Source organism: Narcine bancroftii, chromosome 2, assembly GCF_036971445.1.
Source record: "Narcine bancroftii isolate sNarBan1 chromosome 2, sNarBan1.hap1, whole genome shotgun sequence".
In the NCBI taxonomy this organism is placed as follows: Eukaryota; Metazoa; Chordata; class Chondrichthyes; order Torpediniformes; family Narcinidae; genus Narcine; species Narcine bancroftii.
The window spans coordinates 352,476,113-352,620,291 of record NC_091470.1 but is presented as its reverse complement, the minus strand read 5'-3'; the positions used below and the strand labels follow the sequence as shown (position 1 = coordinate 352,620,291).

Genomic DNA, 144,179 nt, shown 5'->3' with positions numbered 1-144,179 from the left:
TTTTATCAAATCAGTGGTGATTAAAAGGAATCGCTCTTAAACTTCATGAACACTATCAGCAAAACATGAAAGTCTGCAGACGCTGTGATTGTAGTAAAAACAAAGAAATGTTGGAGGAACTCAGCAGGTCCCACAGTGTCCATAGAAGACAAAGATATATTACTGACATTTTGGGCCTGACCCCTGCTTCATTTTATGAGAAAACAGCTGGCACTGCCTGAAGTAAAAGTCTTGGAAGATGGGAAGAATAGGCATGGGGAGGAGTAAAGACCAGCAGACAAAAGGTGTTAAATTGGTAATGATAGGAGGACAGGAGAGGGAAAGGTGAGAATTGATTGGGGGAAAGAGGGTTGTTTCTGGCTCTGAAATGAAACAGAGGGAAAAGGCAAGAGATATACAGGGCTGGAGGAAAGGAAACAGGAAAAGATGGAGATGGGTGGGGGGCTAACAGAAACCGGAGAAGTCTATGTTAATGCTATCCATTTGGAGGGTGGCCAGATGGAATATGAGGTGTACCCATGACCATCATAAAATCAGTCCTTGCCTGCATATCCTCCATTACCTGCACATCTGTCCTGGCCCCCTCTACCGCAAAGCAACAGCAAGGACAAGATTCCCCTAGTCCTTACCTCTCATCCCATCAGCCTCCGCGTCCCATATATCATCCTCTATTATTTCTGCTGCCTACTATGTGATTCCACCACCACACACACCTTCCCTTCTCACTCCCCTCCACCTTCCACAAGGACTGCTCCCTCTGTGACTCCCTCATTCACATCTCCCTTCCCTCGAATTGCCCCCTTCGCATCTACTCCTGTGACCGCAGGAGATGCTCCACTTGTGTTCAAACCTCCTCACTCACAACCATTTGGGGCCCCAAACAGTCCTTCCAAGTAAAGCAACACTTCACTTGTGAATCTGCAGGAGTCATCTACTGCATTTGATGCCTATTTGTGGTTTCCTCCATATTGGAGAGACTGGATGCAGACTGGGAGATAATTTCGATGAGCTCCTCAATTCTGTCCACCTCAGTGGTGGGGATCTCCCAGTGGCGTCCATTTTGATTATCCACTCCATTTCCTTCCTGATGTCTGTCCAAGGCCTCATGCACTGCCAGACTGAGACCACCTGCAAATTGTTCCATCTGGGCACTCTCCAGGTGGATGGCATAAATATCGATTTCTCAAGTTTCTGTCAGCGCCCACCCTCCTTCCATTTTTCCCTGTCTCCTTTCCTCTCGCTCTGTCAGAGCCAAAATCAACCCATCCTTCACAATCAAATCTCACCTCTCCTCTCCTGGCAGATCCAATTAAGACCTTTTGTCTGTTGGTCTGTACTCCTTCTGCTGCCTGTTCTTCCTGACTCCCCAACCTTTAAATTCAGACACCTGTCTGCTTTTTACTCAAACCTTGACGAAGGGCTCAAGCCTGAAATGTTGGTTTTATTTCTTTAGCTCTAATGGATGCTGTGAGATTAGAATTTATTGTCATGGACAAGTTACAAAATTTGCTGTTCCTTGCGGCAGCATTGACAGTGCAAAAATGGCATTTCAAAAGTAAATAAATAATGCAAACATAGGAGAGACCGTGGTTGTGTCTGGTTCATTGTCCATTCAGAAATCTGTAGAAACTATCCTTGTCCCATTGGGTGCTCATCTTCAGGCTCTTGGACCCCTTTCTTGTCGCGGTGTGAAGAGGCCATGGCCTGTGTGGTGGGGGTTCTTGAGGATAAAGGCTACTTTCTTTTTTTTAAATTTTATTTTCCATTTTTATTAAAACATATACAGTATTTATCCATAAGAATAATAAAAACCACGACACAAAAGTAATACAGTTTTTATATATCTTCTCCCCTCCACCCACTCCCTCCCTCCCCAAAAACATGGAGAAAAAAAGGAAAAGGAAAAGCCTGTCTAATAAACCTATATCTTTTAATTAATTAATTGTAGTTTACATAATAATCTTAAACCATAACTAATTAGGGTGGGTTGGATGGGAGCATGGTGGACACTGCAGGTAAATTCATAGCAATAAAATCCATGAAGGGTTTTCAAATCTTATCAAATTTTTCTGGTTGATTTCGTAAATTCTCTCTAGTGATATACAGTTTAATCATTCTCTTCGCCATCTATTTAACCCCACAATATCACCAGATTTCTTTGCTATTGCTGCACTTAAAAACTTCTTTTGATAAATATCTAACTTCAGTTGGGAACTATCTCCCAATAAAAATACTCTGGGATTCTTCAAAATTTGCGTCTTCAAAACTCGTCCCAATAAAATACTTATATCCTTTCGCATTGCCAGACTGCAGGCAGGAAAGATTCTACTTCTTTATTACATCTAAAACATTGATCAGAAAAATTTGAATGAAGTGCATGCAATTTGTATGGAGTATAATATAATTAATGTAAAAAATTAAATTGTATCATTTGATTGTATTATACATTCATTGTATTAGTTACAATTTTGACCATTCTTCTTCTTGAATCTGTATGCTTAAATCTTTTTCTCATATGGATTTAGATTTGAATAAATCTTTTTTTCTGAATAGTCTCTTGTTATTTGATATACATATTAGTAATAGACTTTTTTCTGATAATTTAAAATTTCTCCCTAATTTTCTTTTTAAATATGATTTAAGTTGATAATAAGAAAAAATATATAATGTGGAATATTATATTCATCTTTCAATTGGTCAAAAGTTAAAAAAAAATGTATCCCAAAAAAATCCTTTGTTTTTTTTATTTCACAATTATACCAAACATCGAAATAACAATTATTAACTATAAAAGGAATTAAAGGATTATGATTTAATATAATTTTAGTAAACTGATAATTCTTCATTCCTCTTTCTACATGTTCTCCATTCCATACTCTGAGTTTATGCCTCAAAATTGGTGGATCTAATTTTCCTTTTAAAAATCCCTCATGCCATTGATATAAAATGTGTGCATAATTACTTTCTCCTATTTTACTCATTTCAATTTGCAACTATGCATCTTTTCATCGGTCTGATAACAGGAAGACAAAAATCTAAGTTGAGCTGCTTTATAATAATTTTTAAAATTAGGCAATCAAAATCCCCCTTGATCAAATTTCCATGTTGATTTTTCCAATGCCATCCAAGGCGTTTTATCCCTCCAAATAAATTTTCTTACACTTTTATTTAAATCCTGAAAAAACATTATTGGTACAAAAATTGGTAAAGATTGAAAAGGGTATTGTATTCTAGGAAAGATATTCATCTTCACACAATTAATCCTTCCTATTAAAGAAATTGGCAAATCTTTCCATCTTATAAATCTTCTTTAATTTTCCTCAATAAAGGTATGTAGTTTAGTTTAAATAAATTATTTAAATTTTATCAACATTAATTCCTAAATATTTAATTGCACCAATCTGCCATTTAAATTTTGTCCTTTTTCTTAACTTGGACATAGTCTGTCTCGATCATTGGTATCACTTCACTTTTATCAGTATTTACTTTGTTACCTGATACTAACCCATACTCATTTACTTTTTGTAATCAGCTTTCAGGGTTTGTAAGATATAATATTACATCATCTGCAAAAAGACTAATTTTATGTTCTTTATCATGTATCTTAAAGCCCTCAATCTCATTATCACTTCTAATAATCTCAGCTAAAGGTTCTATAGTTAATGCAAATAAAAAAAGGAGATAATGGACAGCCTTGTCTAGATGATCTTTCCAACAAAAAACATTTTGATATTTGTCTATTTGCCTTATAAAAGCCTTATAAATTTGCCTTATACTACCTTAGCCTTTGGAGAATTATATAATACTCCTATCTAGTTTATAAAATTTGTCAGAATTCCAAAAATCTTCAGTACTTTAAATAAATAGTCCCATTTTAATCTATCAAATGCCTTTTCTGCATCTAAAGCTAAAGACACTGATGGTATTTTTCTTTTCTGAGCCATATCCGTTAAACTTAAAAATCTAACAATATTATCGGCTGATCTTCTATTTTTAATAAAACTTGTTTGGTCCATATTAATCAATTTAGGTAATCTATTAGCTATTAGTTTGGACAAAATTTTATAATCAGTATTCAAAGATGAAATTGGTCTATATGAAGATGGAAGCAAAGGGTCCTTCCCTTTTTTTGGAATGTGACAGTATATAGATATGTTTTTGGGAGATAAATTGGGGCAGGTTTGTTAGTGTAGGTCACATACAAACACTTTAAAACAGACGTAATTTAAAATACTGGAGCTCTGCTAATGCTAGACATGTCAGTCTCAGAGCCTTTGCAAAAGCTTTGGAGAGTGCCCAATGTTTCACTTGGAATAAGAGAAATAAAAAGACATTCTTTGGTGACCTGAAAGAAAGAGATTATCATCTGGAGAACTCTGAGGGGGCAAGTTTCTTCGGCAAGACACTGAAGAGGCTGATTAAAAAGGAATCAGTAGTGGGTGTCCAGTGTACAACACATCTCTCTCTCAACACTGACAAGAACATTCCTGAATGGTAACCATTTACCTTTCAAGCACCAAAGCCTGGTGAACTTTGTAAATGTTAAATTCTATGCACAGTATAAGAATTGCCTGCAACCAGTGAACTTGGAGGAATGAGAAGTGAGATTGGACTATGAATCAAAGAACTTTTCTGAACTTACATGCACACATTACATACACGTGTGCTTAGAATTAGAAGGGGGTTAAGTTAGGTCAGTTAAGTCAATAGTGATAAGTTAAAATGTGATTCTGTTTTCATGTTTAAAGATAATTAAAAGCAACTTTTGTTTAAGTAACCATTTGTCTTGGTGAATATCTATTGCTGCTGGGTTTTTAGGTCCTCTGGGATCGTTACAGGAATAACTGTTATTAACGCAGTTTTAAATGACTCAGCTAAGTCCCAAAGATCTTCCATTTGATCTAACAACCCCATAAATATCGGAATTAATAACTCTTTAAATTCTTTATAGAACTCTGGAGAGAAACCATCCTCCCCTAGAACATTATTGTTCAGTAAAGACATCAATATATCATATAATTCTGTAACTGTAAATGGATTTGTTAATTCTGTCTTCTATGTAATTTTGGACAAATATTTGTCTATGTTAACCTCATCCTTCAAATATTCCGATTTATATAATTTCTTATAGAATTTCACAAACACATCATTAATACCTTGTGTTTTCTAAGTAAGATGACCCAAATCTTCTTTTACAGCTACTGTTGTTCTTGATACTTGGTTCAGTCTTCAATTGCCATGCTAAAACTTTGAGCTCAATCCCCCAGTTTGTAATATTTTTGTGGTGTTTGTCTTGTATCCCTCTCTACTCTAAATGTTTGTATATTATGCTTCAATTTCTTTAAATCCAATATTTTAAATACTTTAAATCCAATATTTTCCTTTGTTCATCATTCCCTTGATTTTGCAATTCTTTTTCCAAATTTATTATTTATTTTCCAAAGAATTAACTTCAGACATATATTCTTTTTTAACCTTAGCTTATTACTTATTATTTGTCCTCTTGAATAAGCCTTCAAAGAATTCCATATCACAAACTTATTAGTAACAGAATGTTCATTCAGGTCCATATAAAGTCAAAACATCTTTTCAACAATGCTGTATTTAATCTCTATCTATAACCTATATTTTGCTCCTCCTCCATTAAAACTGACATAACTAAAGGTGAATGGTCAGACTATATCCTTGCCTGATATGAACTCTTGTCTGGAGTTGAGAGGTGATTAAAAACATATCTAGATGGGAATATGTCATACCTATAAGAATAAAATAAATAATCTCTAATATCAGGACGCATTTTCCTCCAACTATCAACAAGTTTCATTTCATTCATAAAATTTTCACATCCTTTGTCACCTTATTTTTAACCATAATTCCTCCTGATCTATCCAACTTGGAATCAAAGGTAAATTTAAAGTCTCCTCCCATAATTTTTTTTCCCTTTTGCATAAAAACATCTTGTATAAATTTTACATCATCTACCTTCAGTGCATATTTATTCATCGTGGTCCCATATTCAGAATATATTTTGCAATTTATCATCATATACCTCCCCACTTTTATCAGTCATTACATCCAGTATTTGAAGAAGACCGCAGAGCCCACCTCACTGACAAAAGGCAAAGGAGGAAAAACCCAACACCCAACCCCAACCAACCAATTTTCCCTTGCAACCGCTGCAATCGTGTCTGCCTGTCCCGCATCGGACTGGTCAGCCACAAACGAGCCTGCAGCTGACGTGGACTTTTTACCCCCTCCATAAATCTTCGTCCGCGAAGCCAAGCCAAAGAAAAAACATCCAGTATTTCAATTGGTAAACTTTTATTTATTAATATCACTACTCTAGCTTTAGAATTAAATGAAGAGAATGCCCCACCTACCCAATCTCTCTTTAGTTTTATATGTTCTATTTCTGTTAAATGAGTTTCTTGTATAAAAACCACATCTACTTCAGCTTTTTTCATATAATTCAATAACCTTTTTCTCTTTATCATATCCTGAATTCCATTAATGACAATTTCCCTGCCATGATACATCAAAATTAAATCCTATATCCCTCCAGCGTCCACCTCCATCTCCCCATCCAACCCAACCCTTCCCATATAATATCTTACATCTTTTAACAGTCCAGGCTAAGAACCAAAAACAAAAAAGATAAGTAAGGAAAAAAATAGAAGAAAGACAAGGAATAATCCCAGAAACGCGTGATGTTAACGCGTCTCTATCACTCTGATCTGTACGGGATGCAAAACTGGTTTCATTAGAGTGTGTAGTGGTCAGCATCGCATTTCCCACTCACTCGAAACATCAGACCATCCCTTACTATAAGCTTATCAATAGACCTTTTAATCCATTAATCTTATCCAGTATATCAGATCACGCACAATATAGGTTAAACCTCCCCCCCCCCCACCTTTTAAACTCTCAAAATTCAATTTATTTTCATTTACAGCAAAACCTCTTAGTTATATAATGAATTCAAGTGTCTACAACCATCTGCTGATCTTTAACAGGCAATGAATCGGCATATACCTTTGCCTCATTAGGCTCAGTAAAAAATCTATTCCTCCCTCACGGGACGAATACTTTCAAATCAGATATCTCAAAAGAAAGGCATAGCCTTTTTTCCACAATACATCTTTAACTGGATTAAACTCCTTTCTCTTTTTCAACAAATCAAAACTTATATCTGGATTAAAAGAATCTTATTTCCATATATATCAAAGGTGATTGTCTTTCTTTAGCTTGTTTCGCTGCCACCTCCAATATCTTCTCTCTTTCTTACTTCATATTCGAAAGAATCTGACAAGTATTGGACGGGACCTTTGGTCAGGTTGAGGTTTAGGTCTCAGTGCACTATGGGCTCGTTTTATCTCCAGATCACCTTGAAATGCAGCCTGACCCAAAGGTTACAGTATTCACTGTTGCAGAATTTTTTTTTAAGTCTTGACCCTCGTCCCCTTCTTTAAGTCCAACAATCTTGATATTATTCCATCTACTAAAATTTTCCAAAACGTCTATTTTTTGCGTTAACTGATCATGCTTAGCAGCTGCTTCTGCTTTTGATTGCTTCATTTGATCTTTAGGATTTTGAATCTCTAATTCATTCCCTTTGATTTTTCCATCCACTATTTTAAATCTTGTGTCCACCTGTTGTATTGATCTTTCCATCTTATCACCATTCTTCCCTACTTCATCAGTTAACTCTTCCATGGATTGCCGAAAAAAATCTAACTGGGTCACTTCTTCACATGAAGTCGGCAGCCATTGTTGGGGGAGACCTTGTGCAGCTGTGTCCAAGATCTCCCCAGCTTTTGGCCTCTCTCCTTTGGATACCACCTTATGAACAGCTCCAGGATCCTTTCTTAAGGTAGGTCTCTCTTCCTTTTCTTCCTTTTCCTGCTCAGTTTCTTGTACAACAGTAAGTCCTTTATCCTTCTTTGGTGGCATTGTTGATGTCTTCTATATTTTCTGTAACTTTTATAGCCTTTTCCTTCACTTTTTCGAGGAGAGTAGGGATTATCAGTCTAACCCCACGTCATCACGTGGCACACCCCCTAGAGGCTGCTTTTTTAAGATACCACTTCTTGTAGATGTCTTCAATCGAGTGAAGACTAATGTCCATGATGTCGCTGGCCCAATTAACATAGAATGCTCTCCACAGTACACCTGCAGAAATTTTGAGAGTCTTTGGTGACATACCAAATATCCTCAAACTCCTCATGAAGTATAGCCACTGGCAAGCCTTGTTTGTGATTGGAACGATGTGGAGGCCCGAGGACAGACCCTCTGAGATGTGGACGCACAGGAATTTGAAGTTATTAACACTTTCACTGCTTATCCCTCGACGAGGACTGGATCGTGCTCTCCTGCTGAGTTTCTCCAGCATTTCTTTGTTTTGAACACTATAAGATTCATTTGTAAAGGGGAAAGGAAATGTGATTCATTGCAGTTTATTTTCTAGCCTGTATTATTATTTTTATGTGCAAATGTTTGTTGTAATAGTTTAATGAGAAAGGATGTAGAAGCTAATCATTGACACTGAGTTCTAACAATAATTTTCTGGGTTAAGGAGATAAAAGCAAGAGTAATAAATAGAAGAGCAGGCAGCCCGAGAAAATTTCACCATTCTTTGGGTTTTGCACGATGTCAATTTTAAATCAATGTGATTAAAAAAAAAAGAGAAAGTTTATTTACTTTTGTTTTTTATTTGTGAAAACACTAAAACATTTGATTTTGTTAGGTAATCAGATTCACCCAGAAGAAGATGGCAATGCAAATCCAAAATTATGGTGCGCGTTAAGTGAAGGAAAAATAGTGCTCTTTGACACAGCATCCTGGTGCATTCAGCAACATTGCATTCAAGTAGGCAACTCAAAATTGGTGAGTTTAAAACAAGAAATGCCTTTGGCGAGTATCAAAAAGAGTGCCTTCAGGACAGGTAAAATATTACATGGAAAGTAAGCGGAGCAACTACAAAATAATCTTTTGGAGATCCTACGTTTTAAAAAAAATTGATTTAATAAAATCTAAACTTAATTTAGAAGACATCCTGCAGGATTGCTGTTTCATTTTAAAGATGCAAATTCTTGCTTAATATTATGTTTTCTCAGAATCAGAATTTATTGTCATGAACACGTTATGAAATGTGGCAGCATCCTGGTGTAAACATTCATATTATAATCATCTTACAGCATTCCTATAAAAGAGAAAATAAAAATAATAGGGCACAAAAAGTAAGGCAGTGTCTATGGTTCTTGGATTATTCAGGAATCTGATGGCAATGGGGAAGAAGCTGGCCTTGTGCCATCGAGTGCTCACCTTTAGGCTCCTGTACCTCTTTCCCGATGGTAGCAGAGTGAAGAAGCCATGGCCTGGGTGGCGGGGTCTTTGAGGATAGAGGCCACTTTTTTAAGACACCGCCTCATGTAGATGTCCTCGATGGAGTGAAGTCTGGTGCCTGTGATGTCACAGGCCGAGTTAGCAACGCTCTGGAGTTTATTCCTCAGACACCTCACAAAGTATAACTGCTGGCGCACCTTCTTTGTGATTGTATCAACATGGAGACCCCAGGACAGATCCTCTGAGATGTTGACACCCAGGAATTTGATGTTCTTGACCCTCTCCACTACTGAGCCCTCAATGAGGACTGGGTTGTGTTCCCCCGACTTTCTCCTGAAGTCCACAATCATTTCCTTGGTTTTGCTAATGTTGAGTCCAAGTGTGTTGTCATTACACCATTCAATGAGCTGATCTATCCCTCCTGTACGCTTCCTCATTGCCATTTGTGGTTCTGCCGACAACTGTGGTGTCATTGGTAAACTTGAGAACTGCATTACAATTGTGCCTGGCTGTACAGTCATGGGTGTATAATGAGCAGAGCAGTGGGCTTAAGCACACACCCTTGGGGTGTGCCTGTGTTGATACTCAGTGAGGAGAGGACATTGTTTCCAATTCATACTGACTGTGGTTGTCTGATGAGAAAGTCAAGGATCCCCGGTACAGAGGCCTAGTTTCTTGACCTCGGCTGAGGGCTGAGCTGAAGAGCAGCCGTATGTTTGAATTGCTGCTTTCGAGGAGATCCAGAGCTGAGTGGAGAGCCAACGATATGGCATCTGCTGTGGAGCGATTGTGATGATAGGTGAATTGCAGTCGGTCCAGATCTTTGCTTAGGTACATGTCAATTCCAGCCATGACTGGCCTCTCAAACCATTTCATCACAGTAGAAGTTAGTGCTACTGGGTAGTAGTCATTGAGGCAGCTCACACTGCTCCTCTTGGGTTCCAGGATGATTGATGCCCTTTTAAAGCACGTGGAAACCTCTAATTGCCGCAATGAGAGGTTGAAAATGATCGTGTACACTCCAGCTAGTTGGTATGGATTTTCAGTACTCTGCCAGGGCCTGACACTTTGCGAGGATTCACCTTCTTGATTGATGTTCTGACGTCGCCCTCAAAGACAGATATCACAGAGTTGTCAGCCTTTTCAGGGGTTCTAATCAGCACTGTTTGGTTCATCTCAAAGTGGGCATAGAAGGTGTTCAGCTCGTCAGGTAGTGGAGCACCATAGCCATCTACAGTGTGTAAAGGTTAAAACCTTGTGGTTTTTAACACTTAGTTAATTTTGTGCCTGTCTCTTTAAGAGACTATTGTTTGCCGTGATACTATAGTGACTACGATGTAATATGTCGTAATATTCACCCAGACTAATGGCTTACTCATTACTCAACAACATGTAAAGGAAGCATGAACATGAGAAATTTTTCTTTTAATTTTTTTGTCTCTTTAAATACTTTTTTGCATTTCTTCAAAGTTTGAGGTTCTTTATATGCATTTATATCTCTATCATTATACATCAAATGCTTTGTTTTTCATCGTTATGAAAGTCTTACTGCAAAGCTATGCAAAACGTTTATCTGTTTTATCAACTAATTAAAGCTACATAAAATAACAGCCACAGAGTTTGATTTGTTGGATTAAAGAGATCGGAATATCGTAGCTCATGCTTTTGGAAGATGAATCTTTGAAATTAGGATATATTAGAATAAGGAAAGTGTCATCTATATAGTGTTTGCCCTCTCTTTGTAGGCTGTAATGGCCTGCACTCCCTGCCATAGCTGGCATGTATCTGTCTCTGTCTCTAGCTTCCTACGGAATTGCCACTTTGCTTCAGAGGTGGCCTTCCATAGGTCGTACCTGGACTTTACCTTGTAAAGATGCTGATCCCTGGCCTTAAACCCCTTGTTCTCACCCTGAGCTCTGAAAGGCAGACAGCTTTTCTTTGGACTGGAGTCCTGGTAAGTACTAAATGGTTCAAAAGATGTGGCCTTTTATTTAGAATAAATTTTGTTTAGTATCCCCAAGACTGGTTAAATCATGAAATATTTTAGCTGTCAGAAAGTTAATAGTTGACTGGTCTCCTGAACTGAGAAATCATTTAACAGTAATAAATGTCCAAAATTAAAGTATAAAATGTGTCTCAACTGTTCCTTTAGCAGCATAGAGATGAATCATTCTGATGTGCATTTTTAAAAATAAAGTAAACTATATTCTTTATTATAATAAAGCTGCTTAAATTAAATATTTCTGTGTAGAACTGTATGTTGGGAGTGGAGTTCGGCCAAGTCTGGATAGGTTCACAAGATTCTTCGATTTACATAATAAATACACACAGCATGTCCTGCAACAAACAACTGACTGAACACTGCACCGATGTCACTGACATGGTCTTAGAAAATCAGGGCTCAAATTTCAGGTATTGTGATTGCACAAGTGTGTCCCAATGTCTGGATGTTTATTACTTTTGAAATTTTCAGTATTTGAAGATGTGAAGACTGAATGAATTAAAATTGGATTCAATTACATTTTAACAAGTGTTTATAAAGCAAGTGCGACTCTTACAGCATCAGCGATCAGGGCTAAAATCTGGCGCTGACTATAAAGAGTCTGTACTTATCCCTGTGTATGTGAGGATCTCCGCTGAGTGCTCCGGTTTCCTCCCACCCTTCAAAAATGTACGAGAGTTGTCTGGGGTTGTAGATTAATTGGTGTATTTGGGGGAAGGGCCTATTACCCTGTTGTATGTCTAAATGCCATAAAAATAATGAAGGTTTCGCAAATCTAAAAATGATCTTGTATTTCTAGTCAAAAGGATGTGTATTCGTGCAGTCTTGATGGAAGTGTCATCTGTTGGGATGTGAGCACTTTGGCGATAAAGACACAATTTCAGTTGCCCAACTGCCACAGACTAAGTGCCATTAAATTCCATAATTGTATGCTCTGGTGCTGTAAGTATTAAAGACCACTGCTTTTAAAAAAATATGTGGTTACTTAAGGATAAATTGAGGGAGGGTATGATTATGTTATGGCATTTTTTTACCAAACAAGCTCGATTATAATTCATTTAAAATTTGATGTGAAAGTATGTTGCTATGAAAGAAAACATGAAATATAAGCATTTGATCCCTCTTGCATGCTCTACCATTCAGTTTATCTATTATTTCAAGAGCATTTTCCTGCTTTAATCCTGTATCACTAAATTCCCTTAATATCTAAAAATGTATCAATTTATTTTAATTATGGTGAAAGATTGGGTTTTTATTGCCCTCTTGCATAGTAACTTTGAAAAATTATGTCCCTTCAGGTTGAAATAATCCTTCTCAAATCTATTGTGAAAGGTTGACCCTTGATTTTGAGACTATAGTGCTAGTTCTTGACCACCCCCCCCACCCCCAGCCAGATTAAATAGCAACCATGCATCTTCCCCATTGAGTCCTGTGAACATTTTATAACTTAATCAGTGTTCATGCAACACAAACAGTAATTAATTTAGTTAACAATCACTGTATTTTCTCTATCACAAGTATATTCTGTCATAGGAATTCTGATGTGTCCACAATGTTTCAAATATCAGCAGAATTTCTTCAGGGATTAATACAACTGGAACAAAATATCTGTATCTTGTACTCAAATCCTCTTGAAATCAAGGACAGCATACTGTTTATTTTATGAGTTGCCTGCTTAGCCTGCGCATTAACTTCAAGTGATTCATGTATGAGAAATCCCATCTCTCTGAATACAAATTCCTTTCAATGTCTTACTATTGTTAAGAAAATCTTACACCAAACTGGATGACATCTGCCACGGCTTTACTCATAGCCCACTCTGTCACCTAGTCTTGTACTGTCAGCAAACTTGGATATACCACATTCAGTCCCCACACCTCTATCATTCATATACAGCCTCTCCCTACTTACGATATACGACTTGTGACCATCTGTGCATACAACCAAAAAAAATACTGTATTGAAACCAAACCTCTAGTTGAGGATGAATTTTTTAAATAAAGATCCTGCTTTTATATTTGCCACCTGCCTTGATAAAACCACGAATAAAGTATGCTTCCTTCACAGCTTTCCCAACCTATTTTTTCACTTTATGGGATGCTCACACATATGGGAATAGATAAAGAAAACTGTTTCATCTGCTTCCATCTCTTCTTAATCACATTATTATTTTTCTTGCTCACCCTCTGCGGTAGTCTCTCCCTCAATCTGTCTCTCTACCTCTTCCACTTTATGTCCATTATCATTTACCTCTGAGCTCTTCCCAACTCTTCCTCCTCTTATTTCTCCTTGATATACTTGATATCACCCCTTTCAACTTCACTCTCCACAAAGATACCTAGCCCAAAATGTTAACTGACAATTTCTATCCATACCTCTCGATTCTGTGTGATCCATTGAGTTTCTCATTGGGCTCAAAATTGTAGCATCTGCAGATGTTGTATTTCCCTCTCTTTTTGTGAGCTAACTTTGTATCCATGTCATCAGCGTTCATTTTCTCACACCTGCTTCAATTTTGCTGAGAAGCCTGCTGTATATGAAGCCTCATCATAAGCTTTTAGAAAGACATTGGGCAGCACAAAAGATTTATCACCACTGAGGCAAAATTGACTGCCCTGCAATTGCTGGCTTATCCTTCCTCCTTTAAACAAGAGAGTAACATATGTCACTCATTAAGTCCTCAGACATTACTCTTTTATTCAAAGCACATTGAAAGGTGATGGTCATTGCCCCTGTGATTTCCTCCTATAAGTTCCTTGAAATCCATAGATGTAACCCAACTAATCCACTTCACCCTTCACACTTCACTGTTCTAAAAGCTCCTAGTTATTGATTTTTAATCTCATGTCTCAGTTAGGTCTTCCTTTGGTATTCCTTAAGAAGCATTCAAATGCAATGAATACAATTCATAATGTTCTATTTTTTTCTTGAGCAAACACTCTTATTTTTCTTCTTTTTATTAATGGTGTGGTCCTCTTTAGGTGGATTCTGAAAATTTACCAATACTCTGGCTTCCTGGTTTTTTTTTTTGGCAACATTTTCAATATTTTTTTTACTCGCGCCAACTCTAATTTCTCTTGATAGCCACAGCTGGGCCATTCAAAATCCTATTGAATTTTGTTTTGTCCTGAAGGAAAATATGTTAATTTGATTGTTAAATCTTTGTCCATGTCATTAACACTTCAATCATATCTACTGCTACTAAAAGGTGTAGGAGATGCCATTATGGAAGTGAATAAAACTGGGCAAGTCTTCCGTATGATGGTACTAGAAAATCCAAAAGGGAGTCGTGCCTTTTTTAGCTGCTTCCTTGTCTTTCCTGAGGTAGGTTAGTAAAGTTATTTTTTTTATTGCTTCTAGTTGAGTGTTATTGTTTTATTTATATTAAAAAAAATTGTTAATATTAGAGCTATATATCATCAGTACTGAAGCAAATGTTTTCCCACCTTCAATTATGTTGCTTTCAGTGACCATACAATTACTTTCCGTGTCCCACTTTTGGAAATCCTTCATTCTTTTGTTGATCAAACATTCCCTTTTTATATCCTCAAGTAAGGGTTTCTCCAACAAAAAAAATGATCCCCTCTTCAGTCTATCAGCTCTGAAAAAACACTATTTTTATGTCTAATTTGAGAAATTCTGATCATGTACATCACTTACAAAGATAGTCTATTTCTAGCCTTTAAATGTTATCCAGCAACTCACTTTATCTGCTCACAATTCTTCATTCATGTAGTTATCAAGTTCAACTATTCCAGTACTCATATGTTCTGCCTTCCATCTTCCACAGTACAAAAACTAGCTATTAAAAGGTTATGTACAGCTTTTACCTTGCAAATCTTTCATTGTTTTCTAGTGCTTATCTCCCTTTCCCCCTTCTAAGCCATTCAGTGCCCCCAGTTTAAAATACTAATTATTCTTTTTAAAGCCCTTCATTCCCAAATTTACCCACAAAGCTCCTCCAAGGTTGAACTCAGTTCCGATAATTTTGGCTTATTCAGATTGGCAGTTCCCTTTGTTTCATTAATGATAGCATACTTTCAACTATTTAGTTCCACATTCTGCAATTCTCCTCCTAATCCTCTCTCTGAAAGTGGCCACACAGTGGATTGGGTGGTAAAGAAGGTGTTCCTTCATTGAATGGAACATTGAGTACAAGAGGAAGGAAGTAACTTTGCAGCCACATAAAACTTGGCCAAGCCTCACTCAGTATACTTCAATTCTGGTCACCATTACAGGAAGGGTGTAGAGGCTTTGCAAAGGGTACAGAAGAGGATTACCAGGATGTTACCTGAATTAGAGCCATAAGGAGAAGTTGGACAAACTTGGGTTGTTTTCTCTGGAGGATTGGAGGGTGAGGGGAGACCTGATAGAATCAGAACTTATTGTCATGAACAAGTCATGAAATTTGATGTTTCGTGGCAGCATCATAGAGCAAACATTCATGTTACAGCCATCTTACAACATTACTATAAAAGAGAAAATGAAAACAATAGTGCACAAAAATTAGGGCAGTGACTTTGGTTCATTGATTATTTAGAAATCTGATGACAGCAGGGAAGAAGCTGTCCTTGTGCCATTGAGTGCTCATCTTTAGGTTCCTCTACCTTTTTCCCAATGGTAGAAGAGTGAAGAGGGCGTGGCCTGAGTGGTGGGAGTCTTTGAGGATCGAGGCTGCTTTTTTAAGACACCGCCTCATGTAGATGTTCTCGAAGACTGGTGCTTGTAAGTTAACAAACCTCTGGAGTTTATTGTTGTCCTGAGAGTTGGCCTCTCCATATCAGGCAGTGATGTAACCAGCCAGAATGCTCACCACAGTATACATGTAGAAGTTTTTGAGAGCTTTTGGTGATATAACAAATATCCTCACAAAGTATAGCTGCTAGCGAGGAGACGTTGTTTCCAATATGTACTGACTGTGGTCTTCCGATGAGAAAGTCAAAGATCCAATTGCAGAGAGGGGTACAGAGGCCTAGATTATATAAAATTAAGAGAGGAGTGGATCGAATAGACAGAATCTGTTTCCCAGGGTAAAATAAGTCAAATACTAGAGGACATGCATTAAAGATGGGGTGGGGGGGGGGGGGGGGTCAATTTCAAGGAGATGAGCAGGACATTCTTATGAGACAGTTGCTGCCAGGCACAAGCTGCCAAGGGTTCTAGTGGAAGCATACATGATAGCATTTGTGTCTTTTATATAGACACATGAATATGCAGGAAAGGATATGGATTATGTGCAGGCAGAAGAGATTGAGTTTAATTTGACATCATGTTTGGAGCAGACATCATGGGCTAAAGTGCCTTTACTGGCTTTTTTGTATACAGCCTACAACCATTCTGGCATTTGACATTTCTTAAAACATTCCATTGGCCAATCTTTCAGTCTTAAATCTGGAATCTATTTTTATAATTTTACTTTTTAAGATGCTTTTGATTTGCACTTTGAAAGGTATTATTTGAATCACTAGAAATAAGTATTCATTAAAATATGCAGTTCAATAAAATGTGATCTACATGAAACGCTGCCATTGGAGAGCAGCTGCAATCATCAAGGATACACACCACCCATGACATGCTCTGTTCTTGCTGCTACCATCAGAGTAGAATAGGGTGCCACAAGATTCACACCACCATGTTCAGGAACAGTTACTTCTCCACCAGACTCCAAAGCAACAGACTCAACCTATATATTTATTTATATTTTATTTAGACATATAGCATTGTAATAGGCCATTTCAGCCCTCGGGTCCCTGCTGCCCAATTTACACCTCTGATAAGTTTCAAATGGTGGGAAGAAACCGGAGCCCCGGAGACGTGGGGAGAACGTACAAACAGGCAGTGCGGGATTCGAACCCTGGTCCTGATCTCTGGCGCTGTAAAGCCGTTGAACTAACCGCTACCCCAATAAGAGACTAATTAAGGATTCTTACTTTGCACATTATTTATTACTGAATATTTTTTCTGTATTTTCCCAGTCATTTTGTTCATATTTCTTTCTTAGTACCTTTTCTACGTGTATCTTTCTTGAGTACAGTTTACACTACCGATAAGTAATAATTCTGTCTGGCCTGCAGGAAAAAGAATCTCAGGGCTGTATGATGTCATGTATGTACTCTGACAAAAGAATAAGGAACATGGAATAAAAATTTGCTCTGAAGAAATTATGTGAACAAAAGTAAATAAATAAACACAATTTATTTGTTTCAACTCATATTCTTTAACATATGGGTAGATGACATCACATTATGGAAAATCTCAATATGGACCATTTTCTGAAACCTCCCACCTGTAACTTGAGTGTCACCTGTAAATATTGGATGTAAAAAAAAAAGAAAAAAAAAAGGGCTTGTAAACTGCAAAGGAAGCCTTGCTAATATTAATTAAATTAACAATTACATTTTATGCAGTGTTGAAGCATCTTACTGAAAGAAGAATGGACATGTATTAATAAAATCATGAGTAAGAGGGCAGTCAGCTTGCTGGAAAGTGATGCATGTAAACACATGATTCAGTCGAGTCTGTTCTTTTGAGTTAATGCCCTAAGTCGCTATGATTTTTAAAAAAATTATAACCTTGTCTCAAATGTTCTCTGTAATATTTTGTTAGAAAAATCAACTGATAACCGCTGAAAGAGGAGAAGTTTGTTTTTGGAATATGGAAAATCTTTCAAAACCCTGGCAAAAGCTTCAGCTTCCAGAGTGCAGCAACATTAATTGTATGATACTTATCAAAAATCAGGTAATGCCATAACTTAAATCACAAATTTATTTCATGATTGTAAATGAATGGAGCCTTAAACTCTGATTGTTTAAGGAGGTGTGGAACAGGTCTGAACAAAAGCAAGTAGAGCTGTGCTTCATCTTGTGGTCATAGAATCATTCAATACAGCCATCGTCCTTTTCACCTACCATCCTCACTGACAGTCACATACTCATCTGTACTAATCTCATTTACATACACTTTGTCTGCATCCTCCTTGCCTTTTAAGCTTTGGCAATTCATATCCTTAATACTTCCGAAATATTGCTTCCATGTGATAGTGTTGTGAATTTTTTTTTCCAATGTGACGAGCCCAGAGGACCCCAAAACCCAGCAGCAATAGATATTCCCCAAGACAAATGGTGACTTAAACAGAAGTTGATTTTAATTATATTTATACACGAAAACAGAATCACACTTTAACTTATGACTATTGACTTAACTAACCTAACATAACCCTCTTCTAATTCCAAGCGCATGTTTTTGTAATGTGTGTGTAAGTTCAGAAAGGTTCTTGGGTTCACAGTCCAATCTCACTTCTCATTCCTCCAAGTTCACTGGTTGCAGGCCATTCTTAGACTGTGCACAGATTTTAACATGTATAAAGTTCATCAGGCTTTGGTGCTTGAAAGGTAAATGGTTACTGCTCAGGAAGGTTCTTGTCAGTTTTCAGAGAGAGATTTGTTGTTCCTTTTTAATCAGGCACTTCAGTGTTTTGCTGACGAAACTTGCCCGTTCAAGGTTCTCCAGATGATGACCTCTTTCTTTCAGGCCACCACAGAGTTCCTTTTTGTTTCACTTATTCCAAGTGAAACATTAGACAGCCAGTCCTCTCCTCTTGCATGAACCACAAGGGCTTTGACAAGGCTGAACTAAGCACTCACAAGCCGTCTTCCAAATGGGGCTTTCCACAAGTTTGCCAGCTTGTCCTGTTCCAGTCCCAGCTGCTGTTGCTGGCTGTAACACTGTAGAAATTATCTCGGTGTGTGCCCCTCTCTCTCTCTCTCTCTCTCTCTCTTTCTTTCTCTCTCTCTCTCTCTCTCTCTCTCTCTCTCTCTCACACACACACACAAAGAGAAAGAACAGCATGTTCCCCTTCAGACTGTCTACAGCTCTGACCAGTTCTTTCATCTGTTGTCTTTTTGTAAACAACAATCCATTAGTGAAGTCTCTTGGCCACTCTCCAAAGCTTTTACAAAGGCTCTGAGGCCCCGACATGTCTAGCATTAGCAGAGCTCTAGTATTTTAAATAAGATCTGTTTTAAAGTGTTTGTATGTGACCTACTCTAACAAACCTTTCCAATGCATCTCAAAAGCATATCTATATATTCTGCCACATCAGCTTTCCTGGTTTCTTGATATTAGCAGAGCTTCCGAGAGGGGTGCTTGTATCAGGAAAATGACATCCTTCCAACACAACTCATTTGGGGTGGGGGGGGGGGGGAGTAAATTCATTTGCTTCTTGGGTAGACAGCAGCAAACATCATTTGTTTCAAAATCTGTAGATAGAGATTTTATGGCAATGTAAGATGTGATTAAAAAATTTAATAGACAATGAAGAATTGTACCAGAATGTACCACCTTTTCTAAATGTGAAAGGTGTCAGCAATCATAAGCTGAAGATCTTTCTGGTGAATCCTGGCTATCTTGGGAGTGATGTTTGTCATGTTATAGCCACCAAACCGGGCCAATAAGTGGTTGCTGGGATTAAGGGATTTTGTGGCCACTGGAATCACAGTGGACATGATGAAATAACCACACCAGGCATTTTTAGAGTGAATCAAACGGATTTATTGTTCATAATCTGTGCAACCGTTTAAAAGACAAGAATCACATGCTCGACACATGTTGACGTCACCATGAACTGACGTCACATAGCCATTTTGATGCCTTCTGGGAGTAGTAATGCTGCCATAGCGCTGCTACACGACCCCCCCCTCCAAGAACTGGTAGAAATGTTTGACTGTTTTTTTTAGGTGGTTGACCTCTGTGACTGACTGCTGGCTGCTGCAGTGGAGAAGACTTGTCCACATGAGCTGGTTTAAGTTTGTCAATAGTGAAAGACTGTGGCTTCCCTCCAATGTCCAAAATACAAGTCAACATAATTTGTCTGCCGATCCTATAACTCTAACCCTTTGTAAGGCGTCTCCAAAGGTTGACCAAGTGTTCCCTTACAGATGAAGACATATTCTCAGTTTTTGAGGTCTCCAGGCACAAAGGAAGAGTGTTCTCCATGCGACAGTGGTGGTACAGGGGTTAATTTTCCTATGGTCTCCCTTAGCCTGCTCAAAGATTCCTTAGGATCATCGTTGGATTTGGAATACTAGGGGACGAACTCCCCTGGGACCACCAACAGTGCACCATACATGAGCTCCACAGGTGAAGCTTGGAGGCCCTCCTTTGGAGTTGTTCTAATGTCAGTAATGCCTAGGGCAACTCATCAGACCAGTTCGAGCCTTCTAACCGAGCCATCAAGGGTGACTTGAGATGTTGATGAAATGTTTCCATCATTCCATTGGCCTGGGATGAAAGGCGTTCATATGATGAATTGTTGTACCAAGTAAGCGAGACAAGGCCGTCCACAGTTAGGAAGTAAATTGTGGTCCTCTATCCAAAGTAACATGCGCCGGTAAACCAAAATGAGACACCCAGGAACTGAGAAACACCCGAGCACAAGTGTCTGCTGTAACATCTACCATAGGCACAGCCTCAGGCCACAGTGTAAACCTGTCTATTACTGTAAAAAGTTAACGGTATCCTCTTGAAACAGGAAGTGGACTAACAATGTCCACATGGACATGAGCAAAACAACGAGTAACTGCTGGAAAGGACTGCAGTGGTGCCTTAGAATGCCACTGAACATCTGCTTTGCAGGACCTCTCCATTTGTGTCACGTCTTTTTAAAGACCATGCCACATAAATTTGTTGGAACAGAACAGTCGATCTAATTGATGGATGTGAATATTCAACGTTTTCATGATGCCGGAACGACTGGGCATGGGTGTCTTGTTGATATATCACAGAGGAGTAGTTTGCCATTAACTCCAAAGTGGACATCTTTCAATTGCAGGTTCATGATTACAGCCTGATAAGTATTTGTCTTATGGTCATGTTCTTGGGCCGCGGTCAAAGCTGTGTCGTCATTGCCTTGATCTACAAAGTGGGACAGTGCATCAGCTACTCCACTATCTTTTCCGGAAATATGTATTTTTGTGGAAAATTCTGAAATAAATGATCATTGCCATTGTTGTCGCACCGACCAGGACTCTGCGACCTTGGAAAACGCAAATGTTAAGGGCTTGTGGTAGGTGTACATAGTAAAATCTCTGTCCTCCAAAAAAATAACGTGTCGAATAGACAAGTAAAAGGCCAAAACCTCCTTATCAAAAGAACTGTATTTCTTCTCTGCTTCACGAAGATGGCGGCTGAAGAAAGCTAACGGTTTCTATTGCCTGTTGACATATTGATGAAGTGCACCCCCCTACTGGAAACATCTGTAGAAAGGGTGGTGGCTACATTTAAAACTGGGAAGCTGAGCACAGTGACATGAGTCCGCAAATCTTTTGTCTTCAAGAAGGCATTGTTTCCCTCTTCAGTCCAATGGATGGTTCTGGCATTTCCAGACAATAAATCAAAAAGAAGCTTCAGGATATGAGCTACTGTGGAAGAAATGACAGTAAAAAAATTATCATTCCCAAGAATTTCTGCAGGCTTTTTACCGTAGCAGGTCTTGAGTATTTGGTAATGGCCTCAACTTTGGAAGGCAGCAGAATTACGCTTTCTTGAGTAATCCTATGCCCCAAGAAATCAATAATTTCTTATCCAAAATGCATTTATCTGGATTGATGGTCAGTCCAAAGTCTTGAAGACAAATAGAAAGTGTACAAAAATGTTTCAAATATTCTTCTTTAGTCATACTGGCCACTAAAATGTTGTCAAGATAAATGAAGACATTGGTCATACCACACCCTAAACCATCCATTACTCGTTGAAATGATTGAGCAGCATTCTTTAATCCAAATGGCATTCATAAAATTCGAACAACCCAAACAGGGTAATTATTGCCTTTTTTGGAATGTCATCTGGGTCTACCTGTACTTGGTGATAACCGTACACCGTCTATTTTGGCAAAGATCTTCGCTCCAAGCAAATTAATTGAGAAATCCTGAAGATGAGCTATCAGATAACGATCCAGAATGGTGGTGTCATTAAGCCACCTGTAATCTCCATGTGGTCACCAACCTCCATTGTGTTTCGGCACTATATGTAATGGAGATGCCCAGGGACTGTCGGACCTACAAATTATGCCTAGTTCCTCCATCTTGGCAAACTCTTCCTTAGCTAAATGCAGTTTCTCTGGAGGTAAGTGACATGCTTTAGCGTGAATAGGCAGGCCCTTAGAACAATGCAGTAACACCGTGCTCTGCAGTGGAGGCAGAATATTGTAGGGTAGTAATCTCAGGGAAATCTTCCAACAGCTTGGAGAATTCATCTACTGGTTTACTTAATGTTTGGAGGCATAGAGCAGGGCTAAAGGCATCTGCCAGATAAATAGTCTGAAAAGTAGTTCCATCTATTAGCTGACGCCCTTTTAAGTCGATGAGGAATGAACGAGCCCAAAGAAAATCTGCACCAAGCGAAGGTCGGAATACTGCTGCTATAATAAATGGCCAAATGTAAAGATGATTCTCGAACTTGACATTCATCTTCCTGGTGCCAAAGGTCGGAATGTTGGAACTGTTAACTGCTTGTTGTTTCAGATCTGGGGTAGGATGGCATGTGTCAAAACCGATGGGTGGAAATACACTAACTTCTGAACCCGTGTCCACCAGAAGTTTTCGCTGGGACAACTGGTCCCATACATACAGTAGGCTTGCAGGTTTCTTGCCTACCGCCGCAGCCTGACCGGCGGTTAGGCTGGGCATTTCCTGCAAACGAGCAGGGTGGAAGGCACTTGTGTGTATTTACTCCCCAATGCCTGTGATAATAACACCAAGATGAGGTATCCACAGGCTGCTTGCTTGTTTTGGGGCATTGCCTGCTTGTAGGGAGTGATGTGCTTAGAGCACTAGAGTGTGACATGGGGTCAATATAAGAGGGGTTGGTTATGCAGACTTGTCTTTCCTTGCTGTGGTCTGCCTCCACCGCTACAGCTCTTGGGATCTTCAAATGAACATGTGGATAACAAAAGCCTAATCTCATCTTGCATTCACTCTAAAAAGAGCTGCTCAAAAAACTTCTGCCAGCTGCCAGGAACAGCATTTCATCCATTAGTTCTGAAGGGGTGCGGTCTCCCAACCCATTGAGATGTAGTAGTTTGGCTGCCCTTTCCCTATAGAACATACCACATGTACTAAAAGTGCTTTTAAAGTGTCATACCTGCTTGTATGTGGTGGATCCTGTAGGAGGTTGCCCACCCTTTTAACGACAGCCTGGTCCAGGGCACTGACAAGGCTGTAATAACGAGTGCTGTCCAATTCGACTTTGCGAAGGTGAAATTGTGCTTCAGCCTGTTGAACCAAAGTTCAGGCTCAGCTGTCCAGAAAGGTGATAGCTTCACAGCAATGGTTGCAGAGTCCATGTTTGTCCAAAAATACGTTTTTGAGCTCGTTGGGGGTCACCAACTGTGGCCACTGGAATCACAGTGGACATGATGAAATAATCACACAAGGCGTTTTTAGAGTGAATCAAACGGATTTACTCTTCATAACCCAAGCAACCTTTTAAAAGTCAGAATCGTGTGCTCGACATGCGCTGACCTCATCACGCACTGACGTCACATAGCCGGTTTGATGCCTTCTGGGAGTTGTAATGCTTCCATAGCACAGCTACACTTTCCCATATATTTACCTCTTGATTCCAATCAGGGCTTTTCAAGTAAGATTAATGGTAGCCAAATGGTGATATTATTAAAGATAAAAATGCTGGAGAACCTCAGCAGGTGAAACTGTCCTTTATGTAGCAAAGGTAAAGATACATAACTGACATTTCGGGCTTGAGGCCTTCATCAAAGTTTGAGAAAAAGGTAGCAGAGGAGAGGCAACGCAGGAGATGATAAGCAGAGAAAGGAGGGAGGGGACAGCAGCAATGATGGGGAGGGGGAGAAGGCAGGGCTATGTGGATGAAAGAACTGGAAGGACAGGAAAGGGGGAGGGGAAGAAAAGACGTTTAATGAAAATCACTGAGGTCAGCGTTCATGCCATGTGGCTGGAGAGAGCCTAGCCGGAAAATAAGGTGTTCCTCCAATCTGTGGGTGGTCAGGGTGGAACAGTACATAAGGCCATGGACAGACATGGGAGTGTGACCCAGAATTAAAATGGTTGGCCTCTGGGAAGTGACTTTAGTTGTGAACGGAGCAGAGGTGCTGAGCGAAGCAATCTCCCAGTCTGCAACTGGTCTCTCAGCCCTCACCCCCCCCATCTCCATTTCTCACTCATCTGCCCCCAGAAGCATCAAAGATTGAATCCCCCTCATCCTCACCTACCACCCCACCAGCCTCTGCACTTACTACAGGATCCTACCACCAGATCCATTTTTCCCCCTCCTCCCCTCTCGGCTTTATACAGGGACTGCTCCCTCCGTGATCCCCTCACTGCACTCATCGCACCTCCAGCACCTTCCCCTGTGTCCTCAGGAGGTACAATACCTGCTCCCACACCTCTACATCAGAGAGACTGGTCATAGACCGGGAGATCGTTTCATTTGGCTCCTCCACTCCGTTGGCAACCACAGCGACTTCCCCACCCTCATCTGCTGCCTTGCCACCTCCCTTCTCCCCTCCCCCCCCACCATTACCCTTTTGTTCAGATCCTTCCGGCATGTTCTCATACTTTGATGAAGGGCTCAAGCCCAAAATGTAATTGTGTATCTTTGTCTTTGCTACATAAAGGAACCTGTTTGACCTGCTGAGCTTCTCCAGCAGTTTGTGTTTTTACTTCAATCAAGGTATCTACAGAATTTTGTGATTTACTACTGTTATTAAGGAAGCTTCCGCTGGTATGTTCAAAGAACATTTTTAATTGTCTAGAGAACTACGTTGACTTGTTCAAATCATTAGAAGGGCTGGAGAAAGTCAGGAATTCACACAGCATTCGTAGGAAAGAAAAGGCAGCCAATGCTTCAGACCCGAGCCTCGCATCGAGAATATGGAAAAACAGGGAGATGTCTGAACAAAAATATGGGGGAGGAGCAGTGGAGACGAAGATTGTCGTTACTTGGTAATGGTCTGCAGCTGCATAGCAAAACAAGGTCTCTCTTGGCGTGAGAGGGGCCTTCTTATTGCCTTACAGTCCCAGTAAAGAGCCTGACCTTAATCACAAGGGATGGTCTTTTTTTCTTTTTCTTTTCTTTCTTCTTTGGCTTGGCTTCGCGGACGAAGATTTATGGAGGGGGTAAAAGTCCACGTCAGCTGCAGGCTCGATTGTGGCTGACAAGTCCGATGCGGGACAGGCAGGCACGGTTGCACCGGTTGCAGGGGAAAATTGGTGGGTTGGGGTTGGGTGTTGGGTTTTTCTATCAGTTTACCTATCTCGGCTGCATCATTTCATCAGATGCAAGGATCGACAACGAGATAGACAACAGACTCTCCAAGGCAAATAGCACCTTTGGAAGACTACACAAAAGAGTCTGGAAAAACAACCAACTGAAAAACCTCACAAAGATTAGCATATACAGAGCCGTTGTCATACCCACACTCCTGTTCGGCTCCGAATCATGGGTCCTCTACCGGCATCACCTACGGCTCCTAGAACGCTTCCACCAGCGTTGTCTCCGCTCCATCCTCAAAATTCATTGGAGCAACTTCATCCCTAACATCGAAGTACTCGAGATGGCAGAGGCCGTCAGCATCGAGTCCACGCTGCTGAAGATCCAGCTGCGCTGGGTGGGTCACATCTCCAGAATGGAGGACCATCGCCTTCCCAAAATCGTGTTATATGGCGAGCTCTCCACTGGCCACCGTGACAGAGGTGCACCAAAGAAGAGGTACAAGGACTGCCTAAAGAAATCTCTTGGTGCCTGCCACATTGACCACCGCCAATATGTCATTAACTGTCAAAGTGCAAGAAAAATCTGGCTAATGTTTGGACATGGGCTGATAAATAGCAAATAATGTTTGTGCCACATAAGTAAGATGCAAATCTGATGCGTAATGGAATACTTTATACTTGCCTGCAATGGTTACTGCTGCTGTTTGACACCTTCTAAGACAGAAGTCTATCTGACTGGGGTCAGGTTTATCAATATAAATGTTTGTTCACACTTGCACAAGTTGTGCCTATGCATGGTGTACCAAATTAATTTTAAAGGGTTTGTAAGCTCTACCTTTGACACAGAAATTAAAGCTTAGCATTCACAGAGAACACTAGGACTTATATCAGCGGCACAATGTAAAATTATATATGCTCATTCCATGAAGTCATAGAAATGGGTCCTTTGGTCCTCAACATCAGTGCTCACCTCATTGCTTGCTTGCATTAGGTCTGTATCTTATTATGCTCTTACTATTTAAGTGCTTGTGTGAATGCCTTGTAAACACAGTGATTGTATTTAATTCCACCACCTTCTCTGCCCAAGAGTTCAACCACTTTTTGTGTAAGAACAGAAGTCTTCTCTCAAGCTCTTTTTAAACTCTTGCCTTCACATTAATCATATGCCCTCATGGTTTTGATACCCCTTTTATGGTAGTCATGGGGTTTTTAACATGTAAGGAGATTGGGAAAACCAGTTTAGGACTGAAATCTCAAGAGGGAGAATTAGTAAAAAGTCTACCAGATGGCTTTTTAGACCAGCTTGTTGATGAGTCCACTAGGAGATCAGGTGTACTGAAATGGGTGTTGTGTAATTCACCAGAACTGATTATAAAGTTTAGAGTAAAGGAACCATTAGTGGGCATTGATCACAATTTGATTGAGTTCAATTTGATATTTAGACGGAGTTTCTGCAAGAGATGAGGAAAATGCAGGATAAATATCAAAAAAAGGAAATCTTCAAATGGAAAAATGTAACACTGTGGCTGACAAGAGAAGACAAAGCTAACATAAAAGTGAAAGAGACGGCATATGAGGAAGCAAAAATTAATGGGAACACAGAGGATTGGGAAGTTTTTAAAAACTTACAGAAGTTAACTTAAAAAAAAACTCATAAGGAGGGAAAGATGAAGTATGTAAGTCGGCTAGCAAATAATATCAAAGAGGATACTAAAAGCTTCTTCAAATATATAAGGAGTAAAAGAAAGATGAGAGTATATATACAGGAACGTGCCACTTAACGTCAATTCGGGCAACGACCAACCACATATATGTCCATGGTTCCATAATTATTTAGTTACCGCTAGCAAGTTCGCAGCAATTTAGGAAAAGCATTTGCTAGCTATAGGAAATTGTAAACTATAAACCCAAACTGATCCAACTGCCCCACCCTCTCCCCAGAACCCTGTACCAGTTCCAACTAATTCCATAGTCCCACACTCTCCCCACAGGCCTGTATCAGTCCCCACACTGATCCCACAGCCCCCTTCTCTCCCCACAGCCTCATGCTGGTCCCCACACTGATCCTTACTTACAAATAAAATATTTTCAGGTACACTAAAATATCCCATATAGCTTTCATGGACATTAAGTGGCACATACCTGTAGTACCATTAGAAAATGATGCTGGAGAAATAATAATGGGTCAGAAGGAGATGGAAGAACTACAAGAGTATTTTGCATCAATCTTTACTAGGAAAGACATTAGCAGTGTGCTGGAAATCCAAGGGTATCAGGGAAGGGAAGTGAGGGCAGTTACTATTTTAAAGGAGAAAGAACTCAGAAAGCTGAATGGTCTAAGGGTGGATAAGTTTCCCAGACCAGATGGATTGCATCCTCATGTTCTGAAAGAAATAGCGGTAGAGGTTGTGGAGGCATTGGTAATGATCCTTCAGGAATCAACAGATTCTGGTATTGTCCTGGAAGACAGAAAAATCGTAAATGTCACCCCAGTATTCAAGAAGAGAGGGAGGCAGTGAAAAGGAAATGATAGACTGGTTAGCCTGACATCAATGGTTGGTAAGGTGTTGGAGTCAATTGTCAAGGATGAGGTTACAGAATACTTGGGGGCACATGGCAAAATAGACTATGGCAACATGGTTTTCCTGAGGGAAAATCTTGCTTGACAAACCTATCGGAATTCTTTGAAGACACATCCAAAGTACAGAGTACCTATGGATAGATGTTAAAATTCTCAAAGATACACTACACTTAAAATCACCAATGCCTGAAGAGGGCGCACAAAATCAGTGAACCGGTGCGGACTCGAAAGGCCAACATAGCCTGTTTCCACTCTGTAAATGGTTACATGGTTAAGTGACAAGTAGGCTAGTTAAAGGAGATGCAGTGGATGTGAATTTGGATTTTCAGAATCCCTTTGACAAGGTGCCACACATGAGGCTACTTAACAAGTTGAGTCAAGGGTATAAACAGGGAACATACCAGTGTGGATAGAGCATTAGCTGATTGGCAGGAAGCAGAGAGTTGGAATACAAGGATCATATTCTGGTGGGCTGCCAGTTGCTCGAGGTGTTTCACAAGGGTTGGTGTTGGAGCCGCTTCTTTTTAAGTTTTTAAGCAGGTAGTTTTGAGAAAATGGAGAAGTGTGGATAGAGCATTAGCTGATTGGCAGGAAGCAGAGAGTTGGAATACAAGGATCATATTCTGGTGGGCTGCCAGTTGCTCGAGGTGTTTCACAAGGGTTGGTGTTGGAGCCGCTTCTTTTTAAGTTTTTAAGCAGGTAGTTTTGAGAAAATGGAGAGGTCATGCACTTTGGTAGAAAAAATAAACGGGCAAACTATTTTTTAAGTGCAGAGAAAATTGAAAATACCCAGATGCAAAGGGACTTGGGAATCCTCGTGCAGGATAGCCAAAAGGTAAATTTGCATGCCTGTGGTAAAGAAAGCAAATGCAATTCTGGGATTTATTTTAAGAGGAATATAAGAGCACAAATGTAATGTTGAGGATTTATAAGGTACAGTACTGATGAGACTTCACTTGGAGTATTTTGAGCAGTTTGGGACTCCTCGTTTAAGAAAGGATGTCCTGACATTGGAAAGGTTTCAGAAGAGGTTCACAAGGATGATTCCGGGAATGAAAAGGTTAATATATGAGAAGCGTTTGACATGTCTTGGCCTGTACTCATTGGAGTTTAAAGGGTGATCTCATGGAAACATTTTGAATGTTGAAAGGCATGGACAGAGTACATGTAGAAAGCTGGGAGAATCTAGGTCAAGAGGGCACTGTTTCAGGATTGAAGGGCCTCTACTTAGAACAGAGATGCGAAGGAATTTCTTCAGCCAGAGGGTGTTAAATCTGAGGAATTTGTGGCCACTGATGGTTGTGGAGACCAGGCCATTGGGTATATCTGAAGCAGAGATTGATAAGTTCTTGATTAACCAGGGCATCAAAGGTTATATGGAGAAGGCTGGGTAGTGAGGCTGAGTTGCAAAGAGGATCAGCTCATGATTAAATGGTGAGGAAGACTCGATGGGCTGAATAGCCTAGATCTGCCTCTATGCCTTATGGACTCATCCATGCCTCATAATTTTATATACCCCAGATCAAGCCTTTACTCCCCATAACTAAAGTCCTCCATCCCACGCAACATTCTAATTCTGTACTCTCTGGCACAATCACCCCTGCCTATTAGTGTGGCAGCCAAAACTGCATACAATACACCACCTAGTACAGTTCTAGCCACTATTTTGTTAAGTTGTCAGTAAGGAGTACTCCATGACTCTGTGGGTTTTCTCTGGGTGCTCTGGTTTCCTCCCCATTTAAAAGTTTTCTAAATGTCCCTATTGTATTAGATTCTACCACCTCCCTTGTGAGCATGTTCCTTCACTCACCTTAAATGGATGTCCTTTAGTATTGACCACTGCCGCCTTGGAAAAAGGGTAGTATCCGTTCACTCTCTCCATGCCTTTCATAATTTTGTACCCCTCTTTTAAGTCAACTCACATCCTCCATGTGAGAAAAACACTAGTTCGTTCAACCTTTCAACTTTTTTTTTCTAATGATATGAAAAAAGTCCATTCAGCTCACTGTCTATGCCATCTCCCTGGAGAGTAATCCCATTAGTCTCACTTCCTCATCTTATTTCATTGTATCTCTATAAATTATTCCCTTTCACATGTTCCCATCAAGTCACCTTTGATTCATCCGGCCTTTAACCTAAACGAATGGATCTTTAGCTAGCATATTTTTAAGGATGTGATAAGAAACCACAGTACCCAGAAGAAACCCAAGGTAGAATTAAACATTATTTCCTATTGGCATTATGCATCAAAAGACCATGGGTGGCTAATGCTATTTTTCATTATGTTTTCAGATCTGGATTGGAAGCAAAGGATTGGACAAAGTCAAAGGGAAAATATATGTGATAGATGCAGACAAATACCATGTGGAGAAAGAACTGGCGGCTCATGCTGATATGGTTCGAGCATTGTGCTGTGCTGAAAACACATATGTTTTTAGTGGAGCCGGCAGAGAAGATGGGAAAGTTGCCATTTGGAAAGTAGAATAATTTCTATAATTTTTACCCTATCACAATATGGTGTTAAACTTTAGGTTACTGCAATATTGTTATCACAGTAGGAAATAAGATGGCACTGAACATTCTGTATTATTGTGCATCTATTTCTTGATGTTATAATAGATTTTATTGCAAAAAGGAGACCAGTATTACTACAAAAGCAAGGTACTAGATTCAAGAAGTCTTAAGTAGACAGAAAATGATGAAAATACTAAACAGCTCAACAATCGGTAGTTTATGTAGAGAGACAAACAGTTAATATTTCAGGTTCATATTCATCCATGAGATTTAGTAATTGCATATATCTTTGACAACTTTTATCTACTTTTTTGAAAAGCATTTAATGAAAGTATTTCCTTTTATTTTTAGGAGTCTTTACTAATGTAGACTCATCTTGTTATCAGAGCTAATGATTGTCAATTTATTATCAGCCATAATCAAGTTGGTTATCAAGGCATAGGATAGACAAGTACTACAAAAGTTATACAATAACCTTTTCTTATAGCCAGTCCTCTGGATTGAGGATGTTGTGCCTCCACATCAATTTGACAGAGCATCATTTTAAAATAGTATATGGAAATGTAATTTATAGCAGTTTTTGCACCTGTTTATGCACAATTACTGATGTCACGAAACAAAAAATGTCGTGAAATATGGTTATAATTCTGAAAGGGCTGATGGGGCCAATGTGGTGTCCACAGGCTCTTCCACAGATGGAGTGGGTGGCTGAGTAGTTTGTGATATAGTCTGTTTCTCTTATAATTTGTGCAGGGCTTCTATGGTGTTTTTGATATAGGCCATCCAGAAAATGCTTCTCTTTTGCTCTGAATTGTCATTGGCTGGGGAATCCCAGAAGTTATTTGGGATATTGAACATCTCACATTCGACCTATAGCGACTGGATTCAAGAGCCAAGATTAGCTGAACCTTGGTAGGTTGAGCTGTAGTACACAGGCGTCATTTGAATTTGTGTAGATTTGAAAGACGAGCTCCATGTCATTGCTGACTTGCTCACTGAAGTCGATTAGAGGATGATCTTTACTTTTAACATTTTAAATTTTACATTTAAATCTTTAAATTTTTTTAAAATTTAGACATAACAGGCCACTTCAGCCCACGAGACCCTGCCTTCCATTTTACACCCAATTAACTTACACCCCCAGTTCGTTTCAAATGGTGGGAGGAAACTGGAGCTCCTGGGCAAAATCGATGCAGACGTGGCGAGAACATACAAACTCCTTTCAGACAGCGCAGGGTTGGAACCCCACTCCCGATCGCTGGTGTTGTAAAGCCATTGCACCAACCGTGCCACCCCAAGACATCTGCAACACAGAGATCCTGTATTGACCTCCCCCTGCTGCACAATACTGCCTTCCAACAATAAATGTTCCAGATCAAAATGATTGCTTCCCATATTTTGGGAACATCTCAGCAGAGGCAAATCCCCTTCTGCTTTTAATACCAATGCAGCTTTTCAGGGAAAAAGATATTTGCCAATCAAAACCTCAGACCTGGGACAAGAGGCGTAGTATACCAGACATCAATGATCTCTCCCCTATATATTTCTGGGATCTGGACTACCATACCAAGCAGCATAAAGGACTTGAAATATACCACCAGTAATACCTCTGCAAAATACTCCAAATTTAATAGAGAATTGAACCAAATTCAGTATTTTCTCCCACGTCACATTCCCATCATTGAGGCCCCGTTACACTTAGTTGGCTATGATGAATAGAGAAGATTCAAGGATGCGCTCGCAGCATACTGGAAGAAAATGCAACACCTTCCCAAGACCTGGGAAGGAGGCTCAAAGTGGAGAAGAAGCATTGAATCAGATATATACAGTAGACTGCAAATGCAGCAGATGAAGTGTTCCAGCTTATAACTACCCATCTGTGAAAGAGTTTGCACTTTAGCCACGTCAGAACCTATAAAACTGGAGAGGAAGCAAATCATTCTCAATATCAAGGTATTAATAAAGAAAGAGAGGGTATGGTTATTATAAAATCTTCGTGGTATCACAAGTGAAGAATTTATTTGTGATTGCGTAAAATAGATTTTTAATTATTGGTTCAGTGATATGGGGAAAATTACCTTTCTTATTAGCAATCTACAAGTTTTTAAATTAAACTTAATGAAGATGTAAGAATAGTTTAATTGATCAATTGAATTGTATTTTAGGAAAGTCAAAAGCTGACAAAGATACTCATAACTAAAATGGTTTGTATTACCATTAATTTAAATTTGAATAAGTTTTAATCTCCTATGCAGGATTGATTTTGAAAATTTTATTGGAATTAAACATTGTAGAATTGGTGGTGATGATTAAAAATTTCTCTTCTCATTTCATGCCAATGGCCTGCCCATTGATGTGATTAATTGCAAATCTTAATAATTACTATATCACATTTCAGGTAGTTGTAAAATAATGGTGGCACAGTTTGCTGCCTTATTATAAAAGGGATTTTAAGATAACCCCCATTCATTGGCTTGTTTAATAAAAGAGCATTAAATTTTTAAACTGGTAGTTTTTAAAAAAAAAAATGAATACTGGAATTTTATGCTTGTATTTTATAGAAGGAGCATTACTGCTCAATGTAAGCCCTTTGGCCCATGATGTTGTGTTGACCTAAGTAAACCTACACCACAATAATGTAATCCTTCCCTGCCTATCATCCACAACCATCTATTTTTCTCACATGCATGTGCCTCTCTAAGAGTCCTCATGATCTTGTATACTTCTGTGAAGTCTCCGCTCATCCTTTGTCGCTCCAAAGAGAAAACCCTAGCTTTGTCAGCCATGCTTCGTAAGACATGTTCTCCAATTCAGCAACATCTTGGTAAAATTCGTCTACACTCTCTCTAAAGCTTACACATCCTTCCTGCAATGATGCAACATAAAAGTGCAATACTCCAAGTGTGGTCTTACCAGAGTTTTTTTTCAATCTGCAACATTATCTCACTGTTCTTGAACTCATCGTCCAACCAATGAAAACCAACATACCAAATGTCTTCTTATCCACGCTATCAACTTGTCAGCAATCTTCAGGGATCAATGGACCTGGACCCCAAGATCCCTCCGTTCCTCCACACTGTTAAGATACTCTGCCTTCAAGTTCAATCTGCCAAAGTGCATCACTTCATAATTATCCAGATTGAACTTCATTTGCCACTTCTCTGCCCAACTCTGCATCTTGTCTTTATCCCACTGTAACCTTCTATCCATAGCATCTTCAACCTTTGTATCATCTACAAACTTATTAACCCACCACTTCACTTCTTCATTCCAATTCATTTATAAAACTCACAAAGAGCAAGGGTCCCATTATCAAAGACTTTACTGAAATCTATACACGCCATATTCCTTGTTACCTCCTCAAAAATCCTAATTAGGCTTGTGAGGCTTGACACACCTCTCACAAAGCCTTGTTTCCTATCCTTGAGAAGATTATGCTTCCATAAAAGCTGATAAATCCTGTCCCTAAGAATCTTCTCCAATATTTGCCCACCACTTCACTAGACTATAATTTCTAGGGTTCTCCCTCCTTAAACAAGGAGACTACATTTGCCTCTTCCAAGTCCATATTTCTTCATGACATAGAATGATGTAATTTGGCCCATTGTGTCTGTGTCAACTCACAGAGCAATGCCAATCCCCCCCACGTACTTTTCTTTGTAACCTATTCTTGTGTTCCTGTCAAATTCTCTCAGATTGTCTATGCACTATGAAGGGTTTACATTGGGCATTTAACTTACAACCTGTACATCTTTGGAAGGAGGGAAAAAAAACTGGAGTATCCAGAAGAATCTCCCACAGCAAACTCCCTTTCAATACCAGTGATTGCAATTGAAGCCAATTGCTGGCAGGAAGTATCTCTACTTTGTCTCTGTGCTGCCTCAAATACTTTCCTCAATGAATCGATAATGAAGCACATTATTTAATATACTTTTGTACAGTTATTTCTCAGTTGATGCAAACAAATATTAGTAAATGCACTTTTTTGAAAAGATAATTCTGTTAGTTTGATGTTTCCATCAAAAATGTTTCTGGTTTTTGTATTGCAATATCAATTTGAAGAATCCCATTATTTTGGTTAATTTGAAGTTATAGTGTGCTGGTTTTGAAGGTTTCAGGATGTGAATATGTGACAAGCAAATAAAAGGTGTTCTTTGTCCAGAAAGAGAGATAGTTATTGCAGTTTTTTTAAATTGAATTTTAGTTTGGGAGAACTAGGCCAATATTAGGCTGGCATAATTTAACTGTGAAGTTCAAGTTCATTTGATAGGAAATTATAACAATGACAGTCTGGAGCTGTAAGTCTGTTCCAAGGTACCTTTTGTTCATAACTAATGTGCATCTCAGCTCAATTTCCCAATTGTTGCTCCCTGATACCCTTACCAAATTAAAAGTCTGGTGATTTATGTTCAACTTTTTAATTGAAGTAACATCCATAATATTTGGCACAAGTTAGATATGGTATCTTTTCATGATTTTTTTTTCCTGATTTCAGTGTGAATACTGAGGTCAAAATATAAGATGGCGACTTAATTGCAAACACCAACAAAAGAATTGGCCAACTGTTAAGTTTGAAATAAAGTACTAGGATTTACAAAAGGTGAGCAATTATTCAAAGACTCTACTTGGCCGTTGTTTTGTACTGACCACAAGACAGATCACAAGGTGCATCAATGAGACCTCTTGACTTATCTAACCTCTTTCCTAGCTAGATTTAAAAAAAAAGGATTAAAAAAGCACTTTACTAAAACAATTTTCAATAAATATATTGATAAAGTTAAAAAATATAGAACTGAATTTTTTATACAGTATTGTAATAATTGTTTATATATTATGTTTATTCAACTAATTGTCCAACAATTTACCACCCTCTGGGTGAAGAAATTCCAATCCTTTTTTCTAAGCAGATACCCTTCCCTGAGTTCCATGGTCTTGTGAAGAAATTCCTACACATCTCTTTTCTAAGAGATGCCCTTCCCTGGCCTCCATGTCTTTTTCCACAGTAAATACAGATGGAAAATACTCATTTAGGACCTCACCCATTTTCCTGTGTCTCCACACATAGACCTTGTTAATCTTTATGGGGATCATCTTTATGAATCTCACATTGTTCTCATCATCCTTACCAGAACAGCATAAAACCAGACGGGAAGCATATCACCTTTGATTCCAAGGGAATGTCTAAGAATTCATCAAATGGTTGGTCTCTGAATGATTGTCAAATAAGGCCAGTTTCTTCCAGTTACAGACTGGGTGACAATTGCATTTTTCTTACTGAAGAGACTGGTGAAGAGGTAAATCTGTGGTATTTGTTGCCGCAGGCAGTTGTGGAGGCCAGGTCACAGGTGATTTGAGAGTGAAAGGTTATTGATTTGTGATGGGCTTCAAAGGTTATGAGGAGAAGGCTGGGTATTGGGAATGAGTGGGGAAATGGATTAACTCATGATTAAATGGCGGGGTTGAGTCGATGGGCTGAATAGCCTTTTTCTGCTCCTATGTCTTTAGCGTTGTCTTGAATAGAGTCCACATTACAGAAGAGGAGGTGATGGATACCTTAAAACACAAAGGGCTGGATCAAGTGCATCCTCAGACATGGGAATCTTGTGAAGAAATTACAGAGATATTTACATCATCGGGCTCTGGTGATGTGTCAGAAGACTGAGGGGTGGCTAATGTATTTCTATTTAAAAAGGTTGTAGGGGCAAGCCAAGGACTACAGGCCAGTGAGCTTAATGTCACTCATGGGTAAGTTACAGTAGATATGTGAAACAAGCTGCCAGAGGTGGTAATAACTTCAATGTTCTAAAAACACGTGAAGATGTAGGCGGACAGGGATATTTCACACCCAGAATATTGACTAACCATTTCTACCTATGGTGCCACTGTTTCACCTGTCGAGTTCCTCAAACAATTCTTTGTGCAGGTAAAAGTGGACTACCTTGGATAGAGAACTTAGTTGGAATGAACAAGGAGAGTAAAAAAGACCTTTTTCTGTGATTCTGTCTTGAAACGGAGCAGCAAGTGGTTTTTCAGGTATATAAATTGTGAGACAGTGCACTTCTGGTACATGGATTTGATATTCCAATAAATGCTCTTCCTCCACTTTGGTTCCCAGGAATTGGATTTCTTCAAGAGATTTTAAGCAGATCCTTGAATCTTTTATCATTAATGAAATGCTCAAAACACCTCACAGGTCAGTCACAATCTGCAGAAAGAGAAACAGAGTTGATGCTTCAAACTGATGTTCCTTTGGCAAAATTTTCAATCATTTCTTTTGACTATCAACCTCTTTTTTTGATGGAACTCAGAATGGGGTGTTTAGGAGTCTGGGACTGAACCTCTGCACAATATATCTGAATGATTCTCAACATCTTGAGATTCAAGCAGGAGGGAAATAAAAACAAATTACATAAAAAGAAGAAACCGATGTGTCTATGAAATGAAAAAAAGCCCATGAGGGATTGTCACCAAGCACCGCATCCAGCCACCATCCGGGTCCCCCATCAGCCCATTATCTGTCAGCCTCTGGATCCCCATCAGCCCAGCACCATCAAGCCCCAGGACCCCTGTCAACCTGTCAGCCACCTTGCGACTTCTACAAATGGCACCCGGGAGACAACCAGGCCTGGCAGTAGAAGCAACTACTTCCCAAAGGCACGTCAGCCGCCTTCTTCCTCAAAGACCATCTCTCAAGTGTTCAATTTCTTGTCACATTTTTCTTTGTTGGTGGATTTGAAAAATCGATGAGTTGTGGGCTGCAGCTCTTGTATTCCAGTGAGCTGCATCAGTCATCCCTCCAGTATGGTCAGCCACTTGACAAACCTTACTCAAGTGTTTCCCTTGCCTAGTGGCTCCATCATATCATTACACAGACGTTAAACATACAATAACCCACCACATAGAGATTCAGGGTCCTCCGATGGTAGCAGGAGCTCGTAGATTACCCCCAGACCATCTTAAAATTGCAAAATCTGAATTCGACCACATGTAAGAGTTGGACGTAGTCCTCAGATCTGACAACTACAGGGCTTCACCATTGCATATGGTTCCAATAAAAACCTCCTGAGAATTGGCAGCTGTTATGCCATAGACCAGCAAAGATAGAAATTTTCCAAGATATTAGTATCTTAAAACAATAATTTTTATTAATAACTATGAATAATGAAATATCTTACTTAACCCCATCTATGCACAAATGTATATATGTTTGTATGGATTACCCAAACCATTACAGCTTAAGCACAATTCTGAATAGTCAAATTGTTTTGCCTTTGCTCTTATTGCCAGAAGAACTATACTTATGCGATGGAAGGATGTTGTCCCTCCACATGGTTATCTGATGTGATGGCATGCTTGACTCTGGAAAAAATTAGATGCTTTACTAATGTAATGAACCTTAATTTTCTAAATTTATGCAGTCTTTTCCTTAATTATTTTTCAGAATTTATAAGATGATTGGATCCCATTTTATGGTTTGGTTGTCCTTTCTTTCATGCATTAATGAAATATATATGTTTAATCATAAACTTCACAAGGGAAGGGATAGATTATTAGAATAACTGGTTTTATATACTTGTTTTGTCTCTTTCATAGGTTGTTTACAACTATTTGTTAATATACATTTACTTTGTTAGATATATATTCATATTACCTATGAGTATAGAGATATACATGTAAAAAAACTCAAAAGTATTGGAAAGAGAAATCTTATGTTGAAACTCAGAACTTTTAAAACTTGTTCAGAAGTAATTATGTAGTTGAGACACTGAGTCATCAGACTTCTCAAAACTCATGAATTCTTGTTGAGTTACTTTCAGATAAATATTTCTTTATACAAATGATCTGACATAACTTCCCCCTTTCTTGTGTAGGGATTATGAAGCTTGTGACTTCTAGGATGCTTTCACAGGCAAGGGCGAGACAAAGTAACCATCAAAATGGTCATGATCCAGATGGAAGAATGATCTTGCTTTACCCAGATATGGGTCAGTCAGAAGTGACCATTACAATGATCACAGGATTACTGCCCTCTCTTGACAAAGAGAAACAGCAGAAGTGACCATATCCTGATGTAACTTTAATTCTGTCCTCTAGTTTGATGCTAATGCACGGTTTTTGGTTTAATTTTCCCAAAACCACGACATCTAGCAAATAGCCTCCTGTTTGACCAGATGTCTTCTCAGCAAACATTCATTGTTACAGGCTTTCAATTGAGAACAATATTACTGGTTTTATGACCCTAAACATAGGCGCATTTCAAAATGTGTGTGTCTTTGCCTGTCCAACCCACAAAGTAGCCCACTAAAATATAAAACTAACATAAGCCTATAACAGCGACCTTGTGATGATTATCATGCCCTGAACAATTCTACTTCGCGTGACTGATACAAAATCCCCAATTCTTTTTGAAATCTTTATTTAAATTCACATGTGCATTAAAAACTTAAAAATTAATACATAGTGATTTTTTAAAAAATTCCCCTCCCACCCTCCCTCCTCTCCCCAACAGCCGAAAGAAAGAAAAAAGAGAACATCTGGTTATTATTTATAAAAACTTACTAAAACTATCGAATAGAGTCTAACATAATTTTGTTTATGAGTTGGAAGATTCAGGTTCTGGGTGATTACAATTTAATTCCTACAATTTGAAAATATTTCAAATTCTTGAGAAAATTTTCAAATGTATTACATAAATTATATGTTATCATTTCAAGTGGTATACAACTATCTATTTCAGTATGTCATCTACTCATTCCCAAATCTGACTTTCAAGTTACTGCCACGCATTTTCTAGCTACCGCTAGGGCTGTTTTAATAAATTCTTTTTGGTATTTATTTAATTTCAATCAAAAATATTTCCAAGTAAAAAAATATTTGGGTCTTGAAGAAACTTAATTTTTGTAACTCCAACCCAATTTTATCCAAAAAGGTCTTAATTTTGAACATTTCCAAGTAGAATGTAAAAAAGTACCTATTTCTTTATTACATCTAAAACATTTATTTGAAAAATTAGAATTTAATCCATTTAATTTCTGTGGAGTAAAAACTTTTATTGTACCAGACATAATTGTATTAGTCATACTATCCTGACAAAGTTCTATCTACTTTTAAATCTTTCACCCATCTTTGTTTTGACTTATGAACTCCTGGTTCATGCATTCCTTTTTGCAAAATTGTATACATAATTTAAATAAACTTTTTCTTATTTATATCTAAATACCAATTGTTCCAAGAAAATTTGTTCAGGTAATATCAAATCTGGACCTAAATTTTCTCTTAAATATGCCTTTAACTGATAAAAAGAGAATATTTTGTATTCCTTACTTACTTTTCAATTGCTCAAATGTCATTAAAATTGAACCTTGTAAACAATCTTTTATGGTCTTAATTTCTTTGTTTAACTAAATATCAAAAAATATTATTTATTGTAAAAGGAATGTTGATTCTCATTTAATATTCCTGGTATCTGAAAATTCCTTATTTCCATTTCTAAATGTATTTTAGTCCACATTTTAGAAAAAATGCTTTAACGAAGGAATATATCTCCAATAAAGAACATCATTCCATTTATATATAAAATTCTTTGATTTATCTTCTCTTTTATTCATTTCTATATAAATCCATGCTGGCTTCTCTCCCTCTTGAAAAAAAAGTAGAGAGAAACTTCAATTGTGCTGCTCTACAATAATTTTTAAAATATGGTCATTGTAATCTTCCTAATTCAAATCTCCATGGTAATTTTTCTAATGCAACTCTTGCCATTTTTCCTTTCCAAATAAATTTCCTTACATACTTGTTCTTGAAAAAATTTTGATGGTATAAATATAGGTAACATTTGAAATAAGTACTGTACTCTAGGAAATACATTTATTTTTATACAATTAGCCCTTTCTATTAATGTTATAGGTAGTTCCTTCCATTTCTGTAAATCTACTTTCTTATGCAATGGTGCATAATTCACTTTAAATAACGGATGTAAATTATTGTCTATTTTAATACCTATGTAGCAGCAGTGTAGCGGGCCAAGTGGGCGCACAGCACAGTATCATGAACTGCCCCTGGTGCGGCTCCAGCGAATGTGTGGAGCCATGAGCCAAACCGCTATGCACTCACCTGGTTAATGGGCCGCATACGTGTGGTATTGGGTGCCTAGAATCCAGCATGCTGGATTGCTATGCCCCCATCTAGAGGGCCCCCACCGTGTTTAATTTAAACCTGCCAGCCCTGTAGATTGGCAGCAAACACATAGTGATGTCACCACCCTGACCTGTGGAGCCCGGGATGGGAGCTATATAAAAAAAAGCATAGCAAACTGAAATAATAGTTTTTGGTTGACTAACCCTGTGTGTGCATGTTGATTTAGTAGCTCTACCGAAGTAGTCTCTACAGTTGGTGACCCCCCCACCCCCCCCGACTGCAAGATTCAAGCTGAAGCTTGAATCTATAGTTATCATGGATGCAACAACAGTAGCAGCTGCCACCACCTCTTCTCTTTGGCTTGGCTTCGCGGACGAAGATTTATGGAGGGGGTAAAAAGTCCACGTCAGCTGCAGGCTCGTTTGTGACTGACAAGTCCGATGCGGGACAGGCAGACACGGTTGCAGCGGCTGCAGGGGAAAATTGGTGGGTTGGGGTTGGGTGTTGGGTTTTTCCTCCTTTGTCTTTTGTCAATGAGGTGGGCTCTGCGGTCTTCTTCAAAGGAGGTTGCTGCCCGCCAAACTGTGAGGCGCCAAGATGCACGGTTTGAGGCGAGATCAGCCCACTGGCGGTGGTCAATGTGGCAGGCACCAAGAGATTTCTTTAGGCACCACGGCTGCAGTTAACGCGGTGGGAGTTCACTTGCCTCCTTTTTGGACAAAACAACTTCAGGTATGATTTAATAAGGTTGAAACTCAGTTGTGTCTTTGTGGCATAAAGGTTTGGCACATCATTGGTACGTTGGACGCTGCTAGAGCAGCTAAAGTGAATGAATTTATTGTCCACCCCTGGCGGACAACCAGTACACCAGGATCTGCCAATTTCTCCTGGACACACTGGGATTGACCAGACACAAGTGCGGCATGTGGCTTTTGAATATGGAATGGCTAGGTGACAGGAATCCATCCGATCTGATGAATGATATGCTCATGTTAATGGATGGTCATTCTCATTGCTTACTTGAGACATAACTCCCAGGTCGTGTCTTAATACCAATAGCAAACATGGATTTCTGCCGTCCCCATGATGTGGCCCGGGAGGCTGACAGACTATACCATATAAGAGTCTGCTCGCGTACAGCCTGTATTCACAGTGGGTACATCTCTTGTGGCCTGCGAGACACCTGTGTCCGCGGTTCAAACAAAAAAGGAGCAATATACCGATGGGCGACGAGAATGGTTTTTTACCATTGCCGTTAGGCAAAAAAAAAGGCCTGTAGATGTGTCCCCACATGTAACTAGCAAAACAAAAAGGCAGGAAACGACCGAACCAGCTGCCAGTTCTGGCCTCGGCTGCTGGCACAAGTAATGGCCTCCTATATCTTCAAGATGATGCTGGTCATCTTTTAATGATTCTGATTGATATAAATTTTTTATAAAACTTTAAAATTTTCATTTATTTCTTGTGATTTATAAGTAATCCGATTTCCTTCTTAGTTGCTATAATTGTTCTAGATACTTGTTCTGTTTTTAATTGCCATGCAAGAACCTTATGTGCCCTCTCTCCTAATTCATAATATCTGTTTAGTTCTCATTATATCTCTCTATTTTATAAGTTTGCAAAGTATTATACTTTCTTATTTAACCACATTTTTTTATTCACTTGATTGTATATGTATTTTTTCTATTATTTCTTTCTCAAGTTCTTCTGCTTCTTGCATATAATCTTTTTTGATCTTAGATATATAACTTATTATTTGACTTCTTAAATATGCTTTCATTACATCCCTTAAAACAAACTTATTCATTACTGAATTAGAATTAATTTCAAACAATATCCATATTTGCTTTTTCATTAACTCACAAAAATCCTTCCTTTTTTAACATAGAATTAAATCTCCAGCTATAAACTGGGTTCTCTCTATCTTCTATTGATATTGCTAAAAATAAAGTTGAGTGCTCTGTTAAAATTCTTGCTTGTACTCAACTCTTTTTATTCTTCTTTGTAATTGTGCTGATATTAAGAAAAAAATCAATTCTGAAGTAAAAAGATAATCCCTTTCTTTTGGATAAATTCTCCATATATCCATTAATTTCATATCTTTCAATAACGACTGCATCTGGCGGATTTACTTTTAATAACGTTTCTCCCAGATCTATCAAACAATTGGTCAAGACAAAAATTAAAGTCTCCATCTATTAACGCATTTTCATTGGCATTTGCTAAATTCCAAAATATTTCTTGGGGGGGGGAGTGGCAAGATGGCGTAGGAAGAAGACGTGTGGAGACACCTCTCCCCAGCTGAATTAATTAATGTCCAAATTATAAAGACTTGAAGAAGTTTTTGAAAGTTATAGGAAGTGGATTAAATCTTGATCACAGTAATAATGAGAAAAACAAAAGGACAATTAGTGAAGAAATGGACTTTTAAACGTGCAGAAAGTGCTGAAGAACTTTGGCCTACCTTCCAGAAGGAGCCTCGGGAGTCGACTGGAGCAGTTCCCAAGCAACAGAGGACTCTAGTGGACAAGTTGAATATAATGCCGGTGTCTACCCTGCATTCCAAAATGCAAGATGGCACTAACGTTTCTAGCCCCTCCATGGAGCAGGGGTCACGAGGTCCGCCACGCACCTGGGGTGACCGAGGGGTGTGGTGATGCGCTCAGAGAGGAGCACAATCACTTGTGCATGGCCAGCGGTTCGGCTGATTGCAGCGATATGTCTGAAGACACTCGCTTGTGTGTGACGGGTGTGCTGAGCATGCACGAGAACTCGTACATGTGCACTCTGCTCGATCGGGTCCAGGTGGCGGGGGCTCAGCCTCCGCCAAGCCAACGAGGTCTGCCTGGCGTGGGGGGTGGGTCCCGAACCCACACCCAGGCAGCCAAATTGGAAATAATGGTAGGTGAAGAAGAAGAAGAGGAAAGTCCTGCTTTATTGGATGAAGAAGAAGAAGAAGAAGCAATAATTATGGAAGCAGCCAGAATTATGGAAGGTAGGCCTCAAGCTTGAAAGACTACTTCTCAAGTTTTAAAAACTTTCTGCTGAAATTGAAGCTGTTAACCCTATATTAAAAGTTATTGCAAACAAATGGAAAATATGGTTTTTCAAATGAATCAAGGTTTTACAGGTGTCAATAATCAATTTGATGATATGAAAGGGAAAATGAATAATATATGTGAAGAAATTTTAACTGTAAAAATGGATATCTCTACAGTAAAAACAGATGTTAACAAATGTTTGAAAGCAGTTGACATTGTACAGGATAAATTTAAGAAGATTGAAGAAGCTTTTATTGATTGTAAAGACCAGGTGGAACGGTACAGAGAATAAATGGATCATATTGAAGATTCTTTTACTTGTTGGGAAATTCAGAAAAGGAAGAAGATTGACTCGTTGGAGAATCAGAGCTGGCATAATAGTATTCCAGAGGATATTGAAGGATTAGAGCCAGTTAAAATAATTTCGGAAATGGATTCCAGATATGTTGGGGGTTGAGTCTTTTCCGTGTGGATTGGAATTAGATCGAGCACATTGAGCGATAAGGAAAAGACTTTTCCAGGTCAACCTCCACAGGTACTTCTTATTCGAAGTTTGCGATATCAGGATAGGGAGATGATTTTGCATCTTGTGGTGCAAAAAGCTCGTCAAAATCATAGTTCTTTGATGGTTCAGGTAACATTTTTCTTACACTGATTTGAGACAAGATATAATTAGAAGACGTAAAGAATGTAATCCTGCTAAAGCTGTACTGAGGAGGAAGGGGTATAAATTTGCTTTTAGATATCTGGCAGTATTGAAGATGCTTTATGGGAATCACCAGGCTCAATTCCTTGAGAGTGATTATGATGCATTAATTTTTGCTAATTCTCAAGTCGTGATTTGCAGAAGCAGTCGATGGTGAAGTTATCTCAGAAGAAGAATGGGAATGGGAAAGGGAAGAAAGTGTTGGAATCTCAGCGATTGATTGAAAAAGAAGATGATCAAGTTAATTGTGGACTGGAATCAATTGGTTAAATATCAGAAATATGTATATTTTTTTCAGTGAAGATCGGTTGGGGGAGGTGGATAGCTCTGATATTTCCAAAATCATCCGCCACTACATCAGTTGTAGATATTATTTGGGGGGGGGGGGGATCTTTGTTTGATATTTTTGTTGTCAGGGTGTTTTTTTTTTGTATTTTAATTTTATAGGAGCCTTTTTTAATTTATATTTGTGTTGACTGCGTGAGGTGCTATCATAGGTGACAATATGGCTAATTTGAATTTTGCAACTTTTAATGTTAAAGGGCTTAATCACCCGATTAAAAGGAAACAAGTATTTGCCTACATTAAGAAGATGATGGTTGATATTGATTTTTTACAAGGAACACTCCTGACTGAAAAAAAAAACATTTGAAGTTGAAAGGAGATTGGGTAGGACATGTAATTGCATCATCTTTTAATTCTAAGGCCAGAGGGTAGCTATTTTAAGACATTAAAAGTTACCTTTTACATTGGATCATTTTCTGCCAATGCAAGTAGAGTGTTGATTGTTAATTGTAAAATTTTTTCAAAAGCTTGGACTTTGATGAATGTTTATGTTCCCCATGTGAACGACGAAGAATTTGTAACTGAAATTTTTTTGAATTTTAATCAGGTGAATGAAAACATTTTCGTAGGTGGTGATTTCAATTGTTGTTTGGATCCTTTATTGGATAAATCTCCAAAAACTTTTAAGAAAACAAAGAAGGCTAAATGGTTGGCAGTATTAATGAAAGATCTAAATTTGGAGGAGATTAAACCCAACTGAGAAAGACTTTTCATTTTATTCACCTAGACATGATTCTTTTTCTAGAATTGATGGTTTCGGCATAAAAGCAGGATTTTGTCCAATCATTCCTTATTAATAATATCTTGTGCTGGTTCAGAAATCATTGAAACTGCATATCATTGGAAATTTAATGCAATGTTATTAAAACAACCTGAGTTTATTAATTATATCAGGGAACTTATTACATCTTTTTTACAATCAAATGTAAATTCAGTAGAAAGTAAATTTACTCTATGGGATATATTTAAGGGGTCAGAATATCAGTTATTCGACTAGATTTAAGAAGCAATATTTGGCAGAGAGTCAAAATTTGGAAAAGGAAAATGATGTTTTAGAAAAGGAGTTACAATGGAACTGGACAGAAGATAAAAAAGCTTATTTATCTAAATTGAAATTACATTATAATACTTTGCAAACATATAAATATGAGAAATTAATGCAAATTTCTGAACAGCATTATTATGAATTAGGGGAAACAAGCTCATAAAGTATTAGCATAGCAGTTGAAGACTGAACAAGCTTCTTGGACAATAAATGCAATAAGGAAGAATCTGGTGGTTACTTATAAACCCCAGGAGATTAATGATGAATTTCATTAATTTTATCAGAATTTTGTACTTCTGGGATGGTTCAGGATAATAATCAGATTGATTCCTTTTTGGCTAATTTAGATTTACTGTTTTTGAATGATAAGGATATGAAGGAATTAGATAGTTCTTTTACTGGTTTAGAAATTAAAGAAGTGTTGCAAACTATGCCAAGTTGGAAATCACCAGAAGAAGATGGATTTACTTTAGGGTTTTATAAAGAATTTTATGACTTATTGATCCCTGTATGGATGGATGTATTGAAGCAAGCCACAGAAACAGGTTCATTTCCAGAGTCTTTTTCTAGAGCATTAATTACTGTCATTCCAAAAAAAAAGACAGAGATCCTTTGAAAGTGGCTTCTTATAGGCCTATTTCTTTTTTAAACGTAGATTACAAAATTGTAGCTAAGGTTTTAGCTAATAGACTTGCTAAATGTTTACCTCAAGCAGGTTTTATTAAGAATATTCGGCTGATAATATTGTTAAATTAATTACATTAATCATTGCATCAAGAAAGCAACCCAACCAACCAATGATAGAAGCATTAGATGCTGAAAAAGCTTTTGATCAAGTGGAGTGGAATTTTTTTATTTAAAGTGCTGGAAAGATTTAAATTTGGACCACTCTTTACTGGTTGGGTGAAGGCTTTATATAAAAATTCATCAGCTAGGGTGGTAACAAATGGACAAATATCTTGACTAGATCAACTAAACAAAGTTGTCCTCTGTCGCCAGCCTTATTTGCATTGGTTATAGAACCATTGGCTCAAGCTATTAGACAAGATGTAAATATTAAAGGAATTAAAGTAGGTGAGGAAGATATAAAATTAATTTGTTTGAAGATGATATTTAACACATCCTAAAGAATCTTTGAGGCAACTTTAAAATTGTCTTGAACAGTACAGAGAAATGTCAGAGTTAATTAGGATAAAAGTGAAATATTACCAATTTCAGATGAGGATTATTCAAATTGTCAACAGATTACACCATTCCGGTTGTCCAATAAAATTAAATATTTAGCTGTAATTGTTGATGTTGATTATCAAAGTTTATATCAATTAAGTTATGTTCCTTTACTAAATAAAATTAAATTGGATTTGAATAGATGGAAGGATTTACCTTTACTTTTAATAGGGCAAGTGAATTATATTAAAGTGAATATATTTCCACGTATTCAATATCTTTTTTAAGCTATTCCTTGTTTAATTCCAAAGGTTTTTTTAAAGAATTAAATGCATCAGTGCAGTTATTTTTATGGAAAAGTAAATTATCTAGAGTATCATTACAAAAATTGACATGGAAATATGCATTAGGAGGACTCCAATTACCACATTTTTAGAATTATTATGAAGCCACTCAATTAAAATTTATTAATAGGATGTTTGATATTGAAAAATGTTTCTTGCACAAATTTCTCATCATCTAAATTTGGTGCATATATATTCAAAAAAGTCCAAAATTTAGAAAAAAACCTGACAATATAATATATATCTACCTGCTGGATCTATAATGATACTTTGTATTTTAACTGGAAGTTTTTATTAATCAAAATTGGTTCCCCTCTTGCCTTGGAATTAATGAAGATGCTGCAATATATCTTACCCAGTCTCTTTTCAATTTTTGATGTTCAACTTCAGTTGAACTTGTCTCTTGTAAAGAAACAATATCCACTTTCATCTTTTTCATATATACCATTATTTTTTTTCCTTTTAATATGATTTTTAATCCCATTTATATTAATTCTTTCAAAATTTGCCATTTTCCCTATTATTTATTACGATTATAATACCATCTCTCACCCATACCTCATTACTTCCAACTCATAGTTCTACTACATTATCAAATTTAACACTATTATTATCAACTATTCCAGATGTAAAGAATATAAGAAAAAGAAAGGAAACCCTGTAAAGGTAGAGAAAAAAGAAACCCCTGCTAATGTTATGGGGCAAATAAACAACATTACTCCCCTCTATGTTAAGGGCAGTGACTTGTGCCACAAATGCACACATGAATTAGCAGCTATCAAACCCTCCCTCCCAGCTCTCCCAAAAATGTTGTTACATTTTATTTACTTAAACATAAAAAGATCACCCTTTATCAGTTACAATTATTACTGTTCAAGATATCGTTCAAATTGCACTCTGCTGCTCAGCACTCATCTTCTCTTCATGACGAATGTCTGGGAGAGAGTCAGCATACTGTTTAGCCTTCTTTGGTTCAACAAAGAACTTGTTTTGACTTCCTGGAACAAAAACCTTCAGGGTTGCTGGATATCTTAAAACTATTGCATAACCTTTTTTCCACAGTACATTTTTAATTGGATTAAATTCCTTTCTTTTCTTCAATAGTACAAAACTTTTATCTTGATAGAAAAAAATTCTTATTTTCATTATATTCTAAAGGTCCATGTCTTTCCTTTGCTTGTTTTGTTGCTAGCTGCAAAATCTCTCTTTCTTGATAACGAAGGAATTTAACCGGTATTGGCCTTTGATCTGGTTGTGGATGAGTTCCTAAAGGTCAATGTGCTCTTTCTATCACAATATCTCCCTGAAATTCTTTGACTCCAAGACTTTGTGGGATCCAACATTGCAAAAATTGTCTAATATCATCTCCTTCATCCCCTTCTTTAAGTCCAACAATCTCTTATATTATGTCTAATAAAATGTTCTAAAACATCTAGTTTTTGGGCTATATGATTTTGAACAGTAGTGAAATTAGTTTGGATATTCTCCACCTGATCTTTAATTGAATCAATTTCAAATACTGTTCATTTAACTTTTTCTTCCATCTTTTCAAATTTTTTTTTCATATTCCCTACTACTTCCTCTCCAATTTGGAGAGACCACATGTGGCGTCAGGCTTTTGGGACCCTCCATTCCGCATCATGATTGGAGGAAGTGGGCCAGAGTACTCCATAGTTATGCTTTTAAGCTGACACAGAAGCACACAAATCCTTCAGTGCATACAATTGGAACTTACAAAACTGCGCCCCCTCCCTTTTACAGTTAGATGTACTATACAATACCCCTGGATCATTGCATAGTGCAAGTGGGATGCTAGGTAAATACGATAGTCCATTGGATAAACTTTTAAGTTACACTGCAGAGCATTTGCAGAGTTTATAAAGCTTTCAGTGGAGCCAGTGTCTACCAAGCAATCAGACCAGTGTCTATTTAACCTCATCTCCATCGTCGAGTTATTCAATTGGTGAGGTCTTTCCTGATCCAGGACGACCGAGGCCAGTGCTCTGGAATCCACATTGCTCCTCATGTTGATGACAACCCTCTCATCTTGATCCGAGGGAGGTCTAGGTGGCGTCAATCACAAGGTGTGGCAAGGTGGCCGCCATTGCTTCCCATGGTCCTTCACTTCTGGTGGTGGATCTTGCTATGAGGTGCAACAAGATACCAAAGGTGAGAAACATGGAGAGGTCGGGACTGGCACTTCAAGACTTGGGCATAGGTTGTACACCGATTCAAGGGTTGCACACGCAGTCGCCGTCTTTGCATTCCCCTTGGCTTGCAGTCTTACCCAGTACCCCCACCTACCACATCCTGAGCACACAGCGTCCTTCATGGGGCATCAAGCGTGGGGGTGCTGTGCCTGTGCACAGAAGTAGCATTCCTGGTCATGCGTGGCTGCAGCAGTCAGCGCTGGGGCTGAGGGTGTCACCAGCGCCCCAATGACCTGGTCTTCTGAAAAGGTACTGCTTTTGCTTATGAGGTCATCAGCTCATAGTTGGACCTGTTTGAGTGCTTTTGCCTTCTCCAGGGTGCTGGCCAAGTCTTTTTTCCCCAACTCTAGCAGTTGGGGAAGTGGGCCAGACCTCACTCCTGCCACGAGGATGTCCCAGATTTGTTCCTTCTTTCTCACCCGGGATGTTACTGCTTCGTAGTGGCATTTCCTAGTCAGGGCCCACAGTTCAAGGACAGGATCGTCCAGCGACTCACCTAGGTTTGCCAACATTGAGAGAGCCAGTGTCTTGCCAACACATCGCTCTGAGACCTCATGTAGAAGGGCCTTCAAGCCTTTTATGGCAGACTCTTAAGTTGCACAGTCCCTGATGACAGCAAACCCCTTGGGGCTGATTGAAGAGAGAAGTGTGGACCTCCAGAGATCATCGGAGTTGAAGACATCTTGCGTGACCGTCAGGTAAGACTGGAAGCACTCCAGACAGTAAGCAAATTCCTCCAGGGCCCTGGAGACAGAGGGTCGACTTGGAGCTTGTCTAGCTTCACAGGACTTCCATCCTGCTTCAAAAGTTAAGCTATTAAAATTGTAATGCGACTGATTGCACTCAGATACTTGAGAGGAGTACAAACACGCTTTTAATAGCTTACAATCAATGGCCGGTAGACACAATAAAAACCAGGGTTTATATTGGGGTAGGTGAGGGTGGAGCCAAGGGAGGAACCAGCCATCTGAACAAAAACAGTGAATTCCAATTCACTGCAATATCTTTGCCTCCTCTGGATACTGCGGGACCTGCTGAGTTTTTCCAGCACTTTTGTGTATTTATTACTGAGATGGATTATGTTATATTTTATATTGTGTATATATAAACACTTCACAACATTTAAAATGCCAGAGCTCTGCTCAAGCCAGACTGTCCAGGCTCCCAGTGCCTTTGTAAAGACAATGGAAACTGCTTTGCTAAAGGACTTCACAAGTAGGTGTTAATTGGACATGCTGTGAAGTAATGGATTATTGTTTTGGAACAGACTCGTAAGACTGGGTTCAGTGCCACGGTCTGTCTGAGTGCAGTTTGCTGTTCTAAGAAGGTTGTGTGGTTTTGCAAGCAGTGAGAGAGAGAGAGGGAGAGAGAGAGAAACTGCTGGTTTTTCTGCAGTGCCTTTTGGAAGCTTGTTTGAAACCCCATTTTGAAGACAGATTGTGAGTTCTTGGTTCAGCCTGTTCAAAGCCCTTGTGGCCCATACAAAAGGAGATGGCTGGCTGTATAATGTTTCACCTGAGATAAGGGAAACAGAGAAGGAACTCTGGTGACCTGGAAGAAGATTTTATCAGTTGGAAAACCCATGATGGGGCATTTCTTTGGAAAGACACCGATCTGGATGATTGGAGGGAATCAGTTTGTGTGTGTCCAACGAGCAACAAATCTCTCTCTGATACCAACTAGAACCTTCCTGGTGGTAACCATTTACTTTTTCACTAGAGCCTGGTGAAAAATCATAAATGTTAATTCTGTACACAGTATAAAAATTGCCTGATACCAGTGAACTTGGAGGAGTGAGAGGATTGTGAATCGAAATTTTCTGAACTTATACATCCATTAGAGACACATGAGCTTCAAATTAGAAGGGGGTTTTGAGTTAGGTTAAAATAATAATAAGTTAAAGTTTAATCCTGTTTTTATGTTTAAGGAAAATGAAAAGTAACTTTTGTTTGTCTAATTTACCATTTGTCTTGGTGAATTTCTGTTGCTGCTGGGTTTTGGGGTCCTCTGGGCCCGCCACACCACAAACACAGTATCTGCAAACTTTCTTGTTTCACTTGCTCCTCACCATTACAGCTTTAAACATTTGCAACCTCTCCACTAGGGGGAGAAATTGCACTGGTAATATGAAATTAATTTTAAACATTAAGTCTTTTACTGGGTAGACAATAATTTTATTTCTATAATCTTACTGAAAGTAAAAAGGAAGAAACTATTGGCAGTTATGAGATCTGTACTGGGACCTCTAATTGATGCATTTAAAATGATAGAGGAATTCAGTAATGTGGAAACATTACTTCCTTTGGCAGAATCAGTTAATATAAATCCTAAACCAGTATTGGGTCATTTAGGAAAGTAGCAATTATTTTTTTATAATGGCAAATCTGACTGAGATTATTACCGTAATTATTGTTTTTCGTAATACTCATTGGTTCGCTAAGATGAGATCTCATCTGCACATGTGCAGTCAATTCATCTGTTTGACTTGCAGCACACAGCATGGGCATCATTTTGAGCACCGACAAAAGGTAGAAAAAAGTCAGTAAATCATGTTTAAGACAATCCGACCAACGTATAGAGGCCAAGTGTGATCCCCAGGAAGGCTCTCCCTCAAAGGAGATGAGCAAAAGGTGATCCAGGGCAGCCGGTGGGAGGTTCCTGTGCCCTGAGGATGGGGATGAACGCAGCTAAAAGGCCTCGAATTCACAGAGCTCCTACAATGTGACTAAAGTGCCGAAGAACCAGCAGGCCAGCAGTCAACCCGCTGAGAAGCAGCAATGTCGACCTACCTCCGTTGGGGGTTGACTCAGGGAAAGCCGATCTACCTCCATTGGAGATAGGATCAGATGACAGCGGCCTACCCTCGTGGAGGGTGGGACCCAAGTCTGGCTGCACTGACCTAGCTTCGCTGAAGTTGGGGTCTGACGTGTCTGGCAGTGATACAAAAATGCCGCCGCAGGAGGCGAGCTCAATTAGGGCATGACTCCTCAGTTCTAGCAGCAGTGAAGAGAAGGTGCCTTCACTGAGTAAGATATGGCCTGGCCCCTTGGGTGTAATCTGCCCGCTTGACGGACGAAGATGCCCTCCAGCTGCACAAAATGCCTGAGAAAAGGCAATGTAAGTGTCTCTGATACATGGCCACCCACTCAATCGAAGTTCTTCATAAAAGCCTGCTGGGGAGCAGAGCCTACAACTGGACAAGTTGGAAGGCATGATATCAGCAATCATGAGTAAATTACAAGCGCCTTCTGAGCAGGGACAGGAATCTTATTTCTAATATAAATGGGGCGAGGTAGAGGTAGAGCCCAAGGGGCCAGATGTGGAAATCGAGTCCCCTAACCCCCAATACACTTCTCCCATTGGTCAAGATGAGAGAAAAGTTCCATCAATCGCAGCAAAATATGCAGTTCCAAGGAGCATTGGACAACCCCTCGATGAAGAAATTGTGGGGTCAATATCTTATCTGGTATCTAATGTCTTTGAGGAGATGGTGCTAGAGGACTCGATTAAAAAAAATACCCCTGCCCAATTGATCTCAGCTGGATATACCAAAAGTAAACCCCGCAATTTGGGACAATTTGAACATCCCCACGAGAGCCAAGGACGTGAAGCTGCAAAGATTACAGGGCTCCCTGGTTAAAGGTATCACTGCATTTGCCCAGACACTGTCATCAGATGTAACAGAGACACAACAAGATGCGCTGTGGTTGCTCTCCTGTACCAATTCTGCAGGGAGCTGATAAAGCCTGATCTAAATGTTCAGTATGCTCATTTATGTAAACCCCCTAATCTTGTCACTAAATTTATCTTTGGTGATGATCTGAGTAAACAGGTGAAGGACCTGAATGAGCAGCAGAAGGCAGTGGCTGGAGTGGTTAGAGGCTCGAGTGTATAGGCAAGAGCAACTGCTATGTTTCATCCCCATCGCAGGTACGCATGGGACTTTAAGAGAGGATATCCTTCTCAAGCGGCGGCACCACTTAGGAATTTTGGGGCAGCGTTCTCTGTAGAGACAGCAGCAGCAGAATTTTCCTGCCCAAAACTCTTCGCAGAGGTTGAGCCAGATTGCACAGCCATGCAGGCCAAGAGCGCCAAAAAAAATGAGCACCATCTCTGGACAGTCGAGTGCATTTTCTAATTATGATAAGATTGTGGGCGGTCGATTAACAATGTTCTTTAGCCAATGGTATAATCTTACTACTGATGCTAATGTACAGCATACAGTGTCTGAGTATCAAATTGAGTTTGACCCACAGAAATACCCCCCAGCTCACGGAAGCTACACATAAAGAGATTATGGCTTTAGAACACAAAAAAAAGTAGAAGAGCGGTTCTGCCAGGAAGAGAATGACTTCATCTCAAACATATTCACGAGACCTAAGAGAAGCTGGGGAACGAGAGTAATCTTAGGTTTATCTGCCTAAATGAGTCTGTCTTATACCAACATTTTAAAATGGACATGATTCACTCCGTTATGCCTTTATTAAGTAAGGGCTATTTTATGGCATCTGTCGATTTACAAGATGCTTATTATTCAGTATCTCTAGAATGTACCTGAAGTTTATTTGGATGGACAAATTGTGGCAATATAAGGTACTACCTAATGGACTTAGATCTGAGTCCAGAATATTTACAAAATTGCTGAAACTGGTTTTCTACCAGCTCAGAAAGGAGGGTCATATGGTGATGGGTTATTGGGATGACACCATCATGATCGGCAAGTCCATGGATGAAATACAGGTACCAGTGAACGTCACTACGGCACTGTTGCAGGAGCTGGGATTAATTATACACCCAAAAAAATCAGTCCTCAGCTCAACCAGAGAAATTAAATTTCTCGGGTTCCTCTTAAATATGGAATCTATGAGAATAATCCTGCCAGAAGATTAAAAAAGTGGAAAATCTTCAGGCTTGTAGTGCTTTGATTGGAGAATCACATCCCTCTATACATAAAGTAGCAAAAGTAATTGGGAAATTGGTGGCTGCTTTCCCAGCCATTCAGTACGATCTGCTAAAATATAAATTCCTGGAAAGAGATAAAGTACAAGCCTTAATGGCCACCAGGGGTCATTTTGATAGACCCATGAGCTTACTTCAAGAGGCTAGAGCAGAACTGGCTGGTGGATGACAAATGTATCTCAGGCTTATGTCATTGATAAACTTTAGAAAGTTTGATATGGAAATCTGATCAGATGCTAATGGAGAAGAATGGGGGGGGGGGGGTGGCGACAGACTTAACTACCTCTGCCGGTGGCAGACGGACTATTCAAGAGATTAGACTGGCTTCAGCATCTGGCATTAACTTTCTAGAAATGTAGGCAGCTCAGTTGGCACTGAAGTCTTTCTGTGCAGAAAAAAGGGGTATACATGTGTTAATGTCATGTCAGGGAGGATAACAAAATCTTTAGGCAAAGAAAAAAGGGCTTTTTTCACACAAACTGGAGGTGGAAAATAGTGGCCATATTTACAATTGTAGAGAGGATGAGAGGCAGAAAGTTAAATGTGGAAGATCTCTGACATGCATTTATTTCAATGCAAGGAGTATGGTAAATAAAATGGATGAACCAATGGTGTGGATTGACACGTGGTGTAATGATGTGATAGCAATTTGTGAGACATGGTTGAAGGAAAGTTGTGACTGGCAGCTGAATATTCTAGGATTTCGCTGTTTTAGACATGACAGAATTGGTGGGGAACGAGGGGGAGGTGAGGCGTTGCTTGTCAGGGAAGATATTACAGCGGTGCTAAGGCAAGATAGACTGGAGGACTCATCGCGTGAGGCTGTGTGGGTTGAACTAAAAAATAAGAAGGGTGAGGCTACAATTATAGGGGTATATTATAGGCCGCCAAGAGGATAGGGAGCTGGAAGAGCAAATGTGCAGGGAAATAGCTGAGATGTGTAGTAGAAATAGGGTTGTGATAGTTGGGGATTTCAATTTTCCTAACACAATCAGTGCGAGGGCAGGATGGCATAGTCTTTGCACAATGTGTTCAGGATTGCTTTTTACAGCAGTATGTTGAAGTACCTACTAGAGGGGAGGCAGTGTTAGATCTATTGTTAGGGAATGGAATAGGGCAGGTGACGGAGGTGTGCGTTGGTGAGAACTTTGGATCCAGTAATCATGGGTCCATTATCTTCAACTTAAATATGGAAAGGGATGGGTCACGTACGAGATTGAAGGTCTTCGAGTGGGGGAAGGCCAGATTTGAAAAAATGAGAAGGGATTTGCAGAAAATTATATGGGCTGATCTTTTTTCTGTAAAGGATGTAGAGGAGATTTGGAGGGTATTTAAAGAAGAGGTATTGAGAGTACAGGATCTTTAAGTCCCAGTCAGATCAAAAGGCAAGGCCAAAAGTTTAAGGGAACAGTGGTTTTCTGGAAAAATTAGGAAGTTGGTTCAGGATAAGAGTGGGGTATTTACTAAATTTAAGAAGCAAAAAATGTATGATTATTGCATAGATTGTAGAAAAAAAAACCTGAAGAAGGAAATTAGAAAGGCAAAAAGAAGTTATGAGGTGTCAATAGCTGATAAAGTAAAAGTGAATCCTAAGGGATTATACAGATATGTGAATACTAAAAGGAGGGTTAAGGATAGAATAGGACCGCTGGAAAATGAGAGCAGTGAACTGTGCGAGGAACCGTATCAGATGGGAGAGATATTAAACAATTTTTTCTCATGTGTGTTCATTAAAGAAAAGGACATTGGACTACGTGAGATAAATGAGGCAAATGGCTTAGTTGGTTATTTACCTCTACCTCCTATAGTTGCTGCAAGACCTGCTGAGTTCCTCCCACATTTTTGTGTTTTTCCTGCTTCTGGGTGTTAATAACTAATGTGGATCATTAAACATTTACCAGATTTAATCTACTGTTCTTTGTTGTCATAGGTGAGATACAAGAATACTAGAAGATAACTAATGTTGTGCAATCTTTAAGAAAAGCAGCAGGCAATTATAGGTTAGTGGTGGTAAAGTTGTCAGAAGAGATTTTGAAAGCTGAGATTTATTTGTATTTTAAAAGAGGACCAATTAAGGGAAATTAGAATGCCTTTGTGCATGGAAATCATGCCTCACAAATTTGAAACATTTGAAGAAGTGACCACAAAGACTGATGAGAGCAGGGTGATTGACATTGTCTTCATGAACTTCAGCAAGGTCATTCTGTGATCCAAAAGTATCAGGGTGAATATAAAATTGATTTGGTGGAGGAGGCAGATGGTAGTTGTGGAGGGTTAGAACAGTACAGTACAGGCCCTTCAGCTCATAGTGTTGTGTCAAAGATATAAACATTTCTGTAAGGCCTACAGATATCTTCCGTTGTTTCCCATAACATCCTCAGACACATCTGGTCAGGCCATTTAGCCTTTATCCATCTTCAGCATTTTACAACTTCCAAAATCATCTCCTCTATGACAGTGACATGCTCTGGGATATCCCCGTTTCTTTCCTTGAACTCAAGATTCTACATCCTCCACCACAGAGAAACAGAAATGTTAATTTAAAACCTTGTCATTTCCAATACATAGATTATAGGAAAATAGGAAGTAGGAACAGGAGTAGGCCAAAAATGGCCCATCGAGCCTGCTCCGACCATTCAATAAGATCATGGCTTCTGTTTATCCCCTCCCTCCCCCACCCTTCATTCCCTGGTGCCTTTCCCCCAGCTCTGTCCTCCCATGGATGCTGTGAAACCAGCTGAGTTCCACCTGCATTTATGTGTTTTTACTGAAGGGGATTTAATCCTCTATGGTACAAGATTTGGGTAAAGCTTATTCTACAAGTGTGTATGTTGGCACTGGACAACAGAAGTGGAGAGTGCATTCAAATTATTGCAACTGGAACTTTAACTTTCTCTTTGTTATAAATATGCCATGACGTGTCTAACTTCACAGAATGGAAAAATATTCCAAATGCCAGACTTCAACATTTATTATAGACGGTCTTCTACTGTATTTCTCCCTCTACTAACACTACCTACATTGAAGTGAGCTTGAGGGAGGCGCAGGAACCTTGTGCTGCAGTCTTTAGGACTGACCTTCTCCTTAATTTGAGTCTTAATCAGAAGAGCTGAAAGAAATATCAGTAGATTACACCACAGACGCTGAATAGGAGGCCAGGTACTATACTCAGTAAATATATACGCCTCTTCGACAAATTTGCTCAAGGGCAGATTAATGGAAACCAACTACTCAAAACCATAGTTAACAGTCAAAGCATTCAGTTAACAAGTCAGTGGAACAAGTTAGCAACCTTTGAGATTACCCCATTATAGGCCATATTATACTGGCTGTCCTTCTGTGCATATTTGATATTTTGCATTCAGGACAACATCCGTCACTATATATTAAGGTCATCGCACAATATATTTGATACCTTGCATATTTTTGAGATTACTGGCATTGCCTGTAATTGGTAATGATACAATATGTGTAGGCAATATCTGGAAAGGGCAGCAGAATCCTTCCCACCTGGATATTAGTATACTAGATTTTTTTTCTAAAACTATAATGGGCAGTTTTCAGGGTTAGTTGAATACGATTTGGACTACTTTAAAGTTTTGTCAAATTCCAGTTTATTAATTAAATTTAAATTCCATAACTGACATAGTTTACTCCATTTATGAAATATATTGAAACATTATATGGAATAGAATCCAATTTTCTTTTAAAATCAACTATACAGGTAAAATGGAAAGTGCTCAACATAGTCACTGTTTCATGCAATGACTCATTTAAAAATTTACCAACACAAAAGCTTGAAAATATAAAGTTTATGCTATTAAGTCACTTGGCATCATTCTTAAACATTCTTTGCTTTTATCCCCCTTTAAAACTAAAGCACGTGTTTAACACATTTAATATTTCCACTCAGAAAGAGCTACTAGAGCTCCAGCTTAATAAATTGGTAACAAAAGCTGACATCTTATAGCCATTTCATGATGGAACCATATTTGACTGAGATATCTTTATAGAGTGAATGGTTTCCAATGTTCTTCTGCCTCTATTTCATCCGTGTGCAGTTTAACAGTGACAAAGTGACAATAGCCTCCTAAAACTATGGATCTCAAACAATTTTCAGTCCTTTAAAATACAGAAAATAAAATGTGCATGCTGTGCAAATTTGGGGACAATCACTTGTTTTGGCATATCTACGTTTGGGACAATGCACAATCTTTGCTGCACTTTAAGAACAAAAAAATGGCAAGCAACAGACATGCTAAAGAGTTTTTTTCCTTCTCGGTCTTAAATGTGCATTCAGAAAACACAAATCTTATTTTGGGCCTGTTCACACAAGTTATATATTGATTTATATAAAAAAAATATCAGCTGGACACTTCTTACAGATGCAGTGAACAGGCTTATTTCTTATTCAATAAAGTGAAATCAGGTGACTGAAACAGTTTATGATATTAGGACCTGGTCACTGTTCATATAAGTAAATTTAAACATGCATTTGAACAGATTTTCCCCGCACTTGACATGGAACAGATGTTCCCACAAATTGCAGAGTAAACTTAAGATGTGATATTTATCTAAAATCACCTCAAAGTCAAGTAAAAGAACTTTTGAACAGTACATGTTCCATTTTTGCTGGGCATGAATTAGCCATAGAAACTGAAACCGGCAAGCTTCCAAGGACAATATACTTGCAAATAGAAAGGTAGCACTCCAAAAATAAAGATAAACACCAAAATAGATGAAATAAAAATATAAACTGCACCAAATACAATTTGACATTTTGCCAGGTCTGTTAAAGCTCAGTAGTTTTAATACAAAACACACAAAAAATATAATTGCAAAATAAATATGATAACTGTTTATAAAGTCTTTGATGTCGAATTTTGTGCAATTTTTTTTTCCGCTAGATTGCCTTAGCATTCAAAGAACAAGCATAGTACATTCAAGTGTTTTGCTTCAGTAGTCAACATCTTGATGGTATAAAACCAGTACATTGAACTAAAGGATTCTGCTGCCATTCATTGCTTTTGCTTTGGTGAGATGGTACTTCTATTCCAAATACACGTCATTGCACTGGGTCCATCCAACATAAAACTATCATGAACTTCTTGTAATTGACAATAGGTTTTACACACCATGTCATTATTTTCCTGCTGATGACAGCAATGCGGTTGATGTCTATTTCACAACGAAAGTGGGTGGATCAATTATTGCAATGTGCAATTCTTTTGCACACAACAAAATAAACTCAGTGGTTCATTTCAGGTTTTTACTACATCCTGATATAAATCATTCTGAATTATTTTTCTCAATCTAAAAATCAAGCAAAGGCTAATTCTGGAAGTATCAAGGTCGTGCCAAACCATTTGCTTTCACTCCAGCACTGCTCAACAGAAATGCTATCTTTTCCTGAGAAGACAGGTAACATTCAACTACCTCATAAGAAACGAACAATCAGGCCATGTTTAGTTTCAGGTTTCTTTGGCCCAAGTTCAATTTTCAAAAGGCCAATGTACTATATTTCCCAAGGATCAAATCCAAATCCATTGCTCCAATTAGTTCCTATGCTTTCTTAATTTTAGATGTTGAACATTTTTTCCATGAAAGATTAACTTAACTGGTACTACATTGTTGAAGCCAATCGTGAGAATGGTTTCAAAGTCTGAAGTCTTAAACTCAACCAGCCTCAGAGATGATGCAGGTTCAGGTGAAGGAAATTCTAGAAGGCTACTCTATGCTGTAGTGATGTATCTTTGATCATAAAGTGGCTTTGAAAAATAACATGGAAAAAAGAGGGAAATATGTAACTTGAGTACACACAACTTGGCTTTCAACTTTAAGTTCAGCACAATGGAATACATGTTGCTATCAAAGCCATGCAATAATTGTATATTCCTTTCTTTCATTGCAGATTCTTAGTCTTTGTATTAATCTGGAGAATTAATTTCAGATGTTTGTTTTTTCATTTGAAAGATGGAGAGAAAGGGAATGTATAGTAGAGTTGTTTCAAAAATGTACATTTTGTTTTACAGAATTGAAATCTGGACATCTGCTATCTGAAACAAAGGTAATGTTCACGTATTTAAAAGCCTAAATTATAATTGGATACAAAAATAGCTCATTCATTTGACCAGGGGTTATATCAAATTCCATCTTGACCAAGCACATTGCATAGGGCTTCCCACAAAGCCATTATCATTAAAAAAAGTGATGACATGCTGTCAAATTTGGCAACATATTTCTTCTTCATTGGATGAACAAATAGGCTACTTTTAAACAGCAGGGGCAGGAGGATCTATAATTACATAATGCAGTTTGAAAGATTTAAGTTGCCCAGACAAATAATCAAGTTGTCCAGATTATTGCTGATTGAACATTTCCACAGCTAGAAAAAGAATGGTCTGTCAGAGTAGCCTTCTAGTTCCAATTAATTTTTAATTCTCTATGATGATTGCAGTCAAAAGTTTCAAAATTTCAAACTGGGAGAACCAGCAATAGTGTAATTGAGGACCTCAGTTTCAGATTATATAGATGTTTCACTCACTACAAAACACTATAACTGGAGAATAGATTAATTGTACTAAACAGCCATATTTTTAACTTGACATCTCCCTGTAGCTGATGAAACAAAAAGCAAATTTATCCTGAAATGTTTTTTTTTAAAATGACAAACCGGCTGTGTTCACCTTGCTCAACCCCAGACTGCCAGGGCATTTGGTTTCTGGAACCGATTATGGTTATTTTTGTATGTTCTTCTTCAAAAGGTGGGTCAAGAGTGCAGTAAAAGAATGAAGGGCAAAAAATATATTGCGCGTTTGAGATCATACAATTTCTGGAATGTTTAATTAAACAGTTGATTCAATCTCCACTTCAGAGATTGCGCCTTTACGAGTCAACTTCAAAACAAACGGCTTCTCTGTGCTGCTCCTGTTGTTTTCTGATGACTCCATTAAAGTCTGTTTATTCCCTTCCTCTGCTGGGTTCCCTTGATTTTCAGGATATATCACAAGAAACGAAGCAGATAAAAAGCCAAGAAACGAACCAATGGATGCCACAATTGGAATGACACGAACTGAACCAACTGCTTCCACCACACCACCCAATGCTGATGCTACCAATATTTGGGAAATATAAACTTGACAGGACAGGATCGCACAGTCAATTCCAAAGCCCCTCTTGGAGTTTCCCGGACTGTGATTTCTATACTGCAAAAACAAAACATCACATTTAACTAATCTTGATAAACATACAGGCTACTCAAGTAACAGCAATTCATCTTGACAAACTTCACATATCACTAACCAGAAATTTAAGATACAGAATTTGTTCTAACAGAAATGGTGTTTAGGGGTGGGGGGGTGGAAAACAAAATCCACAGTTGATACAGCTTTGCTATAGGTGTTGCCTACAATCTATTAATTTATAACATTGAAAATCATCGAGATAGAAATGTGGAATATTGAGTTTCAATATTGGACAGCTCCCAAAAGTACCACATTTATGTTGACACAATAAATGACACTCCCTTTCACCAACAGTTGACATGGCAAAATTGTAACCAAGTTCTTTGAATGGTGGAATACGAGACATTTACAAAAGCAACATAATTGACAATGAGGAAGCATGCAGCAGGGAGGTACATCAGCTCTTTGAGTGGTGTCACAACTTTGCACTCAATGTTAGCAAAACCAAGGAGATGATTGTGGACTTCAGGAGGGAGTCAGGGGAACACAACCCAGTCCTCATCAAGGGCTCAGTAGTGGAGAGGGTCAAGAACTTCAAATTCCTGGGTGTCAACATCTCCGAAGATCTGTCCTGGAGCCTCCATTTTGATGTAATCACAAAGGCGGTTCTCCAGCGGCTTTATTTTATGAGGTGTTTGAGCAGATTCGCTATGTCACTGAAAACTCTCGTAAACTTCTACAGGTGGACCGTGAAGAGCATTCTGGCTGGCTCCCTCACTGTCTGGCATGGAGGCACCAACTCTCAGGATAAATTCCAGAGGGTTGTTAACTGGGCCTGTGTCCTCACAGGCACCACATTTCACTCCATGAAGGACATCTACATGAGGCGGTGTCTTAAAAAAGCAGCCTCTATCCTCAAAGACTCCCCCACCCAGACCACCCCTCTTCACTGCTACCATCAGGGAGGTGGTACAGGAGCTGAAAGACGAGCACTCAGTGGCATCAGGACAGCTTCTTCCCTTCCCCGCTGCCACCAGATTCCTGAATGATCAATGAACCAGACTCACCCTGACTTTTCATGCACTGCTATTTTAATTTTTTAAAATATATTATTGTTGTAAAATGGTTCATAATATGAATATTTGCTCTGTGAATCTGCTGTAAAACACCAAATTTCATGATTTGTTCATGACAATAAATTCTGATGTCTGGTTTATCTGTCACGGCTCATTTAAATCATAGGTTCAACAATTCTAATCCCAATCTGTATCAGTGCACTTTAATAGAGAGGTTGGGGGGGGGGGGGGAGTGGGGGGGTGAAATGAACAGAGGTTTGCAGATAAATTCTCTCCTTGCAACTCCTGATGAAGGGCTTCAGCCTATAACACTGACTGTCATTTACTTTCCATATAACCATATAACCATTAAAGCACAGAACAGGCCAGTTCGGCCCTACTAGTCCATGCCGTAGCAAATCCCCACCCTCCTAGTCCCACTGACCAGCACCCGGTCCATACCCCTCTAGTCCCCTCCTATCCATGTAACGATCCAGTCTTTCCTTAAATGTAACCAATGATCCCGCCTCGACCACGTCTGCCGGAAGCTCATTCCACATCCCCACCACCCTCTGTGTAAAGAAATTTCCCCTCATGTTCCCCTTATAATTTTCCCCCTTCAATCTTAAACCATGTCCTCTAGTTTGAAGTTCCCCCTTTCTTAATTGAAAAAGCCTATCCACATTGACTCTGTCTGTCCCTTTTAAAATCTTAAACACCTCTATCAAGTCCCCTCTAAATCTTCTACACTCCAGAGAAAAAAGCACAACCTTTCCCTGTAACTCAGACCCTGAAATCCTGTCAAGATTCTTGTGAACCTTCTTTGCACTCTCTCTATTTTGTTGATATCTTTCCTATAATTTGGTGACCAAAACTGTACACAGTACTCCAAATTTGGCCTCACCAATGCCTTGTACAATTTCATCATAACCTCCCTACTCTTGAATTCAATACTCCGATTTATGAAGGCCAACATTCCAAATGCCTTCTTCACCACACCATCTACCTGAGTATCAACCTTGAGGGTACTATTTACCATAACTCCTAAATCCCTTTGTTGCTCTGCACTCCTCAATTGTCTACCATTCAATGTATATGACCTATTTAAATTTGCCTTTCCAAAATGTAGCACCTCACATTTATCTGTATTAAATTCCATCAGCATCTTTGGATGCTGCCTGTCTGGCTGATATCCTCAAGCACTCCAGCTTTCTAGCATCTGCAGACTCTCTTGTTTACCTCTGCTAACTATCTTTTCTTTATGTAATTTGAAATAATTATAGTTTAAATCTCACACTTTGTCCATGTCACTCCAGGAACGATTTTGGCTATGCACCGAATTTTAAAATAGTGATGGAAAAAGAGTCTACTTACTGTTTTCATTTCATGGTATTGTCCAAGAAGAGCATAAGGGCAGTACGAGATACTCATGGACACAAGTCCCATTGAACTGATTGATATCATGGACACGTAAACATTTGGAAAAAGTGCCATCACCGCAGTTCCAATCGAAAAACCAAGCGTTCCTAATATGTAGATAACTTTAATGCTCAAATCGTAGTTATCCAGGTACTTTTGTAAAATGGCTGTCAGGAAAGAAAAATAATTGAAATTTAGAATTACTACTTTAATCCCTATATAGCTCCTATTACAGCAGTAAACCTATTCACAATAAAATTTAGTTAGAGAGTTGGCCATAGAAAAATGATTAAATAACCATTTTCTCTTTAGTTTTAGTTCAGCATTCTGTTGATACCAAGATACAAGTGGAGAAAAGGGGGAAATTACACTGCGAACACACCAAAGTTGTGCACTTCTGAACATATTCTGAACAAGGTGGCACGGTTAGTATAATACTGCTACAGCACCAGCGATCAGGACCGAGTTTCAAATCCTGTGCTGTCTGTGAGGAGTTTTGTAGGTTCTCCCTGTGTCTGCGTGGGTTTTCCCTGGGGACCTCAGTTTCCTCTCACCGTTCAAAATGTATTGGGGGGTTTTATGTCAATTGGGTTAAACTGGACGGCAAAGACTTGTGGGCAGTAAGGGCCTTGTTACAGTGCTATATGTCTAAATTTACCACTTAATTCTTGGAGACAAATCAAAATGCAGGAACACATTCACATTCCAGTCACTGGGCAACAATTTTTTTTCCCCCAAAAGGTTTTCTTCCTGAAAAAAATATAAGGTATTATGACGGACAACTTCAGGCGTAACACAAAATTCAGATTTGCTGCATCATGTAGGAAGTTGGACAAGAATTAAATCAACTTTTATGAAATTTACTTCCAAGAACCACTGAAACAAACTCAGGTAAATTGCAACATGTTGCACAACAAATGGGAGGAGCCCAGGGTTTGTCGACATCACCAATTTTACAATCTAAGTGGAACTCATGGGCTTTCTTACTAATTACAGTAATGTTGCATCTTTGAACCTTAAGTGTATACTCACCACAAATGTAACAATGTATTGCAGCTGCTAGGACAATGACGCGACATTTCTGATGCATTGAATCTTCCTGAAGACAATAAATGCTATTGTTAAGTCCACTCACTATGCTACTGCCTGAAGAGCATGTACATCAACATGCATTCAATCCAAATCAATGTAATGCACAGCATCTGTACATGTGAGCTGCTTTTTACAGCCTGCCTACATCTATCCTGACTAAGCCTGCTTGGGCCTAAGACAACATTTGTATAGCACCTGCACTGAATGCATGCCCAGGCATGGTTGGACAGAACAAAACAGCTTGCTTTTGGACAATATACTAGTAGTCAAAATATGACAGAAAATCACAAAAAATGTTATGTCTAAAAGAAAAGGTAAATGTTTGGAAATTTTAAGGTTATTTTTGTGATCAGCGGCCCAAGATCCATGAAATACACTCAAAAGTGTTCAGGAAGAAAAATCTTTGTTGTCCAGAGTAAGTGCTGAATTTTGTCCTTCATGTTGCACCTTCATGAACTCTGAAGAAAATATTACCGAATATTACCTTATAACTGTGAGCAGCATTCCAGTGATGTTGAAACAAAATTTAAATGTTAAGAAGCACAGTTACACAGTACATTTCAATGCTATATCTATTAGTAAAACCCTGATAATCCAGCGTCCTTTGGATTTTGGTGGCAATGGATCGGCAGATTCTCCCATTAATACTTCAGCACAATTTGACTCGTATTTGTACATGTTACACAGTGGCACTATAAACATTTCAGTAAGCCAGAGGAGTTTAACAGGCCTCCAGTGAATTTAATGGGAAACAGCATCCATTTTAAGCCAGATGCCAAACTACCGGGATGGAAGAATATTGCAGTTTTATTGTATTCTGCCCAAAATATTTTATTGAATTGGAACGGTCCATAGCTCCTCAACAAGGACATCTCTGAGAAAATAAATTATGAGATTATAGGCACGCCATGAGCCCATCACATTAACCCAGAGTTTCCTCATTCTGAATCCAGGCCACTTGTGAAAATTGAGAAAACTGACCAATAATGCTGCACAAGAAATTTTTTTCAAAATGTTTGCTTCCTGAATTAAAATAGGGAATTATGATAGACAACTTCAAGCTGAAAACAAAGATAATTTCAGATTTTCTATGTAGGAAGTTGGAGAAACATTCAACTAACTTTTGAATTTAGCATGTTTACTCGCTATGTTGTCACATTGCGTTAGTTCAAGTGATCTAAAAATATTTTGCCGCTGATTTCATTTGGACTCAGCATATGATGCTTCCCATGTCAGTGTTCAACAAGAGTTGGCTAATATTCATGGATTTTAGTTGCCCTGATATCACTTTTCCATGGTCACAATGACCTGGTGAAACCTTTCGCCGTGTTCGCCACTGAATGCACCGAGATCAGCCGGGAAGACGTCCAAGTGTGAAGGCAGAAAATGAATTTTCAACGACATGGTTTTGTAAACTTGAAGCATATTAAAAATGACAGAAAAATCACAAAAATAGGTTACATCCATAAAAACGGTATTGAGAGGAAAATTTTAAAGGGGATTTCCATGATCAGCAGCTCAAATCCCAAAAGTGTTCAGGAAGCAAATCCATGTTGTCCAGTGGTTAATAAAAAGAAATCAGTAACAAATTGCCTGCATATGTTTTAGTATTTGCTTTTCCTCATCCCAAATTGGTCCCTGCTGTGTTAAAAACAACAATATCTCCTCATTCATTGTGACATTAAAATGTCCTTTTTAAACAAAATTCATTTTATATGGCTCCCAAATGGTCAGTCTCCTTCACAATGGTGAAGACATTTGGCTTTTGTATCAGTACCAAAATGTGTACAACAAGAAAAGCTCTTCACAGCATATTATTGGTTGTGTCCTTCTACTAACAGATCAGGTGTGCTCAAACCGACACCTGTGGCATTTCATCTGGTCATGACAATTGCTCAGGAGATTCAGGCTTAAATGCAAACTGGTGTCCTGTGACAACATTAATTCTGATTATGGTACAATCATTTTCAGTACTAACCTGAAGAGAATGCAGCAGTAATAGCATAAATAACAAGTCCCCAGCAACCCATCTGTACGCCATTGTTATAGTTCCAGAGCTCAGTAGAATTGGAAAGACCCTGCAGAAACAAAATTATTTGAACATGCTTAAACTGTCCCACATCAACACGAACAACTAATATTGCGTCGTGCTCCCTTTTAACACCATGGGTGACGGGGAGGAGTGTTTAAGCAGGGAAAAAGGAAGTCGACTATGATTGCTGGGGTTGTCTACAAATCAAATGCTCCAAGCCAATGTAGCAAACAAAGACACAGTAGTCGGTGTGAGTCAGTTTAACTGATTTTACTGGAACTCCCATGTGACTTTATAAGCACAACCCCCATGATATTTTGCAGCTCCTGGACCAATGTGATGTCAGCCTGGAGGGCTGGCAACACTCCCAGTGTCTCGGGGCTCTCAACCCCGCGAGCCTGCACCTGTGACTGGTTCACTTTTGGTTCAGCGCACCCTGCTATATGATCCACCCACTCCCCCCACCAAACCAGTGACAAGTCCATTCATTGTATAAAATTCTTTAGTTTAGATGGGCGACCTCTCTGCCATGGGCACGCTACTGGCACCTGCTGCTCCAGGTTAATATGTGCCGGATTGAGGCAGGAATGCTTCTTCCCTGCCATCAATGTCCAGTACACACGTCGTTCCATTGTGTTGGAGCACTTTGTAAGGACTATCATATGGCTGCTGAAGCAGAGTTCAATGCCCCCCCACCACGCACAAACAGGTACTGGCAGTCCTCGAGCTCCCTTGGGATGTAGGAGGTAGTCAGACCACAGCGAGGTTGGGACAGATGCCAGGGTGCCGACTTTCTCCCAAAGTTGTGTCAGGAGAGCTGTGGACAATTCTTCCTGTCCTCGGGCCAGTGGTATGAATTCACCTGGGACCGTAAGTGGGGTTCCATATACGAGTTTGGTGGAGAACAAGGCCAGATCTTCTTTTGGCACTTTGCAGATTCCCAGAAGCACCTGGGGCAATTATCAGCCCATTTGGGGAACTGAGTCAAGCATCAGGGCAGTCACTAGTTGGCAGTGAAACACAGGGGAATGGACTGTGGGTGGTAAGCCGTGGTGCGATGTAATTGGGTGCCAAGGAGCTGGGATATGATGGGTCTTGGCTGTCTAGTGGATATGTCACAGAGAAGTGTAGCCCCGGAAGGTCCAAACCTCATGTCCTTCAGTTTGAGCCACAAAACGGTGTTACAGTAGGGCTATATCTCGACATCCTGTAGCTGTGCTGCTGCTAGAGCAGTATAGTTGATCCCAGGAGCCAAAGAGCGGATCAACTGAATGGACGTACGGGAGATGCATCTGCCATGAAATAATGTGCCTGATGGTAGTGGTATATTCCGAGATGTAGGAGAGATGCCTCGGTTGTCTTGCAGACCATGGATCTGACATCTTAGCAAAAGCGAATGTCAGGTGCTTGTGGTCCATGAAAATGGTAAAATCCCTCCCTTTCCGAAAGTACCGGAAATGGCAGATGGCAAGGTAAAGCTGTACACAGGAACACAAACAGCCAAAAGGAGTGATGAACACCATTTTTGGGATGTCGTTAGGGTGCTTCAGGATCTGATGGTATCCCCTAACTAGATGGATTTTCGAAAAGATCTTGGCACCCTGAAGATTGGCGGTGAAATCCTGGATATGGGGAACAAGGTATCTGTTTGCTGTCATGTTGTTGAGCCAGCGATAATCATCACAAAGTCTCCAGCCACCAGATGCCTTGGGTACCACGAGCAGGGAGGGGCGCCCATGGACTGTCGGAGCATTGTACTAACCCTATTTCCTCCATCTTGCGGAACTCCTCGGAGTGTACAGGTGACCCTCTGCGGGGATGTGGCGCTGGCCACCACACTTCAGCATGTCTGAAGAGATTTGGGGGTTGCCTATTCTTGGAAACTCCACCAAGTTCTTGGTGTAAACATTGCAAGAGAAAATCACCAAGCAGAGGTAAGGTGCCAGTAGAGTGACCTGGTGTACGGCGATGGACTGAAAGGTCTTAAGAGTTCCTTAAGTAGCGCCCTTTCAAGTTCACGAGGTGGCACTAGGCCCTTATTCAGTGTGAAGGCCCATTTAAACCAGCAGGGGTCAAATTCCAGAGGGATGGTCCTCACTCCATATGTTCAGATATTGCTGCTGTTAGCCACAGCGAGGCAAGGCCCGGTCTTTTCTGTACGAGTGTCCCGGGTTGTGGGAGGTAATACGTTGATCTTTACTCCTGCGGTGACCACGAGACACTGATTGGAATGCCAGTCCTAAAGATAGAGCAGGCTGTCTCTGCAGCTGACCGTCGTGGCCAGCAATGACGGCTGGCCAAGGCATTTCCTGGATGTGAGCCAGGTGGTCGGCAGAGGAACCTCATAGCTGCTGGTAGTAGCAGCACTGTTCCTTTTCCGAGCTGTCCCCAGCTGTGTTAGGCTTTCTTTCTGGCACTGGTACAGTACAAGAACCCTGATGTGGTGTAGCAACCCTTCTGATGGCTGCTCCACCATATTGATTGGCCTGTGACGTAGCATGTGGCTTAGCCTTCTCGGGCAGTCAACCTGTCCATCAGCCCCAGCATGTTGCTCCTGAGGGCAAATGGTGTGCTGTTACTCAGGCCGTCCTTATGCAGCCTCACTGCTCACTCGCGGCAGGAGAGCCCGAAAGTGCATATGAGGAGCGCTTTGAGCGCCTCATACCCGTCTTCGGTGGGGGGCTGTTGCCAGTGGTTTCCTGAAATAGAGAACAGACCCGCCTAATAATATTTTGTGGTGTCAGCGGTGATTTGCCCAACATGAAACTGAACCTCAGTCTGCAGGAAGCAGACAACAGGTTGTGAGGTCCAGAATGTAGGCAGCTTCAAGGAGATTGCATTAGCGTAATTCATCGTGAGGGCCAATTTGCTGATTTGGGCCACCAGGGTCACCAAATGGAGTAAACAAAGACACAGTGCAAGCACATACACAAAGCCACAGTTTGTTAGCGCAGCTCCATGCTTGTTCGCATTTAAGGCTTTCTGAACTGATAAAAGATGATATGTACTGAAGAGCCCAATATAGATTTCCCCAAATTAGCAGCCAGGTGGGTTATGAAATTGAAGTATGGCACTTAAACAAAAGCCAACACATCTTAGTTAATTAATATACTGCTCAAAAAATGTAGATCTTACCAATTTCTTTTGAAATTTTCATGCAAGTTTTCAGCTCTAACCTTGGAATTGCTCTGCATGTCAGTTAAGATGCAAAAATGTTGCCCAAATGTGAAAGATATGCAGTACAACACTGCAGTTTTCTCACGGTAGTCATTACAGACTGGAAGATAACACTGCAGTTTTCTCACGGTAGTTATTACAGAGTGGAAGATGATACTGCAGTTTTCTCACTGTAGCCATTACAGACTGGAAGATAACACTGCAGTTTTCTCACGGTAGTTATTACAGAGTGGAAGATAACACTGCAGTTTTCTCACTGTAGCCATTACAGACTGGAAGATAACACTGCAGTTTTCTCACGGTAGTTATTACAGAGTGGAAGATAACACTGCAGTTTTCTCACTGTAGCCATTACAGACTGGAAGATAACACTGCAGTTTTCTCACTGTAGCCACACAGACTAGAAGATAACACTGCAGTTTTCTCACTGTAGTCATTACAGACTGGAAGATAACACTGCAGTTTTCTCACTGTAGTCATTACAGACTGGAATATAACACTGCAGTTTTCTCACTGTAGTCATTACAGACTGGAAGATAACACTGCAGTTTTCTCACTGTAGTCATTACAGACTGGAAGATAACACTGCAGTTTTCTCACTGTAGTCATTTACAGAGTGGAAGATAACACTGCAGTTTTCTCACTGTAGCCATTATAGACTGGAAGATAACACTGCAGTTTTCTCACTGTAGCCATTACAGACTGGAAGATAACACTGCAGTTTTCTCACTGTAGTCATTACAGACTGGAAGATAACACTGCAGTTTTCTCACTGTAGTCATTACAGAGTGGAAGATAACACTGCAGTTTTCTCACTGTAGTCATTACAGACTGGAAGATAACACTGCAGTTTTCTCACTGTAGTCATTTACAGAGTGGAAGATAACACTGCAGTTTTCTCACTGTAGTCATTTACAGAGTGGAAGATAACACTGCAGTTTTCTCACTGTAGTCATTACAGAGTGGAAGATAACACTGCAGATTTCTCACTGTAGTCATTACAGAGTGGAAGATAACACTGCAGTTTTCTCACTGTAGTCATTTACAGAGTGGAAGATAACACTGCAGTTTTCTCACTGTAGTCATTACAGAGTGGAAGATAACACTGCAGTTTTCTCACTGTAGTCATTTACAGAGTGGAAGATAACACTGCAGTTTTCTCACTGTAGTCATTACAGGGTGGAAGATAACACTGCAGTTTTCTCACTGTAGTCATTTACAGAGTGGAAGATAACACTGCAGTTTTCTCACTGTAGTCATTACAGAGTGGAAGATAACACTGCAGTTTTCTCACTGTAGTCATTTACAGAGTGGAAGATAACACTGCAGTTTTCTCACTGTAGCCATTTACAGAGTGGAAGATAACACTGCAGTTTTCTCACGGTAGCCATTTACAGAGTGGAAGATAACACTGCAGTTTTCTCACGGTAGTTATTACAGAGTGGAAGATAACAATGCAGTTTTCTCACTGTAGTCATTACAGACTGGAAGATAACACTGCAGTTTTCTCACTGTAGTCATTACAGACTGGAAGATAACACTGCAGTTTTCTCACTGTAGTCATTACAGAGTGGAAGATAACACTGCAGTTTTTTCACTGTAGTCATTACAGAGTGGAAGATAACACTGCAGTTTTCTCACTGTAGTCATTACAGATTGGAAGATAACACTGCAGTTTTCTCTCTGTAGCCATTTACAGAGTGGAAGATAACACTGCAGTTTTCTCACTGTAGTCATTTACAGAGTGGAAGATAACACTGCAGTTTTCTCACTGTAGCCATTACAGAGTGGAAGATAACACTGCAGTTTTCTCACTGTAGCCATTACAGAGTGGAAGATAACACTGCAGTTTTCTCACTGTAGTCATTTACAGAGTGGAAGATAACACTGCAGTTTTCTCACTGTAGTCATTACAGACTGGAAGATAACACTGCAGTTTTCTCACTGTAGCCATTTACAGAGTGGAAGATAACACTGCAGTTTTCTCACTGTAGTCATTTACAGAGTGGAAGATAACACTGCAGTTTTCTCACTGTAGCCATTACAGAGTGGAAGATAACACTGCAGTTTTCTCACTGTAGACATTACAGAGTGGAAGATAACACTGCAGTTTTCTCACTGTAGCCATTTATAGAGTGGAAGATAACACTGCAGTTTTCTCACTGTAGTCATTTACAGAGTGGAAGATAACACTGCAGTTTTCTCACTGTAGCCATTACAGAGTGGAAGATAACACTGCAGTTTTCTCACTGTAGTCATTTACAGAGTGGAAGATAACACTGCAGTTTTCTCACTGTAGCCATTTACAGAGTGGAAGATAACACTGCAGTTTTCTCACTGTAGTCATTTACAGAGTGGAAGATAACACTGCAGTTTTCTCACTGTAGTCATTTACAGAGTGGAAGATAACACTGCAGTTTTCTCACTGTAGCCATTACAGAGTGGAAGATAACACTGCAGTTTTCTCACTGTAGCCATTTACAGAGTGGAAGATAACACTGCAGTTTTCTCACTGTAGTCATTTACAGAGTGGAAGATAACACTGCAGTTTTCTCACTGTAGCCATTACAGAGTGGAAGATAACACTGCAGTTTTCTCACTGTAGCCATTACAGAGTGGAAGATAACACTGCAGTTTTCTCACTGTAGCCATTACAGAGTGGAAGATAACACTGCAGTTTTCTCACTGTAGTCATTTACAGAGTGGAAGATAACACTGCAGTTTTCTCACTGTAGTCATTACAGACTGGAAGATAACACTGCAGTTTTCTCACTGTAGCCATTACAGAGTGGAAGATAACACTGCAGTTTTCTCACTGTAGCCATTTACAGAGTGGAAGATAACACTGCAGTTTTCTCACTGTAGTCATTACAGACTGGAAGATAACACTGCAGTTTTCTCACTGTAGCCATTTACAGAGTGGAAGATAACACTGCAGTTTTCTCACTGTAGCCATTTACAGAGTGGAAGATAACACTGCAGTTTTCTCACTGTAGCCATTTACAGAGTGGAAGATAACACTGCAGTTTTCTCACTGTAGCCATTACAGAGTGGAAGATAACACTGCAGTTTTCTCACTGTAGCCATTTACAGAGTGGAAGATAACACTGCAGTTTTCCCACTGTAGTCATTTACAGAGTGGAAGATAACACTGCAGTTTTCTCACTGTAGTCATTACAGACTGGAAGATAACACTGCAGTTTTCTCACTGTAGCCATTACAGAGTGGAAGATAACACTGCAGTTTTCTCACTGTAGCCATTTACAGAGTGGAAGATAACACTGCAGTTTTCTCACTGTAGTCATTACAGACTGGAAGATAACACTGCAGTTTTCTCACTGTAGTCATTACAGAGTGGAAGATAACACTGCAGTTTTCTCACTGTAGTCATTACAGACTGGAAGATAACACTGCAGTTTTCTCACTGTAGTCATTACAGACTGGAAGATAACACTGCAGTTTTCTCACTGTAGCCATTACAGACTGGAAGATAACACTGCAGTTTTCTCACTGTAGTCATTACAGACTGGAAGATAACACTGCAGTTTTCTCACTGTAGTCATTACAGACTGGAAGATAACACTGCAGTTTTCTCACGGTAGTCATTACAGAGTGGAAGATAACACTGCAGTTTTCTCACGGTAGTCATTACAGACTGGAAGATAACACTGCAGTTTTCTCACGGTAGTCATTACAGACTGGAAGATAACACTGCAGTTTTCTCACTGTAGCCATTACAGACTGGAAGATAACACTGCAGTTTTCTCACTGTAGTCATTACAGACTGGAAGATAACACTGCAGTTTTCTCACTGTAGCCATTACAGACTGGAAGATAACACTGCAGTTTTCTCACTGTAGCCATTACAGAGTGGAAGATAACACTGCAGTTTTCTCACTGTAGCCATTTACAGAGTGGAAGATAACACTGCAGTTTTCTCACTGTAGTCATTACAGACTGGAAGATAACACTGCAGTTTTCTCACTGTAGTCATTACAGACTGGAAGATAACACTGCAGTTTTCTCACTGTAGCCATTACAGACTGGAAGATAACACTGCAGTTTTCTCACTGTAGTCATTACAGACTGGAAGATAACACTGCAGTTTTCTCACTGTAGTCATTACAGACTGGAAGATAACACTGCAGTTTTCTCACGGTAGTCATTACAGAGTGGAAGATAACACTGCAGTTTTCTCACGGTAGTCATTACAGACTGGAAGATAACACTGCAGTTTTCTCACGGTAGTCATTACAGACTGGAAGATAACACTGCAGTTTTCTCACTGTAGTCATTTACAGAGTGGAAGATAACACTGCAGTTTTCTCACTGTAGTCATTACAGACTGGAAGAAAACACTGCAGTTTTCTCACGGTAGTTATTACAGACTGGAAGATAACACTGCAGTTTTCTCACTGTAGCCATTTACAGAGTGGAAGATAACACTGCAGTTTTCTCACGGTAGTTATTACAGAGTGGAAGATAACACTGCAGTTTTCTCACGGTAGTTATTACAGAGTGGAAGATAACACTGCAGTTTTCTCACTGTAGTCATTACAGACTGGAAGATAACACTGCAGTTTTCTCACTGTAGCCATTACAGAGTGGAAGATAACACTGCAGTTTTCTCACTGTAGTCATTACAGACTGGAAGATAACACTGCAGTTTTCTCACTGTAGCCATTACAGACTGGAAGATAACACTGCAGTTTTCTCACTGTAGTCATTACAGACTGGAAGATAACACTGCAGTTTTCTCACTGTAGTCATTACAGACTGGAAGATAACACTGCAGTTTTCTCACTGTAGTCATTACAGACTGGAAGATAACACTGCAGTTTTCTCACTGTAGTCATTTACAGAGTGGAAGATAACACTGCAGTTTTCTCACGGTAGTCATTACAGACTGGAAGATAACACTGCAGTTTTCTCACTGTAGTCATTACAGACTGGAAGATAACACTGCAGTTTTCTCACTGTAGTCATTACAGACTGGAAGATAACACTGCAGTTTTCTCACTGTAGTCATTACAGACTGGAAGATAACACTGCAGTTTTCTCACTGTAGTCATTACAGACTGGAAGATAACACTGCAGTTTTCTCACTGTAGCCATTACAGACTGGAAGATAACACTGCAGTTTTCTCACTGTAGTCATTACAGACTGGAAGATAACACTGCAGTTTTCTCACTGTAGTCATTTACAGAGTGGAAGATAACACTGCAGTTTTCTCACTGTAGCCATTACAGACTGGAAGATAACACTGCAGTTTTCTCACTGTAGCCATTACAGACTGGAAGATAACACTGCAGTTTTCTCACTGTAGTCATTACAGACTGGAAGATAACACTGCAGTTTTCTCACTGTAGTCATTACAGACTGGAAGATAACACTGCAGTTTTCTCACTGTAGTCATTACAGACTGGAAGATAACACTGCAGTTTTCTCACTGTAGCCATTACAGACTGGAAGATAACACTGCAGTTTTCTCACTGTAGTCATTACAGACTGGAAGATAACACTGCAGTTTTCTCACTGTAGCCATTACAGACTGGAAGATAACACTGCAGTTTTCTCACTGTAGTCATTACAGACTGGAAGATAACACTGCAGTTTTCTCACTGTAGTCATTACAGACTGGAAGATAACACTGCAGTTTTCTCACTGTAGTCATTACAGATTGGAAGATAACACTGCAGTTTTCTCACTGTAGTCATTTACAGAGTGGAAGATAACACTGCAGTTTTCTCACTGTAGTCATTACAGACTGGAAGATAACACTGCAGTTTTCTCACGGTAGTTATTACAGAGCGGAAGATAACACTGCAGTTTTCTCACTGTAGTCATTACAGACTGGAAGATAACACTGCAGTTTTCTCACGGTAGTTATTACAGAGCGGAAGATAACACTGCAGTTTTCTCACGGTAGTTATTACAGACTGGAAGATAACACTGCAGTTTTCTCACTGTAGTCATTACAGACTGGAAGATAACACTGCAGTTTTCTCACTGTAGTCATTACAGAGTGGAAGATAACACTGCAGTTTTCTCACTGTAGTCATTACAGAGTGGAAGATAACACTGCAGTTTTCTCACTGTAGTCATTACAGACTGGAAGATAACACTGCAGTTTTCTCACTGTAGCCATTACAGACTGGAAGATAACACTGCAGTTTTCTCACTGTAGTCATTACAGACTGGAAGATAACACTGCAGTTTTCTCACTGTAGCCATTACAGACTGGAAGATAACACTGCAGTTTTCTCACTGTAGTCATTACAGAGTGGAAGATAACACTGCAGTTTTCTCACTGTAGCCATTACAGACTGGAAGATAACACTGCAGTTTTCTCACTGTAGTCATTACAGACTGGAAGATAACACTGCAGTTTTCTCACTGTAGCCATTACAGACTGGAAGATAACACTGCAGTTTTCTCACTGTAGTCATTACAGACTGGAAGATAACACTGCAGTTTTCTCACTGTAGTCATTACAGACTGGAAGATAACACTGCAGTTTTCTCACTGTAGTCATTACAGACTGGAAGATAACACTGCAGTTTTCTCACTGTAGTCATTACAGACTGGAAGATAACACTGCAGTTTTCTCACTGTAGTCATTACAGAGTGGAAGATAACACTGCAGTTTTCTCACTGTAGTCATTACAGAGTGGAAGATAACACTGCAGTTTTCTCACTGTAGTCATTACAGACTGGAAGATAACACTGCAGTTTTCTCACTGTAGCCATTACAGACTGGAAGATAACACTGCAGTTTTCTCACTGTAGTCATTACAGACTGGAAGATAACACTGCAGTTTTCTCACTGTAGCCATTACAGACTGGAAGATAACACTGCAGTTTTCTCACTGTAGTCATTACAGACTGGAAGATAACACTGCAGTTTTCTCACTGTAGTCATTACAGACTGGAAGATAACACTGCAGTTTTCTCACTGTAGCCATTACAGACTGGAAGATAACACTGCAGTTTTCTCACTGTAGTCATTACAGAGTGGAAGATAACACTGCAGTTTTCTCACTGTAGTCATTACAGAGTGGAAGATAACACTGCAGTTTTCTCACTGTAGTCATTACAGAGTGGAAGATAACACTGCAGTTTTCTCACTGTAGTCATTACAGAGTGGAAGATAACACTGCAGTTTTCTCACTGTAGTCATTACAGAGTGGAAGATAACACTGCAGTTTTCTCACGGTAGTCATTACAGAGTGGAAGATAACACTGCAGTTTTCTCACGGTAGTCATTACAGACTGGAAGATAACACTGCAGTTTTCTCACTGTAGCCATTACAGACTGGAAGATAACACTGCAGTTTTCTCACTGTAGTCATTACAATGTGCAAGCAGGTCATTTTGAGGAACAGTCCAGGGAGAAGGTGAACAGATAGAACATTGAAATTGACAACCCATTATCTGGAATTCATGCAACCAGCAGCCTCAAGTAACGAGCAAAATAGAAATTGTGGAAAATAAGTACATGTAGGTTAAAAAAAAAAATGAAAGTTTAAAACTGGCGTACCCTGCCAACATGCAATTTCAAACAACTGGAAAATGCACTTATCCAACATCTACCAACCTCCACAGGTGTCATATACCAGGAATTTTACTGTATTAAGTGATTCCATATAAATAATTTTGGGTTAATAATCTAATGTTTCAAAGAGAAATATGAAATACAGTCTACACGAGCTAGGATATGAAAACCTGAAGTTAATTTTATTATTTTTGTAGGAAAAGGGTTCAAAGTGGTTTTGGGATAGAATGTTTATCTATTCAGAGCAAAAAGAATGTCCATTAATTGTTTGAGGCTGATGTTATAATAATGTGAATATTGTTAACAGTAAAAGGTCAAATCACACATTTGCATTTCATCCTGTTTTCTCAGGTCAAGACAACTTCATACTCGGACTTTCTTTATGCTGCTAAACTTAAGGTAACAGAGGTGAAAGATTAGTCACCATTTATAAAAACAAACTTAATGATGGTTCATGTGAGGGCGCAATAAAACTAGCCAGCACCAAATCTGAACTTTAGCCTCGGAATCTTTTAATTAAAATCTTAATGCAGAACTAAAATTTAATCATTTCCAAATACTGTAATACTTACATTCTTAAAGTCAAACACAAAAACAAAGCAGTCTTTTCTACAATCTGCACCATGTCCATTAACAAATTTAAATATGGCACCTTAACAAAATGGGAATCTAATAACAGTCCAAAGAATACACAAAGGATACAAGATTTGAATCGTGCGGGAAGTGAGGAGAGAATGAAAGTACAGGAAACAGTTTCCAGCTGAGTTTATACAAAGAGCTGGGTATAGGCTAATAATTGATAAGGATGTGTTTGGAAGTTCTTTGCACTTGTGGGTAGGTAAATTGACAAGAATTGAGTAGTCCATCCAGTCTGCATCTTAATTTGTTGTAACAAGTAAGGGAGGAAATTGCAAAGCCCCTAGTCATAATCTTCAAAACATCTGTACACTGTTAGAGGTGCTTCTGGATTGCCATTTTGTATAAATTGCATGCTTTTTCAAAAAGGACGCAGTGATTTTCAGCATGGTGGTGGGGAAAGCTTGGTACATAATTGTAGTTACCTGGACAATGTGGGCTAATTTGAAAAAAGCTAGCAGGAATTTGTCAAAAGCAAATCATACTCAACTAGTTTGATTTTTTAAAAATGAAGTACAAGTGTCAATATGGAAATGTAATTTACACCTGCAAAAAGCATTAACATATATTTGCCACATCAACCACATTTCCCTCATTCCATCAAGACTGAAAGGAAAGGAATAAGAAGTACAGTTGTAGTAAGGATAAGTAACAGAAGAAGCAAAAAGTTGTTTTTCCATATTGGAGGGAAGTACAGTAAAACTATTAATGCACCATTCATCTACTGATTGAGTACCCTATATCCAAAATGTTTGGAACCAGACATTTTTAGGTTTTTGAGTTTTTTTCTGTTTTCGGAACTAAGTAACACAGTAGCATCAGAAGAACACCTATATCAGTAGTTAAATAACAACAAACAATGGCAGGCTTTTTGGAACACAGAGCAATACAGGCCCTTCAGCCCTCTATGTTGTGCCGACCCATGTATTCCTTCCTAAAAAAGTACTAAATCCTCTCTACCCCGTAACTCTCTATTTTTCTTGCATGAATGCATCTCTTAAATGTCTCCAATGTTTCAACCTCCACCACCATCCCTGGCAAGGCATTCAGGCACCCCTAACTCTTTAAAAAGCTGACCCCTAATGTGTCCCCTAAACTTCCTTAACTTTGTAAATATGTCCTCTGGTGTTTGCTGATCCTGCCCTGGGAAAAAGGTTTTATGCCTCTCATAATCTTCTAGACCTCTATCAAGTCTCCTCTCATCCTTCTACACTCCAAAGGGAAAAGTCCCTCCTCTGCTAACCTTGTCTCATAAGACTTGTTTCTCAATTCAGGCAACATCCTGGTAAATCTCTACACCCTCTCCATAGCTTCAATATCCTTCCTATAATGAAGTGACCAGATCTGTTCACAATACTCGAAGTGCAGTCTCACCAGAGATTTGTAGAGTTGCAACATGACCACTCCTGAACTCAATCTCCCTATTAATGAAGGCTAACATCCCATAGGCTTTCTTAACTATATTATCAACTTGTGTGGTGACCTTGAGGGATGTATGGATTTGAACCCCAAGGTCCCTCTTTTCATCCACACTCTTAAGTAACTGACCATTAAGACTATACTCAGCCTTCAGGTTTGTCCTTGCAAAATGTCCTCACACTAATCTGGATTGAAATCCATCTGCTACTTTTCTGCCCAACTTTGCATCCTTTCTATATCTCTACCCATAACTCCTCCAACCTTTGTGTCATCTACAAACTTCATGACCCATCCTTCCACCTCTTCATCCAGATCATTTATAAAAATCACAAAGAGCAGGGGTCCCAGAACAGATCCTTGCAACACTCCACTAATCACCGATCCCCAGGCAGAACACACTCCTTCCACTACTACTCTCGGCTTTCTTTCAACAAACCGATTTTTTATCCACACTGCCAAGGTTCCACTGATCCCGTGCCTCATAACTTTCTGAATGAGTCGTGGGAGTCCATAAACACTACATCACAGAAAACTGGCCATTCAGCCAACCTAGACTGTGCTGAAAACATTACACCACTAGTCCCATTGACCTGCACCCATTCTATAACTCCCCAGACCTCTCCCATCCATATATCCAATTTATTTTTAAAACTTGAGTGAGCCGGCATTTACCACATCAGATGGCAACTTGTTCCACACTCTCACCACTGAGTGAAAAAGTTCCCACTAAACTTTTCCACTTTGACTCTAAAGCCATGTCCTCTTGTATTTATCTCTCCTAACCTAAGTGAAAAGGGTCTACTCACATTTACTCTGTCTATATCTCTCATAACTTTGTAAACTTCTATCAAAGCTCCCTTCATTGTTCTACACTCCAAGGATAAAGTCCTAACCTACTTAATCTTTCCCTGTAACTCAACTCTTGAAGACCTGGCAACATCCTAGTAAATCTTCTCTGCATTCTTTCACTCTTACTGATATCCTTCTGGTAGTTTGGCAACCAGAATGGCACAAAATACTCCCAATTTGGGTTCACTAATGTCCTATACAACCTCACCATAACATCCCAACTCTTATGCTCAATGCTTTGATTTATGAAGGCCAAGATGCCAAAGGCTTTCTTCACAACCCTGTCTGCCTGTGATGCCACTTTCAGGGAATTATGTATCTGAATTCCCAGATTCCTTTGTTCCTCCGCACTCCTCAGTGCCCGACGACCATAACTGTGCATGTCCTATCTTGGTTTGCCCTACCAAAATGCAACACCTCCCACTTTTCTGCATTAAATTCCATCTGCCACATTGTGCCCCATTTTCCAGTTGGTCCAGATCCCACTGCAAGCTTTGAAAGCCTACCTTGCTGTCCACAGTGTCTCCAATCTTTGTCTCATCAGCAAACTTGCTAATCCAATTTACTCCATTATCCAGATCATTGATGAAAGATAACCCTGATCAAGGTCCTTTTCTCGTGAATACTGAAGCAAAATATTCATTTAGGGCCTCCCCAACTCATCTGCCTCCAGGCAAGCGTTGCCTCCTTTTTCCTTTAGCACCTCACCTTCATTCTGTTCTTCATATATGCATAAAAATGTCTTGGGATTGTACACGTCAAGACCTTCTCATGCCCCTTTCAAGCTCTCCCAAGTCCTTTAAGCTCCTTCCTGGCTACCATATACTTTTCATGAGCTCTTCTTGCTTCCTATATCTAATGTATGCTTTCTTCTTTCTCTTGACTAATTGGCTGACCTGTTTCATCAGCTATGGTTCCCTTTTCCTACCATCTTTTCCTTGTCCCAGTAGATAAACCTATCTTGAACCCAGCACATGGTCCCTAAACTTCCTCCACATTACTTCTTGGCTTTCACCCTTGAACATCTGTTTTGGATTTGCTCTCGCTAGTTCCTACCTCATCCATTCATAATTAGCCCTTCCCCAGTTAAGCACTTTCCCATTTTGATTGTTTTTATTCTTTTCTATTGAAACTAAGGGAGTTGTGGACATCCTCACCAAAATGCTCCCATGCCAAGAGGGCCGCCACTCTTCTCAGGCTGCAGCCATTGCTGAAGTCTCGGACCCAGCTCCATTTGGCATTTCACGGATCGAAACAAAGATTTTGCTTTATACCAGAGCTCTTCTGTTACCACACTGGTGGCAACAGAACTCCACATGGGCAAGTCAGGTGGTGAACTTTTTTCAACTTGCAGTGTCATGTCGGCACCAAACAAATTTGGTTTTCGTAACTTCTGATACATACAGGGTACTCGACCTGTACTTAATTCATCTTTAAGATGAGGCACATTATAACATGCTTTCCACCAAACCAAGTGCATTTCAAGGGAGCATTCTAGATGCCAAAACAATCAGATAGCAGCCTCTTAGAGTTTTACTGGGCAGAGAGTTCCCTAGGGGGTACTTTAAAAAAAAACCTGGGCACAATTTCCAAATATGTAGAAAACAACACTTGAAAAATTGATCTCTGAGGGGGAATTGTAATAAGTTCATAAAATGATGAGAGGCATCGACAAGGTGAATAGTCAATCTTTCTTCCCCCCCCCCCCACCCCGTTAAAATTGTCAAATACTGAAAGTTTAAAAGGACTTCTATCTCAGCATGAAAATGCAGGAAATGGAGGGGTATGGATCACACACAGGCAGAAGAGGTTTCGTTTTTTCTTTAAGGATAATTATTCATAAAAAGTGGTGTAATTTCTACATGGTTGAACCAAAATGTATACTATACCAATAACTTTGAATTACATCTGGAATGCGCACTTTAATCACGTGAATTGTTTGATTACAAATTTAAAACTGTGGAGCACAGAAGCAAATAAAGGAAAAAAGTGTCTTCGTCCTAAACATTATGAAGGGCACAGTGTGATGGATGAAGTTATATTTTATACTGTATATAAATAGGTTTTAAAGGAGATAAATTGTAGAGTTTTTTTTTAAGTGTAGGTCACAAACACTTCACAATACAGATCTCATTTAAAATGCCAGAGCTCTGCTCAAGCCAGGAAGTCCAGCCTGCCAGTGCCTTTGTAAAGACAATGGAAACTGCTTTGCTGAAGGATTTCAAAAGTAGGTGTGAATTAGACATGATGTGGAGTTTTGAAAGCAACAGATGAACAGACTCAGAAGATTGAGTCCAGCGCCGCAATCTGTCTGAGTGCAGTTTGATGTTCTAAGAAGATCATATAGTTTTGTAAGCAGAGAGAGGAGACTAAACAGGCTTTCTCTGAGTGAGAGAGAGAGAACACGAGAGAGAACGCGAGATCGAGAGCGAGAGAGCGCGGGGGAGAGCGCGCGGGGGAGAGCGCGCGGGGGAGAGCGCGGGGGGAGAGCGCGGGGGAGAGCGCGCGGGGGAGAGCGCGCGGGGGAGAGCGCGCGGGGGAGAGAGCGCGGGGGAGAGAGCGCGGGGGAGAGAGCGCGCGGGAGAGAGCGCGCGGGAACGAGGCTGATCGGAAAGAATCAATGTCCAATGAGCAACAAATCTCTCTCTGCAAACCGACAAGAACCTTCCTGAATGGTAACCATTTACCTTTCAAGGACCAAATCCTGGTGAAGATTCATAAATGATAAAATTCTGAGCACAGTATATGAATTGCCTGATACTGGTGAACTTGGAAGAATGAGAAGTGAGATTGGACTGTGAATCAAAGAACTTTTCTGAACTTACACACCCATTTCATACACGTGAGCTTAGGGGGGAGGGTTGTTAATAGTAACAAATTAAACTTTGATCCTGCTTTTATGCTTAAAGATAATTAAAAGCAACTTTTGTTGAAGTTAGCATTTGTCTTGGTGAATTTCTATAGCTGCTGGGTTTTGGGGTCCTCTGAGCCCATCACATCTGTATATACCAAAGTACCCCTGTTATTTCCTAGGATTGTGTATATACTCTGGTCTTCCAAAATGCATCTCATCCAATTCTTCAGGTTTAAATTGTTATGTTTCATTGCTCTGCCCATCCATATCATTCTGTACCTCTTTATCAATACCCCCACTAATTTTCATGTCATCCACAAACTTGCTAATTGCCTACATCTACATCCAGGAAGTAAATACAAGGCTCCCAGCACCAGTCCCTTCCCAGCACATCACTAGTGACAGGCTTCCAACTGCAAAATGCTCTTGCCATCACCATCTGTTTCCTATCCCCAAGTCAATTTTGGATCCAATTTGCCAATCTGCCCTGAGTCCCATGGGCTCTTCATGAGATCTTGTCCAAAGTCCACCTAGACTGCATCAACCCCATAGCTCCCTCTTCAAAATGTTCAAATCAAACTAGCCAGACAATATACGGTTATGGATTGGGTTAATAAAATTATATGCCTTTAAAAGGTATAGATTTGGGGCGGGGGGGGGGAGTTTAGCTTAGGTACATTTTACAAACTGATATTAGCATTTCACAGAAGACATCTCATTTAAAATGCAAGGTCTATGCTTAAGGTGGAGCCTACATCTCTACAGTGACTTTACAGAGACAATGGAAGAGGACTTATGGTTTTACAAGCAAGTGTTAATGGGTCACCAACAGGGTCTCGGCTCAAGAATTGAAAATCTTATGCTGCTAAAGACTGATGCCGGAAATTTAAACTGCTGGTTGAAGGTTGCTAATCTTGGAGGGGTCACGTGGTTTTGCAAACAAAGAGGTTAAAAAGATGCGATTCTTTGGAAAGAGAGAGACAGACAGATTTACAGCAGGAGTTCGTGTTGGAGCCTGGAAGCTTTGCACTCCTGATACAAGTCCCCATTTGAAGACTGGTTTTGAGTTCTGAGTTCAGCCTATTCTCAACCCTTAGAGTCAATTACAAGAGTAAGTGGCTGGTTAATGTGTTTCTCCTGGAATAGGGATAAAAGAAGAACTCTGTGGTAACCTGAAAGAGGTTATCTTTTGGAAAGCCCAAGAAGGAGGCAAGTTTCTTCGGAAAGACACTGATTGAAGAAAATCAGTTTGTGTCTGTGTCCAATGAACAACAAATATTTCTCTTTGAAGCCAACAAAGACCTTTCTATGTGGTAACAATTTAAGTTAAAGCACCAGAGCCTGTTGAAGATCATAAATGTTAAATTCTATGCACAGTATGAAAATTGCCTGATACCTGTGAACTTGGAGAAGTGAAAAGTGAATAATTGGACAGTGAAACAAAGAACTTTCCTGAACACATACACATTCGCTTAGAATTAGAAGGGGATTAATAGTAAAAGTTGAAGATTGCTATTATGTTTGAGGAAAATTAAAAGCCACTTTTGTTTAAATGACCTTAATCTTGGTGAATTTCTGTTGCTGCGGGTTTTTGGAGTCCTCTCGGCTCGTTAACAAATCAAGAATCCTTTATTAATTTGCATCTTTCCCAATGCTTATTAATCCTGCACCTCAGATTTTTTTGATTAGTTCCTCTAGCACTAATGTTAGATTCACTGGCCTGAAAATCCTGATACAGAGTCTCAACACAAAATGACAGCCATCCTTTTCCCTCCACAGATGCTGCCTGGCCCACTGAGATCTTCTAGCAGTTTGATTTTGCCTTGTAATTAACTGACATTCTGAAGAATGGTACAATCTTTGCAGTCCTCTAATTATCTTGAATCTTAGTTTGTAGAATCAGTCATATAGTAGTAGCAGTAGTTTATAGCACATTTAACACAACACACGTTGATGCAAAGCACTGAACATCTCATTTGGAATAAATTGCTTACTATCTAAACAATGACAGGCAGCAAAAATACACCAGCGTGGGCATCTTTTTACATAGACTATCCAACTTAGAACATTAATTACTTAAACCCTAACCCATTCCTCCCGAGTGCAGCAATGAAGAAGTTCCCAATTTCAAATGAAAAACAGTGCTACAAACACCAGACTTCAAAGAACAAGGAGTGAACATGAATAAGCCTGGTCGCAAATCCGTTTGGATGTTACAAGAAGTTCAACTGCAGCCATCTTAGGGCTGGATTACTGGCCTCGGCAGGACTTGGATATTAAAGCCTCACAGTTTCTCGAGCAACAGACACGGACCATTAACTTTGTGTTGTCCACTGACCACCAATTTGCAACAACCTTTTTATTCTTCCTACAATTCTATTTCTGTACCAGGTTCAAAGTATAATACGTGCTTATTTTCATATACATCAGTACAACGTACAGATTCACAGCGATTTTTACTTTCTGCAGCCAAGATCAACCAACTACAATTAGTAACCTATTTAATCACCAGAAATACAAACAAGAAAAAGATAATAAATAAAAGGATAGACAAATCAATGCAAGAAGAGTGATGTTTCAGTAGAGCAAATAGATCTTTACGTGGTACTGGCATAGTTTATGGTTTGAGAATGCATTGTACGAGTAGATTCAACAACCTGATAGATAAAAACTGTTCTTGAACCTGGAATTGCTGGACTTCAAGCTTCTGTAGCATCTACCTCAGTGGTTCTCAACCTTTTTCTTTCCACTCACCTACCACTTTAAGTATTCCCTATGCCATCGGTGCGCTGTGATTAGTAAGGGATTGTTCAAGGTGGGATGTGGGTGGAAAGAAAAAAAGTTTGAAAACCATGGTTTTAATCGTACCGAATGGACCTGTTATGTGCATTTTCATATCTCCAAAGGAAATGGGCCAATGACAATTTTTCAAGCAAAATATTTCAGTAGCAATTGGGGCTCGAGCAGTGATTCTCAACCTTCCCTTCCCACTCACATACCACCTTAAGCAATCCCTTACTAATCACAGAGCACCGATGGCATAGGGAATACTTCAAGTGGCACGTGAGTGGAAAGAAAAAGGCTGAGAACCACTGAACGACCCGAAGGAAGCAATGAGCTGAGATTGTGAGCAGGATGATAGGGGGGGTGGGGGGGGGGGGTCCTTTACGATGATGGGTGCCCTCTTAAGGCAGCATCTCACATAAATGCTTTGCGCCCATGATTAGAGAAAAAGGAATCACATAGATGATATTGTGCAAAGAAAATGGCACGTTGAAAAACTTACTTTTGGGTCTCCATCATAAATAACTTGCCCCATGAAGTCTGTGTAAAACACAGCAGCTCCAATCAGAGCAAACCAAGTCACCAGGTGGCATACACAGAGTCTTAATAGCTCCTTTGGCATTTTCAGTACAGACAACCATAGAAGCTTTACAGTGGTCTCCGACTCCCCTTCCTCACTTTCTGTATCGCTGCTTGAATTAGTTACACCACTCTGATTCCGTCGTCTCTGACGTTGCCTTTGTTTCTTCTGCAGATCATACAGGTCATTCATACTACGTGAAGGCTTGATCAGGACTATGGCATTGGCACGGCGAAAGCGGTAATGATGCGAGTCCATCTTGCCATAGTACGAAAAAGTGCGAGACGGCTGCCGGTAGAACATATGCCTCCGCCTGCGCATGGAACTGCTGGTCGCTGATGGTTTCATTCCAACTCTGCAAGTATTATGGTTAATGTTACCATTAGTGATGTCATCAGACAGGCCATTTGCTACTTTGGATGTTTTAACATCTTCGTTCAAAACGTTTTCAAATTCATGCTCCCTGAGCAAACCAGAGATGTGATTGAATTTAGATGCAACCTGGTGGTTGTTACTTTTGGATATACTTGCTGAAGATTCATGCAGGCTATTACAATGGTCTTGAAAAATAGAAGGTTCAATGTCTCTCAAAAAAAATAACTCTGATTCAATATCTATTGTTGCATCAGGCATGTGCAAAACAGAGTCACTTTGGCTCCGCCCAATATTTACATCCAGGAAGTCGAGATTGACATCTTGCACGGAGCAAGTTTCATCATGGAAGACTGCTGCAGTGTAAGATCCTTCTTCATGGAGAAGGTCATGCCGAGGGAGGGGTGGGAGAATATCATTCATATTAATATTAGGACGTCCATCTGTTGCTTCATCATTGTGGTCTTGTTGGGGGTTATACACCTCCTCTTCGATGCTGAAAAGATGTAAAGCTACAGACACCGAAAAAATGATTGCTGCAAAGAAGAAGAGGACTTGTTCTTGTGATTTGAAGATCTGGCCCAAAGTAGTTTGTCTCCAATCTAAGCCACCTAGCATATAGCCAATAGCTCCACCAAGGCCTAGGGAGATGCAAAAATCAAATACAAAAGCAAATTAGATTTTAAATCTGCATCCACAAAAAAAAATCATCAATAAATGCAAGTTCAACCAAAGTTATGGACTTCTGACTGACAGCACCCTTTTAGGCATAACAAAATAATTAGGGACTTTGAACTACAGTATTTCATCATCAGGAAAGATAGTGGTAATGTACTTCTAAGGTAAAATATTCCATTGTGAAGTAATTACATTTAATATCACTTTTCTGGGGACAGATTCCAAGGGTAATAAAAAAGTTCAAAAGTTCCAAGGTTTCGTTTATTGTCATGCAATAATACATTAAAAATGTAATAAACATGTTATATTCCAACTTTTGTCTGATGGAAGGCAATAAGAGTTGCCATGAGCATTGCCTGACGTCTCCGACAATAGGAGAAAAATTGGCATATTAACCTTCAGAGATACTGAGTGTCTGTGGATTTGCCTCCACTGCTCCCGCAGCCACAGACTCCTGTTTAAACCACTGGCAATAGATCCAAAACTGTGATACAATCAGGAAGCCTTCAGCACCCAAGGCCCTTCAGGAGTCCTTCTTGCCCTCAGCAACCTTTTGAATTCCACCTCTAAAACCTGGTTCCCATGAGCCAGTCTCTAGCAGCTGGCACACTGTGTTGGTCCTTCAATCGCAAGTCGCCAACAGCCTGTGTGGGTCTTTCAGCTGCTGAGCAGCTCACTGGTCCACTGACAATGTCAACATCCTGTAGGGACATCTCCTCTGCTTCTTATTCTCAGTGGTGGGGAGAGGGGCAGGGGTGGTGATTTGTTCCTGGTGCCCTGCGCTGGTCCACTGCTCCCCAGAGTCTGCATCCCTCATGGCAACAGTTGGACATAGGCGCCAACGTCTTGGGCCTAGATCCCAGTCGCAGGCTTTTAAATCAAGCATCTTTGGATTCTTTAACAGGCCATTTAAAGCCTGTATAAAGCCATCGGCTTTAGGACCAGGCAATAAGGATGCTGTGAAGCAGCACTGTCTCTCTGCTCTCCCAGGTCTGCACCAACATCAGTGCTGCCATACCTCTTTTTATGGTTAACATTACTGTTAACTCAAGTCAGTTTAATCAGAATTGTTCACCACAGGAACTGTATCTTTGGCTATCTATGTTCATGCTGACCAAGTTCCATTCTACATTAAACAGAATTACCAGCACTTGGTTTGTGAGCCTTCAATGCCATGACAATTCAAGTGTGCATCCAGAAACTTTTATATTTGCCTCCACTCCACTCATGCTGTGTGTTCCAGCCAGCAACTACCCTTGGATTCCCTCCGACTCTCCTACTTCTTACTTAAATCTATGTTGTGGGGAATTGTGTGTCGCCCTATCAGATCCTCACTTAGCCTCTTTTGCTACGAAAACCCAGCCTGTCTCTCAGAGTTATACGCCATGGATAGAGAATTTTTGGCCCAACTTGTTCATGCCATCCATCTAAATCTATCTAAATGTCTTCAGTCATTGTAATTCTACCAGCCTCTACCTCTTCTACAGAACCTATTACTCTTTAAATGAAAATGTTGTCCCTCAGGTCCCCTCACCGTCAACCTGTGCCCTTTAATTTTAATAACTGTGATTGTACACCTCATCTATGTTCCTCATCATTTTATACCCTCAGCCTCCTATTCTCCAGGGAAAATAAACCTAGCTTATCCCGTCTCTCCTAGTAACATCCTCATGAATCTTTTTTGTTCCCTTTCCAACTTCATGACATCTGTCCTTTCACTAGGCCATCAGAATAGCATTCCTATTGCAATCTCAACAACGTCTGATGGTGACCCAACTCTTGTACTCAATCCCCTAACCAATGAAGGCAGGCATGCCATATGTCTTTTTCACCACTTTGCTGACCTATGTCAAAGCTTTCAGAGAACAATGGACCCGTATCCTTCAGCGTCTCTGTTCTATGCCATTCTTCAGGGTCCTATTTACTGTGCAAGCCCCGTGCCAATTTAATTTACCCAAATGCACAATTACCCACTTGTCTGAATTAAATTACACTTTCCTAGTTGATGGGGAATCCCATTGCAATCGTATAACCTTCTTCACTTACTACCATTTCACCAATTTTGCAGGCACTGGAGGGCTTGAGTTGTGAGGAGTGGCTGGAAAAGTTGGCTCTTTTTCTCCCTGGAGCATTGGAGGCTGAAGACTGGCATTATATAGGGGTATATAAAATCAAGAGGGGCATAAATAAGGCAAATAGACAATTTATTTCTCAGGGTAGAGTATTAAACTAGAAGGCATAGGTACGAGGGGAGAGGGTCATGAGGGGCATATTTTTCAAAAAAAGGGAACAAGCTAGCAGAGGAAGCTGTAGAAGTGAATACAATTGTAACACTAAAATGATATTCAGACATGTACATGGATAGGACAGGTTTGGATGAATCTGTCAAATGCTGGTAAATGGGGCTAGCTCAGCTTGACAACGTGGTCAGCATGGTTGATTTAGACAGAAGAACCTGTTCCCATACGGTACCCCAAGGTTTCCTTTGCCACTCAGGTATGGGTCATTTTAAGCTGGATCGTCATTTTTATTTTTGGCATAAAAGCAAGAATGATCTAATGATTAAAATAACCTGTAAATAGATTACAAGCAGGGTGAGGTAAGGTTAGAAAGGGCATGCAAAAAATCTACAGGGAAAGGTTAAACAGGTTAGAACTTTATTCCCTGGAGCGTAGAAGAATGAGGGGAAGTTTAATAAAGGGATTTAAAATTATGAGGGGGATAGATGGAGTAAATGTAGATCGGCTTTTTCCACTGAGGTAGATGAGATACTAACCAGAGGACATGCGTTAAGAGTGAAAGCGGAAAGGGGGAACAACTTCACACAGAGAGTGGTGGGAGTGTGGAACAAGCTGCCAGCTGAAGTGGTGAATGTGAGCTCAGTTTTAACATTCAAGAAGAATTTGAATGGGAGAGGTATGGAGAGCTATGGACTGGGTGTAAGTCAGTGGGACTAGGCATAAAAATAATTTGGCACAGACTAGAAGGGTTGAAAGGGCCCATTTCTGTGCTGTAATGTTCTATGGTTCTCTACTACTACCTTGAAGACAATTTTAACAATTACTATATCTACAGACATTCCTACATTCCTCTACTGGCCAATACAAATTTTTTTCAGCTTTTGAATGAAATTGCTTTGTGTACAGTAGCGACTAAAACCTCAGATTAATGTTTGTTTCCTATTGTTCAACTGGTTTGAATTTTTTTTTAAACAATACAGTAGAAGCCAATTCCAGCCATTGAAACCTGTGTAACCCAATTACATCCAATTAACCAACCAAACCCCGAATCAAGCACAAACTAGTTCGAATATCTATAGTAAATATTTCTTAAATTCAGTAACAAACAGTACCAATTTCAAAGCAAGTTTATCTTTACAGCTGTAGATAAAGCTGAATCTGGACAGATATCCTAGTACAGTATTGAGGGAGCACTGAACTACCAGAATAGCACTGAGGCCTCTCAGGTTGAAATAAACTTTCATGGCACCACAGTAAAACCCTTGGTATCCATCATCTGTGGGGACTGGTCGATGCTGGAAAAGTACATTTTCCGTTTGCTTGAGATTGCGTGTTGTGTGGATTAGCAATCTAACAGCAAGCCTTGCCAATTTTAAACTTCTGTATTTTTTACCCAATTATTTTGCTCAATTTTTGTTGGTGTTTTTTTTCCCCCCAGTTGCTTGAATTCCAATTCCAGATGACAGGGATCTTGCTTTATTTTGAAAACCATGGCATTTACTTGATATTAACTTCTCAATAATTATTGAAAATAGATCTATACCATTTGAGGGTTGACTGGGAATAAACTGCTTTCTTCATTGATAACTGCATCTTAGTAAATTATAAATTAATTGATTGTAAACTGCTTTGCGACATTGTGCAGTATACATTAAATAGACTGAATTAACAGCTGATAAAATAGCTTTCTCGTAAAAACAGAATGGCATGAATATCATAGCAGTTAGCCCAGTGCTTTTCTTCTTTGGCTTGGCTTTGCGGACGAAGATTTATGGAGGGGCAATGTCCACGTCAGCTGCAGGCTCGTTTGTGGCTGACAAGTCCGATGCGGGACAGGCAGACACGGTTGCAGCGGTTGCAAGGGAAAATTGGTGGGTTAGGGTTGGGTGTTGGGTTTTTCCTCCTTTGTCTTTTGTCAGTGAGGTGGGCTCTGCGGTCTTCTTCAAAGGAGGTTGCTGCCCGCCGAACTGTGAGGCGCCAAGATGCACGGTTGGAGGCGAGATCAGCCCACTGGCGGTGGTCAAAGTGGCAGGCACCAAGAGCTTTCTTTAGGCAGTCCTTGTACTATTTACAGTGCCAAAGACCCATGTTTGAATCCACCACTGTGTGTAAGGAGTTCTCTTTGTTTCTGCATGGGTTTTCCCCCCCAAAAATGTATGGGGGTTGTCAGTTCATGGGGGTATTTGGGAGACACAGGCTCGTGGGATGGAATGGCCTGTTAGCATGCTGCAAAAATTTAATTTAAAAGGCGCTAGCAGTATTTTCAATTAGAATCTTGGTGTTTTGCAACACATTTCTGTATGCACAAGAATTAATCACACACAAATCATGTAGTTCACTTTTATCAGTCTTATTTCATAAGTTAACTCAATGCGTACAGTATTAGTTTCAAACCTGCAGAGAATGCATGGACATTGAGTGCCATGTCTTGTTCCTCCGTGTCCGCCACATCCAACAAATAGGCTCTGATTGGTCCCTCTGCTGAATCTGCGCAGAAGTCCAATATTACCACACCCAGAACAGTCAGGACAATCCCAATTGGCTGGTGGCCAGGAATCTCTCCAATGGCTAGACCTGAGAAACAGATTAAATAAAATCTTTGACAGAAACTCACTCTTGGACTAAAGGTGCACTATTTCCAAACGCACACAATGAATATACTTCAATTCAAACTATTCAAATGCAAGATCATTGAGAAAATGGCTATGTTGCAAAGTTCACAATACTACTAAGTACATCGTCATAAACACGTACAAATATACCCATGCACTGAAATTCTTACTTGCTGCAGCGAAACTGATACTTTACCTCAGTATGGAATGATAGTAAATATATAGTGAGTGCAAGCAAAAAAAAGTGGTGTATCAATGGTGCAGACCAGGCCATTTTGTGCTCCTGGAGTAGTTAATAATGGTGATCAGTTCATTGATTTTGTACATTGTACAACATACATATGCACAAAATTTATACTGCCGCAGAACAGGTACTTTGGGGGGGGGGGGGGAACTACAAAAGTATAGCTCGAATTAAAAAGGGATAATAAATACAAAAGATGGATAGTTAATATTCAGTTATCATTGTGTAGACAGCTCTTTTCGTGATGTTAGAGCAGCCCATAAGTGTAACAAGGGGAGGTTCAAGAGCCTGATAGCTGTTGGAAACAAATTGTTCTTGTATCTGCGAGGGGCTGTTCTTCAGACTTCCAAGGTAGTATTTGACGGGGATTCTTGACGTTGGCTTTGACGTGGCTATCTTTTTCAGGCAGCGTCTAACAGATATTAAACTATCAAAATAAATTTTCAACTTGAAATGAATATTCTTAAAATTCTGTGACTCTTAATTTGAATTTTGTGTTTAAGAATCAGGCTGCTCGGCTCACTGTGTCAATGTGGACCATCAAGCATCCATCTGCATAAATCCCATTTACTCATATTATAGCTTGGTGATTCAAGGGTAGCAGGGTTAGTCAACACCAGAGACATGGGTTCAAATTTGCTGCTGTAAGAAGTTTGTACGTTCTCCCCATGTCTGTGTGGGTTTCCACTGGGGGCTCAGATTTCCTTCCACCCTCCAAAACGTATAGGGGGTTGTAGGTTAATTGGGTCTAATTGGGCAGCATGGGGTTATGGGCCAGAAGGGTCTGTTATTGTGCTGTTTGTATGGGCAAATTTTAATTCAAGGGCTTGTCCAAAAACTTAAATGCTAGGATATTACCGGTCTCCAACCTGGCAATGATTGCAGGCCAGTTGTTGGTGAAAAGGTTTTTCGGACTACCACTAAACCTCTTGCTCGTCACGTTAAACCGCAACGCGCTGAAGGACAGATTTGCCACTGGGAAAAGATTCCTACTGTCCACCCAATCTATGCCTCTTGTCATATTGTACATCTCTATCATATCCACCTCAGCATCCTCTGTGCCAAGAAAAACAAAACCAGCCTATCCAGGCTCTTACAATTAAAACATTCTATCAAAAACATCCTAATAAATCAGTTTTGGACTCTCTCCAGTGCAATCAAATCTGTTTAGGAGTGAGAGTTGTACTTGTACTTGTGCTATTTACCCACAGTGTGGTGACCAGAACTGAAAATATATTCCTCCTGTAGCCCAACCAATATTTTGTAAAAGCTGTACCAAAACCTCCATGCTCTGGCTAGAAAAGGTAGAAATAATGGATTCAGAGACAACTTCAGAATTTAGCACATCCTTGCACTACTTGAAGTCCACAGCATTGCCAGAGGCACTCAAATAAGATTACTGCATATGGTATTTTAATTGAATTCCATGCTGTTCCGTTTTTGTGTCTGGACGACATGCCAGCAGAATAGCCTTTTTATAAACCATGATGCAGGAGTAAAATTCAGTCTATCAAAACCACTCCACCATTCCAATGATGGCTGATGTATTGATCCTCTCAACCTCATTCTCTTTTCTTCACCTTCATACCCTTACAAATCAAGAACCTATCAACCTCCATTTTAAAGATACCAAAAGACTGCAGCAATGAATTACACAGCTTCACCACCCTTTGGCTGAAGAAATGTCTCCTCATCTTTGATCTAAAGGGACATCTTTTGTTCTGAGGCTGTGGCCTCAGGTCCTTGACTCTCCCATTATTTGAAACATCTTCTCCACAACCACCCTATCCAGAGCCTTCAACATCTGGTAGGTTTCAATGAGACATCATAGGAACCCATAAACTGAGCAGAATACTGAAGATCAAAGGCAATTTTGTGACAGGAATTGCCAGTAATAATTTTATTCTCCCTCGGCACAAATGATTTGTAATCCTAATGATACGAGAGAGCTCAATGCATACTTTTTTCCAGTTAGAAAGAAATCCAAAGACTTTCAGCTTCTCTCCTACACACAAATATGTAATCAAGAATCAGTTATCTGCTTATTGTTAATTTTATAAATAACTGAGACCAATTTCATTTGAAAGTGTTTATTGAGACCATCAGAAATTGTTAACAAAAAGAATTTAATTTTAATTTTGTAATAACTATATTGTTTAGCTCGATCTTTTGAGTCACACAAGATGCAAGAAGTCAATCCATCTAATCAACCTCAAAACATCTAACACATTTGATGTTAAACCAGATTCATTCATTGTGAATGAGATCTATTACCAGATCAGCGGACACATTGTTCATTTCATTGGAGCCAAAGTGGCATGGGAAAAATTTTTTTTGATCTGTCAACTATTTTTACGCACATGAAAAGGTATTTATTTGTATTTTTTTCTTCTTCTTAAGATCATAAACAGGAGGTGGTTTAAAGATTACAACTTGATAACAGCAAAGTGTTTCAATCATATAGGATGTGGATCTAAAGTCTTTTTGACAGTTGCTTGGGAATATTTTTTATGAAAGGAAAACAACAGGAAGCTTTTCCTTTGAATTGCTTCCTACAATTTTTTTTCTCATGCGAAAGAGATTTATGGAATCCTCTAGCATGTGAATAAATTAAACAGAAAGCTACCAATTTGATAGAATGCTTGAACACTTGCAGTTTGATTTAAAAAAATTAATATAATCAATCAAAAGCCATCGTGAAATGCGGTGAATTAGGCTTGTACTTGTCGAGATTTTAAATCCTTCCTTTTTTTTAGCATTTTTACTTGGTTTACATCATTTTGCACTTGTACGTATTTATTTTCTCAGGTTCAAGAAAAAACAAAGTACATTACTTAACATCTAAAGTTTATATGCCACACCTCTTCACATGCAAGATGACAAAACATTTTCAGATTACCAGCAAAACATGTGTTTCTTTCAACCAGTTGTTCACTATCACCAAGACTTATGGAGAATTTAATCTCCTTTTGGAGGCTTTACACTGAATGATAATTTATTAACACATTTTGAAGACCATCACAAATTCCTCTTTAGAGGTTAACAGAAGTTGGCAGATACAGGGGACCTAGTACAAATGTGCTGGAAGAACTCAGCAGCTTCTACAGCAGTCGACATTTCAAGCCAGAGTTCTTCTTCACGTCTGTTAAAGGTCAGGCAAACTCCAAATAAGAAAGTTGTTGGGGGGGGGGGGAGCACAGGCTAGCAGGTATTTTCAGGTGGGTGGGGGAAGATTAGAAAGAAACTGAGAGGTCATAGGGAGCAGGGGAAGAGGGCCAAGAAAGGTGTTCTCTGATAGGAGAAAGGAATGGAATGGGATGGGGAGCTGGGTAGAAGGAAAGAGGGGAAGGAGTCATTGGGACGAGGGAAAAGGAGAGAACAAGGAAATTGCAGGTCGACATCGATGCCATCTGGTTGTAGACTGCTGAGCAAGGTAACAAGGTGCTGTTCTTCTAATTTGTGTGGCCTCAATCTGGCAGTACGAGGCCATGGACAGACATGACAGTGGGGCGTGGTATTAAACTGGCAGGCCACTGGAGGGTTTTGCAGAATCTTCTGCTTTTAGTCTTCTTGAAATAGATGAGGCTGTATCGTGAGCACCTGATGCAGTAGATGACCCCAAGGAACCCATCAAAGTGGTTACCAGAATTTTTTTTTTCTCTTCCACTGAGATCTACATTCCACATTCAGCACCTGTATTGCCAACAATTACCAAAGACTCTCTAGTTGCTTTTGAACCAAATTCCATGAAATAAAAGCCCAGCCTATAATATTTACAACTTTTTAAAAAAAATTTTTACACCATAAATCACACTAGCCATGATATACACTTTTTCTTTTTCACACATTACAGTGACTTTTTCTCCCCCCCACCTCCCTCCTCCCAAGCCACCCCCCCACCACCCCCCCTCTCATCCATTTTTAGTATACAATCCAGGTTGCATTAATTCAGTCAGACAATGTTGTCATTCAACAAAAATACACCAGAAATTCTACAGAGTCCATTCTTTTCTTTCCTTCTCCTTCCATCAACTTAGGTAATGTTTGTCCCCGGCAGGTTTTCGCTATTGTATTTAATGTAAGGCTCCCATACTTGTTCGAATATTTCAATATTATTTCTTAAACTATATGTTATTTTTTCTAATGGAATACATTTATTCATTTCTATATACCATTGTTGTATTTTCAAATTATCTTCCAATTTCCAGGTTGACATAATACATTTTTTTGCTACGGCTAGGGCTATCTTAACAAATCTTTTTTGTGCATCTTCCAAGTCAATTCCAAATTCTTTATTTTTTATGTTACTTAGGAGAAAGATCTCTGGATTCTTTGGTATATTGTTTTCTGTTATTTTATTTAATATCTGATTGAGATCATCCCAAAATTTTTCTGCTCTCTCACATGTCCAGATTGCATGAATTGTTGTTCCCCTTTCTTTTTTTTTTCTTTTTTTTTACATCGAAAACATCTATCAGATACTGTTGGGTCCCATTTATTTAACTTTTGCGGTGTAATGTATAGTCTGTGTAACCAATTATATTGTATCATACGCAGCCTCGTATTTATTGTATTTCTCATCGTTCCAGAACATAATTTCTCCCATGTTTCCTTTTTTATCTTTATATTTAAATCTTGTTCCCATTTTTGTTTAGTTTTACCATTTGTTTCCTCATTCTCCTTTTCTTGCAGTTTAATATACATATTTGTTATAAATCTTTTGATTAACATTGTATCTGTAATCACATATTCAAGGTTACTTCCCTCTGGTAAACTCAAATTGCTTCCTAATTTATCTTTCAAGTAGGATCTCAGTTGGTAATATGCCAGCGCTGTATCTCCAGTTATATTGTACTTATCTCTCATTTGTTCAAAGGATAAGAATCTACTTCCTGAAAAACAATTTTCTATTCTTTTAATCCCTTTTTTTTCCCATTTTCTAAAGGAAAGGTTGTCTATTGTAAAAGGGAGTAGCTTATTTTGCGTCAATATTAGTTTTGGTAATTGATAATTTGTTTTATTTCTTTCTACATGAATCTTCTTCCATATATTGAGGAGATGGTGTAATACTGGAGAAGTTCTATGTTGTACCAATTTTTCATCCCATTTATATAATATGTGTTCAGGTATCTTTTCCCCTATTTTATCTAATTCTAATCTCATCCAGTCTGGTTTTTCCCTTGTTTGATAAAAATCTGATAGGTACCTTAATTGTGCGGCTCTATAATAATTTTTGAAGTTTGGCAATTGTAAGCCTCCTTGTTTATACCATTCTGTTAATTTATCTAGTGCTATCCTCGGTTTCCCCCCTCTCCATAAAAATTTCTTTATTATTTTCTTTAACTCTTTGAAGAATTTTTCTGTCAGTTGTATTGGCAATGCCTGAAATAAGTATAGTATCCTTGGAAAAATGTTCATTTTAATACAGTTTATCCTTCCTATCAGTGTTAGTGGTAGCTCTTTCCAATGCTCTAAATCGTCCTGTAATTTTTTCATTAGTGGATTGTAATTGAGTTTATATAATTGGCCTAGATTTTTGTTTATTTGTACACCTAGGTATCTTATTGCCTGCATTTGCCATCTGAATGGGGATTCCTTCTTAAATTTTGAGAAATCCGCGTTATTCATAGGCATTGCTTCACTTTTATTTACGTTTATCTTGTATCCCGACACTTCTCCATATTCCTTCAATTTCTTATATAGTTCTTTTATTGATAGTTCTGGTTCTGTTAAGTACACTATCACATCATCCGCAAACAGACTGATTTCATATTCCCTGTCTTTTATTTTTATTCCTTTTATATTATTATCTATTCTTATCGATTCTGCTAGTGGTTCTATAGCTAGCGCAAACAATAATGGTGATAGTGGGCATCCCTGCCGCGTTGACCTGCTTAAGTTAAATTGCTTTGATACATGTCCATTTACTGTCACTTTCGCTAACGGTCCCTTATATAATGCTTTAATCCAATTAATATACTTCTCCGGTAAACTGAATTTTTGCAATACTTTGAACAAGTAATTCCATTCTACTCTGTCAAAGGCCTTCTCTGCGTCTAAAGCAACTGCTACTGCAGGTGCTTTATTTCCTTCTACTGCATGAATTAAGTTAATAAATTTACAAATATTGTCTGTTGTGCGTCTTTTTTTGATAAATCCAGTTTGGTCTAAATTTACCATTTTCGGTACCTGTTCTGCTAATCTGTTTGCTAATAGTTTAGCTATTATCTTATAATCTGTGTTTAGCAGAGATATTGGTCTATATGACGCTGGTGAGAGTGGATCTTTCCCTTGTTTTAGTATCACTGTAATTATTGCTGTTTTACATGAATCTGGTAAGTTTTGTGTCTCCTCAATCTGGTTGATTACATCCAGGAGGGGCGGTATTAATAGATCTTTAAATGTTTTGTAGAATTCTATTGGGAGTCCATCCTCTCCTGGTGTCTTATTATTTGGTAATTTTTTTATTATCTCTTGTATTTCTACTGTTCCAAATGGTTCTGTTAATTTATTTTGTTCCTCTATTTGTAGTTTTGGTAGTTCAATTTTAGTCAAAAATTCATCTATTTTCCCTTCTTTCCCTTCGTTTTCAGTTCGGTATAATTGTTCATAGAATTCTCTGAAGTTTTCCTTAATTTCTTTTGGATTATATGTAATTTGTTTGTCTTTTTTCCTTGTTGCCAATACCATTTTCTTAGTTTGCTCTGTCTTAAGCTGCCATGCTAAGATTTTGTGTGTTTTTTCACCTAGTTCATAATATTTCTGTTTTGTCTTCATTATATTCTTCTCCACCTTATATGTTTGTAATGTTTCATATTTTGTTTTTTTATCCGCCAATTCTCTTCTTTTGGTTGTATCTTCCTTTATTGCTAATTTTTTTTCTATGTTTACTATTTCCCTTTCCAACTGCTCTGTTTCCTGATTATAGTCCTTCTTCATCTTGGTTGCATAACTTATTATTTGTCCTCTAATGAATGCTTTCATTGCGTCCCATAGTATAAACTTATCTTCCACTGATTCCGTATTTACTTCAAAGTACATTTTTAATTGTTTTTCAATAAATTCTCTAAAATCCTGTCTTTTAAGTAGCATGGGGTTTAATCTCCATCTATACATTCTTGGAGGGATGTCCTCTAGCTTTACTGTCAGTATTAAGGGTGAATGGTCCGATAGCATTCTCGCTTTATATTCTGTTTTTCTTACTCTATCCTGCATACTAGCTGATAACAAAAATAGGTCTATTCTTGAGTATGTTTTATGTCTAGTCGAGTAGTATGAGTATTCCTTTTCTTTTGGGTTTTGTTTCCTCCATATGTCCACAAGTTTCATTTCTTGCATTGATTTAATTATAAATTTGGTTACTTTGTTCTTCCTGTTAATTTTTTTCCCCGTTTTATCCATATTTGGATCCAAATTCAGATTGAAATCTCCTCCTATTAGTATGTTCCCTTGCGTATTAGCTACCTTCAAAAAGATATCTTGCATAAACTTTTGATCTTCTTCGTTAGGTGAATATATATTAAGTAGATTCCAAAGCTCTGAATATATCTGACATTTTATCATAACATATCTCCCTGCTGGATCTATTATTTCCTCTTCTATTTTAAATGGCACATTTTTGCTAATTAATATAGCCACTCCTCTTGCTTTTGAATTATACGATGCTGCTGTTACATGTCCTACCCAATCTCTCTTTAATTTCTTGTGCTCCAATTCAGTTAAGTGTGTTTCTTGGACAAATGCTATATCTATTTTTTCCTTTTTCAGTAAATTTAGTAGTTTCTTCCTTTTAATTTGGTTATGTATTCCATTAATATTTAAAGTCATATAGTTCAGCGTAGCCATTTTATATTTTGTTTATCTTCTCTTTCCGTTTTTCCATCATTACCTTTCCTCCTTTTCCATTTCTGTTTTCTTATTTTCAACTCTTTACCAGACAACATTCCTACAACATCCAACATTTTCCTTATTCTCCTATTTCTATCTTCTTTATCCCCAATCTCCCCTTCCCCTCCTGAGTTGTCCTTTATCCCTTGTCAGACAACCACATCTCCCCTCTCCATTTGGATTTGCGAATCCACTCGCAAGCGTCAACTGATTTTGCAGTGACCGCTCTTTTCCCCCACCCAGCCCCCCCCAGAAAAGATTTCACTTTTCATATGTCACAAAGGTCACTCTTTTAATTCCCTCCTTATTCTCTCTATTCCATTACCTTCCCTTATTAATTCTTGTCTATACTATCTATGTTTTCCTCTAATTACAGATACTTTCACGTATGCCCATTGTCTCTATTCACTCTTATACCTCTTTACCCGCATACATATCAATCATGGTCATTTTTACCCTCATTACCCGTCTTCATCCCTCAGTCTATTTTTGTCTTTACCCACATACATATCAATCGTGATCATTTTTACTCTCATTACCCGTCTTCATCCCTCAGTCTATTTTTGTAATTGTTCTGCAAATTTTCGTGCTTCTTCTGGATCCGAGAACAGTCTGTTTTGTTGTCCTGGAATAAATATTTTCAATACCGCAGGATGCTTCAGTGTAAATTTATACCCTTTCTTCCATAAAATCGCCTTTGCGATAAAAACTTATATCTGGATAAATGAAGATTTTTTGCCCTTTATACTCCAGTGGTTTGTTGCCCTCTCTTACTTTTTCCATTGTCTTCTCCAGTACCTTTTCTCTTGTAGTATATCTTAGGAATTTTACTACAATAGATCTTGGTTTTTGTTGTGGTTGTGGTTTAGAGGCCAATGCTCTATGTGCCCTTTCTATTTCCATTTCTTGCTGTAGTTCTGGACATCCTAGGGTCTTAGGGATCCACTCTTTTATAAACTCCCTCATATTCTTGCCTTCTTCATCTTCCTTAAGGCCCACTATCTTTATGTTATTTCTTCTGTTATAATTTTCCATTATATCTATTTTTTGAGCTAGTAGTTCTTGTGTCTCTTTAGTTTTTTTATTAGATTCCTCCAATTTCTTTTTTAAGTCTTCTACCTCCATTTCTGCTGCTACTGCCCGTTCTTCCATCTTGTCCATTTTTTTCCCCATTTCTGTTAAGGTCATATCTATTTTATTCACTTTCTCTTCTGTGTTGTTTATTCTTCTTCTTAAATCATTGAATTCCTGTGTTTGCCATTCTTTAAATGACTCCATGTATCCTCTAACAAGAGCAAGTATATCCTTTACCTTGCCTTTCCCTTTATCTATTTCACTGTATTCTTCCTCTTCTTCTTCCTCTGGGTTGGCCATCTGTTGTTTCTTTGTTGCCCTTTCCTTCTCTTCTTTCTTGTTTCCATTGTCTTCTGTGGTCTCTTCTTGCTGCAGGTGTTCTGCAGCTGTCGTTGCCGGCTGTGGAGATCGACTCCCCAGCTGGTCCCCCCTCCTGTCGGTGTGTTTTTTTTCATGCGCATGCGCGGTTGCGCACTTTTACTCGGCTCTGTGAGCCATTGTTGTAGTTCTTTTTCTACCGACCTGAGGTAGTGGGCTCCTCTCTCCACAGCGGGCCTCTTCGGACAGGTAAGGCCTTCACCTTTTTCCTCCGTTGTCTTCTCTTCCTCTCTTCTTACCGTTGATTTTGATTTTTCTTCTTTTGTCTCCATCTTCTTTCCACCTTTATACTCACTTTTCTTTAACTTGTATTTCTGTGCCTTTGTATTTTCTCTTGTTTTTCCCGACTTTTCTGGAGAGGGCTGGAGTTCACCGTCCGGCCACTACTCCATCACGTGACTCCTCCCTAATATTTACAACTTAAAAAAATAGAATACAGTATATATGAGAACTATAGTTATTGCCAGATCAAGCATAATTTTCTTAAATGGAATCTATTACTTTATTGCTGCACTGGCTATGCAATCACATCCTTCCTGTAACAAGGTGGCCAGAACACGACTGAATGTACAATTTTAGCACATTTTGGCTCTTAAGGTCTGTACCTTGACAAATACCTTTAAAATTACCCATCTTTCCATTCTACCGCCTTTAAATATCAGTGAACATGAACTCTAGGGTCTCTCTCTCTCTCTGTTCTTCTATTCTTAATGGGCTCCCAGTTACTGTACTTTTCTGTCCAGCTCTCACGACCATCCACGTTTCACCAACCATGCTGACAAATTTTGAACCATCTGCAAACTTATTTAGTATGCCATTATATTTAAAATTAAATTATTACTTATGGTACAACAAAAATGGAAACCATGTAGTCTTCTAGTCATAAATATGCATAATTGTTCCTTCTGCTTCTTTGCATTCAGTTCTTCAATCCTCTTGAACAACTCTTGTAGTCAGAGTTGAATGCATGTAACCAAACATTAGTTGTTTAAATGATGTTATCTTCAGTACCCAAGTGATGTCAATTTACTTCGTAATTATTTAAAAATATGAAAATATTGATACGGTGCCAACTGAATTGCACACGTTTCATTATTTACCTATGAGGGAGCCATTTAAGAAGAGTGCAACTCCGAAGAGGACTCCAATGCAAAGAGCCAAGATGAAGGGCCGCCGGCGGCCCCAGCTCAAAGTGCAACGGTCACTAGCAGAACCTATCAGAGGAGTGAAGATCAGACCTAGGATTGGGCTGAGAAACCAGGTGAGGCTGTAGTACTGTTCTGGAAGACCTGCGAGAAGAAAATGGAGACTTCAGAAGTAGTGTATGAAGAAGCAAACAATTAAGACATTAAGTGAACAGTTGCATGACAATTTTCGATTTTCCAATTCATATAGCGTTCCAAGTCGACTTACCGTGCTTTCAGTACAATACGTTAAATGTCACCCTTCAACTAACTTGTGTCTGTCACATCACAACAGGAATTTCTGGCAACGTGTCCTTGCTGAAGGACGGGAATGTGTGGGTTTCATCTGGGTGCTTTTGCTTACTCGCACATCACAAAAATTCTTGTGTGTTGGTCGGTAAAATACATCTAATATAGGGATTTGGAGAGATATAGCGGGTATGTCAGGATAAGGGCGGTGCACACATCTGGTGAAGGAATGTTTCTATGCTGTATTGCTATGATATCCAATTTTAACATTTTTTTTTTTTAAAAACACATCTTATATTGTAAATGCCATTTTGTTTCAATGCACTGTCCTAAATCAAACACCCAATGATCATCTTGTTCATCAGAGAATTATAAAATAAAAATTGAAAGCTTCCTATTCACCCAAAAATGAGCTTTTATATCAATGGAGCAGAAAAATCTCAATGCCACAACTTACCTCACTGCATTGGAGCCAATGCAAACACTTTTTAATACAATTTATTTCACTCAACAAATCCATTTTTGCTCAGAAAATCCTGGTCAACAAAGCTCATCACTGCACTGCAGTAGAAAGATCTTAGCTTAGCTTGTTTTTCAATGCATTACCCAGGCAGAATCTTGCATTAAATAATAAAATCAATTACACAATTTATAGTTAATCCGAACTGGCTATCAAAAGATGTTTCACTGCGAATCCAAATGATCCATGACATTCCTTTTGCACTCCTCGAGGTACAAGTAATTAATATTTTAAAAACACTATGTTGATTAAAAAGATTTGATAGTTCCCATGCTTTAAATTTGTTTTTAAAGAAAACATTTACAGCAGCACTTTTAAAAAAAATATTTGGAGCTCTTCCACAACATTTATGTTAATAGCAATGGTGTATTCAAAAACAGGAAAGTCTTATCTTTTATTACAATTGGAAAGCAGTGGGATTAGTTTGAATAACATTTCTCACAATAGCATTTCAAACACAAAATGTATCGACTGTATTGAGCATCAATTTGATGGATGAAAACAATGTCGCCACAAATCCATGCTCCGGGAAAACATGTTTGTGTCCGGTTCACAGAGAATCACTCGAGCTGAAAGTGCCCGACAACCTCCTCGTAACTATCCACCTCATAACTCGGTTACAACAATAATACAATTTCCTATTGGCAGAAGAAATGCTTAATTTCCCAGATGAGTGGCAGGTGTATAAGCTCATGAATACAGTTCATAAAGTGAACAGGAAACAGCTGGATGCAGAAGTTATGCAATTGTAAAACTGGCAGAAACAGGTTATTAAGTATCAGTTAGCTACATTGAATTGGTTTCCTCAATCTTCACCCTAATCTCTTCAGAATCCACAGAACTGAGTGCAAGTAATCGTCTTCAATTCCATAGCCTACCTTAAATTTCACAGATTAACCTGAAAGACAAACCAAAGCCTGGTTCACATTTTTTCCATTTTATTTAAAATGGTTTTAGAACAAATATTCAAACATAGGTTATTTAGAGTATAGAGCTTCCAATCAACCACCATATTTGTCATTGCAGTTACTCAAGAGTAATGTTTGTCCTTAATAATATTGAAAAGACCTGTCAGATGTAGAGGTCTTGGAGGAATAGACAGCCCTAAAAAGTAACAAACCAATCACAGCAATATCATCTGTACAGATTATATCAATTAACTATTTACATACATAGTGGAAGATCTAATTGTTTTCCACCCTCAAGTCAGGCATGCCATCATATCAAACAACCATTGATTATGAGTGGGAGGGCCAGCAGCTTTCCATCTCATTAATACGGCTCTTAGCGATAACCATGTGACCATTTACGGAGCGGAAACAGGCCATGGTTGGCCTTTCGAGATAAGGGCAACTGCATGGGATTGTGAAGCAGTCAATGTCAGACCCATTGGCCCATTTATTCCAAAGAGAGCAGGAAAATGATTTGGGGTCAAAGTAATATTAAGAAAGAAAAAAAAATTAGACGCTCCACTACTGAAATGAATCTCAACTTTGCTTCTTTATGGAGTCCTTTCTTAATTATTTTCAAAATTTAAGATCAACTAGTTTCTGGTTTTTGATCTCAATTACTTTTTTTTATTATTAGTAGCCGACTGGGTGTTAAGCCAGTAGCCTCCATATTTAGATAATTAGTATAGAGGTCTTCTTTTTATTTTTTTAAATGTAACATAGGTTTCAATGCTATTTGTATTGCTATACAAGATTTGTAAATACTTTATTGCCATATCACTATGTAATATTTATTTGATAAAACCAATAAATATTGAATAAAATTATTTACATAATTATACAGGCATATTTAGATAGTTTATAGCAACATACTTCAATTGACATACAAGATTTCCTAAACTTTGCAATCTCAGCTGAAGGTTAATTTTTACTACTGAATGATCAACGTTGGATAGCTTGGATTTAGATGTTTGACTCAAGAGCAAGAAAATGGAGCAGGGATAGGCCATATGGCCATCAAGCCTGCTCTATCATCCAATAGGATCATAGCTGATCTTTATTTATTTTAGACACACAGCACAGTAACAGGTCATTTTGGTCTACAAGTCTGTGCCGCCAAATTTATACCCAATTAACCGACACTCCCAGAAAAACCTGTGAGGACACAGTGAGAATGTACCAACCCCTTACAGACAGTGTGATTCAAATCCAAGTCCCAATCACTGGCACTGTAAAGGGATTGCCAACCATGCCACCCCAATCTGGCCATATGCTTAGACCCACTTGCCTGCCAGTTCGTGTAACCCTCAATTCTTCTGCTATTAAAAAAAACTGAGTATTAAATATATTTAATAAAACTACATCCACCATTTCTTTGGGTAGAGAGTTCTCTGGGAGAAGCTGTTCCTCCTCGTCAGTCTTAAATCTACTCCTGTGAATCTTGTCAACATGTATTCCAGTTTAAATCTCATCTGCCAATGGAAACAGCTGGTGTGTCTATCTTTACCTAATCTCCAATACTCTCTATCGCGACAACATCCTCAGCCTGGTGGTCAAAGTATCTGCACTGCTCCCTTAATCAAAATGCTCTCTCCAAATCTTGTGCCCTGCTGTCTTTCTGCTTCCCTTTTCTTCCAATGGCTCTTTTAAATTAAGCTGTATCAAAATCCACAACAACTGATGAATTCAAAGGAATACAAGGTAAACCTCTGCATTAGAAACAATGCCAGCTGATAACATGGACCACTAGACCCTTTCTCCAATAGCTATTGCTTCTTTGTGTGCACTGATCTTCTCCTTCTTTGGCTTGGCTTCGCGGACGAAGATTTATGGAGGGGGTAAATGTCCACGTCAGCTGCAGGTTCGTTTGTGGCTGACAAGTCCGATGCGGGACACTGATCTACCCACAGTAAATTGACAAAATGATATGGAGAAATTCAAGTTTTGTTGATTTTGCTGAGAGTGGAGGAACGTCACAAATTCTGGGTTGATATCTGGGGAAGTCATGTATGAAGAGAATGCTAATTGCAGTTTAGAAGAATGAGAGATAGTCTTATTTAGAAGGCAATGGAGAATTTCTTCTCAGTGCATTGAGCTCTTTGAAATTCTTGTGAACAACAGCAAAGTCACTGAACTCATTCAAGGCAGAGGTTGACAAATTTAAACCACTAGGGAATTGAGGAACATGGAGAGAGAGTGAAAAGCTGTGCAAAGTCAGCTATGACCTCTGCTGAATGGCAAATCAGCCTCAAGGGGGAAATTGGTCAATTTCAATTAGACAAGATTCCCCCATTGCATCTGGTCTACCATTTGAATCATAGCTGGTGTATTATTCCTCTCAATTCCGTTCTCCCACCACCAAGTGTCTTTTCCAACTGCACTCACTTCTGCCCTGGCTCTCCTGAATTTTCAGTATCTTTATTCCCATTACCACTCGGCTTCAATTTCCAGTGGTCTGCTGTGCACACTTTACCTCTCCTTTACTCTTTAGATCTGACAAAAGGTTTGGCATCCTCTAATTTTACTAGTAAATGTCATATTTCATCTTTTCTCTCAAAGTACTTTATTTGGTTTTTTTTTAAAAAAGCTACCCAATCCTCTGACTTCCTGTTGATTTTTGCAATACAGCATTACTTATCTTTTGCTTTTATGCTGACTTTGAGTTTTTGCCAGCCACAGTTCCTAACCCTCCATTTCAAATGCTGGTTCTAATGGAGAGTAACAGTAGTTCTCAACCTTTTCCAGTTTAAGGCCCACCTGGCTTTCAGTTTAAGGCCCACCTGGCTTCCAGTTTAAGGCCCACCTGGCTTCCAGTTTAAGGCCCACCTGGCTTCCAGTTTAAGGCCCACCTGGCTTCCAGTTTAAGGCCCACCTGGCTTCCAGTTTAAGGCCCACCTGGCTTCCAGTTTAAGGCCCACCTGGCTTCCAGTTTAAGGCCCACCTGGCTTCCAGTTTAAGGCCCACCTGGCTTCCAGTTTAAGGCCCACCTGGCTTCCAGTTTAAGGCCCACCTGGCTTCCAGTTTAAGGCCCACCTGGCTTCCAGTTTAAGGCCCACCTGGCTTCCAGTTTAAGGCCCACCTGGCTTCCAGTTTAAGGCCCACCTGGCTTCCAGTTTAAGGCCCACCTGGCTTCCAGTTTAAGGCCCACCTGGCTTCCAGTTTAAGGCCCACCTGGCTTCCAGTTTAAGGCCCACCTGGCTTCCAGTTTAAGGCCCACCTGGCTTCCAGTTTAAGGCCCACCTGGCTTCCAGTTTAAGGCCCACCTGGCTCCAGTTTAAGGCCCACCTGGCTTCCAGTTTAACATGCTAGGGCCCACTAGTGGGAATAACTGAGCAATATTTTCAAGTCACAGGCATCTTTATTTAAAGTATTTTATTTAACATTTTTAAAGACCCACGAGGAAACATGCTGTGCCCCACTGGTAGAGAAGCACTGGGTCCTGCGACTTCTGAATTACTTCCAGAAACTCCTGCCATTGCTGCTCCATCCCCTTCCAATTGACTTTCTCATGCCTCTATAGTTACATTTAATGAACTGTTAACCTGACATCTCAAAGTGTAAGAGTGAATTCTATCATAAAGTGATCACTGCCTTCTAAGGGCTCCTTTACCTTAAGGTCTCTTCAGTTATTGTTAAATTTAAATCTTTTTCCCATTTTATTTTATCTTTATCCCAATCTAGTTTACTTTCACTTTCCAACAAAATACGATACAAACCTGATATATAACCCTTTTTTGGAAATGAGAGCACATATTTCTCAAAATCAGTTTCAGACAGTAAATTCATTTGACAACCGCATACCTGTTTTACAAAAGATCTTAACTGATAATACACAAATATAGAATAACCACTTATATCAAATCTCTTTTGCAATTCTACAAAAGAACAAAAATGACCTTCTAAAAAACAGTCAGATAAATTATGTATTCCTTTCTCCTCCCATTGTTTCAAAATAGTATTAAATACCGTGAAAGGAACAAGTTGATTATTATATAATGGTAATCTTCCCGACCACTTATTTTTCAATCCCATTTTATATAATTTACTTATCCATAAATTCATTAAATGTTTCAATATTGGTACATCATAAGTTTGTAACAAATTTTTATTCCATCGAAATAAAAATTCATTCGAAAATTTTTCAGAAATAACTGCCAATTCTATCTGTGCCCAACTAGGCGTATCTTGTGTGGCCATTAATGCGCTAAGAAATCTAAATTGAGCTGCTTCATAATAAAATTGAAAGTTAGGTAGCCGTAACCCTCCAAATTGAAAATCCCACATCAATTTTTTCAACGCCACCCTAGGAAATTTTCCTTTCCACAAAAAATCCCTAATTACTTTATATAAATCCTTAAAAAATCTTTTTTGTAAACAACAAGGAATTGATTGAAATAAATATTGTATACAAGAAAAAATATTCATTTTTATAGTATTAATTCTTTCTAATAAACCCAAAGGTAAATCTTTCCATTTAACTAAATCTGCCTTAATCTTCTTCATTAAAGGAAGATAATTAAGTGAATATAAATTTTGGTAGTCAGTATTAACATTAATTCCCAAATATTTAATTTGTTTCGTCCACTTCAAATTCGTAATATTTCTAAACATTGAATAATCATTGGTCTGAAATCTGCCGTAATAGTGTTCGAAAATTGATTAATGCTAGATTGGCGATGATTAATTATAGTTTTATACATCAATTATATTTAACACCCAAAAATTAAAAAAATTTGGTTTTAGTAAGTCAGATCTTTGTTTTCGTTGTGATCAGGTTTCTGGTACTTTTTTTACATGCTGTTTGGTTGTGTGATCGGTTACAACAATTTTGGAAAGGTATTCAATCTGTATTTAATAATCTATATAATCTTCATATTGTATTAGACCCTGATATATTTTTATTAGGGAATATGCAACCGTTGATTGATTTAGATAATTACCAGACCTCTTTTATTTACTTAGCGCTGGCAGTGGCCAAGAAATGTATAGCGATTACTTGGAAGAATAGAAATGTATTGTCTTTAGATAGGTGGTATTCAGAGATGAAGTTTTGTTTGGTTATGGAAAGAATATCTTTTTCTATACAAGATGTCTTTTTATGAGTTAAAAGTGGACCCCATTTATTGATTATATACAATTTAAATAAGTTTGAATTAATTATTTTTTTCTTTAAAAAAATCTTTTTTTTTTATTATATATTTTTCTATGTTTTCTTTTTTTTAGTTTTTTTTATTAGTTGATTTTTTTCATTTAAGTTCTTTTTGTTTTTGTTTTTTCATGTATATTCTTATATAAAATTTTTTTGGATTAATAATTAATACTTAATTAATATTTTTTTGTTTTTATATATATATATATCGATTTAAAAAGATATATATTTTTTATTTTTTTTTATTATACTAATAGTATTAATTCTTCACTCTTTATCGTGGGGGTCAGGAGGGGGGGGTTTAGGGGTTAAAAATAGTTTTTTTTTAGTCTTAGTTTTTAGTTGTTAGGGGGAGATGCCGAGATTGGTATTGTATTAACTATGTTACTTTATACTTGTATTACTTTATTTTGTATTTTTTCTGTACATGAATTACTTACTTTCTTCATATGTTAAAATTAATAAATAAAGTTTCAAAAAAAAACCTTAAGGTCTCAAATTAAATTTTGTTCATTTCACAGCATCAAATCCAGAATTGCATTTTTTCTGATGGGCTCAACCACAAGCTGGTCTAAAAAGCCATTTCATAGGCATTCGACAAATTCCTTCTCTTTGGACAAGTCCCCCATTCCCACATAACATTGCCTTTCTTGCATGCCTCCTCAAACTCCTGTTTGTAATTTGTACCCCAAATCCTGACTGCTATTCAGAGCCCTGTATACATCTCCCCATCAGTGACTTTTATCCAAGCAGTTTCTCAACTCCACACGCAAGGATTTTGATGCTATTTTCTTTCTTACTTCTTCCCATCTCCCTCTACCCCCCCCCGTTTAGTTGAAAGCCTTAACCACAGGACCCTGGTCCCAGCACGGGTTCAGGTGGAGCTTGTCCTGTTAGAACAACTCTTTCCTTTCCCCAATACTGGGTACTAATGTCCCAGAAATTCAAACCCACTTCTCACACCAATTTTTTAAGCCATATATTTATGGCCCTAATCTTATCATTCTTGTCCAATTTGCACATGACTCAACTAACAATTCAGAGATGGCAAATTTCTACATATATTATGTGGTGGAAAGTGTACTGACTTTCATGTCTTTTTTTCACATTTGACTTTCACAAACAAGCGATTGAGACTTCTGCACTGTTCTCACTGGAATTTAGAAGAATAAGAGGGGATCCTGTAGAAATAAAATGTTGGAAGGCATAGCTAAGACAGAGGTAGGTAAGTTATAGAGGACATAGCCTCAAATTCAATGTAGCAAATTTAGGACAGACGTGAGGGGGAACTGCTTTTCCCAGATGGTGGTGAATCTGGAATTTGCTGCCCATTGAATCAGTGAAGGTGACCTCCGTAAATATATTTAAGACCAGGTTGGACAGATTTTTTTTTGTACATAGGAAAATAATTACAAGATATGGGGGAAAGGCAGGAAGGTGGAGATGAGCCCATCATCAGATCAGCCTACTCCTTTTTCTTAGTCTGGTATGGGGACACCACTACCTCCAAACACAAATGTGGTGAACAGGCCAGGGCATCACATGCAAAACCCTCCTTATCATTGAGATAATCTACAGGGAATGCTGCCGTCAGAGTAGTAGCAATCATCAAGGATCCACATCACCCAGCATACTCTCTGCTCTCACTGGTACTATCAGGAAAGTATAGGTGTTGAAGTTGTGAGCAATTCTGGGCACCTAGGGTGAAAAGGTTTAGGAGGAACATTAGGGGGAGTGTGGAATGAGCTGCCATTTGATGTGGTGAGTGCAGACTATCTTGAGCTTTAAGAATAAATTGGATAGATACATGGATGGGAGAGGTCTGAAGGGTTAAGGAATGGGAGCAGGTTATTGGGATTAGCTGAACAATGGTTGGCACAGACTAGAAGGGCTGAATGGCCTGTTTTCTGTGTTGTCGAGTTCTATAGTTCCAAGACTCACATTACCAGGGTCAGGAACAGCTGCTACCCCTCCACCATCAGACTCAACAACAACAAACTTAATCAGGGACTCATTCAAGGACTCTTTCTTTTGCCCTTTATTGTTTTTCCTTCTGTATTGCAGTTTGTTTACTTGTGTATGTTATGTAGGTTTTTTTGCACCACTAAAAGTGGTGATTCTATTTCATCTGCAGGAAAAAAATCTCAGGGTTGTATGCGATGTCATGTATGTACTCTGACAATAAAACTGAAATCATTACCTGATTGGTTTTGCTTTTTTAATTTAGCCCCTAGCTACTCAAATTCTCTCACCAGAACCCCTTGCCTTGTTCCTACATTGTCAGTGAATACATGGACAATTGAATCATTTCCCTCCCTCTGCAAATCAGATGAGATGTCCTGAACCCAGCCAGGCAAGCAACCCAGCCTTTAGTACTCTTGATTTTTGCTTCAGAGAATTGTCTATTCCCCTGGCTGTACAATCCCCAATACATTACATACATGAAAAAAACAAAAATATATATAAATATTCTGGAATAATTTACTCAGTTTTATTTATAAAGAGACCCAAGGTTACAGATTACTGATCATCAATCTCACACCTTGCAGGAAGAAGCCATTTTCCAGCCAGTCAGTCCTGATTTTGATGTTTCTGCACTTCTTTCCAGATGGGAGCTGATCATGGATACGGAGTGAAAATGGTAGAGATCCTCAATAGTTTTGATCCTTATTTCAGGAATGCTCCCGATGAATGTCATTGATGGAGAAGAGAAGATCCCAGTGATCCTCTCGGCCATTTAGAAGATCCTCTGCATCAACTTCCAGTCCGATGCTCTACAGCTACCATACTACACAAAGATGCAGCCAGCAGGATGCTCATGTTAAATATCAAGCAGTTGGCACTACATTTTCCTTCTCTTTCCCCATCTTGAGCGGCTCTCTGAACCACAGTGTCACGGTCAAGTTAGTCCACACAAGTTGCAAGAATTACTAGCCTGTTGGACAAAGTCAAGGGCTGAGGGCTGTCCAGCACGACTTCTTGGACCCCTCTCGATGCTGCACTACCAGCCACTCTTAATGTACTTACCTGGTGGAAAAAAGTTCATTACATTGTAAACTTCACAACACCGATCCACATCCATTTTAATACTCATTAAAAAGTTAACTTGTCAACCAAGTTTAATGCAATGGTTTCCCCAGTAGTTAGTTCAAAATATTTATCTGGTCCCACCTTGAAAATGATTTCAACATGCCCAAGTCATAGTCTATTACCCACTTACTTGAGCTGTTGCATTTTATCATCTTCCAAACTAATTTAGCATGAGCTTCAAAATACTGATTCCAAATTGACTACTTATTTTTCTGCTTTCCTTGCAAAGTATAACTCAAGATTCCAGTTACCAAATTTTCCAAGGCAACTCCAGAATTTATGTACTCCGGGGTGGAAATCCTGTAGCGCAGAAAGGGACCAATCTTATTTGTTGATTATAGCAACAACAAAAAAACTCCTTCCTGACCCATTTGCTACATTCTACAGGTGGAGCCACACCCAGGGCACTGTGTAGTTTTCACCTCTTTGTTGAGGAAACTGGCAACAATAAAGAAACTCCACAAGTCCTTCACCATACCAATTACTGAAATGACAGGATTCTTCTTTAAAAAAATGGCTGTAAAGAATTAGACCCAAATCTTGAAATAAGAATAAAAGGGCAACCCAATTGAAACAAGACCATAGGGGCATGACAAGGTTTTTAAATTTTAAACATACAGCAAAGAAACAGGGCCATTTTGGCCTAGGAGCCTGGCCCTCCCAATTTACATCCAATTAACCTATACCCCCAGTACAATTCAAACAATGGGAGGAAATCAGAGCCTCCAGGAAAAACCCAGTCAGACACAGGGAGAACTTCCAAGCTCCATAATTCCGTGTGGGATTTGAACCCAGGTCCCAATTGCTGGTGTTGTAAAGGCGTTGCACTAACCATGCCACCTGATGTTGAGTCTCGTACAAGGGGACACAGTTACAAAGAGGTAACTGTTTAGATTAAGATATGTGGGAATCGGGAATTTTTTCTGAGAGGATGATGGAGCTTTAGAATTCTCTATTGAACCTCAATCACTAGATGTAGAGGTAGGAAAGTTTTTGAAAGATCAGGAAATTGAGGTCTTTATAGAACTGATACACAAAATGTTGGGTCCAGATGGAATGTTTCTGGCCTTCCTCCAAAGACTAATTATTCTTCTCAAACAAAAATCTTAGTCCCACCCAAGTTTGAATAATGTCTATGGTTTTAAAAAAGATAAAGCATAAACAAAAAATAGTTCCCAACATGTTTATTCCTGTGCTGGGCTGTAATCAGGCATTTGATCCAACAGTAATCTTATATGCACATTTCAATTTACAGGTTGTAGCATTGAGCACTTTTCCCATTAAATTCAAAACAATATCATCCTGATAATTCGGAGGATGAAATTTTGTCACAAATGAGCTTTTGGCTTCAGCGTTACAGGACATTAATAATGAGCCAACAGCAAGGCAGCAGGACAAACACTACTTCTGCCAATCTCTGTGGATGGTTCAACACATAGCAGGTTGAACATAAATTGAGCTCAAGAATGACGGACTGCAACTTTTTTTTTCCTTTCCACTGATCGATGCCACTGTAGCTTCAAAGTTGCTAGATGTGGCATATTAACAGTAATCAAAGCATGAAATACACATTATTATCATTCATGAAATTCAACACATCTTCCTGATAGTGCTCAGGAGATAAAATCTTGTCACAACTGAGATTTTATTTGGCTTCAGTATCACAGATCCATGATGGTGAGGTTTAATTATAGTAATAATACAGACATTTACAAATGCTATCATAGCTCAAGAATGTCAGCAGTTTTTTTTTTGCAGTGCCATCAGATCAACAGTAATTACCGCACATTAGTTTCACTATTATTGTGGACTTGAAATTGCACTGATATCCATGTAAAAAAATTGCAGAAGTAAAGATGCTCTGCAACTTTCTGAAAATCACAGTGTGCACACAACGGCAGTAAAAAAAAAAATTAGCTAAATTAAAAGGCAAAATTATTAGCATTTCACTGAACCTCCAGGTTACTGGGAAAGGAAATAAAAAACTTTTTAAAGAGCATTGTTCAACTCTTTTTCCATTGTTACAATGCAATAGGTCAGTGCAATGATTTCGATCCACATTTTATCACAGTTACATTGAACAATACAAGGAACAGGAATGTCTACTTTTCTCAGGGCAAGGATGCAATAGCCCAGGAATGAGTTCTTGTGTATTTTTCACATCCCAGCTCAGAATCAACAAAAAATACTTGATATTTTGTAGGTGCATATTCACCCATATTAATAATGTCAGGAATGAGGGAGCTTTGACATTTATTGACCTGAGCTATCAATAAGCAACAAGATGGTATATTACTCGGAGAGAAAGCAAAAGAATTTTAATGAAAAAAATGAAATCCTAGTTTGTTAAATGGTGACAAAATTAGGCATAATCAAATATTATTTAATAGGTTTTCCTTAAATGAGATTCTACACCTCAGAGATTAGCTCAAACATTAGCAATTAAAAACAAATCAGAACCATCTCCAGTAGTGCCAAAGACCCTTACTGGTAAACATCAAGCTTCTATTTTATTTAGATCAACTAAATGGATTCCTGATGATCTGACAGAATTTATTGTGTTAAAATACAAAAATGGTTTGAACTGGACTGTATGGCTGCAGGGGTTACGGAAGTGCTGAAGGTGAATCTACTGACACTTGGTGACTCTGGGTGGGGACTCTCTTTTGCTGCTCTCGCTCTGACTAAGTCTGACTGCAAGAGGTGCTTAGGCAATTCCTGGCAGCAGGCAAGGAGAAAATTCATGTAATATGACAGTTTTATTACTATGATAATAAATTTAATCTTGATATGATAAAATATTGCAATCTCACCGAGATTGTTAGCACTCACCTATCTGCAACAATACTGGTGTTACCAAGGCAGTTTCCAGTGCATAACAGAACTCCCTGCCAAACATCACTGCACCATGCATCACCCATAATTTGATGGGAATGCGATCGATGGATCCCTCACTAACTGTTTCATCACCATTCTCCTCTACTTTTTTCAATTTTGTGAGCAATTCTTGTGCTTGAATAGGTTCTGCATCGTCATTCTGCGGAGCCATTGCTGCTATAAAAGGATGGATTTTTTTTCCCCCAAAGTAAACGTTTCCTCCCATTTCAGTTGTAGAATTAGCACTTCTCTTCCACCATTTCTTGCAAAACGACACCAGATGAAAACTATTTGGTAGAAGCTTTGTATTTATGGCTTGTTTATTGTCTATTAAAAATCCATATCAATTGCCATTCAGTTAATACTAGTTTCATTATAGAGGAGCTTCTGCAATATAGAGATGAGGCAGTGACGCAAAAAGGTAGTTCTCTGTTGCTCCCCATCGAGCGACCGTTCTGAAACAAAAAAAAGATCAACCTTAGAGCCATTTAGTGCAGTAGGAAATAACAGTCCATGCTGTATCTCATTTGCAAATTCACACAATAAAACATTACAATAACTATAAAAAGGTATATTTCAAAGTACTCAATTTCATTATCTAGATAATGAATAATTTTAATTACACAAATGAAGAGGTTTAGCCATGGGAACATGCAATGGTCCAAGCTATGCCTGTCCTTTTGTTGGACATGTGGACCATTTAATATTGCAAGCTTGTGCAAGCAAGACTCCTCAAATCTTTCTCCATTACAGTGATAACTGCATTAGTGCTGCTTCCTCCCCCATGTCGCGCTCATTAACTTGATTCACTTTGCTGCCAAATTCCATCTGGACTTCAAATTCACTTGGCTCATCTCTAGCAAATCTTTCCTCTTTCTCTATCACAGTCTCCATTTTGGGAGACAAACTTTCCAGACATCTTTTACAAAATGCAGCAACTCCCAGAATTACCTTGACTTCACCTCTTCCCACCCTGTCGCATGTTAAGATTCTATTCCTTTGTCAATTCATCAGTCTCTGCGGCATTTACTCTCAGGATTATGTCATCCATTCCAGGACATCCTCCTCCTCCCAGAAAATGTGGGCTCTCCTCAACTACTATTAACAGCCTTCACAAAGGCCATCCACAAATTGGAAGAAGAACATCTTGTATTCAAACTCAGCAGATTCAAGCCAGACAGCATCAATATTGATTTCCAATTTTCAATAACTCTATCCACTGGTCTCTTATTTCTTCCCCACCCCATTTCCTCTCCTATCAGAGAGCATTCTTAGCCTCTGTCCATTCTGCCATCACTTGTCAGCTTCTTTCTCCTGCCTGTATCCATTGGTTTTCTCTTACCTGCTAGCCTGTGTTAAGCCCCCCTTTCCCAAACACCTCTCCTCTACCTTTATATTCAGGGGTTTCTTTGACTCTCGGCACTCCTGAAGAAGGGTTCAGGCCCAAAACGTCAATTGCTTTTTACTTCCTGTGGATGCTGTGTGACCTGCTGAGTTTCTCAAGCTTTTTTTTGGTATTGCATTAGACCCCAGCATCTGTAAATTTTCTTTTTGCAGACATTTTCATTGCATAATTTATACTCCACCAGCCTGTGTAAATGTCACTTCAGCATAAGGATCATTGATGCTAGATAGGGAACGAGCTCTGGCAGGAGAGAATAATTCAAAGCAGTAGAATTTTCATTGATTACAACAGAAAATGGCAAAACATACAGCAGGCCAGTCAACACCCCAGCAGCTTGCATCACCTACTTGAAGTTTTATTGTACACGATTTGCAAATTTATATTAGGTTCTGTCTGTCTGAAACCATGCCTATTTATTACAAGCACTTCACTTAATCCCTCCATTATTTCTGATGTATCCCACCATTGATCATACATCCAGCAATGAAAAATAAATTTTGTCCTGTTGCCTTTGGTCCAAAATTTCCTCAAATGCATGTCATTCTTGTTTCTTATTTTTGTACATAAAACAACAGCAGTTCTGCCAGAGCTGCCGAAACGGCAGCGCTGCTGCAGCTCTGGGAGAGCGGGGAGCAGAGGCACAGCACCATTCCAATGGGTTCAACTGCCCATACCTAATGCTGACGGTTCTGCACAGGCTTTAAATGGCCTGTTAAAGGAACCAATGATGTATTATTTTAAAATTCTCCAACTGCGGGGTCCGTACCCAAGATGGCAGTGCCTATGCTCAGCAGTGGTCACGAAGGGGCAGACTCCAGGGATCAGTGGATCTGCACAGGGCACCAGAAACAGGGAGAACACCTTCTATTGAGAAGGATAAAAAGGCAACAGCCCTACAGAATGATGACCACAACAGACCATGAGGGGCTCAGCAGCTGAGGGACCCAAAAAGGTTGCAGATGACTTGCAGTTGGGGGACCTGCGCAGGCTAAGGGTTGCTGAAGACTGGCCTATGCCAACTAGGTATTGTAATTGGGATTTGAGAGAGTGCTGAGGGCAAGAAGGGTCTCAGGCACTGACGACTTCATGATCGTGATGGAGCTCAGGATGCCGATGGAGCGAACGTGCTGCAGTGGCCGAGGGAGAACAGGAGACAAATCCACAGTCACTCAGTGACCCTAAAGGGACTCTTGCTTCTCTTTCTCTTGTACCATAAGGGGCACTGGGCAACTCAAATGGCAACTCCACCTTACGGCAGGCACAGAAGGCAATTTTGTGTAATATTACACACTCTGTACTATTACATGACAAAGGAATTTTGAATTACTTGCTTCTGTCCATACGTTTGGACTCCTCCCATGACTCATTGCTAATCTTTTTATAATGCTTCAAACAATAAAAATGCAATCATATGCACAGTTGGTAGAATCCTCTTTGTCTTTCAGAGTTGGCTTCTAGTCTTGCTACAACCAATATATTTAATATCCCAGAAGTGTATCAAATACACTGAGCATTCTTTCACTCTTAATCCAATTAATGCAGCCACATTTGTACCTTTTGCTGTCTACCTTTATTCAAATCAACACCTTTTTTTAAAAATACACCATTTCAACTATATGTCCTTGACAAATTATAGCCATTTTGTATTTTCTTTTTCTTCTTTGGCTTGGCTTCGCGGATGAAGATTTATGGAGGGGGTAAAAAGTCCACGTCAGCTGCAGGCTCGTTTGTGGCTGACAAGTCCGATGCGGGACAGGCAGACACGATTGCAGCGGTTGCAAGGGAAAATTGGTTGGTTGGGGTTGGGTGTTGGGTTTTTCCTCCTTTGCCTTTTGTCAGTGAGGTGGGCTCTGCGGTCTTCTTCAAAGGAGGTTGCTGCCCGCCAAACTGTGAGGCGCCAAGATGCACGGTTTGAGGCGTTATCAGCCCACTGGCGGTGGTCAATGTGGCAGGCACCAAGAGATTTCTTTAGGCAGTCCTTGTACCTTTTCTTTGGTGCACCTCTGTCACGGTGGCCAGTGGAGAGCTCGCCATATAACAGGATCTTGGGAAGGCGATGGTCCTCCATTCTGGAGACGTGACCCATCCAGCGCAGCTGGATCTTCAGCAGCGTGGACTCGATGCTGTCAACCTCTGCCATCTCGAGTACTTCGACGTTAGGGATGAAAGCGCTCCAATGGATGTTGAGGATGGAGCGGAGACAACGCTGGTGGAAGCGTTCTAGGAGCCGTAGGTGGTGCCGGTAGAGGACCCATGATTCGGAGCCGAACAGGAGTGTGGGTATGACAACGGCTCTGTATACACTTATCTTTGTGAGGTTTTTCAGTTGGTTGTTTTTCCAGACTCTTTTGTGTAGTCTTCCAAAGGCGCTATTTGCCTTGGCGAGTCTGTTGTCTATCTCATTGTCGATCCTTGCATCTGATGAAATGGTGCAGCCGAGATAGGTAAACTGGTTGACCGTTTTGAGTTTTGTGTGCCCGATGGAGATGTCGGGGGGCTGGTAGTCATGGTGGGGAGCTGGCTGATGGAGGACCTCAGTTTTCTTCAGGCTTTGTATTAATGAATCGACAACTCATGTGCTGAGTTCCTCTCCTTGCATTGTTAACTTACAAAGACCCAATTCAGCTGTTCCAGTGCTTTCAGTATAACCAAGACTCGCTTCAATATTTTGAAAATATTCTACAGTAAAGCTAATTTGTTTTTATGCTCAAAGCACAAGAATATTTAAATTGCTGTGCAGAAAAATATTGAGCAGAGGGTGAAGAAAAGATGCTGCATCTAATTGAACATTTAAAAGTGCTGTCACTATTGCAATGTACAAAAACTGAGGAATTAAGTCACCAAAAATATTAACCATTTTTATCCTCACAGACACTGCCACATACTAAACTGAACAATAATTTTAGAAGGTAGATACTGATGTGTGAATTCTGTTTCATTCCTTACAAATGTGTATATTGCTTAAGTGCTTTGAAATGTCACTATGGCAAAGAATTGCTGGAGAAACTCAGCAGGTCAGACAGCAGGTCATAAATAGTCGGTCAACATTTCAGGTGTAGATCCTTTAACATGACTACGTGGAAGGGGGTGATATTACATAAATGAAGGGAGGAAAGAAGCTGATGTAGGTGATTGGACAAAAGATGTGCAGGGTGGAGAGACAGGAGGCCTTTTCACTCCACCGTGTAAAATGGAGATTCCTGGGAAATTTTCCCAGGAACCCTCCTATGAACCAGCAGTATGAAAATATCAGCCCGGTAAAGTTACCCAGGCCCACAGTCCTACCTCTTATGTAGGGCCGCAGACTCGGTTAGATTCCCAGAACACCGTCTCCCTGCGGTCTAAATCGGCAAATGGCCAAGTAGGGGAAGCGCTGTGACATCAGCACTTGCACACTGCGTCATTGTGTTATCATTTCAGATGTCAACCTCAAATTGCCTTCAATAAATCAGTTAATTCAGCTGTTTGTTAATTGGTCTATATACATTTATTCGTGTTTGTATGCTTAGTATATGCACACATTCTTTCCACTTCCGGACATTGTGAGTGCGTAATGACATAATTGCTTGAGGCAGGTCCCCCTAAATTACAGGGAATTTGGACCAAAGTGTAAAAGGCCCGTGAGGACTTGCATTCCCTGGAATTTCACCCAGGTCCAAGTAGGGTCACTGCTCGCCTGCAGTGTGAAAAGGCCTAGGGAGACCACCAGGAAAGGTGGGAGAGAGGAAATTTAGAGAGGGGGAAATAAAGCAAGTACAGATGTAGGTAAAAGGGATGGTGAAGGAGGGGAGACCGCTTAGGAACAACAGGTGCTGTAGGTTTCTGCGAGGGATGCTGGACAAAGTGACAACTCTCTGCCTGCGTTGTGGTAGACAAAAACCAAAGAATTTCATGCATGTTATATTCTAAAATGTAGAATTATGTGACAATAATGGAACCCTTTCCTTTACTTTTTTCATTGCTGTCATTTGCCTTCCTTGTTACCTCTTCAAAATAATTTGGTCAGACATGACCTTGTGTTAAATCAATGTTAGCTTTAATCTGTGTTCAAATGTTTATAGCATTCTTCAGAACTATGAACTCTGCAATAATTCAATAGCAGATCAATAAACACAACTTTAGTTTGGAGAGTTCAATTTAGCAGTTACTTTGAATTATCAGTGACACATCAGCTCAGCCACAAACAAGAAAACAAGCCTGAAGCTTGGTGCTGTACAGTAATTGTGTTGAGCTAACCGTGCCGCCCCATGTTGTAGTTTTACAAAACATTAGTGAGGCCACACTTGAAATGGTGTGTGCAGTTTTGGTTACCTGGGTATAGTTGGAAGAGGTTTTACAAAGTTGCTGGTAGAAAAGTTGTGTTACCTTGAGAGACTGAAAAAACTACACCCTTTTCCTGAGAGCATAGAATGTTGAGAGGGGATCTTATTACAGTCGACAAAATCAAAAGCAGCATATACAGTACAACTCCAATTATCCAAAATCTGATTCTCCAAAATCCTCATTTATCTGGAAAAAAAAATTAAATTTCAGATAAATGAAGATCTGAAACAAATGAGAAATCCTTATTTATCTGAAATTTTTATGGAGCTGAATTGACCTCACAGCTTGAAAAAAAATTCACTCGACATGAAAGTAGAACGACAATTGTCCTTATTTTAGGTAATTCCCTTCCCTATTGACTTTTCTTTCCAACTCTCCCTCTCAAACTGCATGCCACTGTCTTCTCGCCACAAGCAGTCAGAAGAAACCCTGGTCCTGGCGTCATCAAGGAGAGCTGACGCCTGAGCAGGGGCGGCACGGACCTCGGTGGGGAGGTGTCTGTGATCGGCGGTGGCCGGCATTTTTTTTGGTGAGAATTAAACACTACAGGTAGTCCTGGACAAGTTACGTCCAGCTGCACATACAACCAAATAGAGCACCAGGTGTAGGCCTATCAATTATAAGCCTGCAAGTTTGAGGTCGGTGCTCGGCAAACTAATGGAAAGTATTCTTAGAGATAATATGTACTAGTATCTAGAGAGGCAGGGAAGATTAGGAACACTCAACATGGGTTTGTGCAGGGAAGGTCATGTTTGACAAATCTTGAAGTTTTTTGAGGTGACTAGGAAGGTTGATGAGGGTAGAGCAGTAGTTGTTGTCTATATGGATTTCAGTAAGGCCTTCGATAAGGTTCCACGTGGAAGGTTGGTAAGGAAGGTTCAGGAGCTAGGCATTAATGTTGAAGACAGTCAAATGGGTTCAATGGTGGCTAGAAGGTAGATGACAGAGTCATGATGGATAACTGTGTCAGGATGGAGGCCAGTGACAAGCAGTGTGCCTCAGAGATCGGTGTTGGGTCCCTTATTATTTGTTAATTACATTAATGATTTGGATGATGGAGTGGTAAATTGGGTTAGTAAATATGTGGACATCCAAAAATAGGGGGATTGTGGATAGTGAGGATGGTTTACGGAGAATGCAGAAGGATTTGGACTGCTTAGAAGAGTAGGCTGAAAGATGACAGATGGAGTTTAATATCGATGTGTGAGGTGCTTCATTTTGGGAAGAATAATCAAAACAGGACATATGCAGTGAAGGGGAGGGCATTGAGGATGCAGAGGAACAGAGAGATCTTGGAATAACAGTTCATTGTTTTTTGAAAGTGGAATCTCATGTGGATAGAGTGGTAAAGAAGGCTTTTGGAATGCTGGCCTTTATAAATCAAAGCATAGAATAGAGGAGTTGGGAAGTGATGTTGAGACTGTTCAAGGCATTGGTGAGGCCAAACTTGGAATATTGTGAGCAGTTCTGATCCCCAAATTATAGGAAGGCTATCAATAAGGTAGAGAAGGTGCAGAGAAAATTTACTAAAATGTTGCCTGGATTGCAGTATCTAGAATACAGAGAAAGATTGAGTAGACTGGGTCTTTATTCATTGGAGTGTAGAAGGTTGAGGGGGATTTGATAGAGGTGTTTAAAATTATGAGGGGGATAGGTAGATGAGATGTGAATAGGCTCTTCCCCTTGAGGGTAGGTGAGATTGAAACGAGAGGTCATGAGTTAAGGGATAGGGGGAAAAAGTTTAGAAGCAACAAGAGACCTTCTGGAAGAGGTGGTTGAAGCAAGGTCAATTTTGTCATTTAAGGAAAAGTTGGATAGGTGCATGGATGTGAGGGGATTGGACGGTTATGAGCAGAGTGCGGGTAAGTGGGATTCGAGGAGATCACTTAAATAGGTACAGACTAGAGGGGTCGAGATTGCCTGTTTCCATACTGTAATTGTTATATTGTTATGGCTATATGGTTATAAAACTACTGTACAAATAAATATTTTGTATTAAAAGCACTGTATACAGTGTTCCCCAGTCCCAGCAGCAATGTGAAATCCCTGCGGCAGCTAGAGGTCCCCGTTCCCTGACTTACGACCAACCCTGATTTACAACCAATACTTCAGTCCCCATTATGGTCTTAAGTCGGGGACTATCTGTATTTTAATGCTTAAAAAGCCTTCCCTCGTTGTTTGTTGTTTTTTTAAAAAACACTGTTACAAGTGATTTGCTGTGGCCATTGGGCTCTTTTTAAAAAATGACGAGTTATCTGAAAAAAAAAACGTTTATCTGACATAGGCCTGGTCCTGACCATTTCAGATGATCAGAGTGTACTGTATATGGTGAATAATGACAGTGTTTCAAAGAGCAGGAGAATCCAAAACAAGAGGGTATAACTACAATGTGAGTGAGTTGGGATTTCAAAGCGATGCAAGGAGATACTCTTCATTCAGGGGGGTGGTGGGCATATAAAAAAAACTGCTGAAGTGGTTGAGGCATCCATGTTAGCTTCCTTCAATAAATACATGAATGAGAGGGGATTGTAGGGGTAATGGACTAAAGCAAGAGGGCACTTTGTTTGGCATTGACAAGCTGGGCCTCTTTCCATTCTGTACAACTCTGAGCATCAGGATTCATTGCAGGAACTCAAACTTCCGGCCACACAAAATCCACAATCCAAAAGAACCATTATGGACCACAAAAATTAATAGGTGTGAATAAAATGTTTCCCCTGGTGGGTGAGTCCAGGACAAGAGGGTACCCATTTAAAACAGTTAGAGGGTTGTGGATTTGTGGAATTTGTTGCCACAGAGCTGTGGAGACCTGATCAATGGAGGAGTTTAAGGAAGAGATTGATCAGGATATGGGGGAAAAAGGCCAGAAATTGGAACTTGATGTGAGAATGGTTTAGCTCATGTTGTAGTGACAGAGCAGACTCATGGGCCAAATAGTCTACTTCTGTTTATCTTGTGAAGACATATAGTGGCCAGATCTCTTAAATTGGTGAATATCCAAAAATTACATATCTGATATGCTGGAATCAATGTTACCAAACTACAGCCGTTGGATTGCCCACTATGACAGCTAAGGGACAACTAAATATTACCTTGAGTATTCAGTCATTCTCAACTGACATTCTATAGATCAGTTCATATGCATGAAGTCGCTTGTTCTGCTCTACCAGTTTAATGTTTTGACTGCGTGGAGCCAAGGTCACAATTGAACTGCCATTAAATTTATTGAATGGAACAGGCTCAAGGGAAATATGCATGACCACTGCCTTTTTGAGTGAAATGGGGAAAAACACTTTAAAAGAGTGGAAAAATAATTAATATAGGCACAAACATACACCTTCTCTAATCCAAATTTGCAGGCTTTAATCTTCTGCAGAAAATTACTAAATTGGCAACCACTGAATGCATACAACTAATGAAAAAGAGAGAACATCATTACACAAGCAGTCAGAAGAACTTCTTGCATCATAAACAAAAAAAAATGCACGTTAATGCCCTAGATTACAATTCTTGGTTTAATCCAATTCATTAATTAGCACTCTCCTGCCTTAGCACGTCTTATTTATGTAGCTACTTTAATGACGTAGGAAACAAGCCTACTTCAATTACTCTGTCTTGCCACAATGCAGTAACTTAAACTTCAGTAACCTTTTGCCTATTCTATTGATCATGAGGGGGGATCTTCTTCACTCAGAGTGGTGGCTATATAGAATGAGTTTCCAGGAGAAGTAGTGGCAGCAGGGTCAATTTTGTCATTTAAGGAAAAATTGGATAGGTATTGGATGGGAGGGGAATGGAGGGTTATGGCAGAGTGCAAGTAGGTGGGACTAGATGAGAGTACTTAGTGTGGTATGGACTAGAAGGGCCGAAATGGCCTGTTTCCATACTGTAATTGTTATATGGTTATATAGCTTTTTTCAACTCAATTCCTTTTATATTGTAACTATTGTAAATCAGTCAAAAATACATTAAAATTTCCTACAAGAGCCAGAATGATCAGGCCTTGCCAAAATTCCTCAAAATTTAAAAACATTTTTAATGAAACCAAAACTTGTTCACCAAATAGTTGGGTCTTCCCAACTGAACTAGATTCTATACCATTCATTTTAAACCAGAGAAAAAATATGAATGTACTGAAAACAACAGTATAAATGGACAGACACATCATTAACAATTAATGGTAATAGATTAGAATGCCTAGTCTAGGATTAACAGTGGAGAATCTGGGGCTTATATAACCATATAACCATTTACGGAGCGGAAACAGGCCACGTTGGCCTTTCGAGTCTGCACCAGTTCACTGATTTTATGCACCCTCTTCAGGCATTGGTCCCAGTAGATCATGTCGATGGGGGTCTGATGATAATCTATAAGGACTACATGAGCTTGAAGGTTACATGGAAGTTGGAATACAAATGATTAATAAATCAAACCTTTAATCCTCGTTCATATCTTCTCATTTTTAATTTTTCTCCAGTTTGTTTTGCATTATTAATTGCAACCATATAGATCTGAATTCGTTCTTCCAATCCAGCAGTATTCTCCGAAATTGTGCTCGACTTGCAAAAGTCATGTATCAAAACAGAGGACAGCATCAGAAACTCTCTCAGTGGGGTGGGCGACACCGTCACACTTCCCCCTCATTGCTCATGCGTCAGTCAGCACTTCATGCGCCGCAGTCATTCTTCCCCCTCGTTACGCATGCACGCGAAAAGAAACATGGCCGTGCACATCGCTTTTAACTAGTCGGTGCCTTTTCTGACACTTAATTTATCCTCCATTTGGAGGTGTCCCCCAAATGGTAGGCAAATTAATATCCGGCTCAAGGTGGCACCAGACAGAGGGCTCAAAAACTAGACTCCATCTTAAAACCAATGGCTGAACAAACATTTCAGGCCTGTGCAAATTTGGATACACCACCTTCTCATGCATTCTGGAGCCGATGTTTTGGGAGTGGCAATGCTTGTGGTGCTGGCGAGTCTTTGACAAGAGGTCAAGTAGAGTTACAGGAAAGGTCTTTTAAGTGTTCATGCTTAATGCAATCGGAATGATGAGGGCAAAAAGATATGGGCTATCTTGGACACTTCCAGTGTCCCTGATTTCTACACCTGTGGGAAGTGTGGCCAATTGCAACTCCTGACTGATCAAGTTAGGGAATTTAGTCAGATGGATTACAAATCATCAGGGAGGCAAAGAAGGAAATTAGTTACAGTGATGTAGGAAAAATAAATGAATAAGCAGTTTGTGCTGGATTCCCCTGTGGCCATTCCCCTCAGTAACAAGTATACCACTTTGGCTACTGTTGATTGGTTGACCTTTCAGGCAGCAGTTGCAGCCAGGGTGACTCCAGGGCAGGCTTGTGGCTCAGCAGGGAATGGCAGAGTTAGGCAAAGCCATACTGAGCGATGACTCCATAGTTTGGGCCAGACAGGTGGTTTTGGATGGTGTGTTCTGTCCGAGTGCCAGGGTCAAGAATGACTCATCATTTGCAGAAAGTGAGCAACCAAAGGTCATTGAGCACATTCACATCAATGGCATAAGGTAGGAAAAGGATCAAGGTCCTGCAGAGCAAGTTTAGGGAACTAGGAAAGAGAACAAAAACAGGATCGATGGAATATTCCTGGTGCCATACACTAGTGATTTTAAGATTGGAAAGATAAACCAGATAAATTAGTGATTCAGGGGCTGGCCAATTGGGAAGTTATTAAACTGGAGAGATAAGTGGCTGATAGGCAGGAAGCAAAGGGTTGAAATGAAGGGTTCTCGTTCTGGATGGCTGCTTGTAACTTGTGGTGTTCTGCAGGGGTCAGTATTGGGGCCGCTGCTGTTTACAATTTATAATTAATGATTTGGATTGTAGTATGAATAGTTTTGTGGATGACACCAAGATAGGTGGCGGAGTAGGAAGTGTAGTAGAAACCATAAAGTTGCAGAAGGATATAGACAGATGAGGAGACTGGGCAAAATTATGGCAGATGAGATTTAACAGAGAGAAATGTACATTTTGGCAGTGGAAATTCAGGCCTCAGATGTGCAAAGGGACCTGGTGTGGCCTCGTGCAGGGAAACCTAAAAGTTAATGACCAGGTGAAGAAAGCAAATGCTATGTTGGCATCATTTCAAGAGGAATAGTGTACAAGAGTAAAGAGGTGTTGATGAGGCTCTATGGGGAACTGGTGAGACCTCATTTGGAGTTCTGTGTGCAGTTTTGGGCCCCCTATCTGACAAAGGATGTGATGTTGTTGGAGAGGCTCCAGAGAAGATTTACTAGGATGATTCCCAGAATGCAAGGGCTAATGTTCGAGCAGCGTTTGGCAGCTCTTGGGTTGTATTCATTGGAGTATAGGAGAATGAGGAGATCTCATTGAAGCTTTTCATATTTTAAAAGGTTTAGATGGGTTGGATGCGGGTAAGATGTTTCCCTTGGTGCGTGAATCGAGGACAAGGGGGTCATAGTCTGAAAATTAGAGCTTATCTATATAAAATAGATAAGTAAGAACTACTTTAGCCAGAGGGTCGTGGATCTGTGGAACTCCCTGCCGCATACAGCAGTGGAAGCCAAATCACTGGGAGTATTTAAACAAGAAATAGACAAGCATCTCATTAGTGAGGGCATCAAGGGATTTGGGGAAAAGGGCGGAAATTGGAACTAGTGTAGAGTAGCTTGGTGTAGATTTACGGAACAGACTCGACAGGCCTAGTGGCCTGATTCTGTTCCTTCGTCTTGTGATCTCTTCCGGGGGAGAGGTGACCTCCACAAAGGGGAGGCATTGCACATCAACTGAAGGTGGCTCTAAAGGATTGCAGGGGGACTTTCTAGTGCTACTCTACTCAGGGGAGGGGTGGGGTTAAATTAGATTGGGGGCCCAGTGTAGAGATGAGACGGATGTAAAGCTGGGGGCTAATACTGTACTCAAAGAGAGCAAGTTTAGTACAGAGGACTGACAGGAGACAGCAAAGAGATCAAAGACTAATTGATTAAACTCCATTTATTTCAATGCAAGGGGACCAACAGGTAAGGCAGACAAACTCAGGAATGGACTGGCTCAGAAAAGTGACTATAGCCATAAAAGAAATGTGGCTGACAGAAAAACAAGATCGGCAATTCGATTATAGATGCAAAAGGTTCAAAAGAGAGGCAGGCAAGAAAAGAATGTGTTGGCCTTTTGATGTCAGAAGACATAAACTTAGAGCAGTTCAATTGTGAAGCCACAACACCTCTACTTTCTAAGGAGTCTGAAGAGTTTTGACATGTTATCAAATACTCTTCTACTGGTGCATTGTGGAAAGTATGCTGACAGTCTACATTGCACCCTGGTTTGAGAATTCAACTGCCCAAGAATGCTAAAGGATCAAGTAGGTAACAAACAGCCATACCATCACCGGATCTGACCTCTCATCCAATGAATGCACCTATGGGAAGTGCTGTCTCAAGAAGGTAGCCAACATCAAAAAGGACGCCCATCACTTTGGTCACAACCTCTTTTCACTGCCATCTTCAAATTGAAGGCACAGAAGCCTCAAGACTAGCATCTCTAGAGTCAAGAACAATTTCTCTCCAATAGCAATCAAGCCATTGAACCTCCCCTTCTTACACTAATCATGGACTGTCCAAACACCACAAAAGGTTTGCCTATTGCAATCAATATAGCTGAAAGTTTTAGAGCAGTGGTTTTCACTCACATTCCACCTTAAGAAATCCTTAATGTCATAAGTGCTCTGTGTTTAGTAAGGGACACTTAAGATGGTATGTAAGTGGAAAGTTCGAAAACCACTTTTGATCATACCTAATTGACTCGTTACATGCACAGTTTCATAACTCCAAAGGAAATGGGCCGATGACAATTTTTCCTCAAGCAAAATATTTCAGGAACAATTGGTCAGGAGCAGTGATTCTCACCCTTCCCTCCCACTCACATCCCACCTTAAGTCATCCCTTACCAATCACAGAGCACTTATGGCATGGGGATTACTTAAGGTGGAATGAGAGTTTGGGGGCAGTTTGAAAACCACTGATTTAGCATGTATTATCTATTTCTATGCATTTATTCTTTTAAATTCAATTAAGTAATTTGTAGGTAGTGTTTTGCAATTGTGTTTTTTTTATACAAAGTACCTGTTTAGTTGCAAGTTATAATTTCTGTGTTTATGTACATTGTACAATGTATAATGACAATAAACTTCATAATTGGACAGCGTCTGCAGATCTTCTGGTTTAATATCATTAGAAAGCATATTCTTGGGGGATCGTCCAGTGAAGATATTGCGTGGAACAAAGGACTCCTTTCTAAATATTGACTGGGGCATCCATAGTCCAAAGCACTTGGATGAGGTGGATTTTATTAAGTGTGTCCAAGAAAGCTTCTTCAATCAATAAACTGAGGGCCCTATTAGAAAGGTACAAAACTAGACCTCCTCATGGGGAATGAGTTAAGGCAGGTGACTGAATCAATGTGGGCAAACACTTCGGGACTGGTGACCAAAACATTATTAGTTTTAATATATTTATGGAGAAGGCCCACTAAATAAAGTCCTGAATTGGGGCTATGTCAATTTTGGAGCAATTAGATTGGAATTTGCAGAAGCTGAATGGGAGAGGATGTTTGCCGGCAAGATGACATGTGGGAAGCTTTTAAAGATAAGAGAGCAAGTGCTCAGACACAGCATGTTCCTTTTAAAGTGAAGAGCAAGGCTGGCAAGCTTAAAGAATTTGGTTGATGAGGGGCATTGAAGCTTTGGTCAGGAAAAAGGAGACTGCATAGATTTAAGCTGTTATTATCAAAGAAATCCCCTGATGAGTACAAGTCTCGTACATTAAGAGGGAAATCAGAAGAGCAAAATTTATAAGAGCTGATATGCAGGATAAAGGGAAATACCAAGAGATTCTACAGCATATTGAGAGAATTGAGATGGGTGTGTGTGAAGGCATGAGATGTTGAGATTTTAAATTAAAAGTCATACAAGCCAAGGAATTAAATCAAACAAGTTGTTTGCTTTATTAATATCAGGGAGGTGGTATTAGCCTTTGAGTGCATGGAGGACAAATCCCTAGGGCATGATAAAGTGCATCCTTACATTGTTTACATCATCTTTGGCTTCAGGTGAAACGCCAGAAGACTGGAGGTTAGCTAACATTGTGCCATTATTTAAAAAGAGAAAAAAAAGCACAAACCAGGAAACTACAGGCCAGTGAACTTGATGTCAGCTGAAAATTGATGGAGGAGATTCTGAGGGACAAGATCCCCCTGCATCTGGTTGGCAGAGACTGACTGGAGGTTGTCAGCATGGCTTCATGCATGGGAGATTGTGTCTTACGAATCGGATAAAAGTTTTGTTTTCGAAAAGATGACCAAATTCATCATACTATACAGATACAACCAGATGAAACTGTGTTCTTCCAGACAACTGTGTACACACAGACAAAATGCATTTCTCACACAGTACAACACCTATCACATAAATACAAAAATAATATTGGGCAGTACAGTTAGCACAACCATGTTACAGTGCCAGCGACCAGGGTTTAAATCCCACGTTGTTGTAAGGAGTTAGCACGTTCTCCCTGTGCTCTGGTTTCCTCCCACCTTTCAAAAATCATACCAGGGTTGTAGGTCAATTGGGTGCAACTGGGCAGCACAGGTTCATGGGTCAAAAGAGCCTGTTACCATTCTGTATGTCTCAATTAAAAATTTTAAATGTATAAATATTCTAGAATATTTTACAATTCCAATCATAAGACAGCCAAGATTACAGGATGTCATGATACCTCTGTACCTCCTACCTAATGATAGTGTGACAGGACAAGTAATAAAAAGATGTAGTGAAAATTGTGAGAATGGCAGAGAAAAGGATAGGCAGAAGGTTGGATGTAGGAGATCTCGGAGATGTATTTAATGTAAGAAGCGTAGTAAGGAAGTTGGATGAGCTAAAGGTGTGGATTGACATGTGGCATTATGATGTCGTGGCCATTAGCGAGAAATGGTTGTGACTGGCAGTTAATGTTCCAGGATTTTGCTGCTTTAGATGTGACAGAGTTGGTGGAGTAAGAGGGAGGTCTGGCATTACTTGTCAGGGAGGATATTACAGCTGTGTTGAGACAAGATAGACTGAAGGGATCATCGAGGGAGGCAGTGTGGGTCGAACGGAAAAAATAAGGGTGAGGCTACTATTATGGGGGTATATTATAGGCCTCCAAATGGGGAAAGGGAACTAGAAGAGCAAATGTGCAAGGAAATAGGTGAGGTGTGCAGTAGAAATAGGGTGGTGTTGGTTGGGGATTTCAATTTTCCAAACATAGATTGGGAAATGCAGTCAGTAAGAGGGCAAGATGGCTTAATATTTATACATTGTGTTCAGGATTGCTTTTTGCAGCAATATGTGGAGATGCCCACTTGAGGGGGAGCAGTGTTAGATCTGTTGTTTGGGAATAAAATGGAGCAGGTGACAGAGGTGAGATCTGGAGAGAACTTTGGATCCAGAGATCACAGATCCATGAGCTTTAGCTTAATGATGGAAAGGGATAGGTCGGGTCTGAGGTTGAAGGTCTTTGAGTGGGGGAAGGCCAGATTTGGAGAAACGAGAAGGGATTTGCAGAGAGTTGTGTGGGCTGATCTTTTTGCTGGAAAGGATGTAGAGGAAATTTGGAGGGCATTTAGGGGTGAGATTTTGAGAGTATAGGATACTTATGTTCCAGTCAGGCCGGAAGGGAAGACCAAAGGTTCAAGTGAGCATGGTTTTCTGGTAAAATTAAGAGGTTGGTTTGGGACAAGGGGAAGCCAATACTAAATATAAAAAACAGGGGATTGAGGAGATGTATGATTGTTACTTAGATTCCCTGAAGAGGGAAATTAGAAAGGAAAAAAGGAATGAGGAGTCCATAGCTAATTAGGCGAAGGTGAATCCTAAGGGTTTTTACAGATACGTGAACAGTAAAAGGAGGATTAAGGATAAAATAAGTCCACTGGATGATGGGTCCGGTGAACTATGTAAGGAAACAAATGAGATGGGAGAAATATTGAACAATTTTTTCTCATCCGTATTCAAGAGGGAAAGGGACATTGGGCTATACGAGATAAGAGAGGCAAAGGGCTTAGTTATAGAGAGGATAGGGATTAGTAAAGTGAGGGCTTTGGAGTTTCTAGGGTCAATAAAGGTGGATAAGTCTCCTGGTCCTGATGGGATTTTTCCCAGGACTTTAAGGGAGGTCAGGGAGCAAATAGCAGGGGCTCTGACAGTGATTTTTCAAAGATCACTGGAGGACGGTGTGGATTCACGGGATTGGAGGGTTACGAATGTAACTCCATTGTTTTAAAAAAAAGCATTAGGTGTAGGCCAAGTAATTATCGGCCAATAAGTTTGACTTCGGTGGTGGGGAAGGTTAAGGAGGGTATTCTTCGAGTTAGTATATACGCATATCTGGGTAGGCAGGGATTGATTAGGGGCACCCAGCATGGGTTTGTAAAAGGAAAGTCATGTTTGACGAATCTTGTTGAGTTTTTCGAGGAAGTGACACAAAAAAAATGGATGAAGGTAGGGCGGTTGATGTGGTCTATTTGGATTTTAGTAAGGCTTTTGATAAGGTTCCGCAGCAAGGTTAATAAGGAAGGTTCAGTCACTAGGAATTAGTCGAGAGATTGTGACATGGGTTCAGAGATGGCTGGAAGATAGACAGCAGAGAGTTATGGTGGACAACTGTCTGTCAGGTTGGAAGCCTGTGACAAGCAGGGTGCCTCAGGATCAGTGCTGGGCCCTTGTTATTTATATTAATGATTTAGAGGAGCGTGTGGTTAACTGGGTAAGCAAATACGCGGATGATACGAAAATAAGGGGAGTGGTGGATAGTAAGAAGGGTTTTCTTGGATTGCAGAAGGATTAAGGAGACTGGTACTTTATTCATTGGAATGTAGACAACTGAGAGGGGACTTGATAAAGGCACTTAAAATTAAGAAAGGAATAGATAGACTAGACAAACAGACTCCCTTGAGGGCAGGGGAGGTTGGACAAGAGGGCATGAGTTAAGGGTAAGGGGGCAACACTTTAGGAGAAATATTAGAGGATGCTTTTTCACTCAGTGAGTGGTGGCAGAATGGACTGATCTTCCAAAAGAGATAGTTGCAGCAGGGTCCCTTCTGTCATTTAAGAGAAGGTTGAATGTGTACATGGAGGTGAAGGGGTTGGAGGATTATGGGCAGAGAGCGGGAGAGTTGAGCTAGAGGAGTTGTTCAAGTGAACCGGTGCTGACTCGAAGGGCCGATATGGCCTGTTTCTGCGCCGTAAACGGTTATATGGTTAAGTCAATAGTGACAAGTTAAAGAGTGATTCCGTTTTCATGTTTAAAGATAATCAAAAGCAACTTTTGTTTAACTAACCATTTGTCTTTGTGAACGTTGCTGCTGGGCTTATAAGTCCTCTGGGCTCATAACATTTTTATCAGGTTTAAATCTCTAACATTTGTTATCAGCTGTATGATCACAAAAAAATCAGATTCTAATGGTGAGAAAAAAACTAAGCCTCTCCAGTTTTAGCAACGCATGCAACACAAGCAATTTAAAACTTTTAATTTCAAACACATTTGCACATTCTCACAGGACTATTCATTGTAAAAACACAAGGTGAGAGAAAGTCAGCAGGCCAAACAGTGTCCTTTATTGAGCAAAGGTACAAAACTAATGTTTTGGGCTTGAGCCCACTTCATCAAAGTATGATCAAAATGTAGGCAGGCCATCTTTGTTCCATAAAGGACACTGTTTGACCTGGTGAGTTTCTCCAGTATTGTATTTTTACCTCAATCATGGTGTCTGCAGATGTTCATTTTATTTTTTACAAGGACTATTCATTATTATTTGATAGTTAACAGAATTAAATGATACTTCACTTCATTAACAGCAGCATCCAACTAAACCTCAATAGTCTAGAAAATTCTAGATTTTATAATTTAGTTGAGATTGATCACACATGCAGGAAACTACCATATACAGTAATAGTTGAGTTTTTTTGACTGACTAAGGAAGAGTGTGTGCAAACTGTGTGCCTACAATAGAAAAAAAATATCAAGTTTGACCTCAGTTGCACATCCGGGAAGATAATCCAAGCAACTGTTTTATTAGTGAATAGAAAGTAAATAATTACTCTTTGGAGGGGAAGAATTGCAGGCTCAAAATGAAAAGAGCAATGGCAGCCTAGTGGCTAGCTTCCTACAATGCAAAATTCAGGTTTCCCACATCGTCTGCAAGTTTAAAAACAATTACTTATTTGACAAAATCTGCAAGTGAATTTTATTTTGCACCTCAATTTTTTGAGAGAGGATTTGTGAAATCTGCAAGGGCAAATTTCCATTCCCAGAAGGCCATAAACACATGGCAGAAAATAACTTTTAGGAAGGCCTTGCACAAATAACTCACTGAAATTGATGTACTGCAGTGTCAGAAATACATGCCATCTCAACTTTAGCCCAACTTGGAGAGTGATCTAAATCCATCAAACCACTAATAAATTTAAGTTGGGGTGCCTCATAATAATTCTGAAAATGAGGTAATTGCAATTCACCTAATGCGTACTTCCAAGTAAGCTTATTTAATGATACCCTTGGTAATTTACCTTTCCATAAAAATTCCCTAGTAGCTTTCTTTAAATCCTGGAAAAAGTTCCTTGTAAGATAACACAGTATCGATTGAAACAAATATTGAATACCTGGAAAAATATTCATTTTAATACAATTAACCCGGCCAATTAAAGTTAACGGAAGGTCTTTCACTTAATTAAGTCTGCTTTTATCTTTTTCAACAATGGAACATAATTTAATTTATATAAAGATTGATACTCAGTATTTACAATTATTCCTAAATATTTAATTTTATCTGTCCATTTCAAATTAATAACATTTTTATAAACTGAATAATCTCCTTCACCTACCGGTAAAATTTCACTTTTATCCCAATTAACTTTATACCCAGATAATGATCCATACTGTAATAAACATTCCTGTAAAAGTGGCAAAGATTGTTTCATATATCAAAACATCATTGCAAATAAATTAATCTTATACTCTTCATCCAAAACCCTCATCCCTTGTATCTGCTCATTTTGCTGTACTAATTGAGCTAACGGTTCAATGACCAACACAAATAGGGCTGGTGACAATGGACAACCCTGTCGAGTAGAACATGTTCATTTAAATGACGATGAAATCTGTCCATTTGTCACCACCCTAGCAGTCGGGTTTGTATATAAAGCTTTAACCCAGCCAATAAAAAAAGGGCTAAATTTAAACTTTTCCAAGACCTTAAATAAAAAATTCCATTCAACCCTATCAAAAGCTTTTTCCGCACTGGTCAAACTAATTAGTTGAAGAATCTACACGTCTTAATTTAGGTAAATAGTTAGCAAGCCGATTTGCTAACAATTTAGCTATTATTTTATAGTCCACATTCAATAAAGAAATAGGTCTATATGAAGACACCTTCAATGGATCTCTATCTTTCTTTGGAATTACAGTAATTAAAGCACTAGAACAAGATTCTGGTAACTCATAATATTCAGTTACTTGTTGTAATACCTCCCCAAACACCGAAGATAAATCTTCGTAAAAAACTTTATAAAATTCCACCGAAAACCAGTCATCTCCTGGTGACTTACCATTAGGCATTTCCATCATAGCGGTCTTAATTTCTAGATCTGTGAACGGAGCTTGCAAATCTATAATATCCTCTTCATCTAATGCTGGTAACTTTAATGTAGATAAAAAAGAATCAATAGACCCATTATCCTATTTCCCCTCAGAAGTATATATTTTTAAAAATAAAATGAATAAAACTGTTCATTGATTTCTTGAGGTTTATAGGTAACTGTTGAATTCTTTTTAACAGTATTAATAACCCTTGAAGTCTGCTCCTTCTTTAATTGCCACGCAAGTACTTTATGCGCCTTCTCACCCCACTCATATCGTTGTTTGATTCGATTAAGTAAACATCCAAATCGATATCTGAAACGTATTATAATCGCAAATTCAATCTAGTCAAAGCTATCTTCTGATCTTCTGTTACTCACTTCTGAAATTCCTTCTCCAATTCATCAATCTGCTTTTCTAATTTAATACTTTCAGCCATATAACATTAGTAGCGTAACTAATTGTTTGTCCTCTTAAATAAGCCTTTAACGCATCCCATACTACAAATCTACTTTGAATAGAGTAAACATTTTCCTTTAAGAAAAAAAAAATCAATCTGTTTCTTAACAAAAGCAACAAACTTGTTTTTTCAACATTTTATTAAACCTCCATCCTCAAGATGGACGTAACACCTCCAAACTTTCATAAGAAAAAAATAATAATGATCAGATATTACTCTACTTTTATAATCTGCCTGCAATACCTTTCCCTGTAAATGTGCCGATATTTAAAAAAAATCTATTCTAGAAAAGGAATCATGCTGAGAAGAATAAAAAGAAAAATCTTTCTCTGTAGGATTAATCCTTCTCCAAATATCTACCAAATTTAAGTCTTTCATTAAAGCCCCAATTTGTATCGCCATCTTTGATTTTCTGATACATTTTGGGGATTTATCCATTAATGGATCCAAAACACAAGCATAGGCAGACATTAAGTGAGCACAAGATCAGCACACTGTGATCAAGCACTATCATACAGCATATCCTGATGCCTGCACCATCACTAGTGTCTTCAACCAGGTCTCTTAAAGAAGGTACTTCCAAATTACCACCAACATTTCTCCTGCAACACCAGGAGATCAAACATTCAACCACTGCTACACTACCATCAAGGATGCCTACTGCTCCATTCCATACCTGCACTTTGGCAAATCAGATCACCTGGTTGTATTTCTCCTTCCTCCATCGTTAGAAACTGAAGAGTGCAGAAAGAGTAGTAAAGACTGTGACATCATCTGGGGACACAGAAGAGCTGCTCTATGACTATCTGTTCAAGGACTCAGTAGCAGACCCAAATGAATATGTCACAGTGGTGACTGAGTTTATCAGGAAATGTGTGGATGAATGTGTTCTCATCAAGACTATCTGGATGTAGCTTAACCAGAAGTCATGGATGATGAACTAAGATCAATAAACAGATGATGAACATTTGTAAAGTTAAGACCAGGAGATTCAGAAATGTATTAAGTACAACCGCCAGAAAGCCATTACCAACTCAGACAATTCTGGTTCAAGCTGAAGTGTAACAGACACTTGACATCATAAAAAACCCAACTGTTACCTGTTAAAAAGGAATCAAAATAGATATTGCCCAGGAAAGTTTATAACACAGCTCCAAAAATTATGCAGAGCTGACTTTTGAATTAAACAAAAATTGAATGACTCAATCATCCTTGTTTACTCAGCATTCTCACTTCTGTACAAATTGCACAAACCTCACATGGTTAGCAATGTTATAACAGCAGAATTGAAACCGATTCCTGCAGAATGATCATGCAACTGTAAATGCAATCTTATGCAAGCATGTCCTGACTGCAATAGTCAAATTGTTTAATCTATCCCTATCCATCTCAGCACAAAATAATGGAAACAGTCAAGGCATTTTAAATGCAAACTCAAACCATTTAATAATGCTAGATTTTATGGAGCAAATGTAACCAATTTTTTTTTCCTGGACTTTAAAATGGTATGCACTGTTAAAATGCTGTTTGGCTTTCATTTTATAAGAAAAAAAATTATGGCATTCCACTTCACGCTATTTCTCTCAAATTAGCCACAGTAGAAAGGAAAACAGTATTTGTTAAAAAAGCAGCAGACATGTACAAATAGCATGTATAATGAAGCCAATTCAACACATGACAGACATTTGACGAATAAACAAACAAGGATCAGAATCAAACACACAGCAAGAAATTAAAATATTTAACAAGTCCAATTGTCAAATGGTCAAGTGATGGCACTAGCACTATACTTAATTGGAAACTCAGATAAACAGACATCAGATCACTGATATTAAATGCCTGAACTGTAAACGCATTTTGACAATAAGCAAATTAAAGCATACAACCACATTTCACATATCTGAATTAGACATTAAAACAACACCTTGGTATTTTAAAAAATATATTTGCACTATACACACCGTCACTGCACTTTTGGCTTTGTGATGCCCTTAGGACAGGCTGCCAGAGGGCAGACGTGAAGTTAGGTCCAAATGGAAACCAGCATCACTGCTTTCCCAATGCAGCCAGCTTGTCTCCACTTAGAAAATTGTGCAGAATTGCTGCACATGCAGGATAACCATCTCCCACTCAACCCCTCCCACATTCTCAAAGCAAGCATCAGATTGTAGGTTTGCACTGATACCCCCTCACAAAACAATGACGTTTGTTTTCCCCACCACCCTCACTCCCTTTTGATCAGAATGATATCACTTTGCTCCAATCCTCTGTACAATACTCAGCTCTGAATTGCATTACAATTTTCATTTTCCCTTGCTCACCCCCCGATCAAGGGTCGCAACTGACCAACACTATCCACTCAATTGCTCCCAAAACCTCAATCACCACTCTGGTAAAACTATCCACCCCCCCCCCCCCCCCAAGTTCACCCTCTTTCCCCTAGTTCTTCCTTTTTACATCCAATTTCCATCCCCCCTACCCGCCCTCCCTCCCCATCCCCTCTGCCCTCTCTCCCCATCCCCTCCACCCGAGCCCTCACCTCCCCTATAGGTAGTGACACGTACCCCTTCCCCGTCCTGCAGCCACTCCGCCCCCACCCCGGCTTTCTCTCTCTCCCCCCCCCAACCCCGGCTTTCTCTCTCTCCCCCCCCCAACCCCGGCTTTCTCTCCCCCCCCCAACCCCGGCTTTCTCTCCCCCCCCCCCAACCCCGGCTTTCTCTCCCCCCCCCCCAACCCCGGCTTTCTCTCCCCCCCCCCAACCCCGGCTTTCTCTCCCCCCCCCCAACCCCGGCTTTCTCTCCCCCCCCCCAACCCCGGCTTTCTCTCCCCCCCCCCCAACCCCGGCTTTCTCTCCCCCCCCCCAACCCCGGCTTTCTCTACCCCCCCCCAACCCCGGCTTTCTCTCCCCCCCCCCCAACCCCGGCTTTCTCCCCCCCCCCCCAACCCCGGCTTTCCCCACCCCCCCCCAACCCCGGCTTTCTCTTTCCCACCCCCCCCCAACCCCGGCTTTCTCTTTCCCACCCCCCCCCAACCCCGGCTTTCTCTTTCCCACCCCCCCCCAACCCCGGCTTTCTCTTTCCCACCCCCCCCCCAACCCCGGCTTTCTCTTTCCCACCCCCCCCCCAACCCCGGCTTTCTCTCCCCCCCCCAACCCCGGCTTTCTCTCCCCCCCCCAACCCCGGCTTTCTCCCCCCCCCCAACCCCGGCTTTCCCCACCCCCCCCCAACCCCGGCTTTCTCTTTCCCACCCCCCCCCAACCCCGGCTTTCTCTTTCCCACCCCCCCCCAACCGCGGCTTTCTCTTTCCCACCCCCCCCCAACCCCGGCTTTCTCTTTCCCACCCCCCCCCAACCCCGGCTTTCTCTTTCCCACCCCCCCCCAACCCCGGCTTTCTCTTTCCCACCCCCCCCCAACCCCGGCTTTCTCTTTCCCACCCCCCCCCCAACCCCGGCTTTCTCTTTCCCACCCCCCCCCCAACCCCGGCTTTCTCTTTCCCACCCCCCCCCAACCCCGGCTTTCTCTTTCCCACCCCCCCCCAACCCCGGCTTTCTCTTTCCCACCCCCCCCCAACCCCGGCTTTCTCTTTCCCACCCCCAACCCCGGCTTTCTCTCCCCCCCCCCAACCCCGGCTTTCTCTCCCCCCCCCCAACCCCGGCTTTCTCTCCCCCCCCCCAACCCCGGCTTTCTCTCCCCCCCCCCAACCCCGGCTTTCTCTCCCCCCCCCCCAACCCCGGCTTTCTCTCCCCCCCCCCCAACCCCGGCTTTCTCTCCCCCCCCCCAACCCCGGCTTTCTCTCCCCCCCCCACCCCGGCTTTCTCTCCCCCCCCCCCAACCCCGGCTTTCTCTCCCCCCCCCCCAACCCCGGCTTTCTCTCCCCCCCCCCCAACCCCGGCTTTCTCTCCCCCCCCCCCCAACCCCGGCTTTCTCTCCCCCCCCCCCCAACCCCGGCTTTCTCTCCCCCCCCCCAACCCCGGCTTTCTCTCCCCCCCCCCAACCCCGGCTTTCTCTCCCCCCCCCCCAACCCCGGCTTTCTCTCCCCCCCCCCCAACCCCGGCTTTCTCCCCCCCCCCAACCCCGGCTTTCTCTCCCCCCCCCAACCCCGGCTTTCTCTCCCCCCCCAACCCCGGCTTTCTCTCCCCCCCCCCAACCCCGGCTTTCTCTCCCCCCCCCCCAACCCCGGCTTTCTCTCCCCCCCCCCAACCCCGGCTTTCTCTCCCCCCCCCCAACCCCGGCTTTCTCTCCCCCCCCCCAACCCCGGCTTTCTCTCCCCCCCCCCAACCCCGGCTTTCTCTCCCCCCCCCCAACCCCGGCTTTCTCTCCCCCCCCCCCAACCCCGGCTTTCTCTCCCCCCCCCCAACCCCGGCTTTCTCTCCCCCCCCCCACCCCGGCTTTCTCTCCCCCCCCCCACCCCGGCTTTCTCTCCCCCCCCCCCAACCCCGGCTTTCTCTCCCCCCCCCCCAACCCCGGCTTTCTCTCCCCCCCCCCAACCCCGGCTTTCTCTCCCCCCCCCCCAACCCCGGCTTTCTCTCCCCCCCCCCCAACCCCGGCTTTCTCTCCCCCCCCCCCAACCCCGGCTTTCTCTCCCCCCCCCAACCCCGGCTTTCTCTCCCCCCCCAACCCCGGCTTTCTCTCCCCCCCCCCAACCCCGGCTTTCTCTCCCCCCCCCCCAACCCCGGCTTTCTCTCCCCCCCCCCACCGGCCGGGCCCTCTCACCTCTTCACGCGGAGCGACAGGTAAAGCGGGGCCTGTGCGTGAGTCCGGCCTCCTGCTCTCCTCCCCCGAGCGCTGCGAACTCGCTCTCCAGCGAGCCGCCCTCACAGCTGAGCCCGTCGACGCTCTTTCCGCTGACTGGGGCCGCGTTGCGCCGGGGGGAGGATTTTTAAACAGATGAAAGTGCCGTTAACGACAACTTCCGGTGACGATCGGCCGCTTCAGAGAAGTGGCGGGAGCGCAGGCGCGTTGTCGGCTCGCGCGTCCCCGGTCCGTTCTCTCCCTGACCTCGGTGCCCTGCTCTTCGTCGTCCGTCCCCCCCCCCACCCTGTCCTCTGTTCCCCCCCCCCACCCTGTCCTCTGTTCCCCCCCCCCACCCTGTCCTCTGTTCCCCCCCCCCACCCTGTCCTCTGTTCCCCCCCCCACCCTGTCCTCTGTTTCCCCCCACCCTGTCCTCTGTTTCCCCCCCACCCTGTCCTCTGTTTCCCCCCCACCCTGTCCTCTGTTCCCCCCCCCACCCTGTCCTCTGTTCCCCCCCCACCCTGTCCTCTGTTCCCCCCCCACCCTGTCCTCTGTTCCCCCCCCACCCTGTCCTCTGTTCCCCCCCCACCCTGTCCTCTGTTCCCCCCCCACCCTGTCCTCTGTTCCCCCCCCACCCTGTCCTCTGTTTCCCCCCCCACCCTGTCCTCTGTTTCTCCCCCACCCTGTCCTCTGTTTCCCCCCCCCCACCCTGTCCTCTGTTTCCCCCCCCCACCCTGTCCTCTGTTCCCCCCCCCACCCTGTCCTCTGTTTCCCCCCCCCACCCTGTCCTCTGTTTCCCCCACCCTGTCCTCTGTTTCCCCCCACCCTGTCCTCTGTTTCCCCCCACCCTGTCCTCTGTTTCCCCCCACCCTGTCCTCTGTTTCCCCCCACCCTGTCCTCTGTTTCCCCCCACCCTGTCCTCTGTTTCCCCCCACCCTGTCCTCTGTTTTCCCCCACCCTGTCCTCTGTTTTCCCCCACCCTGTCCTCTGTTTCCCCCACCCTGTCCTCTGTTTCCCCCACCCTGTCCTCTGTTTCCCCCCCCACCCTGTCCTCTGTTCCCCCCCCACCCTGTCCTCTGTTCCCCCCCCACCCTGTCCTCTGTTCCCCCCCCCACCCTGTCCTCTGTTCCCCCCCCCACCCTGTCCTCTGTTCCCCCCCCCACCCTGTCCTCTGTTCCCCCCCCCACCCTGTCCTCTGTCCCCCCCCCACCCTGTCCTCTGTCCCCCCCCCACCCTGTCCTCTGTCCCCCCCCCACCCTGTCCTCTGTTCCCCCCCCACCCTGTCCTCTGTTCCCCCCCCCACCCTGTCCTCTGTCCCCCCCCACCCTGTCCTCTGTCCCCCCCCCACCCTGTCCTCTGTCCCCCCCCCACCCTGTCCTCTGTTTCCCCCCCTGTCCTCTGTTTCCCCCCCTGTCCTCTGTTTCCCCCCCTGTCCTCTGTTTCCCCCCCTGTCCTCTGTTTCCCCCCCTGTCCTCTGTTTCCCCCCCTGTCCTCTGTTTCCCCCCCCACCCTGTCCTCTGTTTCCCCCCCCACCCTGTCCTCTGTTTCCCCCCCCCACCCTGTCCTCTGTTTCCCCCCCCACCCTGTCCTCTGTTTCCCCCTCCACCCTGTCCTCTGTTTCCCCCCCCACCCTGTCCTCTGTTTCCCCCCCACCCTGTCCTCTGTTTCCCCCCCACCCTGTCCTCTGTTTCCCCCCCCACCCTGTCCTCTGTTTCCCCCCCCCACCCTGTCCTCTGTTTCCCCCCCCCACCCTGTCCTCTGTTTCCCCCCACCCTGTCCTCTGTTTCCCCCCACCCTGTCCTCTGTTTCCCCCCACC

The 144,179-nt window shown here is 40.2% G+C and overlaps 2 protein-coding genes across 8 annotated transcripts in view; one reads left to right on the top strand and one right to left on the bottom strand.

Annotated features, from left to right (window-relative positions):
* dennd3a (DENN/MADD domain containing 3a) overlaps positions 1-38,243 on the top strand; it is a 176,842-nt gene extending 138,599 nt beyond the window's left edge. For 2 of the 6 annotated variants that reach the window (XM_069922317.1, XM_069922315.1), the window contains 7 exons: positions 8,744-8,883; positions 11,594-11,754; positions 12,144-12,286; positions 14,553-14,668; positions 17,951-18,082; positions 30,464-30,649; positions 35,181-38,243. In XM_069922317.1, coding sequence (XP_069778418.1) covers positions 8,744-8,883; positions 11,594-11,754; positions 12,144-12,286; positions 14,553-14,668; positions 17,951-18,082; positions 30,464-30,649; positions 35,181-35,192 — 890 coding nt within the window. In that variant the 3' untranslated portion in view covers positions 35,193-38,243. Of the gene's footprint in view, positions 1-8,743; positions 8,884-11,593; positions 11,755-12,143; positions 12,287-14,552; positions 14,673-17,418; positions 17,520-17,950; positions 18,083-30,463; positions 30,754-35,180 lie in introns of those variants that run through there. The other 4 variants (XM_069922320.1, XM_069922316.1, XM_069922318.1 and 1 more) reach the window with 3 other exon arrangements.
* A 19,986-nt stretch (positions 38,244-58,229) lies between these two features.
* LOC138755761 (solute carrier family 45 member 4) lies at positions 58,230-142,609 on the bottom strand. 2 transcript variants are annotated; one of them, XM_069922314.1, is made up of 9 exons: positions 142,345-142,609; positions 137,142-137,232; positions 116,736-117,235; positions 103,862-104,050; positions 92,961-93,140; positions 87,199-88,289; positions 67,368-67,467; positions 64,253-64,464; positions 58,230-61,844 (listed from the first exon to the last, which is right to left on the bottom strand). In XM_069922314.1, exons 3-9 carry the CDS (start codon positions 117,004-117,006, stop codon positions 61,485-61,487), a joined length of 2,403 nt encoding a protein of 800 aa, XP_069778415.1. In that variant the 5' UTR covers positions 117,007-117,235; positions 137,142-137,232; positions 142,345-142,609; the 3' UTR covers positions 58,230-61,484. The 2 variants fall into 2 exon arrangements, with proteins under 2 accessions (XP_069778415.1, XP_069778414.1); XM_069922313.1 differs by lacking the exon at positions 137,142-137,232 and having other exon boundaries at positions 142,345-142,606.
* Between the last annotated feature and the right edge of the window lie 1,570 nt (positions 142,610-144,179).

Excerpts from the sequence above, each read along its gene's own strand:
- LOC138755761 (XM_069922314.1), bottom strand. The coding sequence starts at position 117,006 with ATGGGAGGAAACGTTTACTTTGGGGGAAAAAAAATCCATCCTTTTATA. Across the intron at positions 104,051-116,735 it reads ACCAGTATTGTTGCAGATAG|GTCTTCCAGAACAGTACTAC; the intron begins GTGAGTGCTAAC and ends TTCTTCTCGCAG. Across the intron at positions 64,465-67,367 it reads TACTGCTGCATTCTCTTCAG|CCATTTTACAAAAGTACCTG; the intron begins GTTAGTACTGAA and ends CTTTCCTGACAG.